This window comes from Salmo trutta, chromosome 22, assembly GCF_901001165.1.
Source record: "Salmo trutta chromosome 22, fSalTru1.1, whole genome shotgun sequence".
In the NCBI taxonomy this organism is placed as follows: Eukaryota; Metazoa; Chordata; class Actinopteri; order Salmoniformes; family Salmonidae; genus Salmo; species Salmo trutta.
Window position 1 is genome coordinate 1,259,288 of NC_042978.1, and position 122,019 is coordinate 1,381,306.

The following is a 122,019-nucleotide window of genomic DNA, read 5'->3' on the forward strand; positions in this document are numbered from 1 at the left end:
GGCTTGGAAGACTGATGGAGCATTCATCAACCCGTACAGCATGACGAGGTACTCATAATGCCCTGAGGTCGTACTGATCGCCGTCTTCCACTCGTCTCCCTCCCGAATACGCACCAGGTTGTAAGCGCTCCTGAGATCTAATTTGGGGAAGAAGCGCGCCCCATGCATTGACTCAATCGCTGTGGCGATGAGCGGTAGTGGGTAACTATACGTCACCGTGATCTGGTTTAGACCTCAATAGTCAATACACGGGCGCAGACCTCCCTCCTTCTTCTTCTTCACAAAAAATAAACTTGAGGAGGCAGGTGAAGTGGAGGACCGAATGTACCCCTGATGCAGGGATTCGGAGACATATGTTTCCATAGCGGCCGTCTCCGCCTGTGACAGGGGAAACACGTGACTCCTGCGAAGTGCAGCGTCTACCAGGAGATTTATCACACAATCGCCCTTTCGATGGGGTGATAATTGAGTCGCCTTCTTTTTGGAGAAGGCGAGAGCCAAATCGGCATATTCAGGGGGATCAACCCTGACCCTAATGGTTGACTGTCTAAGGCACAGCCACGGGAACAATGGGGATCCCTAAACTAAGGGCGAACGATCTGTCTATAAAATTCTAAGCCGCGCCTGAATCGATGAGTGCCTAATGCGGGGAAAACTCAGGAAAAGTGACATGCAAAAACATGTGTGCAACAGAGGGCTCTGGGTGAGATGCCAGCTCACCTGGGATGACGCCAGAGTGCCCTGCTTGGTGCCTCGAGCCCCAGAGGAACCAACCCGGCACCGACCGGCAGTTTGACCTCTGCGGCCACAGATGGTGCACGAGACGGAACCTCCTCCAGTCTCTCTACACACAGCACCTCCCAGCTCCATGGGCACCGGAGAGGCGGTGCTGGGGGATGGAACCGACAGACCCCGATCTGGACGACCGCGGGTAGCCAGTAGGTTATCCAGTCGAATGGACAGGTCTACCAGCTGGTCGAAGGTGAGGGTGGTGTCCCTGCAGGCCATCTCCCGACGGATGTCCTCGCACAAACTGCAGCGATAGTGGTCGATCAGGGCCCTATCATTCCATCCCTCGCCGGCGGCCAGTGTCCGAAAATCCATGGCGAACTCCTGGGCGCTCCTCGTCCCCTGCCTCAGATGGAAGAGACTTTCACCCGCCGTTCTACCCTCGGGTGGGTGGTCGAAGACTGCTCGGAAGCGGCGGGTGAAACCCTTGAAATGGTCCAGCGCCACATCTCCTTCTCCCCACACAGCGTTGGCCCACTCCAAGGCTTTTCCAGAGAGGCACGAGATGAGGGTGGACACCTTCTCACGGCCTGAAGGAGCCGGGGTGACAGTTGCCAGGTAGAGGTCGAGCTGCAACAGGAAACCCTGGCAGCGTGCAGCCGTCCCTTTGTACTCCTTGGGAAGGGCGAGACGAATCCCACTGGGACCGGGTGAAGGGGGTTGAGTATGTGAGACCCCGGTTGTGCTGGTGGAGGTCCTGGAGGAACTCCCTGTCTCTCCCAGCAGTCCATGGTTTGGACAATGCGGTCCATGGCAGCGCCGAGATGGTGGAGCATCGCCGCGTGTTCCCTGATGTGTTCCTCCACCCCTATTCCAGGGGCACCTGCTCCTGCTGACTCCATATGTTGCGGTGTAGGATTCTGTAGCGGGGTGCGTAATATGTGGCAGAAAAGTCAGGCGCAGGAGAGCAGAACTGGGTAATAACCGGAGATTTATTAAGCAAAATCAACGGCATCCAAAACAAGATAAATGGGCACGAAATAACCCGTCGTGCACTCACGGGGAACGTGCACAAGCCCTCCAATAAATAATCCCACACAAAGACATGGGGGGAACAGAGGGTTAAATACACAACAAGTAAATGAGGGAATTGAAACCAGGAGTGTGGAAACACAAGACAAAACAAATGGAAAATGAAAAGTGGATCGACGATGGCTAAAAGACTGGCGAAGCCAACCGCCAACTAATGATAGCTAGCTAACATTAGGCTTTAACTAGAACAGCAAGCGGCTCTGGGAAGCAAAACATTATGTTAGCTAGGGAGCCAGCCAGCTAACAATACACTTTAGCTGAAGACATATAACTAGCTAGCTAGGTAAAAACTAAAACTAGATAGGTAAACAGAGTGTAAATTCACACACATCATGTAACGTTAGCTAATGAGCCAGCCAGCTAACGTTAGCTTTAAACAACAATGAACAAAGTGCCAACAATGTCACAGTGCTTGTAGCTAACCAACTAGGTTAATGTTGGCTAGCTAACATTAGGCTCTAACTAGAAAAGCAAACAGCTCTGGGAAACAAATAATAACGTCAGCTAGGGAGCCAGCCAGCTAATGTTAGTTTACTAGCTAACAGTACACTTCAGCTTGAAATTAAACCACTTTCTGTCAAAATTAGAAAATGTGTAATTTTGGGAAAATGTAGCTAACGCTAGACTATCTTACCTGTATACATCATCATGCATGATGGACGCGTCTCTCTGTCAGGAATGCCATACCACAGTTGCCCTTAGTTTGAAGATGTAATCCGGAGACAGGTGTTTTCTCCATCTCTTTAGCTATCATACTTGATCTTCCAGAAAGTGGAGAGCAACACCTATGCATCTCCACTGCACAATACATTTTTGAAAAAGAAGCGTTCGACAGGATTACCAAAACAGATGGACAAGCTCAAATAGACAGAAGCCTTCTATGGCAGACCAATCCGAACTCCTCTCTCGGCATGTCCAGCCCACTCATTATCTCAGCCAATCATGGCTAGTGTTAAGGTTGCTACTTTTTCTGTGGCTTAATAAGGAAGAAAACAACAGGATGACCTACATTAGCAGGCAGTTGATGCCTAGCCTAGCATCTTCCTCTAGCTATTATTAATTGGTTTCAGAAAGCCTGGACTTTATTAGCCAGGGCTGTGCACAGTTTTATATCTGGAACAACAGTATCCCAAACCTCCCATCTGACCAGCATGGTTATTGAAGGAGGGAGCCAAAACAACATTAATTCATTGAAATTTAACTTAAACGAGGCAACTCCTTTCTCCTCCACTCTGCATGTTAGAGAACCATGACACTTTTTCTCTATCTGTTCTGAACAGGTGAAGGCGATTCAAGCTTTTAATAAACTCTGCAAGGTGCTTAGAAAGTAGTCACTAATCGATTGGACAGCCCTGGATTTACTGTATCACAGAGCCTCAAGGGAACTCGAGTGTCAAGGACAGATGAATTTTGACAGTTCTGCACGTTCCACAATCTCATTGTATGACCACGACAGCTAAATTAATCAGGTAACGGCAAACAGAGGAATACATATTCTGCTTAGTGCTGGGCCTGTCAACCTTTCAGAGTCTGCAAGTTAAAGAAAGTGTATGTTCCATATGTAACCGAGTGTAAATTCCCCATCAATTGGAGCACAAAGCCGCAACCCTTCCCACCCTAACACAACGTACTCAAGAAGCACTTTCAATACCCCTGACCTTCTGGATCTGGGGCAACTGTACTTTTAGGTGTCATGTAGCAATGCACTTAACCGTCCCCTAAAATAGGTGGCTGGGTAGGGGAGGGATGGAAGTATACACACCTTGAATAAATATAAGATCTGTGGTAAACCGTGGGGTGTTGGGTTGAGCGTGCCGAGATGAACACAGAGACAGGTAGGTTTTAGTCAGAAAACACAACTTTTCTAAGTAACCGGGAGGGAGGCGCGCTCAGGGCTAGGTTTGCATCCCTCCTGGAGAGGGCGTCTGCATTGCCATGCTGGGCCCCTGACCTGTGGATGACAGAGAAAGATAGTCGCTGTAAGGACAGGAACCAGCGGTCATTTGTGTCCTTACCTCTTGCCATCCACACAAGAGGGGCATGGTCAGTGATCAGGGTGAACATCCTCCCGAGGAGGTAATACTTCATGGCGAGGCACTCCTTCTCGACAATCGAGTACTTCTTCTCCCTCGGGAGGAGCTTCCTGCTGACATACATGATGGGGTGCTCCTCACCTTCCTGCTCTTGTAACAAGATGGCCCCTACCCATGTCAGACGCGTCTGTCTGGACCAGGAGTTTTTTTTTATGTCTGGGGTGACGAGTACTGGGTGCGAACATAGTGCGTCCTTCAGGGCCTGGAATGCCTTCTCTGTGTACTCCGTCCATCGCACCATCTGGGATAGGCATGCCTTCATTATGTCTGTGAGGGGAGAAGCTATTGCGGCAAAGTTAGGTATAAATCAATTGTAGTAGTCTGCTAACCCCAGGAACAACTTCACCTGCCACTTGGTTCTTGTGGCTTCAAATTTCCCCGCCCGATTCGATTGCCCAGATACTCCGCCTCGGTACAGCCCAGCTTGAACTTGTGGGGGTTCGCGGTCAGCCCCGCATCCCGTAGCACCTGTAACCTACAGAGATGGGACTCCCAACTGTCACCGTGTACGATTATATCATCCAAATAAGCAGCGTACTCACAGCGCGGCCCATGAGTCGCTGAAAGTTTGCTAGAGCCCCGTGCAGCCCAAAAGGAAGAACCCGTTAGTGGTATAGCCCCCCTGGGGTGGAGAAGGCCGTCTTCTCCCAGGAGGCCGCTGCCAGCGGCACCTGCCAGTACCCCTTCGTCAGGTCCAGGGTGCTGACGTATCTTGCCTTCCCCAAGCGTCGAATTCACTGACCTCATTCACTGACCTCATTCAGGCCCTGGAAGTCGTTGCAGAAGCGGACGGTTCCGTCCGGTTTTGGTACCAGCACTATAGGGCTAGATCACTAACTGTGGGACTCCTCCAGTACTCACATCTCTAGCATTGTCATCATTTCCCGCTGGACCTTTGCCCTCCGGGCTTCTGGTATCTGGTTTGGCCGTTTACACACTTTTTCTCCCAGACGTCTGTGGATATGATGTTCCACGAGATCCGTGCTCCCCGAGAACATGGCTGTATTCCGCTGGACCAACTCTCGGAGCGCTTGTCGTTGGGTCGGGCTAAGGTGTACCCCCATGGAAACTTCAACAGAAGGTGGGTTCTGCTGTGGCCAGGTCCACAATGCGCGCAGCACCTCTCGTGTGTGCCACTTCTTCAGTAAGGTCACATGATAAAGCTGGAGGTGTTTTCTCCGCCCATGTTGGTGGACCTTATAATTGACGTTGCCTACCCGCTCGACGATGTTGTAGGGCCCATACCACATAGCCAGGAATTTGCTCTCTGTTGTGGGGATCAACACCAAGATCTTCTCACCCGGGTGGAACTCTCATGGTTGGGCCCACCGGTTGTATACGCGCTCCAGGGGTCTTGCGCCTGGGCCATGTGCTCCCTCACCACTGGCCAAATCGCTGTCATCCTCTCCCTCATCTGCTCCATGTGTTCCAACATGCTGCGAAGGGAGGTCGGTTGCTCCTTCAGACCTCCTTGACTAGGTCCAGCAGTCCGTGGGGCCGACAGTAAAACAGGAGCTCAAAGGGGGAGAACCCAGTAGACACTTGGGGTACCTTGTGCACAAAGAACATCAGGTGGGGCAGCAACTGGTCCCAGTTCCTCCCATCTCTCTCGATGGCCTTCAGCATCTGCTTTAGGGTCTTATTGAAGCAATCGACTAGCCCGTCCATTTGTGGATGGTACACACGGGTCCTCATCTGTTTGATTCATAAAAGATTGCAGACATCTTTTATTACATGAGACATGAATGCGGTGCCCTAGTCCGTGAGGATTTCCCATGAAATACCCTCTGGGCTGAATAAATGGAAAGGCTCCTGTGTGATACCTCGCTGCCGCCATGCGTAATGGGATCTCCTCCAGATACCAGGTGGCATAATCCACGATTACCAGGATGTATTGGTGCCCCCTCGCAGTCTTCACCAATGGACCCACCAGATCCATCACCATCTGCTCAAACGACACCCCTTTAATGGCCAAGGGAACCAACTGGTTTCTATAATGTGCCCTCTGAGCTGTGATCTGGCACTCTGGGCAGGTACGACAGTAGTCATCCACGGCGCGCTTGACTCTGGGCCAGTGGAACTGATTCCCAATCCGCTCCATGGTTTTCTCCATCCCCAGGTGTGCCCCGAGCAGGTGGGTGTGGGCGAGCTGCAAGACAGTCCTAACATACTGGGTGGGTATGAGTAATAAATCTTTGTCTCCCCATTGTGCTTTACTATCTGATACAATAAATTATGCTTGATGGCGATGTGGGGGTAGCGCCACTCCACCACCGTCCACCACGATCACCTGGCCCCTCACATTCTGGAGGTTGGGGTCTTCTAACTGGACCATCCCGAACTGGCCCTTGAGGACTCCTGTGTCAGCCGGTCCATCTGGTGCCTCCACCTCCAACAAAATAAACATAACAACAATATAACTTAAGTTTGGCTCAGTCCTTCTTCTCAGATTCGGCTCTGTGTCTGTCTCTGTCTTCCCTCGAGGTATGCCACGGTGCTCACTTTTTGTGGCCTGCACTGCTGGTTGGCACTCTCCACTCATTACCTCTACTTGGGGCATCAGCGTTGCGGTGCCCAGCCCGTATACTCCCAGCAGAGGGAGCCAACATCGCGGCACATACCTCCCCTCTATCACCAACCCCCGGGATAGACCTTCCGGGATACCACAGATCAAAGTTTGCCACCCCAGTTTCTTTGAGCTATCTTATAATGTAGATTAGAACTAGCTCTTTGCTCAATAGATTGACCCTTTCAGGTAAATGGATACCAACATGTGCCAAGGTTCATGAAAGAGTCAATAATTCAATTCTCGGTACCACATATCGTAAAGGTGTGATGCACTTGAGTCTCAAAGTATAATTAATATTTAAGACACAGCTTATTTGCTCTCTCTCTCTCTGTCTTTCTCTCTCTCAGTAAGTGTCTGTGCCAGGGTTTTCTGCTCGTTGTGGCGTGAGGGAAAATAAGGCCTCCTTTCTTCACCTACTCACTGTTACCACACAAACAGGCTCATTAATTAAGCATGGCACACAGATCACCTGCCTGTGTTACTGAGTGAGATTGGGATGTTAACATCAGCCAACTTCTCAAACTAGCCGGCGGAGCATTTACATTACATTTAAGTCATTTAGCAGACGCTCTTATCCAGAGCGACTTACAAATCGGTGCATTCACCTTATGATATCCAGTGGAATAACCACTTTACAATGGTGCATCTAAATCTTTTGGGGGGGGGGTTAGAAGGATTACTTTATCCTATCCCAGGTATTCCTTAAAGAGGTGGGGTTTCAGGTGTCTCCGGAAGGTGGTGATTGACTCCGCTGTCCTGGCGTCGTGAGGGAGCTTGTTCCACCATTGGGGTGCCAGAGCAGCGAACAGTTTTGACTGGGCTGAGCCGGAACTGTGCTTCCTCAGAGGTAGGGAGGCGAGCAGGCCAGAGGTGGATGAACGCAGTGTAGAGCATGAACCTACAGAATCGGGTCACCACCTTGATGTTAGTGGAGAACGACAGGGTGTTGTCCAGGGTCACGCCAAGGTTCTTAGCACTCTGGGAGGAGGACACAAGGGAGTTGTCAACCGTGATGGTGAGATCATGGAACGGGCAGTCCTTCCCCGGGAGGAAGAGCAGCTCCGTCTTGCCGAGGTTCAGCTTGAGGTGGTGAGCCGTCATCCACACTGATATGTCTGCCAGACATGCAGAGATGCGATTCGCCACCTGGTTATCAGAAGGGGGAAAGGAGAAGATTAATTGTGTGTCGTCTGCGTAGCAATGATAGGAGAGACCATGTGAGGATATGACCGAGCCAAGTGACTTGGTGTAAAGTGAGAATAGGAGAGGGCCTAGAACAGAGCCCTGGGGGACACCAGTGGTGAGAGCACATGGTGCGGAGACAGATTCTCGCTACGCCACCTGGTAGGAGCAACCTGTCAGGTAGGACGCAATCCAAGCGTGGGCCGCGCCGGAGATGCCCAGCTCGGAGAGGGTGGAGAGGAGGATCTCATGGTTCACAGTATCAAAGGCAGCAGATGGGTCTAGAAGGATGAGAGCAGAGGAGAGAGAGTTAGCTTTAGCAGTGCGGAGAGCCTCCGTGACACAGAGAAGAGCAGTCTCAGTTGAATGCCCAGTCTTGAAACCTGACTGATTAGGATCAAGAAGGTAATTCTGAGAGAGATAGCAGGAGAGCTGGCCAAGGATGGCACGTTCAAGAGTTTTGGAGAGAAAAGAAAGAAGGGATACTGGTCTGTAGTTGTTGATATCGGAGGGATCGAGTGTAGGTTTTTTCAGAAGGGGTGCAACTCTCGCTCTCTTGAAGACGGAAGGGACGTAGCCAGCGGTCAAGGATGAGTTGATGAGCGAGGTGAGGTAGGGGAGAAGGTCTCCGGAAATGGTCTGGAGAAGAGAGGAGGGGATAGGGTCAAGTGGGCAGGTTGTTGGGCGGCCGGCCGTCACGAGACGCGAGATTTCATCTGGAGAGAGAGGGGAGAAAGAGGTCAAAGCACAGGGTAGGGCAGTGTGAGCAGGACCAGCGGTGTCGTTTGGCTTAGCAAACGAGGATCGGATGTCATCAGCCTTCTTTTCAAAATGGTTGACGAAGTCATCCGCAGAGAGAGAGGAGGGTGGGGGAGGGGGAGGAGGATTCAGGAGGGAGGAGAAGGTAGCAAAGAGCTTCCTAGGGTTAGAGGCAGATGCTTGGAATTTAGAGTGGTAGAAAGTGGCTTTAGCAGCAGAGACAGAAGAGGAAAATGTAGAGAGGAGGGCGTGAAAGGATGCCAGGTCCGCAGGGAGGCGAGTTTTCCTCCATTTCCGCTCGGCTGCCCGGAGCCCTGTTCTGTGAGCTCGCAGTGAGTCGTCGAGCCACGGCGCAGGAGTGGAGGACCGAGCCAGCCTGGAGGATAGGGGACAGAGAAAATCAAAGGATGCAGAAAGGGAGGAGAGGAGGGTTGAGGAGGCAGAATCAGGAGATAGGTTTGAGCAGAGGTAAGAGATGATAGGATGGAAGAGGAGAGAGTAGCGGGAGAGAGAGAGCGAAGGTTGGGACGGCGCAATACCATCCAAGTAGGGGCAGAGTGAGAAGTGTTGGATGAGAGCGAGAGGGAAAAGGATACAAGGTAGTGGTCGGAGACTTGGAGGGGAGTTGCAATGAGATTAGTGGAAGAACAGCATCTAGTAAAGATGAGGTCAAGCGTATTGCCTGCCTTGTGAGTAGGGGGGAAGGTGAGAGGGTGAGGTCAAAAGAGGAGAGGAGTGGAAAGAAGGAGGCAGAGAGGAATGAGTCAAAGGTAGACGTGGGGAGGTTAAAGTCACCCAGAACTGTGAGAGGTGAGCCATCCTCAGGGAAGGAACTTATCAAGGCATCAAGCTCATTGATGAACTCTCCAAGGGAACCTGGAGGGCGATAAATGATAAGGATGTTAAGCTTGAAAGGGCTGGTAACTGTGACAGCATGGAATTCAAATGAGGAGATAGACAGATGGGTAAGGGGAGAAAGAGCCACTCTGTTCTCAAATGTGACCTGGACACGATAAGATCTTTCAGAAAGAAATAGAAACATTATCAGAAAAGCTTGATGTTGGAATTTCCCTCCTGGTGAACTTTCTAAAATTGCTGACTCTTGAATGAGTCAGATGTGTTGGTAGATTTTCTGTCAGACAGGAGAAAGTGATGAAATAGAGTGAAGCTCTCCAGACCGGACACTGTTTCCAATAAGAGAGAGAAAAGAGAGGGAGGCAGGGTGCGGTAGAAAGAGAGAGGGAGGGATAGAGAGAGGACAGGTAGAGTAGAGAGAGAGAAAGCAAGATAGAGAGAGTTGGGGAGGCACTGGAGCAATGTGGCAATGCTTTTCATACGTGGATAAGCAAGAGTACTTGGTCCTTTGTGTCTGTGATTTATTGGGACGTTCATAGACTATCAAATGGGGCCATCCCACACTAAGCCAGCTTGCACTAGTCAGGCCAAGATCATTACAATATCCCTAATGTGAGTATGAGTTGATTGCGTGTGTGTGTATGAAGTGGGGGCATGGTGAGGACAGACGGACGGGTTGACATTTTGGACAGATGCCTGTTCTCTCCTGCCAAAGTGAACCGGGACTGCAGGAGTTGGAACAGAGGGGGAATTTAGGAATCATTGAATAGGAACAGACAAAGGAGTAATAACACTAATCCAGAAGGGTTGTTTTTTTGTGAGAAAAAAACATTTTATTTTTCTATGAAGGCCACAGCCAAAAGTGTGTATCTCTTCTCGCTTGACAAATGAGATCCATTAAAAGAAAAGTCCCAAAAATTAAGAGAGCGGAGGCAAAGAAACCATTTTTACTCAAACAATAACATATTTGAATTTGAAAGGATGGTTTAAGTAATTAAGCCTGCTCAAGGCTGTTGCTAACATTACACTTTTTTTCTGACCCCTTCTGTTTAAATTAAATACATTTTTATTTAGAGTGTAATTTCAATAATTCTGCAGATCTCTCGTCAGCCTTTGAGTGGAGAAATTTAGGTGACTTTTGAGCGGTCAGAATCTCTGTCTTTGGCAAGTGTGACAAATAAAAAATTGACTATTTTTTCCCTCAGCCTAGATAACAGCCAATTTCCAACTGTGATGTTTTTATCAATCATATATTCTCTCATAATGATTGCTGTTAAAGGGCGACTGAATCTAAAAAGTACCTTCTCTTTTTGAAAATGGCCTATGTGGCATCGGTATGATTCAGAAACATTTATTCTACTGTCATATTTGACTACAATAGTGTAAATATGACATTTTTGGTTAGTCTAAAACTGAGTTTTGGAAGTGAGTTCGTCTCAATTTACATGCAAGGTTGAGTTTACAATTATGTCAACATGCCTGTGGAGAATTGTCATGCAAGGAGAAATGGTCTTCCCCAGAAAACACGGTGTGGTTACCTTTCCCTGCCATTATCTTTGGCAGTAGCTTGATGTGCAATGCACATACTGCTCGAGAAATACTATAGTGAACAAGGGCTTCCATGAAGTATTTGAACAACTTTGGAAAGATGGCCAGAATATGGATTACATCCTACACAAGCTACTACTTCTGCGGGCTGTCAACCGTCAAACCTGAGACTGGTGTTGTTGGTGACTGGTGAATAAATGTAGGTTATACTACTAAAATATAAACGCAACATGCAATAATTTCAAAGATTTTACTGAGTTACAGTTAATATAATGAAATCAGTCAATTGAAATAAATGTATTAGGCCCTACTCTATGGATTTCACATGACGTGGAATACAGATATGTATCTGTTGGTCACAGATACATACAAAAAAGCTAGGGACATGGATCAGAAAACCAGTCAGTATCTGGTGTGACCACCATTTGCCTCATGCAGCATGACACATCTCCTTCACATAGAGTTGAACAGGCTGTTGATTGTGGCCTGTGGAATGTTGTCCCACTCCTCTACAATGGTTGTGTGAAGTTGCTGGATATTGACAGGAACTGGAACACGCTGTCGTACACATCGATCCAGAGCATCCCAAACATGCTCAATGGGTTGCATGTCTGGTGAGTATGCAGGCCATGGAAGAACTGTTTCTGACAGTTTGTTCAGAAATTCTTCGGTTGTGGAAACCCACAGTTTCATCTGCTGTCCGGGTGGCTGGTCCCAGATGATCCAGCAGGTGAAGAAGCCGGATGTGGAGGTCCTGGGCTGGCGTGGTTACATGTGGCGTGGTTACAAATTAAAGAGAGGTGTCGTCCAACCCATTGGGTATCTCACTGCCCCCTCATATGACAAGTCTTGAAATATGCAGACAGACAGATTAAACGTGAATTTATATTGTAATACTTCTGACAGCCAACTTTCTATGTCAACCCATAACTGTTGGACTTCATAGCATTCCCAGAAGACATGGCTTATTGAGTCATTGTTCATTTTATATTTAAGACATGACTCTGTCGTTGTGCTGTAGTATTTATGAATTTTGTCTCTTGTTTAAAAAATTCTATATATTAGATTATACTGGATTAAGCATAGATTCCCATTACCTGTAATTTCATCCACCTTCCATCTTTTTTATTTAACTAGACAAGTCAGTTAAGAACAAATTCTCAATTACAATGATGGCCTACCCTGGCCAAACCCTAACCCAGATGACGTTGGGCCAATTATGCACCACACTGTGGGACTCCCAATCACAGCCAGATGTGGTACAGCCCAGGATCGAACCAGGGTCTGTATTGACACCTCTTGCACTGAGATGCAGCACCTTAGACCGCTGTGCCACTTGGGAGCCAATATCAGCTCTTTAAAGTCTTGGTTCCAGTAGTTATTTGTTACTAAGAGGTTGTCAGTTAGGCTCTTTGCAAGGTTTTGTAAGGTATATCTTAACTATCGTATGTGACCCGATTCAAGAAACTAGGCATATGTCGCAAGTCACGACTTCACAGGAGAGCCATTTGAATGTAAAGAATATTTTTTTAACAAAATGCGTTTTTGGCAGAAATGCCTTCTCGAACATGTGAACTTTCATGTACCTTAATAACAACTTGTATGCCATCTGTAAATACAAATACAATTGTTAAATTGTGAGCCTTGTTGTTTAAAGGTAAGTGAATATTTCTTATGCTATTTATGCGTTTAGATGACTCCAAGATGGCCGGTGTCTATAATTGCCTGCTGTTTTTTTCTGAGCACAGTACTCAGATTATTGCAAAGTGTGCTTTCCCAGTAAAGTTATTTCGAAATCTGTCAACGCGATTGCATTCAGGAGATGTTAATCTATAATTCTTTGAATAACAGTTTAATATTTTATCAACGTTTATAATGAGTAATTTTGTAATTTGTTGTGCTGGTTCACCGGCATTTTTGGAGGCAAAATATTTTCTGAACATCACGCGCTAATGTAAAATGCTGTTTTTGGATATAAATATGAACTTGATAGAACAAAAAATGCATGTATGGTGCATCATTTTAGCTGGTTTTGTGCTTTTGGACAGCTACCGTTGCTTTGAAAATGCTAAGAAAATGGCTGTGTTGTTGTTCTTTGGCTGTGGTGGTATCCTAACATAATCTAATGCTTTGCTTTCACTGTAAAGCCTTTTTGAAATCGGACGACGTGGTTGGATTCAGGAGGTGTTTATCTATAAAATGGTGTAAAATAGTTGTATGTTTGAGAAATTTGTGACATTTTGTTGTTTTCAAATTTGGCGCTCTGATTTTTCACTGGCTGTTGAATAGTGTGACCCGCGGGTGGGACGGTGACGTCCCACATAGCCCATAGAAGTTAAGTTGACATACATCCAAAATCAGTTAACCACCTAACCGAGGAACTCAATTTAACCTTGCGCAATACCCTAGATGCAGTTGCACCCCTAAAAACTAAAAACATCTGTCATAAGAAACTAGCTCCCTGGTATACAGAAAATACACGAGCTCTGAAGCAAGCTTCCAGAAAATTGGAACGGAAATGGCGCCACACCAAACTGGAAGTCTTCCGACTAGCTTGGAAAGCCAGTACTGTGCAGTATCGAAGAGCCCTCACTGCTGCTCGATCATCCTATTTTTCCAACTTAATTGAGGAAAATAAGAACAATCCGAAATGTATTTTTGATACTGTCGCAAAGCTAACTAAAAAGCAGCATTCGCAAATGGAGGATGGCTTTCACTTCAGCAGTAATACATTTATGAACTTCTTTGAGGAAAAGATCATGATCATTAGAAAGCAAATTACGGACTCCTCTTTAAATCTGCGTATTCCTCCAAAGCTCCATTGTCCTGAGTCTGCACAACTCTGCCAGGACCTAGGATCAAGGGAGATACTAAAGTGTTTTAGTACTATATCTCTTGACACAATGATGAAAATAATCATGGCCTCTAAACCCTCAAGCTGCATACTGGACCCCATTCCAACTAAACTACTGAAAGAGCTGCTTCCTGTGCTCGGCCCTCCTATGTTGAACATAATAAATGGCTCTCTATCCACCGGATGTGTACCAAGCTCACTAAAAGTGTCAGTAATAAAGCCTCTCTTGAAAAAGCCGAATCTTGACCCAGAAATTATAAAAAACTATCGGCCTATATCGAATCTTCCATTCCTCTCAAAAAAAATTGAAATATCTGTTGCGCAGCAACTCACTGCCTTCCTGAAGACAAACAATGTATACGAAACGCTTAACCTGTTAGGGTATAGGGGGCAGTATTGAGAATTTTTTGAAAAAATATGTGCCCATTTTTAACTGCCTCCTACACCTACCCAGTAACTACAATATGCATATACTTATTATATATGGATAGAAAACACCCTAAAGTTTCAAAAACTGTTTGAATGGTGTCTGTGAGTATAACAGAACTCATTTGGCAGGCAAAACCCTGAGACAGATTCTGACAGGAAGTGGATACCTGATGTGTTGAATTGACTTTGAGCCTATGCCATTGAAAAACAAAGGGGGTGAGGAATATTCTGGCACTTCCTATTGCTTCCACAAGATGTCCCCAGCCTTTACAAAGTGTTTTGAGTGTTCTACAGTGAGATCTGACCGAATAAGAGCCATGGAACGTGATGGTCCATTAGACATCTGGCGTGCGATTTGATGGTGGGTACTCTCATTCCGAAACGTTTTAAAAGAAAACCCAATGGTCCGCCTTGAATTTTATTCATGTTCTGGTTAAAAAAGGCCCTAATGATTTATGCGATACAACGTTTGACATGTTTGAACGAACGGAAATATATTTTTTCCGTTCTTGAAGTGAAGTGAAGTCCGGCTGGCTTAGATCATGCGCTACAACACGGAGGTTTTTCGACATAAATGATGAGCTTTTTTGAACAAAACTACATTCGTTATGGACCTGGGACTCTTTGGAAGTGACATCTGATGAAGAGAATCAAAGGTAATGGATTATTTATATAGTATTTTCGATTTTAGATTCCTCCAACATGGCGGTTAGTCTGTATCGCGATGCGTATTTTTCTGGCGCAGTGCTCAGATTATTGCAAAGTGTGATTTCCCAGTAAGGTTAATTTAAAATCTGACAAGTCCATTGCGTTCAAGAGATGTAAATCTATAATTTTTTGAATGACAATATAATATTTTAGCAATGTTTTCTAATATTAATTAATTATTTTGTTGTCATGACTTGACTGCCGGTATTGGAGGGAAACGATTTCCTGAACATCAACGCCATAGTAAAACACTGTTTTTAGATATAAATATGAACTTGATAGAACTAAAAATGCATGCATTGTCTAACATAATGTCCTAGGAGTGTCATCTGATGGAGATTGTAAAAGGTTAGTGCATAATTTTAGCTGATTGTATGGTTTTGGTGAAGCCTGTCTTTGAATCGACAATGCATTGCACACAGCTATTGTCAATGTACTCTCCTAACATAACCTAACTTTATGCTTTCCCCGTAAAACCTTTTTGAAATCGGTAAACGTGGTTAGATTAAGAAGATGTTTATCTTTCAAAGGCTGTAAGTTAGTTGTATGTTTGAGAAATTTGAATTTGTACATTTATTTGGTTTCAAATTTGCCGCTCTTGAAATGCACCTGCTGTTGATAGGGTGCGCCACGGGGGGAACGCTAACGTCCCAGGTAGCCTCAAGAAGTTAAGTCTGGTTTTAGACCCCATCATAGCACTGAGACTGCACTTGTAAGGTGGTAAATGACCTTTTAACTTGTGGGGGATAGGGGGCAGTATTTGCACAGCCGGATAAAAAATGTACCCGATTTAATCTGGTTACTACTCCTGCCCAGTAACTAGAATATGCATATAATTGTTTGATTCGGATAGAAAACACCCTAAAGTTTCTAAAACTGTTTGAATGGTGTCGGTGAGTATAACAGAACTCATTTGGCAGGCAAAAACCTGAGAAGGTTTCATGCAGGAAGTGGCCTGTCTGACAAGGTGTTGTTGTTCTTGCTTCTGTTTATTGAAGAGTCAGGATCTTAGCTGTAACGTGACACTTCCTACGGCTCCAATAGGCTCTCAGAGCCCGGGAAAAACCTGAACGATGTCGAGGCAGCCCCAGGCTGAAACACATAATCGCCTTTGCCAAGTGGCCGATCAGAGGACAAAGGGCTTCGGCGTGTGCCCGAGTCGACCCAGTGATGTATTTTCTTTCGGCTGTTTACCTAATTGCAGATTCCCGGTCGGAATATTATCGCTTTTTTACGGGAAAAATGGCATAAAAATTGATTTTAAACAGCGGTTGACATGCTTCGAAGTACGGTAATGAAATATTTAGAAATCTTTTGTCACGAAATGCGCCGTGCGCGTGACCCTTATTTACCATTGGGATAGTGTCTAGAACGCACGAACAAAACGTCGCTGTTGGAACATAACTATGGATTATTTGGGACCAAACCTACATTTGTTATTGAAGTAGAAGTCCTGGGAGTGCATTCTGACGAAGAACAGGAAAGGTAATCAAACTTTTCTAATAGTAAATCTGACTTTGGTGAAGGCTAAACTTGGTGGGTGTCTAAATAGCTAGCCCTGTGATGCCGGGCTATCTACTTAGAATATTGCAAAATGTGCTTTCACCGAAAAGCTATTTTAAAATCGGACATATCGAGTGCATAGAGGAGTAATGTATCTATAATTCTTAAAATAATTGTTATGCTTTTTGTGAACGTTTATCGTGAGTAATTTAGTAAATTGTTAGTAAATTTGCCGGATGTTTGCGAGGGGTATGCTAGTTCTGAACGTCACATGCTAATGTAAAAAGCTGGTTTTTGATATAAATATGAACTTGATTGAACAAAACATGCATGTATTGTATAACATAATGTCCTAGGTGTGTCATCTGATGAAGATCATCAAAGGTTAGTGCTGCATTTAGCTGTCTTCTGGGTTTTTGTGACATTATATGCTAGCTTGAAAAATGGGTGTCTGATTATTTCTGGCTGGGTACTCTGCTGACATAATCTAATGTTTTGCTTTTGTTGTAAAGCCTTTTTGAAATCGGACAGTGTGGTTAGATTAACCTGTTTGGGATAGGGGGCAATATTGAGAATTTTGGAAAAAATATGTGCCCATTTTTAACTGCCTCCTACACCAACTCAGAAGCTAGAATATGCATATTATTGTTCAGGTTTGGATAGAAAACACTCTGAATTTTCTAAAACTGTTTGAATGGTGTCTGTGAGTATAACAGAACTCCTATGGCAGGCAAAAACCTGACAAGGTTTCAAGCAGGAAGTACCCTGTCTGACAAGGAGTCGTGCGTCTTGCATCTGTTTATTGAAAAGTAAGGATCTTAGCTGTAACGTGACAATTCCCAGGGCTCCGATAGGCTCTCAGAGCCCGGGAAATAACTGAAGGTTGACGAGGGAGCCTCAGGCTGAAACACATTATCGGCTTTGGCAAGTGGCGGCTCAGAGGACCTTTGAATGAGGCGCGTGCACGATTCGCTCCTGAGGAGAAATTTAATTTGGCTGTTTAGGCTCAATGCATATTCCCGGTCGGAATATTATCACTTATCTACGAGATAAATGGCATAAAAATTGGTTTTAAACAGCGGTTGACATGCTTCGAAGTACGGTAATGGAATATTTAGACATTTTTGTCACGCCAATGCGCCATGCGCGACACCGTGATGAAGCATTCTGATAGTGTCTAGAACTCACGAACAAAACGTCGCTGTTTGGATATAACGATGGATTATTTGGGACCAAACCAACATTTGTTATTGAAGTAGAAGTCCTGGCAGTGTATTCTGACGAAGAACAAGCAAGGTAAGAACATTTTTCTTATAGGAAATGTGATTTTGGTGGAGGCTGACCTGGGTGGGTATCTAAATAGCTGGCCCTGTGATGCCGGGCTATGTACTTAGATTATTGCAAAATGTGCTTCATCCGAAAAGCTATTTTAAAATCGGACATATCGAGTGCATTGAGGAGTAATGTATCTATAATTCTTAAAATAATTGTTATGCTTTTTGTGAACGTTTATCGTGAGTAATTTAGCAAACTGTTAGTAAATTCCCCGGAAGTTTGCTGGGGTTATGCTTTTTCTGAACGTCACATGCTAATGTAAAAAGCTGTTTTTTGATATAAATATGAACATGATTGAACAGACATGCATGTATTGTATAACACAATGTCCTAGGTGTGTCATCTGATGAAGATCATAAAAGGTTAGTGCTGCATTTAGCTGTGGTTTGGGTTTATGTGACATGATATGCTAGCTTGAAAAATGGGTGTCTGATTATTTCTGGCTGGGCACTCTGCTGACATAATCTAATGTTTTGCTTTCGTTGTAAAGCCTTTTTGAAATCGGACAGTGGGGTTAGATTAACGAGATTCTTGTCTTTAAATAGCTGTAAAATAGTCATATGTTTGAGAAATTGAAGTAATAGTATTTCTAACGATTCAAAAATCGCGCCACTGGATTTCAGTGGCTGTTACGTAGGTGGGACGAGTTTGTCCCACATGCGCCAGAGAGGTTAATGAGAGTCTTGTCTTTAAATAGCTGTAAAATAGTCATATGTTTGAGAAATTGAAGTAATAGCATTTCAAAGGTATTTGAAAATCGCGCCACAGGATTAAACTGGCTGTTACGTAGGTGTGACGAATTCGTCCCGCCGGTCCTAGAGAGGTTAATGACGTCAGACCGAGGCTCTGCATCTGTCCTCGTGCTCCTAGATCTTAGTGCTGCTTTTGATACCATCGACTACCACATTCTTTTGGAAAGATTGGAAACCCAAATTGGTCTACATGGACAAGTTCTGGCCTGGTTTAGATCTTATCTGTCGGAAAGATATCAGTTTGTCTCTGTGAATGGTTTGTCCTCTGACAAATCAATTGTCAATTTCGGTATTCCTCAAGGTTCCGTTTTAGGACCACTATTGTTTTCACTATATATTTTACCTCTTGGGGATGTCATTCGAAAACATAATGTTAAATTTCACTGCTATGCGGACGACACACAGCTGTACATTTCAATGAAACATGGTGAAGCCCCAAAACTGCCCTCGCTAGAAGCCTGCGTTTCAAACATAAAGAAGTGGATGGCTGCAAACTTTCTACTTTTAAACTCGGACAAAACAGAGATGCTTGTTCTAGGTCCCAAGAAACAAAGAGATCTTCTGTTGAATCTGACAATTAATCTGGATGGTTGTACAGTCGTCTCAAATAAAACTGTGAAGGACCTCAGCGTTACTCTGGACCCTGATCTCTCTTTTGAAGAACATATCAAGACTGTTTCAAGGACAGCTTTTTTCCATCTACGTAACATTGCATAAATCAGAAACTTTCTGTCCAAAAATGATGCAGAAAAATTAATCCATGCTTTTTATACTTCTAGGCTGGACTACTGCAATGCTCTACATTCCGGCTACCCGGATAAAGCACTAAACAAACTTCAGTTAGTGCTAAATACGGCTGCTAGAATCCTGACTAGAACCAAAAAAATTGATCATATTACTCCAGTGCTAGCCTCCCTACACTGGCTTCCTGTTAAGGCAAGGGCTGATTTCAAGGTTTTACTGCTAACCTACAAAGCATTACATGGGCTTGCTCCTACCTATCTTTCCGATTTGGTCCTGCCGTACATACCTACACGTACGCTACGGTCACAAGACGCAGGCCTCCTAATTGCCCCTAGAATTTCTAAGCAAACGGCTGGAGGTAGGGTTTTCTCCTATAGAGCTCAATTTTTATGGAATGGTCTGCCTACCCATGTGAGAGACGCAGACTCAGTCTCAACCTTTAAGTCTTTACTGAAGACTTATCTCTTCAGTAGGTCCTATGATTAAGTATAGTCTGGCCCAGGAGTGTGAAGGTGAACGGAAAGGCTGGAGCAACGAACCGCCCTTGCTGTCTCTGCCTTGCCGGTTCACCTCTCTCCACTGGGATTCTCTGCCTCTAACCCTGTTACAGGGGCTGAGTCACTGGCTTACTGGTGTTCTTCCATGGGGTGCGTCACTTGAGTGGGTTGAGTCACTGACGTGGTCTTCCTGTCTGGGTTGGCGCCCCCCTTTGGGTTGTGCCGTTGCGGAGATCTTTGTTGGCTATACTCGGCCTTGTCTTAGAACGGTAAGTTGGTGGTTGGAGATATCCCTCTAGTGGTGTGGGGGCTGTGCTTTGGCAAAGTGGGTGGGGTTATATCCTGCCTGTTTGGCCCTGTCCGCGGGTATCATCGGATGGGGCCACAGTGTCTTCTGATCCCTCCTGTCTCAGCCTCCAGTATTTATGCTGCAGTAGTTTATGTGTCGGGGGCTAGGGTCAGTCTGTTACATCTGGAGTATTTCTCTTGTCTTATCCGGTGTCCTGTGTGAATTTAAATATGCTCTCTCTAATTCTCTCTTTCTTTCTTTCTCTCTGAGGACCTGAGCCCTAGGACCATGCCTCAGGACTACCTGGCATGATGACTCCTTGCTGTCCCCAGTCCACCTGGCCATGCTGCTGCTTCAGTTTCAACTGTTCTGCCTGCGGCTATGGAACCCTGACCTGTTCACCGGACGTGCTTGTTGCACCATCGACAACTACATGACCATGCTGTTCATTTATGAACATTTTAACATCTTGACCATGTTCTGTTGTAATATCCACCCGGCACAGCCAGAAGAGGACTGGCCACCCCTCATACCCTGGTTCCTCTCTAGGTTTCTTCCTAGGTTTTTGGCCTTTCTAGGGAGTTTTTCCTAGGGAGTTTTTCCTAGCCACTGTGCTTCTTTCACATGCATTGCTTGCTGTTTGGGGTTTTAGGCTGGGTTTCTGTACAGCACTTTGAGATATCAGCTGATGTACGAAGGGCTATATAAATACATTTGATTTTGATTTGATGATCCAGGAATGTCGTACATGATAGATAAGTAGCTTCCCCGCAGAAAAAACACTAACACACATCTAGAGTGAGGGTGAGTGTGGGGCCAGAGACAGCAGGGGTTCAAACTGTAGAACCCAGTTCTTACATTTGAATATAAAAATGTATTTTATCAAACAAAACTATGCTACATTTTATCTCTGGGACCCTCAGGGTGACAAATCTCCCTGTGGCTCAGTTGGTAGAGCATGGTGTTTGCAACGCCAGCATGGCATGTGCAACGCCAGGGTTGTGGGTTCGATTCCCACGGGGGGCCAGTATAAAAAAATCCATGAAATTAAATTAAATGTATGAAATGTATGCATTCACTACTGTAAGTCGCTCTGGATAAGAGCATCTGCTAAATGACTAAAATGTAAATGTAAATCAGAGCAAAATGACTGAATGTAAGTACATTATTTACCTTCAGATGTGAATGTATCAGACCAGTTGCCATGATTAAAGTGTTTGGTTGTTGTGCACTCTCCTAAAACAATAGCATGGTATTTTTATACTGTAATAGCGACTATGAATTGGACACTGCAGTTAGATTAACTCAAATTTAAGCTTTTTGCCCATATAACACATGTCTATGTCCTGAAAAGTTGGGTGTTACTTACAACATCAGTCTAATCATATTAGCGCATGTTAGCATACACCATCCCGGTTTAGGGACACTGACCCCATAGAGGATAAACACAAGGAAAAAGAAAGAATGAAAATAACGTTTTCAACCAGCCTAAATGAAGATAGTGGTTCTCTGGTATTATAAAAACAATGGAGGTTTCGTAAGGTATCAGAAGTCTCAGCTTCACTGTAGATTAGCTCAAGCACTTGGAAATGATCATGTCAACGTAAATTAAATTATACAACTTTAGTCATCTCGAAAGAATGAGTACAGTAACAATACCTGCCCATGGAGCCAAGTCAGTCAACATTTACTGCTGCCAAATTTCAAGGCTGTAAATTCTCAAATAAGGGTATATAGAGATTTTGTCTTCAGTGCATGAATCTAATGTCTCGGCTGTATTTTTTTTAAACAAGTTGATCATCGGTAGGGACACCATTTTGACATGTCAAGGGGATTAATGGCCAATGATAAGTGGGATGGTGTATTAACTACTTTGTGTTTGCCATTTCCATTTCAAGCATAATTTGTGGGATAATGGAAATTACAGTAGATCTAAAGTAGTAGTGTGGAAGGGCTTTCAGTGAGGGACACAGATCCAAAAAACGTGCCAGTTTAGCTGAGCCAGACTATCAACAGCAAAACAGACGGCATACAAACATGCTCACAGACAGACACGCAAACATCTGCACGTTCACACACACACACACACACAAACACACACTATAACAGCTTTTCTTTATTGCAGCATGAGCGCTATGAGTTGAGGGTGTCTTCGAGGTGGGAGGGTGAAATGTGGGCAAGGTGGGAGTCTCTGGGGAAGACAACTGTGTTTGCGTGTGTGCACGGCTCACATATGTGCATGTATGTGTTGCAGTGTTAGCATAAGCCAAGGCAGGACTCTCCGAAGTTCAGTGGTTTGGGGTGTTAATTATCTGATCAGCTTTTTTCTGATAATGTAAGTCAAAACGGCAGAGCCAACTCAGGATGCAAAACCCAGGTTCAAAGTAAAACCATTGACCATACGTATCAAACCTCTCAGAGTAAGAGTGCTGCTCTAAGATCAGGTCTTGCCCATCTATTTAGTCTTATTAATTGCAATCTAAAATGCAAAACTGAACCTAAATCAGCCCTCCTACTCTGAGACGCTTGATAGATATAGTTCCAGATCTTTTCACACGAGTGCATTTCTAACCTTGAGAGTAGACACACTGCTCAGAACTGTTCCCTTGTGAAGAATGCATACAGAAATGCTCAAATATTAAAGCCCAATTCGATGAACTGTCTTCATTCGGCTCGTTCGCCAGGTTTAACATTCTCCTAAACAGGCAGCCAGGAGAGCAAGACTTCAGGAAAGCACAAGGCAGCTTGTTTCCAGTAGTCGGCAGTATCGACTAGCAGATACTGTATCGTGCCTTGTCGAGCCAGTGTCCAGCCAGGAAACGGGAATTACAGAGTAGCACGGCCTTGAAAGCATGGCCTCACAAGCATTGCTTCTGCCAAATTTAAAGCCTGGCCTTGCCCGAAATCTGAAATAACTTTAAACCGACATAACTCAAGGAACGTCATTCTTTTTTGTGAAAATCTCTCCTGTCTTATATTTGATGAAGTTGAAGCACTTCTGAAACCATGTTATGATCTTAGTGCGCAGCAGAGCATGAGCCCAGCTTCAAAATGTTTGTGATCAATTTCGTGATACCTGAGCTCTACCCATACCCTAGTTATTGATGAAAAAACAGGCCCTACCCAGTCCTAACCCAATGTATAATGTCAGGGCCCGTTGGGCTCGGGTCAGGTAGCAGAGCTCTAACACCATGCATTTAAGAGTGCTTTCTTTCCCCCACCTGTGTGAGTTCAAATAAATCCTGGAGGTTCTTGTAGTCACACAAATGAAAATGCATCCATTTATACTGTAACTATATCAGCGAAAGAAAATTGTCCAGAAAGGGATGCAGAGCTGGGCCTGGGCATGCTGATTGGGGCTTGGCCTGGGTCACTTTAATGGCGGAAGAGGGACATCTAATGGTTGGATTTAGACAGTGTGCTCTTTTTCCACATTGTGTTGTCAGTAGTATCTCGAGTTTCCCTTTGTCTATGGCTGTGATGAGTGTCATTTGAGCCCATGTGCTACAGTATAGTTATTCATATGCATCTTAAATGGCACCCTATCCCCTATGTAGTGCACTGCTTTTGATCAGGGCCCACAAGGGTAGTATGTGAAGTTGTGCACTACATAGGGAATAAGGTGCCATTTGGGACTCAGACATGGTGACATGCTTAGGCTTAACTACATGTGTAGTGTAACGGTTTTGACTTGACTTGAGGTGATTGTTTGTTAGGGGTGCAAGGTAGGTCATCCCTACCAGAGAAACATTGGATTTCTCCTTTGTCTCATCTCTCAGTCAAGTCTACACCAATACAAAGAATTCATGTAAAAGTCAGTATTGTGAAATACACTTTGCATAAACCCTTAAAACATTGGAAGCAGTAAGTAACTTCAAAACAATGTGTTCATTTGCTTTTCTTATATTATTCAAATTAAAATATCCCACAAACATAACAAAGTCTCAAAATAATAATAACTTAGGTTACTCAGGAAAGGCACATAAAAGGAGTCTGGCTCAGTAAATGACTACAGTGAACCTATTTGACCTTTCTAGCAATGTTCATCAATACATAAGGGAGGTTTCTGAGTCAAAGGTGAACAAGGTGATTAGCTCACTAAAGGATTCTAAAGCCAAATATGTGTTTGGGCTGGAATCTACAAAGAGTCACTCACTGGCCCCATTACTAAGGTCACCAACACATCTATTGGTGGTGTTACCAATAGTCTGGAATAACGCAGATCTTTAAATCAGGTGACCCTGCTGATGTGAGTAACTACAGGACCATTAGTATACCACCTGTGGTGTTGAAGGTTGCTGAAAAGTGTATAGCAGAGCAACTGATTGGCCACTTCAACATCAGCCCCTTCACAGAAATGGACAAATGCTTTCTTTGGAAAATGTGAAGTCCAAGATGGACAAAGGGGGCATTGTTGGGAATGTGTTTCTAGACCTAAGGAAAGTCTTTGATACTGTTAACCATGAGGTTCTCATCACAAAACTGTCCAAATTAAACTTTTCCCCCGATGTCTTGAGTGGATGAAATCATACCTTGAAAGCAGAACCCAGTGTGTCAGAGTGAGCAATGAGATGTCGCCCACTCTCAGCTATGATGTAGGCGTGCCCCAAGGGTCAATACTGGGGCCACTGCTGTTCAGCTTGTACATTAATGATCTGCCTGTCTGTACTGGGTCTGAAGTTCAAATGTATGCAGATGATACAGTGATTTATGTGCATGCAAAGAGCAAACAACAAGTTGCACAATAACTCACTACTACAATGGTCCATGTTACCAAGTGACTGTGGGAAAAGAACTGTCTGCATGTTAGTCACAAATAGGGCAACTTATGCTACTAAGCCAGATGTCTATGTGTCAGGGGAGAAGATCCAGCTGGTATCAGATTTTAAGTACCTTGGATTCATACTTGATTCCAACCTCTCTTTTAAAAAGCAAGTGAAAAAAGCAAGTGAAAACTGGTAACTCAAATAACCAAAATCCACCTAGCTAGTTTCCGATACAATACAAATTGTTTGACTACAGAGGCAGCAAAACTGTACTTCAATGCTATGATACTCCCCCACTTAACATACTGCTTAACTAGTTGTGCCCAAGCTTGCTGTACAACATTAAAACCCATTCAGTCTGTCTACAAACAGGCTCTCAACGTGCTTGATAGAAAGCTAAATCGCTATCATTGCTGTTACATCCTCAGAAAGCATGAGTTCCTGAGTTGGGAAAATCTTGTGCAATACACAGAGGCATGTCTTGTATTCAAGATCCTAAATGGCCTGGCTCCACGTCCACTTAGTACTTTAGTCAAACAGAAAACCCAAACCCATGGCAGCAGATCCACAAGGTCTGCCATGAGAGGTGACTGTATAGTTCCCTAAAGGAAAAGCAGCTTTAGTCAAACTGCTTTCTCTGTGAGAGCATCCATGTCTGGAACACACTGTCATCCGACATACATACATACGGTGGCTTGCGAAAGTATTCACCCCCCTTGGCATTTTCCCTATTTTGTTGCCTTACCTTATGGAATTAAAATAGATTTTTGGGGGGTTTATAGAATTTAATTTACAATTGAAGTCAGGAGTTTAGATACATATAGACATTTTGTTGCATTTTTTTTATTAAATCAATTACATGTTACATTTACCACATTGGTAACACTTTACCTTAAGTATCCTTCAAATAATAATACTAAATAGTAATACATGTATTTATAGCATAGTAGTTACATTTAATTACTATGTACATACTATGTAATTACACTGTATTAGCGGTTTAGTGCTATAGGTTATTACACAAGTGGAAAAAGGATATGTAATTACAAATCAGCTTGATGGCGGTCATTCCACATGTGTAATTACTTTTGTTCCTTTTGTGCCAACTCCCGAGCGCTACAATGGTAATCTTGGCACTTGCAGAGCCTTTCTTGTGCAATGCTCACTAGTATTTGAGCAACAGCCCTACTCTGTGCTAGTGAACGAGACAAGATTTATTTTTTGATTGGCTGCCTCCGTGGAGCAGCGCTTTCCTGGGCCACTGCAGTGTGGGAGAGACAGTCACCTTTCTGCTTCTCCTATGGTAGATTCATGGAGGAGATGAGGAATGAGGAGATGGAGAATTCTCATGAATGAGCATCTCCAGTGTCACTGTTCCCAGCCTGACCACTCACAAAATCTCCTGCTGTTCTTCGCCCAGAGACAGGAGACACGTCATTCCACTTTCTGGCGCCTTCTGAGAGCCAATGGAAGCCTTAGAAAATGTCACGTTACAGCACAGATGCTGTATTTTCGATAGAGATGCAACAGAAGGACAAGAAATTGTCAGACAGGGCGCTTCCTGTATGGAATCTTCTCAGGTTTTGGCCTGCCATATGAGTTCTGTTATACTCACAGACACCATTCAAACAGTTTTAGAAACTTTAGAGTGTTTTCTATCCAAATCTACTAATTATACGTTTCTGGGCAAGAGTTGTAACCAGTTTAAATCGGGTACGTTTTTTATCCGGCAGTGCAAATACTTCCCCCTAGCCCCAACAGGTTAAGCTGGCTCTTGAGGAGTGGGGTCACTGGTAGAGGGTTCGGTCCTTCTCTTCATTGTGTGGACGGATTGTAAAAAATCTAGCCTACATCCAGACCGCCAAACGTCTGAACTCTCGGCAGGCTAGGTGGGCATTGTTTTTAGGAAGATTCAACTTCTAACTCACATATCGCCTCAGATCTAAGAATACCAAGCCTGACGTCCTCTCCCGCCAGTTCACCGCAGACAACATAGGTTCCGAGCCAGAAACCATTATGCCATCCTCCTGCATCGTTGCTGTTGTCTCCTGGGAGATTGAGTCCCGTGTTCGTCAGGCTCCGCTGAACTAGCCTGATCCAAGAAACGCACCTGGTAAGTCTCTGTTTGTGCCAGATTCAGTTTGTTCTGAAGTTCTTCAGTGGGCCCATTCTACTCACCTCACCTGCCACCCTGGCATGAACCAGACTGTCGCCTTCCTGCGTCAGCGATTTTAGTGGCCCACCATGGAGAAAGACGCTCGGGAATTAATCTCATTCTGCTCGGTCTGTGCCCGGAACAAAACATCCACCAAACCTACATCCGGTCTGCTTCGCCCTCTTCCCATACCCAGTCGCCTCTGGTCACACATAGCTCTGGACTTTGTCACTGGCCTTCCCCCATCGAACGGTAACTCAGTCATTCTCACCATTATTGACCAATTTTTTTATATATTTTTTTTCATAGCGGCTCACTTTATTCCCCTTTCCATGCTTCCTTCGTCCTGGGAGACTGCGGACCTGCTGGTATCCCATGTGTTGCGGCTGCATGGCATCCCTATTGACATCGTTTCTGGCAGAGGACCCCAGTTTACATCCCAGGTATGGAGAGCCTTCTGCACAGCACTTGCTATTAATGTTAGCCAGACCAATGGCCAGACCGAGTGGGCCAACCAGGAGTTGGAAATTGCCCTACGCTGTGTGATTTCGGCTAATCCTTCCACCTGGAGTGCCCAGCTACCCTGGGTGGAATATGCCCACAACACCCTCATCAATGCCTCATCAGGTATGTCACCCTTTGAGTGTGCTCTGGGTTACCAACCTGCCTTGTTCCCTGCCCAAGAGGTTGAGGTAGCAGTGCCCTCAGTCCAGGACCACATGAGCTGTTGTCATTGCACCTGGAGGAGGGCCCGGACTGCTCTTTGTGCCTCCGCCAGGACCCAATCCCAAGCTAACCGTCAACGTGCATCAACCCCAGCCTACACTCCAGGCCAAAAGGTATGGCTTTCATCTAAGGACTTGCCCTTGAAAGTGGTTTCCAGAAAACTAGCGCCCTGATTCGTTGGTCCCTTTGAGATTGATCGTGTCATAAACCCCTCTGTGGTACATCTGAAACTACCTGACTCTCTCAAAATCCACCCCACTTTCCATGTGTCTTTAATTAAACCAGTCTGCTCCAGTCCCCTGTCCCCTCTTGCAGCTGCTCATTGACGACCATCCTGCCTATACCATCCGGCGGCTTTTGGATGTGAACCGTCACGGTTGGCAGTATCAGGTGGACTGGGAGGGATATGGGCCTGAGGAGCGCTGCTGGGTTCCCCGTCATCACATTCTGGATCCCTCCCTCTTACAGGATTTTCATACCTGACACCCATACAAGCTGGGTCGTGCACCAGGTGGCGTCCGTAGAGGGAGGGTACTGTCACATCTGCTCCTGCTACGCCCTATTGTGTTCATCCGGTTCCTTCTTGACCTGCAGTTACTCCCCCAGTACACTCTCTCTCTTTCTCGTCCCCTCTCCCTCTCTGTGTGATTGTGTGGTTGGAGACAGGTGTGCTGGAGTCAGAGCAGATCCCTACCAGCTGCAACTCGTTCCATAATCAAGACCTCTACAAATACTCAGTCCTGCCACTTCCACTCTGCCAGATCATAATCTCTGCTCAGTCAGTTCATGCTTCTAGCTATTTATGATTATTCAAAAATCCTGTTACGCTGCTGTGCCTGTTTCCCTGATAAATGCTGTTTATCCACTCATTGCAGTTTACCGCTCTGTCTCTGGCTCCTGTCTCCCATTCCACATCTCAACACCCTCCTACCCTGTTCTGGATTTAGCTCACCACCACTACCTTGGATTTCCCTCCAGACATGTTTACCCGGTTCTACCCAGCTCACTCCAACCTCAGTCTCCATCTGTTTTTTTACAACTCATCCGAGCTTCCCCGGATTTGCACTTCATATCTCCCTGTTACAATAAATATATTGGTTCATTCATCCCTGTTTCCTCATCTCAGTCTGCTCTTGGTTTCCCCTGTGTTGCTCCTCCTAACGGATTACAACTGTGAGTCTTTCAGGGTAAGTCTCTAAAAGCTTTGCACAACTGGATTGTACAATATTTGCAAAATTGTTTTTGAAATTCTTAAATCTCAAGTTGGTTGTTGGTCATTTTCAAGTCTTGCCATAGATTTAAGCCAATTTAAGTCCAAACTGTAAAGTGGCCAGTCAGGAACATTCAATGTCATCTTGGTATGCAACTCCAGTGTATTTAGCCTTGTTTTGGATTATTGTCCTGCTGAAAGGTGACTTCATCTCCCAGTGTCTGTGGAAAGCTGACAACCAGGTTTTTCACTAGGATTTTGCCCATGCTTAGTCCCATTCCGTTTATTTGTTATCCTGGAAAAACTTCCCAGTCCTAAACAATTACAAGCATACCCATAACATGATGCAGCCACTGCTATGCTTGAAAATATGGAGATTGGTACTCAGTAATGTATTGGATTTGCCCCAAACATAACACTTTGTATTCAGGACAAAGTAAATTGCTTTGCCACATTTGTTGCAGTATTACTTTAGTGCCTTGTTGCAAACTATCACGCCCTGGCCACAGAGGTTTTTATTCTCTATTTTGGTTAGGCAAGGGTGTGACTAGTGTGGGCATTCTATGTCCTTTTTTCAATGTTTTTGTATTTCTTTGTTTTGGCCTGGTATGGCTCTCAATCAGCGACAGCTGTACATCGTTGTTCCTGATTGGGAGCCATACTTAGGTAGCCTGTTTTCCTTTGGGTTTTGTGGGTGGTAAATTTCAGTTTAGTGTTTTGCACCTGACGGAACTGTTCGGTTGTGCTTTTGTTTGCTTGTTGCATTAGTGTTCAGTTTTAACATTAAAATGACGAACACTAACCACGCTGCATTTTGGTCTGATTTCTCTTCCCCTTCATCCGAGGACGACAAAGACTGTTACACAAACAGGATGCAAGTTTTGAAATATTTGTATTCTATACAATTCTCATATCACAGCCATTAAACTCTTAAATGTTTTAAAGTCATTGGCCTCATGGTGAAATCCCTGAGCAATTTTCTTCCTCTCCGGCAACTGAGTTAGGAAAGATGCCTGTATCTTTGTAGTGACTGGGTGTATTATTACACCATCTGTCACACCCTGATCTGTTTCACCTGTTCCTGTGATTGTCTCCACCCCCTCCAGGTGTCACATTTTCCCCAGTGTATTTATCCCTGTTTCCTGTTTCTCCGTGCCAGTTCGTCTTGTATGTTTGAAGTCAACCAGCGTGCTTTTACCGTACTCCTTTTTCTATTCTCCTTTCTGTAGTCCTCCTGGTTTTTACCCTTGCCTGTTTCTGGACTCTGTACCCAGCTGCCTGTCTGCCACTCTGTACCTCCTGGACTCTGATCTGGTTTTGACCTTTTGCCTGTCCACGACCATTCTCTTGCCTACCCCTTTGGATTATTAAACATTGTAGGACTCCAACCTTCTACCTCCTGTGTCTGCATCTGGGTCTCGCCTTGTGACTTGATACCATCCAAAGTGTAATAACTTCACCATGCTGAAATGGATATTCAATGTCAGCTTTTTTTTTACCCATCTACCAATATATGCCCATTGTGAGGCATTGGAAAACCTCCCTGGTCTTCGTGGTTGAATCTGTTTTAAATTCACTGCTCCACTGAGGGACCTTACAGATAATTAATTGTATGTGTGAGGTAGTCATTTAAAAAAAACATGTTAAAGACTATTATTCCACAGAGTGAGTCCATGCAACTTATGTTTCTTGTTCAGCACATTTTTACTCCTGAACTTATTTAGGCTTTCCATAAGAAGGGGATTGACTACATTTCAGCTTTTCATTTTTAGTTCATTTATACATGTGTAATATAACTCCATTTTGACATGATGGGGTATTGTGTGTTGGCTATTGACACAATCTCAATTTAAACAATTTTAAATTCAGGCTGTAACGCAACAATATTGAAAAAGTCAAGTTGTTGTGAATACTTTCTGAAGGCACTATACATATGTACATCTATAGGCCTACGTCATTGGGTTTAACTAATATAAAGCTGTGGCTTCTCATGTTGGGAATATTTGTTTCTAAATCTATCTCTGTGCTTACTGTTTGCAGATGCTGGAGAAGTCATCAGAAGAGCAAAATACTTCATCCAGTTCAGGGCAGTATGTTGCAACATTTGGGTTGCCTGTACAAGAGACTGAGCCAACGTAGCTAGCACAGTGTAGCTTGCACTAGACAGTGTTTTTGTCATTGTAAGCAGAGCAAAATATATAGGTAATTTGTCTATCGGCAAGGGATGAGAGGAAATCCGTGTGTTTTGATGGTATTAGACAGCGCAAATAATATAATTAACTATTTGTCACACGCGCCAAATACAAGTGTAGACTTTACCGTGAAATGCTTAATTACAAGCCCATAACCAACAGTGCAGTTCAAGAAGAGTTAAGAAAATATTTACCAAGTAAATTAATAATAAAAAAAGTAACACAATAAGAATAACAGTAATGAGGTTATATACAGGGGGCACCGGTACCGAGTCAATGTGCGGGTGTACAGGTTAGTTGAGGTAATTTGTACACGTAGGTGGGGGTGACTATGCATAGAAATAAACAGCGAGTAGCAGCAGTGTAAAACAGAGGGGGTCAATGTAAATTGTCCGGTGGCGATTTTGTAAATTTTTCAGCAGTTTTAGAAACTGTTGAGGAGCCTCTTGGTTCTAGACTTGGCACTCTGGTACCTCTTGCCGTGCGGTAGCAGAGAAAAGTCTAACTCGGGATACTGGAGTCTCTGACAATTTTATGGGCTTTCCTCTGATACAGCCTATTATATAGGTCCTGGATGGCAGGAAGCTTGGCCCCAGTGATCTACTGGGCCGTTCGCACTACCCTCTGTAGCGCCTTACGGTCAGATGCCGAGCAGTTGCCATACCAGGCAGTGATGCAATCAGTCAGGATGCTCTCTGATGCAGCTGTAGAACCTTTTGAGGATCTGGGGGCCCATGCCAAATCTTTTCCGTCTCCTTAGGGGGAAAAGGTTTTGTTGTGCCCTCTTCATGACTGTCTTGATATGTTTGGACCATGACAGTTCGTTGGTGATGTGGACACCAAGGAACTTAACTCTCGACTCGCTCCACTGCAGCCCCGTCGATGTTAATGCGGGCCTGTTCGGCCCGCCTTTTCCTGTAGTCCATGATCAGCTCTTTGTCTTGCTCACATTGAGGGAGAGGTTGTTGTCCTGGAACCACAATGCCAGTTCTCTGACCACCTCCCTATAGGCAGTCTCATCATTGTCGGTGATCAGGCCAACCACTGTTGTGTCGCCAGCAAACTTAATGATGGTGTTCAAATCAAAATCAAATTTATTTATATAGCCCTTCGTATATCAGCTGAAATCTCAAAGTGCTGTACAGAAACCCAGCCTAAAACCCCAAACAGCAAGCAATGCATGTGAAAGAGGCACGGTGGCTAGGAAAAACTCCCTAGGAAAAACTCCCTAGAAAGGCCAAAAACCTAGGAAGAAACCTAGAGAGGAACCAGGCTATGAGGGGTGGCCAGTCCTCTTCTGGCTGTGCCGGGTGGATATTATAACAGAACATGGTCAAGATGTTAAAATGTTCATAAATGACCAGCATGGTCAAATAATAATAATCATTGTAGTTGTCGAGGGTGCAACAAGCACGTCCGGTGAACAGGTCAGGGTTCCGTAGCCGCAGGCAGAACAGTTGAAACTGGAGCAGCAGCATGGCCAGGTGGACTGGGGACAGCAAGGAGTCATTATGCCAGGTAGTCCCGAGGCATGGTCCTAGGGCTCAGGTCCTCCGAGAGAAAGAAAGAAAGAAAGAAAGAAAGAAAGAAAGAGAGAATTAGAGAAAGCATATTTAAATTCACACAGGACACCGGATAAGACAAGAGAATACTCCAGAAGAAACAGACTGACCCTAGCCCCCCGGCACATAAACTACTGCAGCATAAATACTGGAGGCTGAGACGGGAGGGATCAGAAGACACTGTGGCCCCATCCGATGATACCCCCGGACAGGGCCAAACAGGCAGGATATAACCCCACCCACTTTGCCAAAGCACAGCCCCCACACCACTAGAGGGATGTCTACAACCACCAACTTACCGTCCGAAGACAAGGCCGAGTATAGCCCACAAAAATCTCCGCCATGGCACAACCCAAGGGGGGGGCGCCAACCCAGACAGGAAGACCACGTCAGTAACTCAACCCACTCAAGTGACGCACCCCTCCCATGGACGGCATGGAAGAACACCAGTAAGTCAGTGACTCAGCCCCTGTAATAGGGTTAGAGTCAGAGAATCCCAGTGGAAAGAGGGGAACCGGCAAGGCAGAGACAGCAAGGGCGGTTCGTTGCTCCAGCCTTTCCGTTCACCTTCACACTCCTGGGCCAGACTATACTTAATCATAGGACCTACTGAAGAGATAAGTCTTCAGTAAAGACTTAAAGGTTGAGATTGAGTCTGCGTCTCTCACATGGGTAGGCAGACCATTCCATAAAAATTGAGCTCTATAGGAGAAAGCCCTACCTCCAGCCGTTTGCTTAGAAATTCTAGGGACAATTAGGAGGCCTGTGTCTTGTGACCGTAGCGTACGTGTAGGTATGTACGGCAGGACCAAATCGGAAAGATAGGTAGGAGCAAGCCCATGTAATGCTTTGTAGGTTAGCAGTAAAACCTTAATCAGCCCTTGCCTTAACAGGAAGCCAGTGTAGGGAGGCTAGCACTGGAGTAATATGATCAAATTTTTTGGTTCTAGTCAGGATTCTAGCAGCCGTATTTAGCACTAACTGAAGTTTGTTTAGTGCTTTATCCGGGTAGCCGGAAAGTAGAGCATTGCAGTAATCCAGCCTAGAAGTAACAAAAGCATGGATTCATTTTTCTGCGTCATTATTGGACAGAAAGTTTCTGATTTTTGCAATGTTACGTAGATGGAAAAAAGCTGTCCTTGAAACAGTCTTGATATGTTCTTCAAAAGAGAGATCAGGGTCCAGAGTAACACCGAGGTCCTTCACAGTTTTATTTGAGACGACTGTACAACCATCCAGATTAATTGTCAGATTGAACAGAAGATCTCTTTGTTTCTTGGGACCTAGAACAAGCATCTCTGTTTTGTCCGAGTTTAAAAGTAGAAAGTTTGCAGCCATCCACTTCCTTATGTCTGAAACACAGGCTTCTAGCGAGGGCAATTTTGGAGCTTCACCATGTTTCATTGAAATGTACAGCTGTGTGTCGTCCGCATAGCAGTGAAATTTAACATTATGTTTTCGAATGACATCCCCAAGAGGTAAAATATATAGTGAAAACAATAGTGGTCCTAAAGCGGAACCTTGAGGAACACCGAAATTTACAATTGATTTGTCAGAGGACAAACCATTCACAGAGACAAACTGATATCTTTCTGACAGATAAGATCTAAACCAGGGCAGAACTTGTCCATGTAGACCAATTTGGGTTTCCAATCTCTCCAAAAGAATGTGGTGATCGATGGTATCAAAAGCGGCACTAAGATCTAGGAGCACGAGGACAGATGCAGAGCCTCGGTCTGACATCATTAAAAGGTAATTTACCACCTTCACAAGTGCAGTCTCAGTGCTATGATGGGGTCTAAAACCAGACTGAAGCGTTTCGTATACATTGTTTGTCTTCAGGAAGGCAGTGAGTTGCTGTGCAACAGCTTTTTCTAACATTTTTGAGAGGAATGGAAGATTCGATATAGGCCGATAGTTTTTTATAATTTCTGGGTCAAGATTCGGCTTTTTCAAGAGAGGCATTATTACTGCCACTTTTAGTGAGCTTGGTACACATCCGGTGGATAGAGAGCCGTTTATTATGTTCAACATAGGAGGGCCAAGCACAGGAAGCAGCTCTTTCAGTAGTTTAGTTGGAATAGGGTCCAGTATGCAGCTTGAGGGTTTGGAGGCCATGATTATTTTCATCATTGTGTCAAGAGATATAGTACTAAAACACTTTAGTATCTCCCTTGAGCCAAGGTCCTGGCAGAGTTGTGCAGACTCAGGACAATGGAGCTTTGGAGGAATACCCAGATTTAAAGAGGAGTCCGTAATTTGCTTTCTAATGATCATGATCTTTTCCTCAAAGAAGTTCATAAATGTATTACTGCTGAAGTGAAAGCCATCCTCCATTTGCGAATGCTGCTTTTTAGTTAGCTTTGCGACAGTATCAAAAATAAATTTCAGATTGTTCTTATTTTCCTCAATTAAGTTGGAAAAATAGGATGATCGAGCAGCAGTGAGGGCTCTTCGATACTGCACGGTACTGTCTTTCCAAGCTAGTCGGAAGACTTCCAGTTTGGTGTGGCGCCATTTCCGTTCCAATTTTCTGGAAGCTTGCTTCAGAGCTCGTGTATTTTCTGTATACCAGGGAGCTAGTTTCTTATGACAGATGTTTTTAATTTTTAGGGGTGCAACTGCATCTAGGGTATTGCGCAAGGTTAAATTGAGTTCCTCGGTTAGGTGGTTAACTGATTTTTGTCCTCTGACGTCCTTGGGTAGGCAGAGGGCGTCTGGAAGGGCATCAAGGAATCTTTGGGTTGTCTGAGAATTTATAGCACGACTTTTAATGCTCCTTGGTTGGGGTCTGAGCAGATTATTTGTTGCAATTGTAAACGCAATAAAATGGTGGTCCGATAATCCAGGATTATGAGGAAAAACATTAAGATCCACAACATTTATTCCATGGGACAAAACTAGGTCCAGAGTATGACTGTGGCAGTGAGTAGGTCCAGAGACATGTTGGACAAAACCCACTGAGTCGATGATGGCTTCGAAAGCCTTTTGGAGTGGGTCTGTGGACTTTTCCATGTGAATGTTAAAGTCACCAAAAATTAGAATATTATCTGCTATGACTACAAGATCCGATAGGAATTCAGGGAACTCAGTGAGGAACACTGCATATGGCCCAGGAGGCCTGTAAACAGTAGCTATAAAAAGTGAGTGAGTAGGCTGCATAGATTTCATGACTAGAAGCTCAAAATACGAAAACGTAATTGTTTTTTTTTGTAAATTGAAATTTGCTATCGTAGATGTTAGCAACACCTCCGCCTTTGCCGGATGCACGGGGGGTATGGTCACTAGTGTAACCAGGGGGTGAGGCCTCATTTAACACAGTAAATTCATCAGGCTTAAGCCATGTTTCAGTCAGGCCAATCACATCAAGATTATGATCAGTGATTAGTTCATTGACTATAACTGCCTTGGAAGTGAGGGATCTAACATTAAGTAACCCAATTTTGAGATGTGAAGTATCACAATCTCTTTCAATAATGGCAGGAATGGAGGAGGTCTTTATACTAGTGAGATTACTAAAGCGAACACCGCCATTTTTAATTTTGCCCAACCTAGATCGAGGCACAGACACGGTCTCAATGGGGAAAGCTGAGCTGACTACGCTGACTGTGCTAATGGCAGACTCCACTAAGCTGGCAGGCTGGCTAACAGCCTGCTGCCTGGCCTGCACCCTATTTCATTCTGGAGCTAGAGGAGTTAGAGCCCTGTCTATGTTCGTAGATAAGATGAGAGCACCCCTCCAGCTAGGATGGAGTCCGTCACTCCTCAACAGGCCAGGCTTGGTCCTGTTTGTGGGTGAGTCCCAGAAAGAGGGCCAGTTATCTACAAATTCTATCTTTTGGGAGGGGCAGAACACAGTTTTCATCCAGCGATTGAGTTGTGAGACTCTGCTGTAGAGCTCATCACTCCTCCTAACTGGGAGGGGGCCAGAGACAATTACTCGATGCCGACACATCTTTCTAGCTGATTTACACGCTGAAGCTATGTTGCACTTGGTGACCTCTGACTGTTTCATCCTAACATCGTTGGTGCCGACGTGGATAACAATATCTCTATACTCTCTACACTCGCCAGTTTTAGCTTTAGCCAGCACCGTCTTTAGATTAGCCTTAACGTCGGTAGCCCTGCCCCCTGGTAAACAGTGTATGATCGCTGGATGATTCGTTTTAAGTCTAATACTGCGGGTAATGGAGTCGCCAATGACTAGGGTTTTCAATTTGTCAGAGCTAATGGTGGGAGCCGTCGGCGTCTCAGACCCCACAGCGGGAGGAGTAGAGACCAGAGAAGTCTCGGCCTCCGACTCACTTAATGGGGAGAACCGGTTGAAAGTTTCTGTCGGCTGAATAAGCGACACCGGTTGAGCATTCCTACAGCGTTTCCCTCCAGAGAGAAAGTTTCCCTCCATGAGAAAGTTGTCCGGCTGCGGGGACCGTGCGAGGGGGTTTATACTAACGTTACTATCTGTACTTACTGGTGGCACAGACGCTGTTTCATCCTTTCCTACACTGAAATTACCCTTGCCTAACGATTGCATCTGAAGCTGGGCTTGCAGCACAGCTATCCTTGCCGTAAGGCGATCATTCTCCTGTATATTATGAGTACAATGACTGCAATTAGAAGGCATCATGTTAATGTTACTTAGCTTCGGCTGTTTGAAGTCCTGACGAACCATGTCCAGATAAAACCTCCGGGGTAAGAAAGTTGAATGAAAAAAGTTGAGTGAGGGTAAAAAGTAAAAATATACGGTAATGAAAAAGTAAAAACCGTTAGGTAGCAAAGTAAGATCGGCAACAAAAACGCACAGCAGCGTAAACAAGTCTGCAAGTTGTGACCGGAGTCGTGTTTGGCCAGGCAGTCGTGGGTGAACACGAAATACATGAGGGGACTAGGTACACACCCCTGAGGGGCCCCAGTGTTAAGGATCAGCGTGGCAGATGTGTTGCCTACTCCTACCACCTGGGGGCGGCCCGTCAGGAAGTCCAGAATCGTTTTACATTCAAAATCATGTTACAAGTCATCTCAATTGTTTCTACTGCTGAAAGGTAATCATTATTTGACATTAAAATATTTTATTATTCTTCGTGTTATATTCAAAATCATGATTTATTTCATGATGTGCTGTTAAAGGTTGGCTTATCAACGCTCTTTGTCCTGTGTTTTGAACATTTGCGGATAAATGTGCCACCAATCAAGTGTTTTATAAAAAACTCAGCAGCTAAAAGCAGCTAAATGCACTACAGGTATGTTCAGAGAAGCCGCCTTGTAAGTTTTGCTGCATGAGAATCAAATCACAGTATTGCCAAGTAGCTAAACTCCTCCACGGAGTTAAGCGCAGACTAGTTTTTTTAAATGAACCCCCGACTCCGAGTTGCTATGCATCGATACATACAATTTTTATTTCTTAAACCTTTACCGTGTATCTATGTTTTTCCTCTGTTGCATGCCTCTTTGTTTGCTGAAATCCGTACTTTTTTATAAAATGTTAATCAAATACAACTACCGACTGTTTCCTTATTGAGATTCAATTGGCACATGAACATTCGCGCTGATTTGCCAATCTTACAACAGCAATGAGTCAGTCATTGGTATTTGATTAACTCTAGTCTGCGCTCAACTCTGGGGAGGAGTTGAGGTACTTGGCAAATCACAGTACAGTACACTATAGTATCAACTGGCTTAATTCAGCTTTGGATTGGATATCTGATGCCTGTGTGTAGTCCACCAGCAGTGATTCATGTGAGTTACACATATTCTATTATGCTGCTCTGTGATATGATAATTAACAAATCAATCATATTTTATCATTATGGAATTGTTAGTCCAGTATCATGACGGGAGTGAGGCAGTTGGGCTGCTTGGGTCAGTAGTTTTTACAAGAAGTTGTCAAATATTATTTTTTTACTTTTAATACGAGTTAAGACATTCAGAAACTCTCAAAATCAATAAGCCTAACATGACGTTGGTAGAAAATGTCATTCAACTTAAGTGCAGTGAATTTATGTCTTAGCTGTAAAATTACACTGTACAACTACAAAACAATATGCTGGAGTGACTTACAAAACACCTCACGTTGTTACAACGAAAGCTTCATACTAGTCAACACTAGTGCAAATATTTTCAGTGCAGTGAGTTAACCTTGGACTTTTCCCCACATGAATGCAATCACTGTTCAGTGCAAGGTGTGTTCAGTACAGGGAGTGCTACAGTACATTTATTTGTGCATTTATGGAAACACATCTGGCTGAAAAATAGCCTTTTTTCTAAACTGACTGAAATAGCTTATTCAAACTGTTTTACTTCTCTTTTAATTTGAACTCGTGTGTCCTTCCCCTTTTCAAATGGGATAGCACGGCTATTGGGAAACACTTAAAGGAACTTGTCAGAAAAGAGATTGTTTTATCTTGTATTACTGTAAGTAATTTCCATGGCCAAAAGTAATGTGGTGATGTCATATAGCTCAATCATATTCATTTGAGTTCAAGTTGATAGTTTTTACCTCAAGTTGTTCCCAATCATTTTAGTTGCTATAATAACAATTAATACATATTTAGCCTAATAATAATGAGTTTTGGGATGTTTCTTTTAGTTCCACAATGAGCCAAGGCATAATCAAGGAGGAGATTCTTCGAGATGATCTAAAATACTACTTCATGAGCCCTTGTGAGAAATACAGGGCCAGACGCCAATTACCATGGAAACTGGGGGTGCAGATCCTGAAAATCATCATGATCACATCACAGGTATAGTCTGAGAAGTGTATCATTAGAACTATTTCTCTGTTTTTAGGAATTATCAAATGGTAATTGCTAAGAATGGCTATTCTGGGTGTCAGTCTGTTTCTGCTCGCTGTCTTGTCAATTCCTTATGGAATTGGCTTGGCATGGGCTAAGGAGTTGGCCGTAGAGCAGAAAGTAACAGACTGGCACCAAGGCTTAAGGATGCTATCAACCCTTTTTTACTCTCACAACTCATTAGGTGAATTTACACTGATTTGGTATTTAGTATTTTGTTCATTATTTCATTGCTGAGACAATTCCCAAAAATTGTGCATGTCAGCAATCACGTTTTCATGATAAAGCACTTTTCAGTACACAGCAATAAAATGTGTTTTGCATCATACTATCCCTTTAAATTCTGTATTTCTTCTCCCACCAAGCTTATCTTGTTTGGACTGAACAACCAGCTTGTGGTTTCCTACAAGGAGGAGAATGCTATGACCTTCAAGAACCTGTTCCTCAAGGACTATAGTGGAGTTGATGAGGAAGATTACAGTGTAGCTCTTTACTCCCAACAAGCCGTCTATGACAGTCTGTTCTATGTGCTGGATCAGGCAAGTCTCCAGGGCCCATATTCATAATAAAGCATCTCAGAGTAGGAGTGCAGATCTAGTATCTAAACAAGTCTCCTGACTGTCCTTCTCTTTCCCTGTCTCTTTTACTCTATCCCCATTCTCTTTCTTACTGCCGCTTTCTCCCTTGCTTATCATCGGTTTCATAATCATTCCTGTATTTTTGCAGAGTAAATTGGTTTCTGCCACTCATCAGGCAATTTTTCCCTGGGTTATCAATATTGCAGAGTCATGGTTATAGCCTAATGCTGCACACATAAGCATTTCACTCTTTAAAAAAATATTTTATTATAGAGATATAGGGTGATAGTGGGGAAAAACAGAGAGATGTTGTGTCAAAGGGAAGCAGGTCAGATTTTACCTTCGCCGATACCGTAGACGTGTGCTGCAGGCTGCGACGTTACTGCTAGACCAGCCAGGCCACCTTTTACTGTTTTACGAGTATGATTGTCCTTTTTTGTTTATGGTGCTAGTGCACCATTTCATTGGAGGTTATGACTCATACGCATAGCATTACATACAGTAGCTGGTAATGAGCAAAATGCACTTGTGTTTGAATGGTGTTCTGTTCCCTGCAGTACCGCCAGTTGGGGCGCCTCTCTGTGGGGCCTATCAGTTACGCTGAGGAGGACGGGAAACTGTTACCTCTGGTCATCTGTAAGGAGTACTACAAGAGAGGCAATGTGGAACCCTCGGACGAGGCCTACGACATTGATGCTCAGTTAGAAAAAGGTCAGTGGACTCCAAGGGCGAAATTGTGGCGTAGATATTTAGGAGGATGAACAGTAGACGGGGGTGCCCCGGCAATTTCATTGACATTTTAAAGCGCATTTCCTGCAATTCTACATAGTTTGACATGACTTATTATACCTATTTTCAGGGGTATATGGAGGGGTATTTTGAAGGAAAAAAAAGAAACGGGTAACTTCCTGCATTTTGCCATGGGGAAGAGTTTTATAATGCTATTCTATGAGATAATATGTTGCTGTTTTTAAATCTAATTTTCTGCTACTCTAAACATTTTGCCATGAGGCTGAGAGAAAATGTTGCAGTTTTAAAGTAACTGTCCAGTGAAAATCTTACTTTTGAAAGTTAATATTCTGTTAACTCATACCCAAATAATGTTGTTGGCTCATTCTATACTCATATTTGTGGCCAAAGTATAAATTGGAGAAAAAGCACTTCAAACCCCCACCTCAAACTTCAAACAGACCGTTTAAAAAATGCTTGCTATTTCCTCATAGAGGATGATGTCATCCTCCAGAGGAGGATGAGCTGGCCAATCAGCCGTCTACTCGCATGAATTTTTTAATGACCGGTATCCGACCACACCATTCACTTGTTAAACCTTCATTGTCTAAGAGTGTGAACAACTTCAATTGGCCTACATATGGTTTAATTAGTTCTTCCAATCTTTTCATCTTTTGCAGTTTGTATGGCACATGATCCAACGAACGTGAGCCAGTGGAAAGCAGAAAATGTGTCTTTTTTCAATCTGGAATTTTACAGGTACAGTTACTGAGCCAGGTGGCAACTGGGTCAGACAACTAGGTTGTGTTCATTAGGCCATGCAACACAAAAAAAAACATGTTTCTTATTGGACAAGTGAGTGTTTCTTAAGCCTAATGAACACGACCCTGATCATTGGAAAAGCTCCTCGCCGCGGCACACGGAACCGGTTGGGGTCGGCCCGCCCTCCATTTGTTTTCATTTGCGGAGGCTTTCCTAACTGTTCATACCTCAGTGTTCCAGACGGACAAGAAATGGGCAGAGCGGGGCTCATATAGCTCAGTGGGTTCACCTGGTCAAGTTCAGTACAAAAAACATTTTATAACGTTGCAAATAGGAAGGCCATGAATAGACATGACTCCTTAGAATAACAACAGTCATCAAAATTGTTAAGGCTTTATATATATATATATTTTCTAATAGGTCTTTTTAAAATATTTTGTAATAAAATGTAATATATATGCCTCACTTGCATAACTACAATGGGTGTATTTGCATATATTACTAAATTAACATAACGCTGTTGAACAAGGCTGCAACAACCAAAAAACTTGCTCTCTCTAGGCCTACCTGCACTCCCCTGTGCTGTCTAGACTGCCTCATTATTACTGTTGTCAAGTTCTGTTGCATAATTCAATAAGTGTGTCAATAGCAAGACACCCTCGGATTAAAAATCAACATGCTTGGCTCTAGTTTACACCTATCTATACATACTTTACATTGTTTGAAAGATCAGACATAATATGACTGTAATCCAAGTGTCACGTCCTGACCAGTATAATGGTTATTTGTTATTGTAGTTTGGTCAGGACGTGGCAGAGGGTATTTGTTTTATGTGGTTCGGGGTGGTGGTTTATTTAGTAGGGCGTTTGATTTATTATTTCCGGGTTTTTGGGTAATGTTCTATGTTTGTATTTCTATGTGGTCTCTGGTCTTTTGTATTTCTATGTCTGGTTTATTGGGGTTGGACTCTCAATTGGAGGCAGGTGTTTTCTCGTTGCCTCTGATTGGGAGTCCTATATATGGGTATGTGTTTGGTTTAGTGTTTGTGGGAGATTGTTTTTTGTTTTGCGTGTCTATGCATGACAAGACTGTATTTTTGTCGTTCAGCATTTTTGTATACGAGTTTGTTTGGTTTTCCTTCTTTCGCCTATTTAAAGAAGATGAGTATACAACCCACTGCGTTTTGGTCCTCCTTTCCAGACGACAACCGTTACAGAATCTCCCACCACAAATGGACCAAGCAGCGGAGTAAGGAGCAAGGGGAATTCAATATGGACTGGCGGGAGAAATGGACGTGGGAGCAGATTCTGGCTGGAGAGGGCCCATGGAGGAAGTCTGGTGAGGACCGGGAACGCTACCGGGGAACACGACTGGCGTTTAAGCCCGAGAGGCAGCCCCAATAATTTTTTTGGGGGGGGGGCACACTGGGCGAAATCCCCGTACCTTTTCTGGGCAACCAGTGAATGGACAGGTCCCGTGCTTCGGGGTAATGGGTACTGTGGCGAGGCCAAGTATTTTTAGGCCGGTACGTGCAATACCAGCGCCCCGCATTTGCCAGGGGGAAGTGGGCATCCAGCTAGTAAGACCGATGCCAGTTCTTCGCTCGAGACCGCCAGTACGCCTCTACGGTCCAGTGCGTCAACCCAGTCCGACTCGGCCTGTTCCCCCTCCCCGCACTAGCCCTGAGGTGCGTGTTCTCAGGCTGATACCTCCAGTACCAGCACCACGCATCAGGCTTCCAGTGCGTCAGCCCAGTCCAACTCGGCCTGTTCCCGCTCCCCGCACTAGCCCTGAGGTGCGTGTTCCCAGGCTGATACCTCCAGTACCAGCACCACGCATCAGGTTTCCAGTGCGTCAGCCCAGCCTCGAGAGTTCGGCAACAGTGTGCAGTCCAGAGTATCCGGCAACAGTGTGCAGTCCAGAGTATCCGGCAACAGTGTGCAGTCCAGAGTATCCGGCAACAGTGTGCAGTCCAGAGTATCCGGCAACAGTGTCTAGTCCGGAACCAAGGGAGTCTGCCTGTGACCCGGAACCGAGGTTGTCCATCAGCAACCCGGAACTAAGTAAGTCAGTTGGCGATCCGGAACTAAAAATGATTAACTATGTATTTAATGAGTCTGCCTACAGTGTGGAAAGGAAGAGGTCTGCCTACGATCCGGAACAAGGGGAGTCTGCCTACGGCCCAAAACTAATCAAGTCTGTCTGCATTCTGGAGGACAGTAGGCCGGAGCCAAAACCACCTCCTGTATAGGTGGATTGGGGAGGGGGGGGTGTAGCACAAGTGGTGACGGCAGCCACCCTCCCTTCCCTCCCTTTAGTTTAGGGGGATTTTTTTTTTTTTTTATATTTTTTTATTTATGAGGTGCATCTGGGGTCTGCACCTTTGGGGGGGGGGGGGGGTACTGTCACATCCTGACCAGTATAAGGGTTATTTGTTATTGTAGTTTGGTCAGGACGTGGCAGAGGGTATTTGTTTTGTGGTTCGGGGTGGTGGTTTATTTAGTAGGGCGTTTAATTTATTGTTTTTGGGTAATGTTCTATGTGGTCTTTTGTATTTCTGTCTGGTTTATTGGGGTTGGACTCAATTGGAGGCAGGTGTTTTCTCGTTGCCTCTGATTGGGAGTCCTATATATGGGTATGTGTTTGGTTTAGTGTTTGTGGGAGATTGTTTCTTGTTTTGCGTGTCTATGCCTGACAAGACTGTATTTTCGTCGTTCATCATGTTTCTTGTTTTGCGTGTCTATGCCTGACAAGACTGTATTTTCGTCGTTCATCATGTTTCTTGTTTTGCGTGTCTATGCCTGAAAAGACTGTATTTTCGTCGTTCATCATGTTTCTTGTTTTGCGTGTCTATGCCTGACAAGACTGTATTTTCGTCGTTCATCATGTTTCTTGTTTTGCGTGTCTATGCCTGACAAGACTGTATTTTCGTCGTTCATCATGTTTCTTGTTTTGCGTGTCTATGCCTGACAAGACTGTATTTTCGTCGTTCATCATGTTTCTTGTTTTGCGTGTCCATGCCTGACAAGACTGTATTTTCGTCGTTCATCATGTTTCTTGTTTTGCGTGTCTATGCCTGACAAGACTGTATTTTCGTCGTTCATCATGTTTCTTGTTTTGCGTGTCTATGCCTGACGACTGTATTTTCGTCGTTCATCATGTTTCTTGTTTTGCGTGTCTATGCCTGACAGGACTGTATTTTCGTCGTTCATCATTTTTGTTATTTTTGTATACGTGTTTGGTTTTCCTTCTTTCGCCTATTAAAAGAAGATGAGTATACAACCCGCTGCGTTTTGGCCCTCCTTTCCAGACGACAACCGTTACACCAAGTGTTCATTTTTGGAAGTTGCTTTCATTTCAGCGCATCTAATTTGTAAACATTTCAACTGTATTCCATGGTTACTTTTTCAATTCCACAAAAATGAACGCCCATCAAAATAAAGTTATTTCTTGTGATGTAAGTGTCGATGTCACGCCATAACCTTAGACGTTTATTTTCCTCTAGTTTGGTTAGGTCAGGGTGTGATGTGGGGTGGGCAATCTAGTTTTTCTATTTCTTTGTTTTGGCTGAGTGTGGTTTCCAATCAGAGGCAGCTGTCCACTCTTGTCTCTGATTGGGAACCATACTTAGGCAGCCCTTTTTCCTTCCTTGAGTTGTGGGATCTTGTTTTTGTGTAGCTGCCTTTGAGCAGCACCAGAACGCCATGGTTTCCTCCTGTTTGTTGTTTTGGTGAGTTTCATTTTCATTAAAAAGATGTGGAATTCCATGCACGCTGCGCCTTGGTTTATTTATGATCGGGAGTTCGAAGATAGTGATCGTGACAGTCGAGATGTGTTAAATAATAAAAAGCTTCAGTGTTCATACAGATGCAACGAAAATACAATGTATTCGATTGAGCCCATTTCAGCCATTAACGGAGTGTGTTCGACAGGTCATAACAGACATTTCCGTGGTCGTAACGTTAATGTAAAAAAACAATGGGCACAAGACTAAGAGTCGCAGAAATAAAATGAAAGCATTCAATCTAGTGATATGTAAGTGACACGTGGATTTTGCACTCTTCAAACACAGGAAATGGATAGCTGAAAAAGACATCCTCAAGGCATGTACGTTGCTCCCTTAGAATCAGAGGCAAATTTGTTCTACATAAAATATTTATCTCAACATTGGCCAATGTTGTGTCCTTCCCTGTTAAGCTGCGTTCATAACCAAGTGGCTCCCTCATTTGACTCCCTGGTTTGCCTAGTGCTACTACTGATTTTGGAGCGCAAAACAACGATTATCACGGCAGAAACAATAATTAGTGGGGAGAGCACATACATTCTGGTCCACTCTAATTTTTGCAGTGCGTTTAAATATAAATTACACATTTTTTCAGGTGATCTAATAATTTGTCCAGGTAATAATGTTTTTGAATGTGCATTTCACGATCTAACATAATGGTAGCCTACTTTTTGGGGTTCACGTTGGAGTTTGGTTCTAGGTCAGAAATGGGCAACTTCGATGGGGGTGGAAGCCACAAGTCTGCATAATGAAATGAGCATTCCCCACCACATTGCATTTTTAGCATCACCTGTCTTGACAGTGAATCATTTTTTGCTCGTTTTAGAATACATTTTGTGCAATTCCACACATTTTGCCATGGGGCGTAGAGAAAATGTTGCAGTATTAAAGCAAGTTTGCTGCAATTCTATACATTTTGCCATGGGGTGGAGAGAAGATTTTGCTACAGTGACTTGGGAAAGTATTCACCCCCTTGGCATTTTATCTATTTTTTGCCACACAACCTGGAATTAACCTCTCTGGGCCAGTGTAATCCCGTGGCGCGATATTCAAATACCTTAGAAATGCTATTACTTCAATTTCTCAAACATATGACTATTTTACACCATTTTAAAGACAAGACTCTCGTTAATCTAACCACACTGTCCGATTTCAAAAAGGCTTTACAACGAAAGCAAAACATTAGATTATGTCAGCAGAGTACCCAGCCAGAAATTATCAGACACCCATTTTTCAAGCTAAAATATAATGTCACATAAACCCAAACCACAGCTAAATGCAGCACTAACCTTTGATGATCTTCATCAGATGACAATCCTAGGACATTATGTTATACAATACATGCATGTTTTGTTCAATGAAGTTCATATTTATATCAAAAACCAGCTTTTTACATTAGCATGTGATTAGCATGTGACTAGCATTCCCACCGAACACTTCTGGTGAATTTACTAAATTACTCACGATAAACGTTCACAAAAAACAAATTATTTTAAGAATTATAGATACAGAACTCCTTTATGCACTCGCTATGTCCGATTTTAAAATAGCTTTTCGGTGAAAGCACATTTTCCAATATTCTGAGTAGATAGCCCGGCCATCACAGGCTAGCTATTTTGACACCCACCAAGTGTGGTTACTCACCAAACTCCGATTTACTATTAGAATAGTTTGATTACCTTTGCTGTTCTTCATCAGAATGCACTCCCAGGACTTCTACTTCAATAACAAATGTTGGTTTGGTTCCAAATAATCCATAGTTATATCCAAATAGCGGCGTTTTGTTCGTGCGTTCAAGACACTATCCGAAGGGTAAAGAAGGGTGACAAACAATTTCAAAATATTCCATTACCGTACTTCGAAGCATGTCAAACGCTGTTTAAAATCAATTTTTATGCTTTTTGTCTCGTAAAAAAGCGATAATATTCCGACCGGGAGTCGTTGTTTTCGTTCAAAGAGAGAGAAAGTAAACATGGTGTCGGCTCGTGCACGCGCCTCCAGTCTCATTGTCCTCAGATCGACCACTATCCAAATGCGCTAATGTTTTTCAGCCAGGGCCTGCAAAACCACCATTCATCGTTCTGGCGCATTCTGAGAGCCTATGGGAGCGTTAGAAAATCTCACGTTATGCCAGAGATCCCCTGTTTTGGTTAGAGATGATCAAGAAGGCCAAGAAATAGTCAGAGAGAGCGCTTCCTGTTTGGAATCTTCTCAGGTTTTGGCCTGCCAAATGAGTTATGTTATACTCACAGACACCATTCAAACAGTTTTAGAAACTTTAGGGTGTTTTCTATCCAAATCAAACAATTATATGCATATTCTAGTTACTGGGCAGGAGTAGTAACCAGATTACATCGGGTACGTTTTTTATCCGGCCGTGCAAATACTGCCCCCTATCCCCAACAGGTTAAAATTGTTTTGGGGGGGGCGGGTTAGCATCATTTGATTTACACAACATGCCTACCACTTTGAAGATGCAGAATATTTTTTGTGACACAAACCAAAAAAAAAAAAAACTACTTGAACGTGCATAACTATTCACCCCCCCACGTCAATACTTTGTAGAGCCAGCTTTTTTAGCAATTACAGCTGCAAGCCTCTTGGGGTATGTCTCTATAAGCTTGGCACATCTAGCCACTGGGATTTTTGCCCATTCTTCAAGGCAAAACTTCTCCAGCTCCTTCAAGTTGGATGAGTTCCAATGGTGTACAGCAATATTTAAGTCATACCACATTTTCTCAATTGGATTCACTGTGGGGATAGGGTTCTTGGGGTGATGAGAGGTGTTGGGTTTGCGCCAGACATAGTGTTTTTCTTGATGGCCAAAAAGCTCAATTTTAGTTTAATCTGGCCAGAGTACCTTCTTCCATATGTTTGGCGAGTGTCCCACATACCTTTTGGTGAACACTAAATGTGTTTGCTTATTTTTTTCTTTAAACAATGGCTTTTTTCTGGCCATTCTTCTGTAAAACCAAGCTCTGTGGAGTGTACGGCTTAAAGTGGTCCTATGGACAGATGCTCCAAACTCCACTGTGGAGCTTTGCAGCTCCTTCAGGGGTATCTTTGGGTACTTTGTTGCCTCTGATTAATGCCCTCCTTGCCTGGTCCGTGAGTTTTGGTGGGCGGCCATCTCTTGGCAGGTTTGTAATGGTGCCATATTCTTTCAATTTTTTAATAATGGATTTACTGGTGCTCTGTGGGATGATCAAAGTTTCAGATTTTTTTTTTTATAACCCAACCCTGATCTGTACTTCTCCACAACCTTGTCCCTGACCTGTTTGGAGAGCTCCTTGGTCTTCATGGTGCCACTTTCATTACATGAAAGCCAAATAAAACATCTATTTAAATTACAGTTTGTAATGTAACAAAATAGGAAAAACGCTGAGGTGGATGAATACTTTTGCAAGGCACTGTATTTTATAACTAATTTCATTCAATTCTACTACTTTTGTCATGAGGCAGGGAGGAAAATGTGCTGTTTTCCAGCTAAATCCCTGCAATTCTACACATTTTGCCATAGGGTGGAGAGAAATGTTTGCAGTTTTTAATGATATCTGAGTGAGACTTAAATAACAAAACCAATGGGGATCCCCCAGGCTGATAATTCGACTATGATTACTACGTTTAGATACAGTAGCTGGTTGCTAGACTAATTTACCATTCTAAAAAAGGTTAGTGGACATGGAATAACTGAGTGACTTTTTTTCCATCAATGACTGACATAACAGAACTGCTAATACACAACCAAATTTCGAAATTGCACCCAATGTATTCTACTATTCTAACTTGCAACAGAAAAGGGTGACCGTGAGGGTCTTTAAAAGGGGGCCGCGAGCCACAAGTTGCCCATCCCTGTTCTAGGTGGTTTAAAAAAAATCATGGTTCTAGGTCGATTTTAAGCATTTTAGACAGATGAGCTGACTCTATTTAAGTGATTAGAGCCGGCTTACCGAAAAGACTCAGAATGCCCATCACTAGTAATTACTGGTGGGCAACTCGTATATTATCCCTGAGCGCCAATTTCTCCCACATGCTGACCTCTGATGTCACCTGTTAAGGAAATTACCTCTATAACAGCATTTTCAGAAGACAAATGTAACAAACATTATTAAAAACTAATATCTATTAATAGTATTTTTGAACACTATAATTTGTTTACAAGAATGATGGCTGTACTTTTAGTTTATGGTTGACGCATATTGTTGGCCATTTGCCAATCAGTGTTTCTCAACGAGTTCAAAGCACGTGAATGCATCCAACTGGTATAGACCCAGTTGGTATTAGAATGTCAGGGCCCGCACACCTTTTGGGAAAACAACCGTGGCCTTTTTTCATAGCAACTTTATTTTTATCTGGTTTTAGTGAATTACAAAACTACATTTAAGCAAGTTACAACATGTCTAAAGAATACTTTTCAACATTGCCCCGAGTGTTCTCACTACTTAGAAAAACATAATATTGTAGGGCTTCCCTCATGCCCTTTTTCATGACAGCGTGAGTGAGTGCTAGCTAGCAACCAACCGGAACATTAAACTAGACAATACAGCTACAAGTAGTAAGTGGAGTTAGAAACAGACTATACTAAACAAATTAAATGTCTTACCTACAGTATGATTTAAATGTTTTCCACACACACATACTTGGCCTTCGGGTAACCATATTTCCCACACCGAATAGCCTGAAGCCACAGGGCTATTCTCGCAGGCTCCATTTCCCTACGTGGGAGCATTGTGAACCATAGGTGAGGATTTTTGGCCTGGTTACATGTACACTGAACAACACAGCAGCTTTCTCTGCATTTTTTTATATTTCTGTGTAACACACAATTGCCGGCAAAGTTGGCTCTTTTACACTGGGGGTAAATGGGAAAGAATGTTTGTTTAACACAATTTGTGGGTGTGGTTTCCCGAAATGGCAGCAGTTTTACAGGCACCCAACCAATTGTGCTATTATGTGTTTTTTTCGCATTATTTGTAACTTATTTTGTACATAATGTTTCTGCAACCGTATCTTACGGCAGAAAAGAGCTTCTGGATATCAGGATAGTGATCACTCACCTCGGATTACACAAGGATGTTTTTTCAACAACAAGCAAGACTCACATGATATTCTCCAAACACCCGGCATGGTCGAGATCCCAGTTATTCGCAAGAGGAAGTGACGCAGATACAGAGGATGAAGAGCCGGATGCCTCATCAGGACCCGCAGAAGGCAAGTAGGAAAGCTGCCGTTACCGTCAATATTACTCGCCAACGTGCAATCATTGGACAATAAATTAGACGAGGTACAATCACAAATATCTTACCAACGGGACATCAAAAACTGTAATATCCTATGTCTCACGGAAGCGTGGCTGAATGACGACATAGATATTCAGCTAGCGGGATATATGCTGCACCGGCAGGAAAGAACAGCACACTCCGGTAAGATGGGGGGGGGGTCTGTGCATATTTGTAAACAACAGCAGGTGCCCGAAGTCTAAGGAAGGCTTGATTTTGCTCGCCTGAAGTAGAGTATATTGTGATAAATTGCCTAGAGAGTTCTCAGCTATACTTTTCGTGGCTGTTTATTTACCACCACAAACAGATGCTGGCACTAAGACCGCACTCAGTCAGCTGTATAAGGATATAAGCAAACAGAAAACCACTCACCCAGAGACACCACTCCTAGTGGCCGGAGACTTTAATGCAGGGAAACTTAAATCAGTTTTACCAAATCTCTATCAACATGTTAAATGTGCAACCAGAGGGGAAAAAATTCTAGATCACCTGTACTCCACACACAGAGACGCATACAAAGCTCGCCCTCCATTTGGTAAATCCGACCACAACTCTATCCTCCTGATTCCTGCTTACAAGCAAAAATTAAAGCAGGAAGCACCAGTGACTCAGTCTATAAAAAAAGTGGTCAAATGAAGCAGATACTAAACTACAGGACTGTTTTGCTATCACAGACTGGAACATGTTCTGGGATACTTCCAATGATATTGAGGAATACACCACATCAGTCACTGGCTTTAACAATACAGTGAGGGAAAAAAGTATTTGATCCCCTGCTGATTTTGTACGTTTGCCCACATACAAAGAAATTATCAGTCTATAATTTTAATGGTAGGTTTATTTGAACAGTGAGAGACAGAATAACAACAACAAAAATCCAGAAAAACGCATGTCAAAAATGTTATAAATTGATTTGCATTTTAATGAGGGAAATAAGTATTTGACCCCCTCTCAATCAGAAAGATTTCTGGCTCCCAGGTGTCTTTTATACAGGTAACGAGCTGAGATTAGGAGCACACTCTTGTTACCTGTATAAAAGACACATGTCCACAGAAGCGATCAATCAGATTCCAAACTCTCCACCATGGCGCTCTCCAAGGATGTCAGGGACAAGATTGTAGACCTACACAAGGCTGGAATGGGCTACAAGACCATCGCCAAGCAGCTTGGTGAGAAGGTGACAACAGTTGGTGTGATAATTCGCAAATTACATTTACATTTTAGTCATTTAGCAGATGCTCTTATCCAGAGCGACTTACAGTAGTAAATGCATACATTTCATACATTTTTTTCCATACTGGTCCCCCGTGGGAATCGAATTCACAACCTTGGCGTTGCAAACACCATGCTCTACCAACTGAGCCACACGGGACAAATGGAAGAAACACAAAAGAACTGTCAATCTCTCTTGGCCTGAGGCTCCATGCAAGATCTCACCTCGTGGAGTTGCAATGATCATGAGAACGGTGAGGAATCAGCCCAGAACTACACGGAAGGATCTTGTCAATGATCTCAAGGCAGCTGGGACCATAGACACCAAGAAAACAATTGGTAACACACTACGCCATGAAGGACTGAAATCCCGTAATGTCCCTCTGCTCAAGAAAGCACATATACATGCCCGTCTGAAGTTTGCCAATGAACATCTGAATGATTCAGAGGACAACTGGGTGACAGTGTTGTGGTCAGATGAGACCAAAATGGAGCTCTTTGGCATCAACTCAACTCGCCGTGTTTGGAGGAGGAGGAATGCTGCCTATGACCCCAAGAACACCATCCCCACCGTCAAACATGGAGGTGGAAACATTATGCTTTGGGGGTGTTTTTCTGCTAAGGGGACAGGACAACTTCACCGCATCCAAGGGACGATGGACGGGGCCATGTACCGTCAAATCTTGGGTGAGAACCTCCTTCCCTCAGCCAGGGCATTGAAAATGGGTCGTAGATGGGTATTCCAGCATGACAATGACCCAAAACACATGGCCATGGTAACAAAGGAGTGGCTCAAGAAAAAGCACATTAAGGTCCTGGAGTGGCCTAGCCAGTCTCCAGACCTTAATCCCATAGAAAATCTGTAGAGGAGAAGGTTTGAGTTGCCAAACGTCATCCTCAAAACATTAATGACTTGGAGAAGATCTGCAAAGAGGAGTGGGACAAAATCCCTCCTGAGATGTGTGCAAACCTGGTGGCCAACTTCAAGAAACGTCTGACCGCTGTGATTGCCAACAAGGGTTTTGCCACCAAGTACTAAGTCATGTTTTGCAAAAGGGTCAAATACTTATTTCCCTTTAACCTGTTAAGGTGTAGGGGGCAGTATTTTCACGGCCGGATAAAAAACATACCCGATTTTAGCTGGTTACTACTCTTGCCCAGAAATGAGAATATGCATATAATTAGTAGATTTGGATAGAAAACACTCTGACGTTTCTAAAACTGTTTGAATGGTGTCTGTCAGTTTAACAGAACTCATATGGCAGGCAAAAACCTGAGAAAATTCCAAGCAGGAAGTGGCCTGTCTGAGAATTTGTAGTTCTTCTTTTGATTCTCTATCGAAACTACAGTATCTGTGGGGTTACGTTGCACTTTCTAAGGGTTCCATTGGCTCTCTAAAGCCTTCAGAAAGCGGATTGAGGTGTCTTCTGTCTCTGGGCAGAGTACAGTAGCTCAGTTTCCCAGTGTTCTGCCTGGTGACAAAGAGATTGGATATGCGCATTCACGCGAGCACGCTATTTTTTCTTTTCCTCTTTGAATGAATACACTATTGTCCGGTTGGAATATTATCGCTATTTTACGAGAAAAACACCATAAAAATTAATTTTCAACAGCGTTTGACATGCTTCTAAGTTAGGTAAGGTAACATTTTGATTTTTTTTGTCTCGAAATGCGCTCGCGCGTTACCCTTTGGATAGTGACCTGAACACACAAACAAAACGGGGGTATTTGGACATAACTATGGATTATTTGGAACAAAAACAAAATTTGTTGTGGAAGTAGCAGTCCTGGGAGTGCATTCTGACGAAGAACAGCAAAGGTAATACAATATTTTTTATACTAATTCTGAGTTTAGTGTGCCCCGAACTTGGCGGGTGTCAAAATAGCTAGCCGTGATGTCTGAGCTATGTACTCAGAATATTGCAAAATGTGCTTTCGCCGAAAAGCTATTTTAAAATCTGACAGCGATTGCATAAAGGAGTTCTGTATCTATAATTCTTAAAGTAATTGTTATGTATTTTGTCAACGTTTATGATGAGTAATTTAGTAAATTCACCGGAGGTTTTTGGTGGGAATGCATGTTCTGAACATCACACGCCAATTTAAAAAGCTGTTTTTGGATATAAATATGAACTTGATTGAACAAAACATACATGTATTGTATAACATAATGTCCTAAGAGTGTCATGTGATGAAGTTCATCAAAGGTTAGTGCTTCATTTAGCTGTGTTTTGGGTTTTTGTGACATATATGCTTGCTTGGAAAATGGCTGTGTGATTATGTTGGTCTATGTACTCTCCTTACATAATCTAATGTTTTGCTTTCGCTGTGAAGCCTTTTTGAAATCGGACAATGTGGTTCGATTAACAAGAGTCTTATCTTTAAAATGGTGTAAAATAGTCGTAAAAAACTTGAAATTATTGCATTTTTTAAGTTTTTGTATTTCGCGCCACGCTGTTCCATTGGATATTGTCTAGGCGTTCCGCTAGCGGAACGTCTAGCCTCAAAGCAACACTATTGAATGTCAGTACATTATTTACCTTCAGAGATGAATGTATCAAACCAGTTGCCGTGATACAAGTTTTTTTGTTGTGCACTCTTCTCAAACAATAGCATGGTATTTTTTCACTAATAGCTACTGTAAATTGTACAGTGCAGTTAGATTAACGATAATTTAAGCATTCTGCCCATATAAGACATGTCTATGTCCTTGAAATGTGTGCTGTTACTTACGTCATGCTAATCACATTAGTGCATTAGCTCAGTACCTCAAATAAAATAAACAGAAAAAGGTCAGGGGTTACAATTGTATAAACATATGATACAGTTGTAAGAATACAATGTTTTTATTAAATATTTGACTTCAAGTATATATTGCAAATATTTTCCATCTGGAAGCTTCATTAAATAGTACCCGCAAAACACCAGTCTCAACGTCAACAGTGAAGAGGCTACTCAGGGATGCTGTTGCAAAGAAAAATACAAATCTCAGACTGGCCAATAAAAAGAAAAGATTACGATGGGCAAAAGAACACAGACACTGGATAGAGGAACTCTGCCTAGAAGGCCTGCATCCCGGAGTTGCCTCAACTGCTGACGTTGAGAGTAGTTGAGGACTTATGAGGTGTCTGTTTCTCAAACTCGACACTAAAGTACTTGTCCTCTGGCTCAGATGTGCACCGGAGCCTCCCACTCCTCTTTCTATTCTGGTTGGAGCCAGTTTGCACTGTTTTGTGAAGGTGGTAGAGTATATCTTCAGTTTCTTGGCAGTTTCTTGCATGGAATAGCCTTCATTTCTCAGAACAAGAATAGACTGACGAGATTCAGAAGAAAGTGCTTTGTTTCTGTCCATTTTGAGCCTGTAATCAAACCCACAAATGCTGATGCTCCAGATACTCAACTAGTCTAAAGGCCAGTTTCATTGCTTCTTTAATCAGGACATCAGTTTTCAGTTGATCTAACATAATTGCAAAAAGGTTTTCAAATGATCATTTAGCATTTTAAAATGATAAACTTAGATTAGCTAACACAACGTGCCATTGGAACACAGGAGTGATTGTTGCTGATGATGGGCCTCTGTACGCCCATGTCGATATTCCATTAAAAAATCTGATGTTTCCATCTACAATGTCTACATTGTATTTCTGATCAATTTGATGTTATTTTAATGGACAAAAAGAATTGCATTTCTTTCAAAAACAAGGACATTTCTAAGTGACCCCGAACTTTTGAACAGTAGTGTAATTACTTACCTCACTCCAAATTAACACTCATAAAGGAGTTTCCCCTTTTATCTAAAAAAATGTATTTGTCATCTAAGTCCATGAATTTAGACTAGTGATTACAAGTGTATATTTTGTGCAAGATCTTAAAGCGAATACATTTTACTTAACTTGATATACAACATTTGTGAGAGCTTTCTTCCATTACATTTCAGCAATATGTGCAAGCTAGCTGGTCTGTTTATGCCCTGTACACATTGTGCCATATTTCATTGCACCAGACGTCATCTTCACAGAGTCTTGCAGCTCTACTGAATGGACATTTATGTTTGGGAGATTGCAAAATATTACCTTTTCATTCAAAACAAGATAAATATATTATTTCGGTTGCTAATAAAATATTTAGTTACTTTTTCCTCAACTTGATCCTTTAACTTTATAGCAAGCCAAGTTGCATTGCAGAACAGCTAGCTCGTTAGCAAGCTAAAAGCTAAGGCTAGGTTGAAGATCCAGTACCACTAGTAGCTAGCGACCGCCACCTAATAATAATAATAATAATAATAATAATAATAAAAAACATCATTACCATCACAAACTTAACTAGGAGGCACCAGTCATAATATAATTTGCCTAACAGCCAATGTGTATTATTGAACATTACAATTAAAATAGTACTCACTTATTGAAATGGGTAATTGTTTACAAGTTGCTAGCTGTCCTATAAAGCCATCACAGAAAACAACATATTTTCATCGTCTGTGGTTTGGTAACTTCTTGTACTTCAACAGACTCTGGCTGGGTCGTCACTAGTTACCACAGCCACAAAGTTAGAAAGAACGCCTACTCAAATAAAATTTTAATTGTCACACGCGCCAAATACAACAGGTGTAGACCTTACCGTGAAATGCTTACTTACAAGCCCTTAACCAACAATGCAATTCAAGAAAGTTAAGAAAATATTTACCAAATTAAACGAAAGTAGAAAAATTATCAAATGTAACAAAATAACAATGAAGCTATAGACAGGGAGTACCGGTACCGAGTCAATGTGCAGGGTTACAGGTTAGTTGAGGTAATTTGTTCATGTAAGTAGGGGTAAAGTGATTATAAACAGCGAGTAGCAGCAGTGTACAAAATCAATGGGGGGGGTCAATGCAAATACTCTGGGTAGCCGTTTGATTAGCTGTTCAGGAGTCTTATGGCTTGAGGGTAGACATGGAGCTTCGGTACCGCTTGATGTGTGGTAGCAGAGAGAACAGTCTATGACTAGGGTGGATGGAGTCTTTGACAATTTTTAGGGAATTCCTCTGACACTGCCTGGTATTGAGGTCCTGGATGGCAGGAAGCTTGGCCCAAGTGATGTACTGGGCAGTACGCACTACCCTCTGCAGTGCCTTGCGTTCAGAGGCTGAACTGTTGCCATACCAGGCAGTGATGCAACCAGTCAGGATGCTCTCAATAGTGCAGCTGTAGAACTTTTTGAGGCTCTGGGGACCCACGCAAAATCTTTTCAGTCTCCTGAGGGAGAATAGGCTTTGTCGTGCCCTCTTTACGACTGTCTTGGGGTTGAGGGAGAGGTTGTTATTCTGGCACCACATGGCCAGGTCTCTGACCTCCTCCCTATAGGCTGTCTCATCGCTTCGGTGATCAGGCCTAACACTGTTGTGTCGTCGGCAAACTCAATGATGGTGTTGGAGTTGTGACTGGCAATGCAGTCATGAGTGAACAGGGAGTACCAGGGAGGGACTGAGCACACCTCTGAGGGGCCCCCGTGTGTTATTACCTACCCTTACCACCTGGGGGTGTCCCGTCAGGAAGTCCAGGATCTAGTTGCAGAGGGAGGTGTTTAGTCCCAGGGTCTTTAGCTTAGTGATGAGCTTTGAGGGCATTATGGTGTTGAAGGCTGAGCTGTAGCCAATGGATAGCATTCTCACATAGGTGTTATTTTTGTCCAGGTGGGAAAGGGCAGTGTGGAGTGCAATAGAGATTGCATCATCTGTGGATCTGTTTGGGCGGTATTCAAATTGGAGTGGGTCTAGGGTTCTGGGATGATGGTGTTGATGTGAACCATGATCAGCCTTTGAAAGTGCTAGGGGTCGGTAGTGGGTTGGAACCATGACATTAGAAACCAAAACTCCTCCGTAGTGACCCGACACATGATAGCTCGATCAGCTGTTCGATTTAACTTACAGCATGTCAACTGAGCCAGGATCACAGTCAAATGGATTGGGAAGTATTTCTCAGTAATCTTCCAAGCGTTGGAGATGAGCAGTCATCACTTGTAAGTAAGTAGCCTTGCACGAGCCTTGGATTTTGCGAGCTGGAATGGCTCATAGAGCAGGAGCCTATGTCCTGTTTCTGTAGCATGAGGCAGCTTGATGTACAAGTACACGCCCTGGACAGGACACTAGTCTATCACAGGGCCTTACCCTCAATCTATCTCAATGCTGAGTGCCAAACGGCAACGAACCAGGTCCCACTTTCGTATGACTCGGCCAGGGATTGAACCTTCCAATCTCAGGGCGGACACTCTAACGACAAGGCCCCTTGTATGGGACACTTACTGATGCTGTTTTCTGTTAGAAAATTGCACACCCAAGGGAAGGGGGCATGGATTTCTTTCCTCTGAATCCACTGATTCGGTCACTCATCTGTAGAATGTTTTTGTATTTCCCCTGTGTCTTACGTTTAGTTCGTTCAATTTCTCAAATATGTATGTTTCAGAGGCAATGTAACAGTTTGCTTAATTCACTGCTTGAGCACACTCCGCCAACCCTGATGTCCTAGCCGTGTCTGAATCCTGGCATAGGAAGTCCACCAAAATGTTAGAAATTTCCATCCCCAATAGCATTTGTCTTGACGGAAAATGTAAAAGGGGGCGGAAATGCAATATACTGTAGAGAGAGCCTGCAGAGTTCTGTCATACTATCCAGGTCTATGCCCAAACAGTTTGAGCTTCTACTTTTAAAGATCCATCTCTCCAGAAATAAGTCCCTCACTGTTGCCGCTTGTTATAGACCCCCTCAGCTCCCAGCTGTGCCCTGCACACCATATGTGAAGGGATTGCCCCCCATCTATCGTCAGAGTTCGTACTGCTAGGTGACATAAATTGGGATATGCTTAACACCCTGGCCGTCCTACAATCTAAGCTAGATGCCCTCAATCTCACACAAATTATGAAGGAACCTACCAGGTACAACCCCAAATCCGTAAACATGGGCACCCTCATAGATATCATCCTGACCAACTTGCCCTCTAAATACACCTCTGCTGTTTTCAACCAGGATCTCAGCGATCACTGCCTCATTGCCTGCGTCCTTTATGGGTCCGTGGTCAAACAACCACCCCTCATCACTGTCAAACGCTGCCTAAAACACTTCTGCAAGCAGGCCTTTCTAATCAACCTGGCCCAAGTATCCTGGAAGGATATTGACCTCATCCCATCAGTAGAGGATACCTGGTTGTTCTTTAGAAGTGCTTTCCTCGCCATCTTAAATAAGTGTGCCCCTTTCAAAAAATGTAGAACTAAGAACAGATATAGCTCTTGGTTCACTCCAGACTTGACTGCCCTTAACCAGCACAAAAACACCCTGTGGCATACTGCACTAACATCGAATAGTCCCCAAGATATGCAACTTTTCAAGTCAGGAACCAATACACACAGTCAGTTAGGAAAGCAAAGGCTAGCTTTTTAATTCAGAAATTTGCATCCTGCGGCACTAATTCCAAAAAGTTTTGGGACACTGTAAAGTCCATGGACAATAAGAGTCCCTCCTCCCAGCTGCCCACAGCACTGAGACTAGGATACACTGTCACCACTGATAAATCCACGATAATCTAATTTCAATAAGCATTTCTCTAAGGCTGGCCATACTTTCCACCTGACTACCCTGGCCAACAGTTCTGCACCCCCCACCGCAACTGGACTCAAACTGTTACAGACCTATATCCATCCTGCCCTGCCTTTCTAAAGTCTTCGAAGCCAAGTGAATAAACAGATCACTGAACATTTTGAATCCCACCGTACCTTCTCCGCTATGCAATCTGGTTTCCGAGCTGGTCATGGGTGCACCTCAGCCACGCTCAAGGTCCTAAATGATATCATAACCGCCATAGATAAAAGACAGTACTGTGCAGCCGTCTTCATCGACCTGGCAAAGGCTTTCGACGCTGTCAATCATCGTATTCTTATCGACAGACTCAACAGCCTTGGTTTCTCTAATGACTGCCTCGCCTGGTTCACTAACTACTTCTCAGATAGAGTTCAGTGTGTCAAATCGGAGGGCCTGTTGTCCGGACTTCTGGCAGTCTCTATGGGGGAACCACAGGGTTCAATTCTCAGGCCGACTCTTTTCTCTGTTTATATCAATGATGTCGCTCTTGCTGCTGGTTATTCTCTGATCCACCTCTACGCAGACGACACCATTCTGTATACTTTTGGCCCTTCTTTGGACACTGTTAGCGAACCTCCAAATGAGCTTCAACGCCATACAACATTCCTTCCGTGGCCTCAAACTGCTATTAAATGCTAGTAAAATGAAATGCATGCTCTTCAATTGATCGCTGCCCGCTCCCGCCCGACTAGCATCACTACTCTGGACGGATCTGACTTGAATATGAATAGAATATGTGGACAACTACAAATACCTAGGTGTCTGGCTAGACTGTAAACTCTCCTTCCGGACTCACATTAAGCATCTCCAATCCAAAATTACATCTAGAATCGGCTTCCTATTTCACAACAAAGCCTCCTTCACTCATGCTCGTAAAACTGACTATCCTACCGATCCTTGACTTTGGCGATGTCATTTACAAAATAGCCTCCAACACTCTACTCAACAAATTGGATGTAGTCTATCACAGTGCCATCCGTTTTGTCACCAAAGCCCCATATACTACCCACCACTGCGACCTGTACGCTCTCGTTGGCTGGCCCTCGCTAAATATTCGTCGCCAAACCCACTGGCTCCAGGTCATCTAAGTCTTTGCTAGGTAAAGCTCCGCCTTATCTCAGCTCAGTGGTCACCATAGCAACACCCAGTCGTAGCACACGATCCAGCAGGTATATTTCACTGGTCATCCCCAAAGCCAACACCTTCTTTGGCCGCCTTTCCTTCCAGTTCTCTGTTGTCAATTACTGGAACGAATTGCAAAAATCACTGAAGCTGGAGACTTATATCTCCCTCACTAACTTTAAGCGTCAGCTGTCAGAGCAGCTTACCAATCGCTGCAGCTGTACACAGCCCATCCAACCAACTACCTACCTAATCCCCATATTTGTTTTTGTTTTTCTGCTCTTTTGCACACCAGTATTTCTACTTGCACATCCTCATCGGCACGTACTGTATATCAATTTAGCATGTAAATTGCTAAATTGCAATTACTTCGTCACTATTAGCCTATTTATTGCCTTACCTCCTTACTTAATTTGCACACATTGTATACCGATTTTTCTGTTGTTATTGACTGTACGTTTGTTTATCCCATGTGTAACTCTGTGTTTTTGTCGCACTGCTTTGCTTTATCTTGGCCAGGTCACAGTAGTAAATGATAATTTGTTTTAAACTGGCCTACCTGGTTAAATAAAGGTGAAATAAAAAAATTGTAAACGTTACATCCATTGTGAATGACAAAAGTTCCTCTCTCAAAGCGAAAAGCCTCTGTGTGAAATAGAACATTATCATGCTCTGATCCCATATCTCCACGTAGTTTTGCAAACAGGCGTGCGCACAGTGAATGTGGTTTGATGTAGTTTACAATCGAAGTTACCTGCTGCTGTATATCTCTGAGTTCTGTGCTTAGATCTTTTGCCACCAGTTGCTCTCGGTGTATCATACAATGCGACCTTATGGCAGAAGGAGATAGATGGAGCCCCATCTGTGCAAAAGCCCACCATCCGATCCCATGTAGAATCTGTTTTTCTGCACATCCCCTGTGCTGTTTCATTCTCGGGAATCGTGAGACAGAACTGTGGGGGTGTCGGTGTGTGGGGTTGTTGGTGTGTGTGTGTGTCAGCCCTCACAGCTAATGTCCCTTTGGAGAACATAAACTGGGGAGTTTGGTTCAGTCAGTTTCCTCTGATTACTAGCAATAGCATAAATTCTTTGTTTACAGTATTATCTGACAAAGATAATGATGTGAGTTTCTATGCCTCTGCCTCCCCACACATTGTTTTCACCATATCAGTTGTGGCCGTTGATATCAAAGTCTGCAGTAGTGTCTGGTTTCATGGCGCAGGGGGCCTAGTCATTCAGCATGGGAATTATTTTTCCATGATCTAAGGGCACGCTCTGGTTCTTCTATATTGGAAAAATTTAGATTTTTAAGGTTAACCCCATTACAATGATGGGTGGGGGGGGGTTGCTGAAGAGTATTTCTGTCTTTTATAAAGCGCTTTTGTGGGGAAAAACTCATTCTGATAGCCTGGGCCTAGCTCCCCAGTGGGTTGGCCTAGCTTCCAAGTGGGTGGGCTTATGGCTGCACCCCTGTTTGTGAAATCCATAGATTAGGGCCAAACAAATTTATTTCAATTGACTGATTTCCATATGATTAACTCTCCAGCAACCCTATTTTCAAATCCGGCAACCCCATATGGGGTCACAATCCATAGTTTGGGAACTGCTGGCTTATGGGTAATGTGATTGAGGCTTTACATGTACCTCCTGATGTATCACCATGCAGGCTACGTTGTGTCGAGCGTGGTGGAATGCAAATGCATCTCAACCAAGGAAAACGTGTGGCCGACCCCGCCAACCTTGCCCCGTTCCTTGTGCCGCAGCGAGGGGTAGTTGGATCATTTGGGGATTGATTTCTTATTAATGTTGGCATGTTTTCCTTTCAGGCTTGTCGATATCAAGATCACTTTTCAACTTAAAGGAATCAACCTGCAAACAGTGCGCTCACATGAGTTACCGGACTGTTATGTATTTTTTGTTACGGTAAGGTTCCTTTGTTGTGTTTAAACATGTAACCCCATCATCATGTCCATGCAGCGCTGTTGATACTGTTAGTCCATTTTGTAATCTGTTTTCAGTTGTCTCTTTCTCCAGATCACATTTGATAACCAGTGTCACAGCGGAAAGATAAAAATCTTCCTCGACATTGACGCACTGAGCAGTGCGTGCAAAAACTGGAAGATTTCAGGGACTGGTAAGTATAGTTTAGTTAAGTTTGAGTTATTAAGAAACCAATTTGTTCATCAGGATTAATTTTCCTGGGTAATTAAATAAACACTATGTTCAAATACTTTAGGTGCTGTTAAGTAGGTGTGCATGGAAAGCAATGCACAACTGCAGATTTCTTACTCATATTATTATAATTATTTGATTTATTCTGCTCGTTCCAGCACTTAAACGACTTAAGCTATTAACATGAAACCAACTTCCAAGTGTGCAGACCGATCCAACTTATTTTTGATATTGTATACTTTTTGTACTACAGCAATATTTAAATGAGCTCACAATACATTTCAATGGAAATAAAAGTGCCATAGACTTACACCATATATACAAAAGTATGTGGACACTCCTTCAAATGAGTGGATTCGTCTATTTCAGCCACACCCGTTGCTGACAGGTGTATAAAAATCGAGCACCCAGCCATGCAATCTCCATAGACAAACATTGGCAATAGAATGGCCTTATTGAAGACCTGAGTGACTTTCTGCCCTGCTAGAGCTGCCCCAGTCAACAGTAAGTGCTGTTATTGTGAAGTGGAAACATCTAGGAGCAACAACGGCTCAGCCGCGAAGTGGTAGGCCACACAAGCTTACAGAATTGGACCGCCGAGTCCTGAATACGTAGTGCGGAAAAAACATCTGTCCTCGGTTTCAACACTCACTACCTCTGGAAGCAACGTCAGCAAAATAAATGTTAATTGGGAGCTTCATTAAATGAGTTCCCAAGATCACTGTACGCAATGCCGCCAAGCGTCGGCTGGAGATGTGTAAAGCTTACCGCAATTGGACTCTGGACAGTTGAAACTGGAGCAGCAGCACGACCAGGTGGACTCGGGACAGCTGAGAATACTTGCCCGTATTCATAGTGCCAACGGTAAAGTTTGGTGGAGGAGGAATAATGGTCTGGGGCGGTTTTTCATGGTTCGGGCTGGGCCCCTTAGTTCCAGTGAAGAGACATAACGCTACAGCATACAACAGTAATTACTGAACCGTTCCAGCTATAAGCACCAAACTAGCTTTGTCATATTCAGGATATCCTAACTTGAAATTATTCACTTTCATCAACTATAGCTCACTTGCCTAAATTAGCATACAATGACCAACCCACAGTAACTCTTTATTCGTTCAAGCTAGAGCCTCCGAACCAATTTTCTCATGTTCATACTATCCTAACTTCAAATTCTTCAAAACTTTCAACAAATAGAACTATACAGACTTAGATGCATTTGCATAAAATAACCCACGAAAAGTAACTTATTCCGTTCAAGCTAGAGACACCAAATCAAGTTTCTCATGTTCAGCCTATCCTCACATAAACGTAACTTTATTTAATTTAATTATATAAATGAACTATAAATATATAAATGTACATACTTTTGCAAAAATAGCTCACTGTCAGTAACTCTTGGTCCGTTCAAGTTTTTGCCACCAAACCAACCTTTACATGTTCAGCCTATCCTAACACCAACAGTAACTCTTGATCCGTTCAAGCTAGACTCCAAACCGCCTTTCACATGTTATGCCAATCCTAACTTCAAATTCTTAAACTTTCAACTACTACAACTATACAATTTTTAATACATGTTTATAAAGTAACCCACCAACAGAAACTCTTGATCAATTCAAGCTATACACCAAACAAACGTTCACATGTTCAGGCTATCCTAACTTCAAATACTTAAATGTTTACAACAACAAAAAACACAAAGTACATGCATTTGCATAAATAACTCATCAATAGAAACTCTTGAACTGTTTAAGCTACTGTAGAGCCAAAAACCCAACCGTCACATATTCAGGCTATCCTAAATTCAAATACTTATTTCCCTCATTAAAATGCAAATCATTTTATAACATTTTTGACATGCGTTTTTCTGGATTTTTTTGTTGTTATTCTGTCTCTCACTGTTCAAATAAACCTACCATTCAAATTATAGACTGATCTTTTCTTTGTCAGTGGGCAAACGTACAAAATCAGCAGGGGATCAAATACTTTTTTCCCTCACTGTAGATACACCAAACCAATTTTTACATGTTCAGGCTATCATAAATTCTAAATCTTCAAAAGATTTCAACAACTATACAAATTGTAATACACTTGCATAAAATAACTGAATAAAAGTAACTCGTCTTCCATTCAAGCTAGAGACACCAAACCAACTTCCACATGTTCATTGCATAGATTAGCATACAATTTCCCACCAACAGTCTTGATCCTTTCAAGCTAGAGATCCTAAACCAATTTCCTCATGTTCAGGCTATCCTAACATCGAAATCTTAGACTTTTATCAACTATAAATAAATGGTGTACATTTGAATAAAAAAAAACACAAGTAGTCATTATTTAACCGTTCAAGCTATAGGCACCAAACATACTTTCACATGTTCAGACTATCCTAACTTCAAATTCTTAAAACTTGACTATACAAATTAGCATACATTAACATCATTTAACTCACCAACAGTATCTCTTAAACCATTCAAGCTAGAGATACTAAACTAACTTCCTCATGTTCAGACTATCCTAACTTCAAATTTAACCAACTTTAAATACATACATGTACATACATTTGCATAAATAACTCAATAATAACTCCTGATCTGTTAAATTTTTTGCCACCAAACCAACCTTTACATGTTCATACTGTCCTAACCTCAGAATTGTTACTTTGAACAACTACAACCCACCAACAGTAACTTGATCCATCCAAGCTAGAGACATCAGCATATCCTAACTTCAAATTCTCAAAAACGTATCAACTATAATTGTCCACATTTGCATAAAATTACCAACCCACAGTAACTCTTGAACCGTTCAAGCTAGAGAAACCAAACCAAATTTAACATGTTCAAGCTATCCTAACTTTAAACTTTTAACTTTTATCAACTATAATTATATAAATTAATAAAATGTATACCTAAAGGGGTCCTAAAATTCTTAATCAAATAGTTAAAACATCCATGGTATGACCATCTTAAAACAATTCCATATGTTAGCTTATTAACCCCCCACCCAACAGCTTAGACTTTTAGAGGCCAATAGCATACAATTACTCACTGACAGTAACTCTTCAACTGTTCAAGATTGAGACACCAAACCAACTTTCACAAGTTCAGGCTATCCTAACTTCACACTTTTTGTAACATTTTTGTCAACTATAACACCAAACCAACTTCCACATTTTAAGGCTATTCAATCAATCAATCAATCAATCAATCCATCACAAGCTAGCATGCATACCATATTTTCTTCAGGAAATGTACTTTTCTAGTTTAGCCTGCCTTACTAGCTTTTGCTAGTAGAGGAAAGTTGGTAAGTTGCTCTAGTGTTTGCTAAATGACTGTAAAATGTACTTTTGTGTATAATTTGCCATAGCCTTCCCTGTGGCTCTGTTGGTAGAGCATGGTGTGTGCAACGCCAGGGTTGTGGGTTCGATTCCCACAGGGGGCCAGTACAAAAAAGAAATACATAAAATGAAAATGAAATGTATGTATTCACTACTGTAAGTTGCTCTGGATAAGAGTGTCTGCTAAATGACTAAAATGTAAATATGTACTGTATTTGAACTAGGTCTCATATAAGTCTAAATCCAATCACTGTTTCTTCTCTAAAAAAAACAATACTGAAGACTTCCAATGTTGACACTATGTCAAAAGCAGCAAAGCACATTGGAAGAGTTATGTAACCCAGGTGTCTTTATCTGTTTCAGCTCAGAAGAACACACACTACCTTCTGGTGTTTGATGGCTTTGTCATACTGGTTTGCCTGACCTCGGCCGTGCTATGCACACGCTCCATCGTTCTGGCAGTCAAATTACTGCAGGTCAGTTAATGATACATTACAGAAGTTTAGTTGCTAATTATATACATCACATTTCGGCTTGAAAGGTCAATGTTGGCTGTATGGTTCATACACATGTATGATGTGAATTTCTTGTCTCATAAAATCCAACTCATGTTTTAGCTAAACGATATACGCTTTGCTCATGGGTGCGATGTCATTTCTGGATAATATTTATCTCCATTTAGAGGGATTTTGGCTCAAAAGCCAAGTTGTAGGTGTTCTGGAGCTTGACCCTTCACTGGCCAATCAGAATGTGCTCCATGGCTAAATATGTGGTTGCTTCAAGTTGTGTATTTACAGTCTTTTATGTATTGTGTTGTAATCAACTCCAATTACAACAGTCCATTATGGCCTAGTTTGTTAAATAGCCTACAGAAACAAAATAACAAAATATATGTAGGCCAGTCCTATCTTCGCTTAATGTGTTGAACATGTTTGCAGTCCACATTGTAAGAAGCCTAATTGCATGGCTTCAATATGGAAATATATAGTTAAACCTAGCATTCACACTGATATACTGTAGGTGCTAGGCCTACTGGAAATTGCATTATGGCTTTGCCATGGACATGCCAAACATTGTCAATAAGCAAGATTAAATTCATTATTGATAAGGCTTTAAGATTGAATAATTCTGCTCAAAATGAAACAAGACTTGTTTTAAATAGGCTGTCTAAATACAGTTACATGCCCCACAAACAGCCTTCATTGAAGGGAACGGAGGCTATGCAATTATCTTTTTTTTGTTTTATTGAATATCCCAAACTTACAATATACTTGCAGTGAAGCCGCTCAACAACTACATCACACCAGTCATCCAACAGACTCCTATTTAGAGAAACACACAGAAGCATCCAGGGTCAATGCCCTGCTGAAGGGCACGTTGACAGATCTCCCACCAGGCCAAAAAACGTGAACCTGAACCCTCCAAGATCCCCCCACAGTCTCCCAATAGCTGTTCCTCAACCATCCGAGACCACTCCCACAGTCCCCCCCCCCAAAAAATGTATACATTTTTTTTTAAATACAATTAATTCCATTCCCCACCCCAAGAACCCCTCAATGCACCAACAAGCAAGAAAACGAACTACAGAGAAAAAAGAAAAAGACAGAAGAAACAGCAAACAATGCAACAAAAAAAGGACATCAAGGACAACTAAAACCAGAACAGCAATGCCAACTGTATATGTTTGAATACATGTCTGGCACTATTGTGTGCGTGTGTGTGTGTGTGTGTCCGTGTATGCGTGTATTTGAATGACTGTGTGTGTGTACAAAGACCTGCACGGCAGCATCCTATCTCCCACACAGCATTTCCATTCTCACTTATCTCCAATTACACATCCCAACCCTCAGCTTCCCTCAGCCCATCCCACCCATCTCTGCTGGTCACCCTCTATGGATTTCTATGCAACATACATCTTTCAACTATGCGGTGATGTTTAACGTACAATTTTAATCTATCTAATTGAATAGAATTCACAGATTGCGAGTTGAAGATAAATACTTTTACTAAGAGTATTAGTAATTGACTGACCCGGTCTTTCCAGATCTCCTAACAGTACTATTTCTAGGGTCAATTTTAGATCAATGCTATGCGTTTTCAGCTATTCCTGAACCTGACACCAGAAACAGGCTACCTGAGGGCAATACCAAAATAAATCATCTATTGATTCTGTATCCTCACAACAAAATCTGCAGAGCTTTGATGATTTTATGCCCCAAATATTCAACATTGTTGGTGGCAAGAATTCTATTATAATTTTAGCTGAAAATCACTTGAATCTTGCGTAGTTTTATATATCTACTCATACACCCTGTACCATGGAATCGGTACATCAAAAATCTCTTCAACTATTTTGCAACCTGTATGGCACAGTTGTCAACATGCTGGTCCTCAAATGAAACTGGTATACTTTCCTATTTATGCTATTTTTAATCTTCCGCCAGTTTTTATCCTTTATGTTGGGAAGACAGACCAGTTCCCTACCTCCTCCTGCTGCCACCTGCCTCCTCCATTTTTGGGGTAATGCAGTAATCAATTGGTTGTACTCTTGGATTGAGCAGACCTTCCCATACAATTCTGAGAACTCCATGAAGGACATAACTATTAACTCTACTATTCCAAATTGCAATATAATTTAAGAACAAAATACCTTTTTCAAACATCTTTCCCATAAATTCAGGTATTTTGTCAACCAGCACATTTGAGTTCAGCCATAATATTTGTTCTATCTTTTCAGGGGGATGAAATTGAAATTGTAGCCAACTCTGCAAAGCTTGTTTGAAAAAGAGATACTTTGAATAAAGTAAAATTTTCAATTAATAGAAAATGAGAGCTGGCAATCTGCACAAAGGCAAAAAGGCCATTTTTAAAACATTGATGAGCTTTTCCTAGTAAACTTTTGAATACGCAGCACCATAAGTAAATTAGTAAAATGAGATATGACTAAGGAGTTAATCAGGGCAATTTTTCCATAAATAGACAGGCATTTACCTCCATGGTTGCAGGACCTTGTCAATTTTTACAAGTTTTCTATTGAAATTCATTGTGGAGAGCTTATTTATATATTTTGTGATATGAATACCAAGTACAGTATGTCTACTTCACCATCAGCCCTTTTTATAGGTAAACTGCAGGGCAATGTAAAAGTTGTATTTTTTAAAGATCCAATACGTAATATTGTACACTTATCATAATTAGGTTTTAGACCAGAGAGTACAGAAAAGTTATCTAGATCTTCAATGAGACATTGCAGGGATCTAGCTTGCGGACTTAATATAAAACTGAGTCATCGGCATACATGGACACCTTTGTTTTTAAGTATTGGATTTCTAATCCTTTAATTGTCAGGCTGTGGGTAACTGGTGCATGGAATCAGGCGCAGGAGAGCAGAGATGAGTGTACAAGGTAATTTATTCCACGAACAGCACCAGTATAAAACAAATACTAAAGGTGAGTGAAATAACCGGTCACTCGTAAATAACGGGCGTAATAACGAACCCGGCAAACAATACCAGCCAACAAGTAACGACCTGAACATTATATACAAACACGCGCACAAACATGGGGGAAACAGAGGATTAAATAATGAACATGTAATTGGGGAATAGAAACCAGGTGTGTAGAAAACAAAGATAAAACAAATGTAAAATGAAAAGTGGATCGGCGATGGCTAGAAAGCCGAACGCCGCCCGGACAAGGAGAGGGACCGACTTCAGTGGAAGTCTTGACAGTACCCCCCCCCCCCCTTAACGCGCTGCTACAGCTGCGTGCCGACACCGACCTCAGGGACGACCCGGTGGACGAGGCGCAGGGCGACCCGGATGGAGACGGTGAAAATCCCGCAGCATCAAAGGGTCCAATACGTTCTCCACCGGCACCCAGCATCTCTCCTCCGGACCGTACCCCTCCCACTCCACGAGGTACTGAAGGCCCCTAGCACGACCCCTCGAGTCCAGTATGGCTCGAACTGCATACGCTGGGGCCCCCTCGATGTCCAGAGGGGGCGGAGGAACCTCCCGCACCTCAGACTCCTGGAGTGGACCAGCCACCACCGGCCTGAGGAGAGACACATGGAACGAGGGGTTAATACGGTAATCTGGGGGAAGCTGTAACCTGTAGCAAACCTCGTTCAGTCTCCTCAGGACTTTGAATGGCCCCACAAACTGCGGGCCCAGCTTCCGGCAGGGCAGGCGGAGGGGCAGGTTTCAGGTCGAGAGCCAGACCCGGTCCCCCGGTACGAACACCGGGGCCTCACTGCGGTGGCGGCCTGTGCTCACTTTGACACCTGACGGCCCACTGAAGGTGCACATGAGCGGCATCCCATGTCTCCTCCGAGCACCTAAACCAGTCATCCACTGCAGGAACCTCAATCTGGCTCTGATACCATGGCGCCAGAACCGGCTGGTATCCCAGTACACACTGGAAGGAGGAGAGGTTAGTAGAGGAGTGGCGGAGCGAGTTCTGGGCCGTCTCTGCCCAGGGTATGAACGCAGCCCACTCCCCCGGCCGGTCCTGGCAATACGACCGCAGAAACCTACCCACATCCTGGTTCACTCTCTCCACCTGCCCGTTACTCTCGGGGTGAAAACCTGAGGGAAGGCTGACCGAGACCCCCAGATGTTCCATGAACGCCCTCCAGACCCTTGACGTGAACTGGGGACCTCGATCAGATACTATGTCCTCAGGCACCCCGTAGTGCCGGAAGACGTGTGTGAACAGGGCCTCCACAGTCTGTAGGGCCGTAGGGAGACCGGGCAAAGGGAGGAGACGACAGGACTTAGAAAACCAATCCACAACGACCAGGATCATGGTGTTACCCTGTGATGGAGGAAGATCCGTTAGGAAATCCACCGACAGGTGCGACCACGGCCATTGTGGAACGGGTAAGGTTTGTAGCTTCCCTCTGGGCAAGTGCCTAGGGGCCTTGCACTGGGTGCACACCGAGCAGGAGGAGACATAAACCCTCACGTCCTTAGCTAAAGTGGACCACCAGTACTTCCCACTAAGACAGCGCACTGTCCGACCGATGCCCGGATGACCAGAGGAGGGTGAAGTATGGGCCCAATAGATCAAACGGTCGCAGACAACAGACGGAACATACAGACGCCCAGCTGGACATTGGGGGGAGTGGGCTCTTTACGTAACGCCCGCTCGATGTCCGCGTCCAGCTCCCACACTACCGGTGCCACCAGGCAAGAGGCCAGGAGTATGGGAGTGGGATCCATGGGCCGCTCCTCTGTGTCATACTTTTGGGACAGTGCGTCTGCCTTAGCATTCTGGGAACCTAGTGTGTAGGACAGGGTGACGAAAAAAACTGGTAAAGAACATGGCCCACCTTGCCTGTCGAGGGTTCAGTCTCCTCGCCGCCCGGATGTACTCCAGATTTCTGTGGTCGGTCCAGATGAGAAAAGGGTGTTTAGCCCCCTCAAGCCAATGTCTCCATGCCTTCAAGGCCTTGACGACAGCCAACAGCTCCCTGTCCCCCACGTCATAGTTTGCTCTCCGCCGGCTGAGCCTCTTCGAAAAGAAGGAATAGGGGCGGAGCTTTGGTGGCGTACCCGAGTGCTGAGAGAGCACAGCTCCTATCCCAAAGAGGGATCCGGATGAGCCAGCACGGGAGCCGAGGTAAACAGAGCCTTCAGGTGACCAAAAGCCCTGTCCGCCTCAGCCGACCACTGCAACCGCACCGGTCCCCCCTTCAGCAGTGAGGTAATGGGAGCCGCTACCTGACCAAACCCCGGATAAATCTCCGGTAGTAGTTGGCAAACCCTAAAAAACGCTGCACTTCCTTTACTGTGGTGGGAGTCGGCCAATTACGCACTGCTGAAATGCGGTCACTCTCCATCTCCACCCCTGAAGTGGAAATGTGGTACCCTAGGAAGGAGACAGACTGTTGAAAAAACAGGCATTTCTCAGCCTTGATGTACAGGTCATGCTCCAACAGTCGACCCGGCGCGTGTAGCGGAGTATATAAGAATGTTGTCGATATACACCACTACACCCTGCCTCTGCAGGTCCCAGAAAATCTCGTCTACAAAGGCCTGGAAGACTGATGGAGCATTCATCAACCCGTACGGCATGACCAGGTACTCATAGTGCCCTAAGGTGGTACTAAATGCTGTCTTCCACTCGTCCCCCTCCCGGATATGCACCAGGTTGTAAGCGCTCCTGAGATCCAATTTTGTGAAGAAGCGTGCCCCGTACATTGACTTGATCGCACTGGCGATGAGGCAGCGGGTAACTGTACCTCACAGTGATTTGGTTGATGCCTCGATAGTCAATACATGGGCGCAGACCTCCATCCTTATTTTTCACAAAAAAGAAACTCGAGGAGGCAGGTGAAGTGGAGGGCCAAATGTACCCCTGCCCCAGAGATTCGGAGACATATGTTTCCATAGCCGCCGTCTCCTCTTGCGACAGGGGATACACGTGACTCCTGGGAAGTGCTGCGTCTACCAGGAGATTTATCACACAGTCCCCCCGTCGATGGGGTGGTAATTGAGTCACCTTTTTACAGAAGACGAGAGCCAAATCGGCATATTCAGAGGGATGCGCACGGTGGAGACCTAGTCTGGACTTTCCACCGTAGTAGCACCGACGGGAATCCCTAAACACCTCCCTGAGCACTTTCGTGACCACCCGGTGAGAGCCCTCTGTTGCCACGAAATAGTGGGATCATGACAGGCCAACAAGGGTAGGCCCAGCACCATGGGAAACGCAGGAGAATCAATAAGGAAGAGACTGATTCTCTCCTTGTGACCCTCCTGCGTAACCATGCCCAGTGGAGCGGTGGCCTCCCTAATTAGCCCTGACCGTAATGGTCGACTATCTAGGGCGTGCACAGGGAAAGGCATATCCACAGGAACAATGGAGATCCCTAAACTATGGGCAAATGATCTGTCAATAAAATTCCCTGCTGCGCCTGAATCTACAAGTGCCTTATGTCTGGAATGCGGGTAAAACTCTGGAAAATTAATAAACAAAAACATGTGAGCAACAGGGGGCTCTGAGTGAGCCTGGTACCGACTCACCTGGGGTGACACGAGTGCTCTGCCTCCTGCCTCAACTCCTAGAGGAACCTCCCCAGGACCGACCGGCAGTGTGCCCTCTGCGGCCACAGATGGTGCATGGATCGGCCCCTCCTCCGGTCACCCTAATTGCACCACCTCCCAGCGCCATGGGCATCAGAGCGGTGGTGCTGGGGGATGGAATCGACAGACCCCGATCTGGACATCCACGGGTAGCCAGCAGGTTATCCAACCTTATGGACATTTCCACCAGCTGGTAAAAGGTCAGAGTTGTGTCCCTACTCGCCAACTCCTGACGGACGTCCTCACGCAAACTACAACAGTAGTGATCGATCAGGGCCCTGTCATTCCACCCCGCGCCGGCGGCCAGGGTCCAGAAGTCTAATGCGAACTCCTGTGCGCCCCTCATCCCCTGCCTCAGGTGCACGAGACGTTCACCGGTGAAATCAGGTGAAATTCTCGAATTGGTCCAGCACCGCTCCTCCTTCCTTCCATACGGCGTTGGCCCAATCCAGGGCTTTCCCTGAGAGACATGAGACGAGGGCGGACACGCTCTCGCGGCCCGAAGGAGCCGGGTGCACGGTCGCCAGGTAGAGCTCCAGTTGGAGTAGGAAACATCCCGCTGCCTTCCCATCGTACTCCCTTGGAAGGGAGAGCCGAATCCCACTGGAACCGGCTGAAGGAGGGGTGATCAGTGGTGTCCTTGGTGGTGTTGGTGGAGGCGCTGGAGGAACTCCTCTTCTCTCCAAGCGCTCCATCGTCTGTAGGACGCGATCCATGGTGATGCCGAGATGTAGCATCGCCTTATGCTGCTGGACGCACTCCTCATCCCCTAATACCGGGGTAACTGCTCCTGCTGACTCCATTTGTGGTGCGTGTTTCTGTCAGGCTGTGGGTAATTGGTGCATGGAATCAGGCGCAGGAGATCAGAGATGAGTGTACAAGGTAATTTTTTCCACAAACAGCACCAGTATAAAACAAATACTAAAGGTGCGTGAAATAAACGGTCACTCGTAAATAACGTGTAATAACGAACCCGGCAAACAATACCAGCCAACAAGTAATGACCTGAACATTATATACAAACACACATACAAAACATGGGGGAAACAGAGGGTTAAATAATGAACATGTAATTGGGGAATGGAAACCAGGTGTGTAGAAAACAAAGACAAAGCAAATGGAAAATGAAAAGTGTATCGGCGATGGCTAGAAAGCCGGTGACGCTGAACGCCACCCAAACAAGGAGAGGGACCGACTTCGGCGGAAGTCGTGACATTAGTGTTGTTATTTGATCCGATTGTAATAGCTGGCATTTCGATGGCCATAGCGAAAAGATATGGTGACAGCAGACACCCTTGTTTAACCTGTTGGCACTAGGGGGCAGTATTTGCACGGCCAGATAAAAAACGTACCCGATTTAATCTGGTTACTACTCCTGCCCAGTAACTAGAATATACATATAATTATTGGCTTTGGATAGAAAACACCCTAAAGTTTCTAAAACTGTTTGAATGGTGTCTGTGAGTATAACAGAACTCATTTGGCAGGCCAAAACCTGAGAAGATTCCAAACAGGAAGCGCCCTCTCTGACCATTTCTTGCCCTCCTTGATAATCTCTAACAAAAACAGGGGATCTCTGGCATGACGTGACACTTCCTACGGCTCCCATAGGCTCTCAGAACCCAGGAAAAAGCTGAATGACGTAATTCAAGGCCCAGGCTGAAACACACTAGCGTGTTTGGCAAGTGCTCTATCAGAGGGCCATTAGACTGAGGCTCGTGCATGAGGAGATAACATGCTTTTACTTTCACTCTCTTTGTAATAAAAAACGATATCCCGGTCGGAATATTATCACTTTTTTACGAGAAAAATGGCATAAAAATTGATTTTAAACAGCGGCTGACATGCTTCGAAGTACAGTAATGGAACATTTAGACATTTTTTGTCACGAAATGAGCCGTGCTCATAACCCTTATTTACCCTTGCGGATAGTGTCTTGAACGCAAGAACAAAACGCCGCTTTTTGGATATAACAATGGATTATTTGGGACCAAACCAACATTTGTTATTGAAGTAGAAGTCCTGGGAGTGCATTCTGACGAAGACAGCAAAGGTAATAACATTTTTCTTATAGTAAATCTGACTTTGGTGAATGCTAAACTTGCTGGGTGTCTAAATAGCTAGCCCTGTGATGCTGGGCTATCTACTTAGAATATTGAAAAATGTGCTTTCACCGAAAAGCTATTTTAAAAATCGGACATATCGAGTGCATAGAGGAGTTCTGTATCTATAATTCTTAAAATAGTTTTTTGTGAACGTTTATCGTGAGTAATTTAGTAAATTCACCGGAAGTGTTCGGTGGGAATGCTAGTCACATGCTAGTCACCTGCTAATGTAAAAAGCTGGTTTTTGATATAAATATGAACTTGATTGAACAGACATGCATGTATTGTATAACATAATGTCCTAAGATTGTCATCTGATGAAGATCAAAGGTTAGTGCTGCATTTAGCTGTGGTTTGGGTTTATGTGACATTATATGCTAGCTTGAAAAATGGGTGTCTGATTATTTCTGGCTGGGTACTCTGCTGACATAATCTAATGTTTTGCTTTCGTTGTAAAGCCTTTTTGAAATCGGACAGTGTGGTTAGATTAACGAGAGTCTTGTCTTTAAAATGCTGTAAAATAGTCATATGTTTGAGAAATTGAAGTAATAGCATTTCTAAGGTATTTGAATAACGCGCCACGGGATTCAACTGGCTGTTGAGTAGCAAGCGTCCCACCTAGCCCAGAGAGGTTAACTCCTCTTAACAATTCAAAACTGAGAAGTAGCCGTTATTTACACCTGTATAGCAACCCCATTTTACACCTGGGGTTGCTATACATCATTTTATAAGAGAATCACCGAAATTCAAATAATCCAGGTATTTATAAATAAAATCCAGTCTTAAATCAAATGCCTTTTCAGAATCTGCTATAAATGCCTGGCTTCTTTTCGATGTTTCATTATGTTCTATTATTTCAATTAGTTGTCGTATATTATCTCCAATGTATTGTCCATGTAAAAAACCTGTCTGATAAGGATGAACAATACCTGGTAAAACCCTTTTAATTCTGAGTGCTATGCATTTCACTAGATCACTTGAAGCCATTATGGTCTGGTAAGTTCTTTTAGTTTTGCCCAAAGGATTGTGTTAGTGTCCGCCTCCCTTTTTAAAAAAGGCCGCCTTGGGAGAGGGACAGAGCATCTATCAAACAAGGACTGCCATATACATGCACAAAAACGTATAGTGTGATAAGTATCACATTGAGCCTTCGTGAAATACCACAAAGCAGGACTACATTTATTTTCAGATCTCCCCCCATCAATACACCGGAAGCTGTCATAGGGTGTATAATTTAGTGTGCAAAGCCCAGACCTGCCTTCCTCCTAGGCAATGATGTGTGAAACACATCTCGCTGACCTAAAAATGCCTTGAACATGATGAAAACAAGCCCAGATTCCCCCAGGGTGAAATTCCCTTTTAAGAACACCTCAACTATTGCCACCCCTTCTCCTCAGCACAGGCAAGCTGATGTTCGGTAGGTAAATTGACGTAAAGGGCGTAAAATGTCTGTGAGCCAGTTTTTACATAACGTGCGTTTAACACTTGCGCCTCCTTAGCGCCAGCCGAAAATACAGCCCTCTGTCTGAGTCTCCAGAAGTGTCACTCACAATTTCACCATGACAATGGTAAAAAGTTACATGAACTTGCTTGTGACATGTTGCCAGTTTTGTGTAAACTTCATGATGGGCTTTTATAACCATTTGTGTGGTTTACAGTATACAATGATCTTTCAATTCCTGGCCTCATGAATTTATCCCCTTTATTCCAGAGATTTTCCAGGTTCTTCCGTGAGAATTATAATCACAAGGTGTGCAAGACTGACGAAAAGGAGTTTTTAAATGGCTGGTATGTTTTGGTGATCGTCAGTGACGCTATGGCCATAGTAGGATCCATATTGAAGATGGAAATACAAGCAAAGGTAATTCTCAAGTCAAATGTTCAAACTCCTTGAAAGAGTTTAAGCTGACACACATTTACCAGACATCTCTTTCCCTAAATTTAATAGGAACATGTTAATTTTACAAACACTTATGTTTTACAAAAAAATATGGTTTTGAAAATGTATTTGAATTATCCTGCTTACTGCAAGATGTTACATATTTAATAACGGCAATAAATGATTGACGTCTAATCATAGATTATCTATCATATTAGTTTTGAACATGTGGAAGAAGTGGGTGTTTCCATTTATACCTAATCAATTACTATTTGATAATACAGAAATTGAGAAATAAAAAAAACTCTGAAGAGAGGTTGAGAAATAATAACTCCCCGTTGCCTGGGCACAGAATCACTGGGATTGGACTTTGTAACATGATGGTTGAATCAAGACATTGTAAAACTCCCAAGGATATTGGCTCTAACCTGAGTGACTTTCGAGTCAGATTTTTATGACTTGCATGTTAACCATTTACCCCCAGTTGGCATAAGGAAAATTAACTCCTCTCTCCCTTCTAGAGTCTTACCAGCTATGATGTGTGCAGCATCTTTCTGGGGACTTCTACTCTGATGGTGTGGGTGGGAGTGATCAGGTACCTGGGCTACTTCCAAAAGTACAATGTAAGTTTGATCAAAGACATATTTATTTAGTGTATTCAAAGATAATTATCCAGTAGGCATAGACTAGTTCTGTTTGGCGACATGCAAACTCAGACTTACATAAACATACATTGGAAAATACATTTTAATAATCTATACATAATGAAAGTGGTTAAAAACAAGGATGTTGCAATAAGAATGATTCATCAACTAAAGGAACACTATCTTAAACACTGATTCAACACAGGTGTGTATGTGTGTGTGCACATGCCTGTGCACATGCATGTGTGTTCCAGGTGCTCATCCTGACCATGAAGACTGCCTTCCCCAAGGTGATCCGCTTCTGTTGCTGTGCTGGCATGATCTACCTGGGGTACACCTTTTGTGGCTGGATCGTACTTGGCCCTTACCATGAAAAGGTACTGACTGGGAATGGCAATGCCGATACTCATTTTAATTCTACAGAATAGGGACTCCCGAGTGGCGCAGTTTGATGTATTGTTATCCATTTACAACCACAAGATGGCAGTATGTATACATGTTGCTGCTTGTTGTTGCTTGTCTAGTCAGTGTTGCACCATTATGAGGCACACCCATAATGCCTTAATCATTAATGCTAGCAAGGAGGGGCACAAGAGTCTTAGTAGATCGTTGGGTTATAAGAACAATTATTTACCGAAGTCGAGAAACATTGCAGTAAACAAGAGCTCACATGGTGGACTGCAGAATCCTCAAGCTAACTTTAATCTGTGTCAAACTACACAGCCCCACTATTTGGATTGTCTCCTATAGTTGGTCTACACATGTTCAAACTATCAACAAACTATCTAAAGCAATTTACATGCAACACTTTGCTGGGATTAGGGTTAGGTTCAGGGGATTAGGTTTAGGGTTGGGGTAAATTGACACAGTAGTTAGTGAACAAAAATATAAACGTAACAGAACCATACATTTATATATATATATGTATGTATGTTTTTATTAATTACATTTTTTTACCCCTTTTTCTCCCCGATTTCATGATATCCAATTCGTAGTCTTGTCCCATCGCTGCAACTCCCGTACGGACTCAGGAGAGGCAAAAGTCGAGAGCCATGCGTCTTCCAAAACACGACCCTGCCAAGCCACACTGCTTCTTGACACACTGCTTGCCTAATCCGAAAGCCAGCCGCAACAATGTGTTGAAGGAAACACTGTACAACTGGCGACCGTGTCGCGTGCATGCGTCCATTCCGCCACAAGAGTTGCTAGAGCGCGATGGGACAAGAACATCCTGGCCGGCCAAACCCTCCCCTAACCCAGACGACGCTGGGCCAATTGTGCACCGCATCATGGGGTCTCCTGGTCGCGGCCAGCTGCAACACAGCCGGGATTGAACCAACATGCAACAATTGCAACGATTTTACTGAGTTACAGCTCTTATAAGGAAATCAGTCAATTGAAATAAATGTATTAGACCCAAATCTATGGATTTCACATGAATTGGCAAGGGTGCAGCCATGAGTGGGCCTGGGAGGCCTACCCACTTGGAGGCCAGGCTCACCCACTGGGGAGCCAGGCCCGCCATTCAGAATGAGTTTCTCAGTTTCAGCCAGTCCAAATACTCCTCAGTTTCATCAGCTGTCCGGGAGGCTGGTCTCAGACAATCCCACAGGTGAAGAAAACGGATGTGGAGGTCCTGGGCTGGCGTGGTTACACGTGGTCTGCGGTTAGGAGGCTGGTTGGACGTACTGCCAAATTCTCTAAAACGATGTTGGAGGTGGCTTATGGTTGAGAAATGAACATTAAATTCTCTGGCAACAGCTCTGGTGGACATTCTTGCAGTCAGCATGCCAATTGCACGCTCCCTCAAAACTTGAGACATCTGTGGCATTGTGTTGTGTGACAAATTGCACATTTTTAGAGTGGCCTTTTATTGTCCCCAGCACAATGTGCACCTCTAAACAGCGTGGTCATTACATTCAGCTTTTTTTATATGCCACACCTGTCAGATGGATGGATTATCTTGGCCAATGATAAATGCTCACTAATAAGGATGTAAACACATTTGTGCTCAAAATTTGAGAGAAATAAGCTTGGACAATTTCTGGGATCTTTTATTTCAGCTTATGAAAACATGGGATCAACTCTTTACATGTTGCATTTATGTTTCTGTTTACTATAGTTTGGGGACTATCCAAATACATCTACCCTTACAGGTTTACTATCTTAATTTGATCATTCTGTTGTCGCAGAGAAATTCCCTGCAAAGCAGGAAATGCAAATTGTAGAATTTAAATAGGCTTCGAACGTTTGTAATTTCAACTTTGAAATGACAGACATATTTATCCTATTAAAAAATGTATCAAACCTCTACATTTGATACATGTCCATTTATGTATCAAACCTCTACTGTCCATTTAATTATAATCCACATAATAGTTCACATTTTGTCATGTCCTGACCCTTGTAAGGGGTCATTTTCTATAGTAGAGTGGTCAGGGCGTGACGGGGTGTTTTGGGTGCTTTTCTTGCTTTCTGTTTCTATGTGGGTTTTCTAGATTTCTATTTCTATGTCGGGGTTATTGGGATGATCTCCAATTAGAGGCAGCCGGTTCTAGTTGTCTCTAATTGGAGATCATATTTATGTAGGGTGTTTTCCTTTTGTATTTTGTGGGTTGTTAATTTTTGAGTAGTGTTTGCCTGCCCTGCGTTACGGCTGTTGTTATTTACAGTGGTTGGTGTATTGCATTTAGTTTCACGATTAATAAAAAGATGTGGAACTACGAACACGCTGCGTTTTGGTCCGATCCTTCAGAAAGCTGTGACACATTTCCTGTTGCTGCAGATCTAGAAAATGGTCAAATTAAGATAGAACATCTGTGTACTTGTACGCAGTCCAAATAAGGTGTGACCCTATTTTGTCTTCATTAGTTTGACAATTTCCTCTCATACACTAAGCGTTTTCAGAATGATGGCATGAGTAAAATTATATTATTTGTTGTAACTTTTCTGTAAGGAGGAAGTTTGTTTTTAACAGAGTTTTAGCATACACGTTGTACACGCAATGCAATCAAGAGCTGCAGTATCAGATCTCCCATTATTTAAAATGTGGCGGTGTGTTTACTTATAGTGTGTTCGTGTTTGCAAGAGGAAAATGTTGCCCAATATGTGTAAAAATGGCACCAAACTGTCCTCACTGCACGGGTACATTGCAGAGAGTCTGTTCAGACCACATAGATAGATATCGTTAATAGATATTGTTTTATCTCTATGATTCAGACTATGCATGATCACCTCAGTATTCAGCTCAGGTGTCTGTTGCAACAAGATGTTCGCTCATACTTACAACATGGTGTACCAAATGGCATCCTATTCCCTTATATAGTGCACTACTTTTGACTCCCTATGGGCCCTGATCAAAAGTAGTGCATTATGTAGGAAATGGGATGCAACCATACACTGCAGCCAGGGAAGTTACCATAACATCAACTAATTTAGACATTGTTTACCATCTGCAATAAACAAGGGATGTTACAGAGCTGCCCTCCCACCCGTCCCCTACCCTACCTAGGATCTATATCGTCTGTCTGAGTGGGCTGTGCTTAGATGCTATCGCTCTTTGTTTGTAGTGATGTCTCCCCCTGAATCTGACTGTGTTTTGGGATGTGTGCACTCTTTCCTCTCTCTCCCTCGCTCACACTTTCTCTCCCCTATTTTCTCTCTCCTCTCTCTTTTCGCAATCTCTCTCCCATGTTTCTCTCTGTCCATCTCTCTGCTCTTCTCTCTCATTGTCTATGCCTGTCTCTCTCCCCTCTCTCACTCTGTACTCGGTCCGGTTCCCTCTCTCAACTCTTGCTTTCTTTCTCCTCCCCCTTCACCCTTCTCTTTTTCTCATTCCATCTCAGTTTGAGGGCCTGAGTCGGGTGGCCGAGAGCCTGTTCTCGCTGGTCAACGGTGACGACATGTACACCACCTTTGCACAGCTGAAGGACAAAAACAGCCTGGTGTGGCTGTTCAGCCGCATCTACCTCTACTCCTTCATCTCCCTCTTCATCTATATGGTGCTCTCGCTCTTCATCGCCCTCATCACAGACGCCTACGACACCATCAAGGTACTCAAATCATATATTTGCTGGTTGGTGTTCAGTTGGCACAAAACGTAAGAAAATGATCTGAAATGGAGTGAAATGGGGAGGTACTATCTGAACTTGCCCAATTAGGAACGCTCACTTTTTTATCCATTGCAAAACATTCAAACATTTTTCTAAGGTGTGGCCTGATGATCATGACCCACAGACCCAGGTATCAGGTCTATATCCCAGACCATACCACCCCAAATCCATAACTATTATCCAAAAACAGCTAATTGAGATTTGAGGAGGGTTACATGTGTAAACGGTCCATATCAGATATGTTTTAATGTCTAGTGAAAATAAGGGGGCCCAGGCACATTATTACACATAATTAATTCAAAGATATTGAATTTAGCCATCAGTGCCCCTTCAAAACAAAATAGTACATGAACAAATATTATACATTATGTGTGATGAGAGAAACAACAATATACGTTGAAAGATTAATCAACTGAGGACCCTTTCATGTGTTAATGAGCAATGGAATTGGAATCGGAATTGGACTTAGAGATTTTGTCCAGTATGGCATTATTTGTTATTCATCCTTTAATGTTTTTTCTATGGGCCCAATTCAGACTTAGTAAATGTACGCCTTTCCTATGCAAGCCTTTCCTATGAACTTTTCAGTAGTTGGTATTCAGACTTACCATATGCATAACGGGCTTTGCAGGCGTGTTTCCCTAGCCTGCGAAGGACACATTTTATTAAACAGCTGAAAACCCTCCCACTTGCTGGCCAACTGATTTTCTCGTGGAGTTTTCATTCAATAGGCGTTTCCGTACATTCACCTAAAGCCACCACTTTAAATTTGGTATACCTTTTAATTCTAATTTTGTCGAGACTCACTAGAATATATGAAGAGAATGATTCAGAATATTAGGGATCAATGAAACATAGCCATGTAAATACACACATATTTGTCTCCTTTTCAGCAGTAATTGGTAGATTTAAAAATACTCTGATCTTGTATATTATTTAGGGTTAGGAAAGTATTTCTGAAAAAAATAAAAGGGTTTGGAGAACATTTACGTTCAAAATATATTGATGAATCAAAAATGGTGGTTTGATTCATCCTGAAAGTTGCCATATCATTGAAATATTGGAAGGTGAGAAGTGTACAATATGGGTTGAACAGTAGTCCTATAAATCTACCCTAATAATCCTCACTAATCATGGAACTGTGACAACGGTCCAGTCGTCATGAACCGTGCGCCAGCATCCAGATTTAAACTGCTACGTACACTGTGTACGAAAAATTAGGAACACCTTCGACACCAATTTTTCTAAATGCAGTGAAAAGTCTGGGCGTATAATTGAAAGATTCTAGCAATCATAAATCAACTCAGTAGGTTTGGGGCTATACTGTCATTTGCACATAGGCTACAGAATCCTATAGTTTGGGTCTCCAAATTTCAGGGCCAGCATTTCATAAACTTGGTGATATGTTGATAGGCTTCAGTTTGCTGCCATATGACTGGTTTTACATTTGTCTCTGGCAATCATAATGTAAAATAGATCTAAACAATTGTTATTTTATTTACAATCCCCTTATCCAAATGACTTACTCATTTACGTAGCTCTTATTGAGTTGTAAATTGCAGTGTTATTTCTATCGGGAAAAATAAAGTAGATGTAGTTCCACTTGGAACCACAGGTTGCTCGATCGTATCGTTTCATTGTGCATGAAGGTGGTCGAATTATGAGGGAATTAAGTCAAGGTCAGAATACAACATATCTGCAGACACACCGACGCAACACCTTCATTTCTTTGATTTTCACCCCGAACGAATAGAGGGTGAACAGCATGCTTGCTTTAAGTTCAAGGTCAGAATACACGTAAACAGAAATGTTTATTAAGAGTAATTAGTGCCTTCAGAAAGTATTCACACCTCTTGACTTTTTCCACATTTTGTGTTACAAAGTGGGATTAAAATGGATTTAATTGTCTTTTTTCTCAACGATCTACAAAAAAATACTCTAATGTCAAAGTGGAAGAAAAAATGTGAACATTTGTAAAAAATAAATGTAAAAAAAGAACACTACCGTAATTTCCGGACTATAAGTCGCAACTTTTTTCCCACGCTTTGAACCTTAAACAATGCTAATATATGGATTTTTTCCCACTTTCAAAATTTTTTTCTCCAAAAAAACACATTCTGTGACGTGCTCAGTTTTTTGGCGGCATAAAGCTTTCATTAGACCAATGAAATTGCCGAACGGGTTAAGGTCAAACAACTTTTTTGTTTAGATTAAATTGAGCGCTCTCAAACTTCCCATCATTCTGATTACGGAAGTCATTTTGTCACCCTCATCATGGCAAAGACACGGAGAAATGCATATGATGCAGCTTTCAAGTTGAAGGCGATTGATCTGGCTGTTGGAAATAGAGCTGCTGCACGGGAGCTTGGTCTTAATGAGTCGATGATAGGATGTTGGAAACAGCAGTGTTAGGAATTGACTCAGTGCAAAAAGACAACTAAAGCTTACTGCTAATTATATATTTTTTGTTTCATTAAAGCCTATTTATTTTTGTTACAAACCGTGTTTCGTTAAAGCCTGTGTAAAGTTAATTTGTTTCAATGTACCGGTAGGCACCTGCGGCTTATAGACATGTGCGGCTTATTTATGTTCAAAATAATATATATTTTTTTAATTCAGTGGGTGCGGCTTATATTCAGGTGCACTCAATAGTCCGGAAATTACGGTAATATACTATATCTTGATTAGATAAGTATTCAACCGCCTGAGTCAATACATGTTAGAATCACCTTTGGCAGTAATTACAGCTGTGAGTCTTTCTGGTTAAGTCTCTAAGAGCTTTGCACACCTGGATTGCACAATATTTGCACATTATTCTTTTTTAAATCCTTCAAGCTCTGCCAAGTTGGTTTTGATCATTGCTAGACAGCCATTTTCATGGCTTAATTTAGATTTTCAAGCCAATTTAAGTCAAAACTGTAACTAGGCCACTCGGGAAAATTCAATGTTGTCTTGGTAAGCAACTCCAGTGTATATTTGGCCTTGTGTTTTAGGTTATTGTCCTGCTGAAAGGGGAATTAATCTCCCACTGTCTGGTGGAAAGCAGACTGAACCAGGATTCCGTCTAGGATTTTGCTTGTGCTTAGCTCCATTCCATTTCTTTTTTATCCTGAAAAACTACAGTCATTAACGATGACAACCATACCTATAACATGATGCAGCCACCACTATGCTTGGAAATATGGAGAGTAGTACTCAGTAATGTGCTGTTTTGGATTTGCCCCAAACATAAGAATTTGTATGTTGGTTATAAAGTACATTTTATGCAATTTTTTGGCAGTTTTACTTTATAGTGCCTTGTTGCAAACAGGATGCACGTTTTGGAATCATTTTCACTGTCAATTTGGTTAGTATTGTGGAGTAGCTACAATGTTGTTGATCCATCCTCAGTTTTCTCCTATCACAGCCATTAAACTCTATTTAATGTTTTAAAGTCACCACTGGCCTCATGGTGAAATCCCTGAGCGGTTTCCTCCTTCTCTGGAAACTGAGTTAGGATGGATGCCTCTCTTTGTGTGGCTGGGTGTGTTGATGCACCATCCTAAGTGTAATTGGTAACTTCACCATGCTCAAAGGGATATCTAAAGTCAGCTTTTTTTACCCATCTACCAATAGGTGCACTTATTTGTGAAGCATTGGAAAACCTCTCTGGTCTTTGTGGTTGAATCTGTTCGAAATGCACTGCTCGACTGAGAGACCATACAGATAATTGTATGTGTGGGGTACAGAAGTAAGGTAGTCATTAAAAAATTATGTTAAACACTATTATTGCACACAGAGTGAGTCCATGCAACTTATTATGTGACTTGATTACCTTGCCATAACAAATGGGTTGAATACTTATTGATTCAAGACATTTCAGCTTTTCATTTTTAATTAACTTGTAAACATAAAAAAAAGAGATTTCCACTTTGACATTATGGGGTATTGTGTGTAAGCCAGTGATAAAAAAAAATCTGAATTGAATCAATTTTAAATTCAGGCTGTAACAAAACAAAATGTAGAAAAAGTCAAGCGGTGTGAATACATTCTGAAGGCTCTTTCCATTTATGCGTGCTTAATTCGGGTCAGAATTCCCCCCATGTCTCATAGTATTTTTATTCTACCCTACCGACAGAACTACCAGAAGAATGGTTTCCCCATGACAGACCTGCAGAGATTCCTGAGAGAGCAGAAGGATTTCCCCCCTAGTGAGGAGGGCAGCGAGATGGACACAGAGACTGGAATGGGACACCCAGCGCTGTGCTGTTGCAGACGGTACAGTAACGTTAAAATAGCATTACCCCATATAATTAAAATTAGTATAACAGACAATCTAATTTTAAGCAAAGTTCCATTTTATGATGATGGTAGTATAGTTTGTTAAGGTATATGGCACGTTATTATGACATGCCATATAGTATGGCTATGTAATATTTTTATTTAATCCCCTAGAGTCGATGTCCGCGCCCCCTCAGAAATCTAATTAGAATTATAAAAACATCCCCATCAAAATTTGTCAGTTTAATCTAGAGATATCAGTTTCCGCATCAGAGAGACATTCATCTGTGCTGAAAGGTGGCAGAGCTAGAGTAGTGTGTGTCAGACCATGAGACATCCCGAAAACTTCTGTTGTCTGAACGGTTTAGCTTACAAACTATTATGACCCCTCTATGGAAAGATGAGACTCTCACGAATATGAAAAAAATAAAGAATATGACAATTTCATAAATGGTAAAATTGCGTGACACGATTGCATTTTACAACCCCGCTACCCCCATTTTAGGCAAATGTGTTTCGCATGGCCCAGTGCTCTGTGTGTGCCGGGTTTGCTCATTTTCGACGATTCCATTGATCCTTATGAGGATCCCGGGGCACCGGGCCATACAAAATGAACTCTTCCATTGATTCAATAGTTATGTTATCGATATTAACGGAGCTTATAATCTGTCTATTTCTATGGAGAATTTGCGGCCGCAATTTAGATAATGCATGGATATACACTGATTGTCCAAAATATTAGGAACACCTTCCCAATATTGATTTGCACCCCCTTTTGCGCTCAGAAGAGCCTCGATTCGTCAGGGCATCCTCTCTACAAGGGTGTCGAAAGTGTCCACATGGAGGCTTGCCCATGTTGACTCCAATGCTTCCCACAGTTGTCAAGTTAGCTGGATGTCCTTTGGGTGGTGGACCATTCTTGATACACATGGGAAACTGTTGAGCATGAAAACCCCAGCAGCGTTGCAGTTCTTGACACACTCAAACCGCTGTGCCCGGCACCTACTACCATACCCCGTTCAAAGGAACTTAAATCTTTGTCTTGCCCATTCACCCTCTAATTGGCACACATCTACAATCCATGTCTCAATTGTCTCAAGGCTTAAAAGTCCTTTAACCGGTCTCCTCCGCTTCATCTACACTCTTTGAAGTGGATTTAACAAGTGACATCAATAAGGGATCATAACTTTCACCTGGTCAGTCTGTCATGGAAAAAGCAGGTGTTCCTAATGTTTTGTACACTCAGTGTATAGCTAGCTAGCTTGCTGAAATGATAACAGAGAGAACAAAGAATATAGCTATTTGATCATGTGCATGTCCAACTATGAATGACGTCTGGAATCCGACACAGTTTCACTGGTATTATCAAACGGCAAGAGTCAAACAAACGTCAACCCTCAACATGTCAATAGCTTGTATGTGCATGGTTCAGCTGAGACTCATTTTTTGATGAGTAGGCTGGTAGTCTTTTCTGAAATTATTTTCACCTGATTTACATGCCTGTCTTAAAAAACCTGTTATGGACAGGAGTTCCGCTAGCGGAACCCCTCGCCAACAGCCAATGTAATAGCAGGGCGAGAAATACAAAACAGCAAAAATCTCATAATTCAATTTTCTCAAACAATCAACTATTTTAAGACCCTTTTACAGATAATCTTCTCGTTTATCCAACCACATTGTCCGATTTCAAAAAGGCTTTACGGCGAAAGCAAAACATTAGATTATGTTAGGACATCAACTTCACAAGAAAAACCACACAGCCATTTTCCAAACAAGGAGAGGCCTCACAAAAACCAGAAATGCAGCTAAAATTAATCACTAACCTTTGACGATCTTCATCAGATGACACTCCCAGGACTCAATGTATGTTTTGTTAGATAAAGTTCATATTTATATCCAAAAACACCAGCATGATGTTCAGAAAATGTATTGCCACCCAAAATTCCGGTGAATGACCACATCAATTTACAAAAATACTCATCATAAACGTTGATAAATCTTACAACAGCTATTGAAAGAATTATAGGTACACTCTCCTTAATGCAACCGCTGTGTTAGATTTCAAAATATCTTTATGGCGAAAGCACATTTTTCAATATCCTGAGTACAGAGCTCAACCATCAAAGCAAGCTATACAGATACCAGCAAAGGTCTGGAGTCAACTAAACTCAGAATTAGTATTATAAATATTCACTTACCTTTGCTGATCTTCATCGGAATGCACTCCCAGGACTCCTACAAGAAATGTTATTTTTGTTCGAAATACTCCATATTTATGTCCAAATACCTCCTTTTGTTCACGCGTTCAGATCACTATCCAAAGGCATAATGCGCGAGCGTAAATCCAGACACTAAAAGTCCAAATGTTCCATTACCATTCGTAGAAACATGTCAAACGTTGTTAACAATCAATCCTTAGGGTCTTTTTAACATAAAACGTCGATAATATTCCAACCGGACAATAGCGTATTCATTCCAAAAGAAAAAGAAGGAACGGTGCGCTTGCGTGGTTGCGCATAACCAAGTCCTTTGTCCTCAGGCAGTCCACTGATAGACTGAGCTCCTATTCTCTGCCCAGTAACAGTAGATGGATGAAACAAGTTTCTAAAGGCTGTTGACAGCCAATGGAAGCCTTAGGAAGTGCAACGTGACCCCACAGACCCTGTAGTTTCGATAAGGATTCAAAAAAAAAACTTCAGATTTCCCACTTCCTGGTTGGATTCTTCTCAGGTTTTTGCCTGTCATATGAGTTCTGTTATACTCACAGACATCATTCAAACAGTTTTAGAAACTTCAGAGTGTTTTCTATCCAAATCCACTAATAATATGCATATCTTACCTTCTGAGTCTGAGAAGCAGGCAATTTAATTTGGGCACATTTTTCATCCGCACGTGAAAATACTGCCCCCTATCCTTAACAGGTTTTAACTGAAGTGGTACTCACAACTTTCATTAGCTAGCTAAGTTTAGCATGCTAGCTAGTTACACTGACAGCTGTCAGTCAGTACCCTATTTGCTGATATTTCCTTGATACACGTGGAAATCACCACAATGTTCCCACCTCCAATTGCCAAATATGTATTAGCAGCCTGCGTCAGTCTTTGAGGTGGAACCTAAATGCTCTAGGACAGGAATTACTCAAAATAGGTTTGGCAACTTCCTCTGAGTTGGGCCTTTAACCTTTATTTAACCGATTAGTCAACAAAAAAAATCAATAATGACCTGGTTGGGATTGGGAAGACTGTTAAATTCTACTAATTTTTCAGTGTTTTTCATCCATATGCAACAACTTCAATCCCCAGCCACATAACTGCTCTTACGTGAAAATCATGTGCAATTTCCCTTTGAAACAGTTTCTATCAATCTTTGTCATCTAGGGCAGAGCACAGCCGAGTGGAGTTTCCTCCACGCTGAGGTTTAGCCTAGCCCTTTGTGGCCTGAGAAATGAAATTAGTGGTGGGAAAATGTGGACACACCCAGCGATGTGCTGATTACAGAGGAACCAAGGGTTATATGCTGGGAAGAGACTTCACCCTTTGGCTTCTCTGTGCCCTGAGATAAACAACAGCATTGAGTTTGAGTCCCAAATGGCACCCTTTTCCATATAAAGTGCACTACTTTTGACCAGGGCCCTATGTAGGGAATAGGTCAAATTAACCAGTGTCATACTGGCTATGTGTTAGCCTGGTCCCAGATCTGTGTGTGCGGTCTTGCCAAACATTGGCGTGACAATGACCATAGGAATTTTCTAAACAGCACAAACAGATCAGGGACCAGGCTAGAAATGTGTGCCACTATATGATTCACTGATGATGTCTGGACCCTTTCAAGGTCTCTGTGTCTTCTGTTGTGTTTATTTGCAGTATAGCATGTGTTTGAATCTGTGGACAGTATGTGCATGTGAAGGAGTGGCCTTCTCGAAAGAAATTCATTTTAAAGTGTATTTATTATAAGTATTTATAGAGCAAATTGTGTTCGTATTTCCTTATTTTATTTAATCATTTACCAAATATTCCAGTTTCTAGATACTGTATTTCCCATCATTTTCAACCAATTGCAGTCATGTGTTCATTATTAAGTGTTACTTTATTTCTATTGGTCCAGTTGATGGAATTGGTTAATTGACACAGGTGTTTCAGCTCAGTAATTGGGTCACCTGCAATGTAAAAAATAGGTGTGTCTTGCACATTGGATTCCATAAAAATGTGATGCCTAGTGTTGGGGTGAGTAACTACTGGAAGTGTTGTTGAATCCAATGGGTTGCTTTAACATTAGCTAGCATGCTGATGAAAACGGCAGTTTAATTAGACTAGCATTATTTCAATCTTCTCTATGTATTATTTTGGATAATGGGATAATTAGGTGTACAGTGCCCTCTCCCATCCCTGGATTGAGTTATGTTTTCTGAGCCATATCTCCCGCTGACTACATGGCATCCTGATCATGGCAGCCTGCCATTAAGACTTTACAGGGAAGATGGAATTACAGTGACCGTAAGGTCTGAATCTTTAGGCTACTGCCATGTTAAATAGGTGTGAGAGTTGAATGTCTTAACTAGGGTGAGAGGCATCTGTTTTTAGCTGTCAGTTTTGTTTTAACTTACTGCAGTTCAATAAATGTGATACCTTTTTTTAATATGTCCTTTAAGTGTTAGTGTAACGGCCAGCCCTCTCACATTAGCTATGTTTCCTTTAAGTTGTCCAGTGATTTTATTTCTTTTTTGTTGACATTTAGAAGTTCATATAGATGCGACAATTGCCTCCTAGGGTGCGTTTCCATTTAACTCGTGTTTGTAAAAACAGCTGGGCGTAACGATGTCACCCCCCCCAACAAATCCCCCCCCTGAAAAATCAGTACAGTACAATTGACTAATATTTGAATAATCATGTGCAAACATATCACCATGGTGGAACTTGCACTCATGTAATTGTGAAATTGCCAGCCAACCAAAAAACTAAGGCGCAGCAATTCAGGCATTCTTGAAAGTCAGGACAATCCCTGTTCTGCAAAGAACCATTATCTTAAAAAAAGGTTCCATTTGTCACAAGGGAAGTTAGACACTCTTGTCAAACGGCTACAATTACACGCCACAACTTTTTTTTTTTTTTATATCACTTTTGTTGAATAAACCTGGGTCAATGGAAACCTTAGAGTGATGCTCCAGCAGCATATTTGTGACTCTTGGAATGCAACAGCTAGTTTTGGTCAACAAATGGCCATTTCAAGGTCTATCTGTTTTGATTAATTTGCAGTATAGCATGTCAAACGATGTATAAAATCAATCTTTAGGATGTTTTTATCATAAATCTACAAATAATATTCCAACCGGACAATTCCTTTGTCTTTAGAAATGAAAAAGAACTCCGCTCACTCTCACGGGAGCACGCGTGACTGAGGTCATGGCATTTTTCCAGACACCTGGTTGAAACAGCTCTTATTCTCTTCACAGTATGAAACAACATTCTAAAGACTGACATCTAGTGGAAGCCTTAGGAAGTGCAATATGACCCCACAGACACTGTATATTGGATAGGCAATCACTTGAAAAACTACAAACCTCAGATTTCCCACTTCCTGGTTGGATTTTTCTCAGGTTTTTGTCTGCCATATGAGTTCTGTTATATTCACAGACATCATTCAAACAGTTTTAGAAACTTCAGAGTGTTTTCTATCCAAATGCATATCCTAGATATTAACTTTTATTATGTAGAAAATAGTAAAAATAAAGAAACCTTGGCATGAATAGGTGTCATTGTTTGACTGTTACTGTGTATATAATTTTGGTAGTGTGCCCTAACTAATTAGTCTCTATTAGGTTCGTGTTTTTTTTCTTCTGTCTACACTCCATGTTCCTGAATGACATTTGAGACCTCAGCTGAGAACACCATTCCCTAAATGGTCACCAGATGGCGCCTCGATTGATTTGCTAGTTTTCTTGTAAAAGAGGGTTCTGAAATATTAGCATTATCCAATAGGCACTCTTTGAAATTCCACAAAGTTGTCAACCGGGACACCCACATCACAGAGAAAGATTAAATATGATAATTTCCTTTTTGAATATTTGAGAAGGGTATTGCTTTAGCAGAGAATGTTTCTAATTGTCTTTTTCAGCAAACAATGAAGAAAAGTTAACTAATTACATGGAGGGGTGTTTAACAGGTTCTCATTTTTGTTATAGGAGAAACAGAAAGAGACCAAATTAAGATTACAGATCATGGTCTCATTCAAAGGGAGAAATGCCGCATGTCCCCATTGGGGGATTTCTATGTTCCCGAGCTGTTATGCAAAACTAACCTAGCCACTCTTATCTTAGCAACAGCTAGCTACACAAGTGTTTAGCTAGCTAATGTTATATCCCGACAACATTGAAGCTCAACCTACTTTTGTTCTAAGCCATATTCAAAATTGAAATTGTATCTGGCTTGAATTCAATGTCGGTGATCTGTTTTGATGTTCCAAAATTAGTTAGCCAGGTTCACGTCTTGTCTGAGTAGCCCAGATATAGCTAGCCAGCTACCCAACTAAAGCTAACTCGTACCTTAAACATTGACCCTCACCACAATACTTTTGTTAAATACTGTGCTGTGGCGCGGTGGTCTAAGGCACTGCATCACAGTGCTACCTCTGCCAATAGAGATCCTGGTTCGAATAAGTCTGTCGCAGCTGGCCATGACCGGTAGACCCATGGGGTGGTGCACAATTGGCCCAGCGTGGTCAGGGGAGGGTTTGGCTGGCAGGGATGTTTCTGTCCCATTGTGCACTAGCGACTCTTGTGGAGGGCTGGGCACAATGCACTCTGATACGGTCACCAGGTGTACAGTGTTTCTTCCGACACATTGGTGCAGCTGGCTTCCGGGTTAAGCGTGCATTGTGTCAAGAAGCAGTGTGGCTTGGCTGGGTTGTGTTTCGGAGGACGCACAGCTCTCCATACAGGAGTTGCAGCGACGGGACAAGACCGTAACTACAAATTGGGTACCTTATTTTATAAATTATTTCAGTGCCATTGAGACTGTTTTGCGGGTACTATTTAATTGAAGCTGCCAGTTTAGGACTTGTGAGGCGTCTCTCTCAAACTAAACTCTACTGTACTTGTCCTCTTGCTCAGTTGTGCACCAGGGCCTCCCACTCTTTCTATTCTTTTCATAAAGAAAGATTGAGGGGACAACATAATTAGACTGGTCGCTTATTAAGATGCTATGGTATTTCGAATTAAGCACATTGCATATTAGTTTGGAATCTATTAGGAAGTAGTCGATTCTAGAATACGACTTGTGAACATGAGAGTAGAATGACTGAGTAGTCTTTGTCTGTGGGATGTTGCATTCTCCAGAGGTCCTCTAGATTCCTGGATTTGATTGGATTAATTAGAACCTGGACAGAGGTGATATTTGATGGAGTACTTGTAGACAGTCTGTCAAATTGCCTCCAATTATTAGATTAGTGGTATTAAGATCTGGGAGCAAATCAAAAACATTACGAAAGAATTGTGGCTTGTCAATGCTGGGGCCATAGACGTTCAACAGGGTGACAGGGACCAAATTAATGTTGTTCTGTGTGGGTCTGTAGAAATGAGTTGTAAAAGGGGTGTTTTTAACGAAAGAGAAAAGCGACGCTTTTCGGTCGTTAAAGACACTAACTGCTTAGACGTTAGGCAATTAAACTTGAAATCCAGTTGGATCTCAGATGTTGCTACACCATGGCTTTTATGTGCGTTTCTTACGGTAAAAGTGTCCGCACCTTTTGCGTGCGTGCCTGAGACACCTTTAACGACCGTTCCACAGGTGCATGTTCATTAATTGTTTATGGTTCATTGAACAAGCATGGGAAACAGTGTTTAATTAAACCCGTTACAATGAAGAGCTGTGAAGTTAATTGGATTTTTTTTACAAATTATCTTTGCAAGTTTACACACACACACACACACACACACACGTTTAGTATATAACCCAGGCATTAACCACTTGGGTAGGGGGCAGTATTTTCATGTCTGGATGAAAAGCGTGCCCAAAGTAAACTGCCTGTTACTCAGGCCCAGAAGCTAGGATATGCATATAATTGGTAGATTTGGATAGAAAACACTGTAAAGTTTCTTAAACTGTTACAATGATGTCTGTGAGTATAACAGAACTGATATGGCAGGCGAAACCCCAAGGACGAACAATCTAAAAAAAGAATTCAGCCTACCACTGTTTTCAATGCTGTCACTTTTATTATAAAGGCAACATCCTTCCAGATTGCAGTTCCTAGGGCTTCCACTAGATGTAAACAAACAGTCTTTAGAAAGACTTTCAGGCTGGTTTTTGGAGAAATGAGCCAGAAATGGTAGTTTATCTAAGTGGTTCTCATTTTGGCTGTAGTGTTTCCAAGCTCGTGGAAGAGAGCGTGTTCTTTGGTATTTTTCTCCGGTAAAGACAATAATTCTCCGTCTTAAATTTTATCGTTTATTTATGTATTAGGGTACCTAAGGTTTGATTATAAACGTTGTTTGACTTGTTTGGTAAAGTTTATTAGTAACGTTTGGGATTAATTTTGTATGCATTTTGATGGAGGGAAACTGGGTGGATTATTGACTGAAGCGCGCCAGCTAAACTGAGTTCTTATGGATATAAAGAAGGACAGTATTGAACAAAAGGACCATTTGTGATGTATCTGGGACCTTTTGGAGTGCCAACAGAAGAAGATCAAAGGTAAGGCATTTATTATATTGCTATTTCTGACTTTCGTGTCACACCTGCCTGGTTGAAATATGTTTTTCATGCTTTTGTATGCGGGGCGCTGTCCTCAGATAATCGCATGGTGTGCTTTCGCCGTAAAGCCTTTTTGAAATCTGAAACAGCGGCTGGATTAACAAGAAGTTAAGCTTTATTTTGATATATTACACTTGTGATTTTATGAAAGTTAAATATTTATAATTCTGTAGTTTGAATTTCGCGCTCTGCAATACGGATTTGGGGTTGTACCTGGTGGGTTCATTTATAATTTGTGTGAGATTGAGGGCATCTAGTTTAGATGGTAGGACTGCTGGGGTGTTAAGCATATCCCAGACGCTACCGTCCCACCTGCCCATAAGAAGTTAACTAGCAGCGAAGAAACGAAGAATGGTGACGAAAACCAAAAGAACCGCTAACGGAAAGTCTACAAAGGCCCAGTCCCAACAAGCAGCAGCTAGCGCCAGTTTGAGTACTGACAACACTTCAGATACCCAGCAACAAGATTCTGCAATGGCAATGAAGAAATGAAAAAGGCTGTAATAAAACTATCAATGATCATTATGACAGGCTCGAAACAAAGTTTGAGTCCCTAAAGACAGCACAGGCCGAACTGAAGAGCCGCATGGACACAGCCAATGAGGCCGTCTGACAATGACACCCAGATCGGAGGCCTGGAAACCACCTGAGTGCAACTTAATAAAAAAAACAAGCCACGGTTCTCGTCTTAGAAGGCAGGAGATGCAGGCTGAACAGCAAACTTGTTTGGATTTGGGAGGACGAAGAACAAGGTAACCCACAGTGTTCGTGTCCAATCTCATTCCCAAGCTGCTGGGCAATGACAACTTCCTAAAGCACTTCATTGACCGTGCACACCACTCTCTGCAGGTGAAGCCCTCACTAGGTGCCAAGCCGTGCACCATAATAACAAGGGTAAATCAATTTCAGGAAAAGGAGCTCATCAGCGAGCTATGGAATACAAAGGCCAAAGGTTCTCATTTTCCCCCGACTACACCATGGAGGTGAAGGCGCAACGGCACGCATTCCAAGATGTCATGCAGACCATGAGAGAGGCGGAGGTGAAATACAGCCTGCGTTTCCCAGCAATGCTTCATATTCATCACAACAAGAGTTTTCACCAAGCCCGAAGAGGCTGCAACCTACTTATCAAAACTATAGCAAACCCTCTGCAAAGGTGAAATCACTCGACACAAATTTCTGGGATATTGACTGAGCAAACAGTAGTTTTTATGTTGATTCATAAATAGTAACGTATTAATTTGCCTATTCAAGCCATCATGCCTGGCGGTCCTCATTTACATGAGAGATGGAGAACAGCGCTTCATTTGGGGAAGCAGTGGGGAGGGCGGGTTTCTCTGGTGTCTTACTGTGCTAGGTTGTTTTCTGCAGCCAGAAGTTTTATTTTAATTTGTACATGCTTAAGATGTTTTATTTGAAATCCTCTTGGATAAAAATGTCAGAAAACGATCTCAGGAATCAGTCATTGAAATCGGACAATGTGGTTGGATTTAGGAGATGTTTATCTTTCAAATGGTGAAAAATAGTTGATTGTTTGAGAAATTGAAATTATTAGATTCTTGCAGTTTTGAATTTCCCGCCATGGTCTCTTGACAATAAATCCCAATACCGGGATCAGGTCTGCCCCCTAGCCCCAACAGGTTTTAAGACACTAACAGCTTACAGACGGTAGGCAATTAAGGTCACAGTTATAAACACTTAAGGCACTAAAGAGGCCTTTCTACTGACTCTGAAAAACACCAAAATAAAGATGCCCAGGGTCCCTGCACATCTGTGTGAACGTGCCTTAGGCATGCTGCAAGAAGGCATGAGGACTGCAGATGTGGCCAGGGCAATAAATTGCAATGTCCGTACTGTGAGACGCTAAAGACAGTGCTACAGGGAGACAGGACGGATAGCTGATCGTCCTCGCAGTGGCAGACCACGTAACAACCTGCACAGGATCGGTACATTTGAACATCACACATGCAGGACAGGTACAGGATGGCAACAGCAACTGCCTGAGTTACACCAGGAATGCACAATTCCTCCAACAGTGCTCAGACTGTCTGCAATAGGCTGAGAGAGGCTGGACTGAGGGCTTGTAGGCCTGTTGTAAGGCAGCAACAACGTCGCTTATGGGCACAAACCCACTGTCGCTGGACCAGACAGGACTGGCAAAGTGCTCTTCACTGACGAGTCACTTTTTTTTCTCACCAAGGGTGATGGTCGGATTCGCGTTTATCGAAGGAATGAGCGTTACACTGAGTCTTGTACTCTGGAGTGGGATCGAGGTGGAGGGTCCGTCATGGACTGGGGCGGTGTGTCACAGCATCATCGGACTGAGCTTGTTGTCATTGCTTGCAATCTCAACACTGTGCGTTACAGGGATGACATCCTCCTCCCTCATGTGGTTCCCTTCCTGCAGGCTCACCCCTGAGAACGGGTTTGGTAACTTATGATTCTTAACTTAATTAAGGAAGTTACATATGGAGACAGTTTCTATAAGATTGCTTTGCAAATAAGAGAATGCCGCTCTCTTACAGTGGTCCATCCTACATTTTTATACAGACTACAATGATGAGTCCTAAAATTATCCCCTGTGATAAAATCTATTGCAGAATGGTAGACTGCATCCAAGGGTTTCAAAGGAGGCTGCCGCACGTAAACAATATCACCAAAATCCAATACAGGGAGAAGCATTGTTTAAACAATCTTTCTCCTACTTTTAATAGAAGGCATGATTTATTTTGATATTTTAAAAAACTCATGTAATCAGATGGGACAATTTTAGATTAGTACAAAAATCCTTTAAACAGTCAGCATCCTGCGTTCCCCATGCAAGATTAAAATCTCAGGCAATCAACACCTCTGGGGTAGTAAAAATGGTAATTAAATCAGAGTTTGTTTAGTACACACTTCTTGGAGGGTGGACGATCGATTCCTATAACTTTTATTTTGAGTTTGGACCCAACCATTAAAATGTAGGACTGGAGGTAGCCTTCAACAGAGACACAGAAATAATATTATTTGTGTAAGTAGCAACACCACCTATTGAGCAAACATTGTTTAACAAAGTAAAATGAGGCTTTTGGTAAGAGCACATTGGCCATCACTGGTGAGTGAGCTGTGCATCATTGGACATGTCAGTAAAATTGGGAAGTTCTTTGTACAATGAGGAAATTCTTTAAAAAAAATACAATGTCTCCACATGCTTAGGGTACTGGTGGATTCAAGTCGTTTTTATTATCAGATTGTTTGTCACTTTCAAAGTATCCTATCATTTGTGCAGTCTAAAAAAGATTCAGCCATGTAAAATTATGTAGAATTGCATGAAATACATTTTATTTTTATCCTGGACCCTAGGCTACAAAGAAATACCATATGCAACTTCTTCACGCGCCTCTACTCAACTGCTCTATACAGAAGTGATATTGCATGCAGTGCTTTATAACTTTTTTTTGGTGTCATGGGAGGTGACCTGGAAGGCTCTATCGCACTCACTTTTTGATCCGGCACTTCCCAATTTTATAAATTTAAGGACTGATTTACTCCACAATTCTAACCTAATTGACAGAGTGAAAAGGAAGATTGTACATAATAAAAACTTGCAACCTGTTTGCAACACGGCATTAAAGTAATGCTGCAAAAAATGTGGCAAAGAAATGTACTTTGTTCTGAATACAAAGTTTTATTTGTTTGATGCAAATACAAAACATGTACCACTCTCCATATTTTAAAGCATGGTGGTGGCTGCATATTGTTAAATCATAGTGGAAAACCTGACTCGGTCTGCTTTCCACCAGACATTGTGAGATGAATACACCTTTTCAGCAGGACAACCTGAAACACAAGGCTACATCTACACTGGAGTTGCTTATCAAGAAGATGGCGACTGTTCCTGAGTGGCTGAGTTCCAGTTTGACTTCTATATCTACTTGAAAATCTATGGCAATACATAAATGGTTGTCTAGCAGTGGTAATTTTAGCATGTAAATCTTGGTGGGGCAAACTCAGATTTTGTTTAGATGCATGCCAGCAAAGCCACTACACAACACGAAACAATACATGAATTGCACTACAACTGCGAGGAACGGTGCCCACAAATGGTTAGGGCCTATATAAAGCTGTCCCAACAGCAGAGCTTTCTTTTTAGCACCATGAAGTGAATCCTTAGCCAGGTGTAGCGACGGTATCAGCGGAAACTTGTCTGGCAGCGAGCCTGTTCATTCAGCCTACATTTTTACTGCCTTTTTAAAAAATATGGATGACCTTGATAAAATAAATGTTTCTACTGACAATTTAAGATGTACAAACTATGGCAAAGGGAATGACGAGTGGATAAGAGGCAATCCGTAATTTTGATTAACCTGTTTGGTATAGGGGGCAGTATTGAGAATTTTGGAAAAAATATGTTCCCATTTTTAACGGCCTCCTACACCAACTCAGAAGCTAGAATATGCATATTATTGTTCAGGTTTGGATAGAAAACACTCTGAATTTTCTAAAACTGTTTGAATGGTGTCTGTGAGTATAACAGAACTCCTATGGCAGGCAAAAACCTGACAAGGTTTCAAGCAGGAAGTACCCTGTCTGACAAGGAGTCGTGCGTCTTACCTCTTTTTATTGAAAAGTAAGGATCTTAGCTGTAACGTGACAATTCCCAGGGCTCCAATAGGCTCTCAGAGCCCGCGAAATAACTGAAGGTTTACGAGGGAACCTCAGGTTGAAATATATTATCGCCTTTTGTAAGTGGATGCTCGGAGGACCTTTCAATGATGCGCGTGCATGAGTCGCTTCTGAGGAGAAATTTTATTCGGCTGTTTAGGCTCAATGCATACTCCCGGTCGGAATATTAACACTTCTCTATGACATAAATGGCATAAAAATTGGTTTTAAACAGCGGTTGACATGCTTCGAAGTACGGTAATGGAATATTTAGACATTTTTGACACGCCAATGCGCCATGCGCGACACCGCGAAAAAGCATTCTAGAACTCACGAACAAAACGTCGCTGTTGGAACATAACGATGGATTATTTGGGACCAAACCAACATTTGTTATTGAAGTAGAAGTCCTGGCAGTGTATTCTGATGAAGAACAAGCAAGGTAAGAACATCTTTCTTATAGGAAATGTGATTTTGGTGGAGGCTGACCTGGGTGGGTGTCTAAATAGCTAGCCCTGTAATGCCGGGCTATGTACTTAGATTATTGCAAAATGTGCTTCATCCGAAAAGCTATTTTAAAATCGGACATATCGAGTGCATAGAGGGGTAATGTATCTATAATTCTTAAAATAATTGTTATGCTTTTTGTGAACGTTTATCGTGAGTAATTTAGCAAACTGTTAGTAAATTCACCGGAAGTTTGCGGTGGTTATGCTTTTTCTGAACGTCACATGCTAATGTAAAAAGCTGGTTTTTGATATAAATATGAACTTGATTGAACAGACATGCATGTATTGTATAACACAATGTCCTAGGTGTGTCATCTGATGAAGATTATAAAAGGTTAGTGCTGCATTTAGCTGTGGTTTGGGTTTATGTGACATGATATGCTAGCTTGAAAAATGGCTGTGTGATTATTTCTGGCTGGGTACTCTGCTGACATAATCTAATGTTTTGCTTTTGTTGTAAAGCCTTTTTGAAATCGGACAGTGGGGTTAGATTAACGAGATTCTTGTCTTTAAATAGCTGTGAAATAGTCATATGTTTGAGAAATTGAAGTTATAGCATTTCTAACGATTCAAAAATCGCGCCACTGGATTTCAGTGGCTGTTACGTAGGTGGGACGAGTTCGTCCCACATGTACTAGAGAGGTTAAGACATTAATGAGCGAGCTAGGACAGACTTAGTCAACTATTTGTTCAGCACTTGAAATGTACAGCAACAGAATTAAGAACATGGGCCGTTCTTACAGTACTCTCCCTGTACACCAAGTTAAAACCATAGGATAAATAAAAGGGACATGAGCAGAGAATGAAAGCTCTTACAATATTTGATTACGTTTCTCTAAAACAGGCTACATGCTCCGACCGTAAGGCGCTGCAGAGGGTAGTGCTTACGGCCCAGTACATCACTGGGGCCAAGCTTCCTGCCATCCAGGACCTACAGTGAGGGTAAAAAAAAGCATTTGATCCCCTGCTGATTTTGTATGTTTGCCCACTGACAATAAATGATCAGTCTATAATTTTAATGGTAGGTTTATTTGAACAGTGAGAGACAGAATAACAACCAAAAAATCCAGAAAAATGCACATCAAAAATGTTATAAAATGAATAAACTCCTAATCTCAGCTCGTTACCTGTATAAAAGACACCTGGGAGCCAGAAATCTTTCTGATTGAGAGGGGGTCATATACTTATTTCCCTCATTAAAATGCAAAATCAGCAGGGGATCGAATACTTTTTTCCCTCACTGTATATACTAGGCGGTGTCAGAGGAAGGCCCTAAAAATTGTCAAAGACTCCCGCCACCCAAGTCGTAGACTGTTCTCTCTGCTTCCGCACGGCAAGCAGTACTGGAGCGCTAAGTCCAGGTTCAAAAGGTTCCTTAACAGCTTCTATCCCCAAGCCATAACACTCCGGAACAGCTAATCAAATGCCCACCTGGACTATTTACATTGACACCCACCCCCCCTCCCTTTGGTTTTTACACTGCTGGTACTCGCTGTTTATCTATGCATAGCCACTTTACCCTGACCTACATGTACAAATGTTCATATTACCTCAACTAACCTGTACCCCCGCACATTGACTCGGTACCGATGTTATTTTTATACTTAACTCTATTTTTTTAACTGTGACGTTCCTCGTATTCTCCCTCATCGGAAGATATGTCGAAATCACTCGATGACCAATACGCAGCGGGTTGACTGTTCCACATCATATTTATATAGATGGAAACGACAAAACAAAATAAACACGCAAAGGAGAAAGGTGACAGTTTCACAGGTGAAACGAAACACAGTGCAAAATACCCACAAACACACCCTACTAATATGGGACTCCCAATCAAAGGCAACTCAACACACCTGCCTTCAATTGAGAGTCCAGCACCCAACCTACACATAGAAAACCTAACCTAGAACCTAAACCAACACTCACAACCCCACTATACCATAACCAAACATAACTCTGCCACGTCCTGACCAAATATAATACAAAAATACCTAAGTATATGGTCAGGACGTGACATGAACTGTATTATTTGTTAAGTGCTTCTAAGTAAGCGTTTGATGATAAGGTTTACTTCTTTTTTATTCAGAGCATGTAACAAATAAAAAATGTATTTGCTTTTGATGTGCACCACTAAGTCAGAACAGTAGACTAAGTTATGAAGGGGAAAGGGACCAATTTATTTGGGTGAGGCACATGGGCTACTAACAGCTTACTACACAACATACACTTAGTATTACTTTCTTAGCTACAGTATACATATCTCCCTGGTGTATTATTACATAGTTTATGCAGAAGCATTCAATACATTTTTGGACCTGTATGTTCCCGACTTGGAATTCCGAGTTGGATGACCATTCAAAACTTATTTTCCAGTTGTCTTGAATTTACTCTAGTCTGAGATTTCTGCGTTTCTAGTTGTTTTGAACAGCATGGCCAATGTATTCAACCTTTTCTGGCCCATGGTGTGTTGCGAGTGAATGTTTTATAATTTTAAGCTCATCAAAGACCCTTAAACCTAGACTTGGACCACACCCTTTCTACTGAAATAGCAGGCTAGTGATTGCTTTGCAAAGCTTGCAGTTGGCAACTGATTCCTTCCAAACCACTCATTGTTGAATTTGCAATTTACAACTTGTGTAATATTCATGGCCGACAAGCACTAATACATTTTACTTATTTCTCTTCAATTGAGAAGGATTTGCCAGTAGACTGATGACTTGATTCATGATGATGACTGCTAGCTAAGATTTTGAAAGTATGATGTTGACATGATCAGTCCAATCAAAGCTATGGTAGATAAAATGACAAATAACTAACTATCTGTGGCCAATGACCTTGAGCCTTCTTGGACGGGCACTTCTAATGTTAATCTATGGCAGCTAATCTAAGTCAGTTCCAATACCATATTTACAACGTGCAGGGATACTCGAGTGATTGTAGATACTGTATGTGTAGGAGTAAGGGGACCAGGCAACAGGATAGAAGATAAACATTGTAGCAGCTGGTGTGTGGTGTCAGTATAAATGTGAGTCAGCAAATTATGGAGTGAGTGTAGGGCCCAGTGACTGTGCAAAGATTGTAATAAAAGGTCAAAGATACAAAGTTAACTCAGTCCATGTAGGTATTTCAGTCATATTGCTTGGGGATAGAAGCTGTAAAGAGCCTGTTGGTGTCGGACTTGATGCACTGATACCTCTAGTCGTGCAGCAGCAGAGAAAATAGTCTATGGATTGGGTGGTTGGAGTCTAACAATTTTTCTGGGCCTTTTTACACCGCCTGATATAGAGGTCCTGGATGGCAGGGCACTTGGTGCCAGGGATGTACTGGGCTGTCCGCACAACCCTCTGTAGCGCCACGCGATCGAGGGTGGTGCTATTGCCATACCAAGCATTGATTCAGCCAGTCAATATCCTCTCAATGGTACAGCTGTACAATCCTTTGAGGATTGGAGGGCCCATGCCAAACTTCAACCTCCCTGAGGGGGAAGACACACAAGCTCGCCTCCTTGACGACTGTGTTTGGACCATTTTAAGTCTTCAGTGAACACTGAGTAACTTGAAGCTGTCTAACTACTCCACTACCACCCCGCCGATGTGGATGGGGGCGAGCTTGCCCCTCTCCCCACCACCCCTGTTTTCTATAGTCCCCGACATTGGTCTTGCTGACCTTAAGAGAGCGATTGTTCCTCTGGCACCATACTGCCAGGTCACTGACCACCTCCCTGTAGGCTGACCCATCATCGCCGATGATCAGGCCTACCACCGCCGTGTCGTCAGCCAACTTGATGATTTGTGTTGGCGTCATGGGTGAATGGGCGGTGACGAAGCGCACATGCCCCTGTGTTAAGGGTCAGCATGGCGGAGGTGATGTTGCCTACCCTCACCACCTGGGGTCGGCCAGTCAAAGTCCAGGACCCAGAGTCCTAAGCTTGGTGACGAGCATGGACGGGATAATGGTGTTGAACGCTGAGCTGTAGTCAATGAACAGCATTCTCTCACAGGTATTCCTCTTATCTAGGTGGGTGAGGGCAGTGTGGAGAGCAATTGAGATTGCGTCGTCTATGGATCTGTTGGTGTAATGCCAATTGGAGGTGGCTGGGATGGTGGAGTTAATGTGTGGAGTAAGCAGCCTCTCAAAGCACTTCATGATTACAGATGTGAGGATTAGACCGGGAACGCACCCTGGAATACCGTCGGGGCCTGTGGCCTTGCCGTTGTTGACCTGATTTAAAGACCCTTCTCTCATCGGCCTCGGAGAGCGAGATCACCCAATCCTCTGGGTTGGTGACGGCCCTCATACCCGGCTCAATGTTTTCAAAGCATGCATAAAATGAATTGAGTTTGTTTGGTAGAGAGGCATTGTCAGGCAGATCACGGTTGGGTTTTCCTTTGTAATCCGTAATGAACTGTAGCCCCTGCCACATCCAGCAGGGGTCAGAGCCTGTATTATGATTCCATCAGTGGTCTCTGACTTGTGGTCAGACCCGCTCAAGTGGAGCTAACTTTTTTCAATGCTGAATTGAATGTCATTGTTTTCTCAAAGGTGATAATGTATATTTTTTGCAAAACTCTTTCAAGTAATCTAGTTTTCCCAAATATATGTCCTGATAACATAAGTGATTACAAAAAACAAATCAGGTTACATTTAACTCCCGAGTTACATTTTCTTGGGCTCCCAAGTGGCACAGTGGTCTAAGGCACTGCATCTCCGTGCTTGAGGCGTCACTACAGACTTCCTGGTTCGATTCGACTTTATCACAACTGGCTGTGATTGGGAGTCCCATTGGGCGGCGCACAATTGGCACAGTGTCATCCAGTTTTTTGCCGGTGTAGGCCGTCATTGTAAAAAAATGCGTTCTTCACTGACTTGTCTAGTTAAAGGTAAACAAAATAATAAATATTAACTGATTACATGTAATCTGTTACTCCCCAACCCTAAATATGACCCAGGTTTACATGAGTCATTTGATGTATAGTATACTGCAGTACTTTACATGGATTAACCCTGATCCCTTGGACATTTATTTTGGTTGATAAAGGAAAGGAGACTGTAGTTGGGGATTTGGAACAGTAAAGGGACCAACTTTATGTACTTATAAGGAGGGCTCATCCTCCAATGGACAACTTTGCCAACAACTAATCATCTTGTTGGGCATTGCCAATGAATGGCAGCTACTTCGGTGTTTCATTTACATTCTATTAACAAGAAACATAAGCCTTTTCAAAACGTTCTACATTCTAACTTTCAGGGACTACATCCAAATGCCACGTTATTCCCTACATAGTGCCACGCTATTCCCTACATAGCACTACAAATGGAATAGCGTGGCATTTGGAATGCAAACACAAATCTTTAAGTTTTACCAGGCAACCTAGGGTCCATACTTGTGAACATTAGAAAAAGTTTAAGTTTAACCTGGACCTACATTGTAGTTGGTCCCATCCGATAACCTGCCACATGCTAGCCCTATGCTAACCTCACCAGCTGACAATGATTATTTCCTGTAACAACAAATTCTGCATCAGCTTATCAAAGATCTTAAACTTTATATCCACCAACAAATGGCATTTCTTAAAATAGGTCCTTGGACACCAGAGGGATATTTAACCTGAAAATTCAAGGTTTCCTTTTGTTCCTCTTGGTCTGTCTCAAGTATAGAGTGCCAAAATTGCATGATGATGATGATGATGATGATGATGATGATGATGATGCATCCTTGACTAGGCTACTAATGTTAGACACAATTCAAAAGGCACGCTTTCTCATATGTCAAAATCCTACACTTTTACTCATCTGTTTTGCACACATCCATGTGCTTTTACAGAAAAGAGGTCAATGCAACAACTTTATTGTACATTGTAAAAAAAAAAGCTGAAGAGCCATATGGACTTGTCATATAGCTGTCATGATGTACCATCAACATAATTTTTTCCAGTTGGCAAACTTAGCTAAAGCAGTTGCCTCAAATGACAGTGCTCATTAACCATGGGTTCGAGCTCCCCTCATGTCAAGCATTTTTGGTAAGGGAAACACTGCTTGTCCTCTGTTCAATGAGACAAAGTCGATAATTATAAAACATTGTACATGTAAGGGTAGCCTACTTTACGTGTTCACATGTAAAATGAATGTGGTTTTCCCTAATGGTGATTGAAGCTAGTAAAAGATTTGCTGGAATGACCGTCAATTTTTTTTGTTTGGGATTATGACTGGATAGTTCTGTTTCAGGGCTCCAAGCAATGATGACATCATACTCATCAGCTGACAGCAGCCACACCTGGGAATGTTGGGAGAAGAGGATGATTCTGGAAATTGGGAACCCGGACCTCTGAAATACAGGAAAGAACCCTGGAAATACTGTTCAATAATATTTGGGACCATGCAGGTTTTTATAGGCAGAGTTTGTATATTTTTCACAGGGGAGCAAATGTGGAATATAAGTGCCAAATAAAGTTCTTTATATTGCATTTAAACATTTAAACTAAAAGCCATGTACGATATCTGCTGGCTCAGAGCCAGTGGCTCTGTATTAGCAAAGGGAAGGAAAATATTGATAAGCTTGAATCATTAATTGAAACAATAAGTGGCCACTCCACCTCTGAGGAATGGGCCTGGAGAAATGTACCCACTCTCAACTTCATAGACGGAGCTATGTACGCAAGGACTAACCATCATGATATCAAAATTATAGTTAACAATGTTTTGATGCTATACAGTGTTTTACTTTGTTTACAAACGTTGGTGTAAAAAAACAAGCTTATATTTTGGGTTCTAATGGTGTATGACTGTTGAACTAAGGCATTTTCACAGGGACATTCTTCAGAGGTTTACAGGACCAAAAAGTCATTTCAGGCAAGCACAGGGAGAGCCTGATTACTATGTGATTCTGATGCCCTTCGTATGTATGCAACATCAATGTGAAACACATGTAATTTATTTTTCGGTGTGTCATAGATTTGTATGTTCAAAATAAATCTGTAAATGCACTACTAAGAATAATTTGTCTTTATCATTTGTCAATTAATTTGTCCATATAGGCTACTGTTTTGGTAATACCATTGTGTCTAAGGCCACCATTAATTCTCAGTAAATAGAAAAGGTAATGCAGTCACTTGCAAAAGGAAGACGGTAAATTGCATAATCCATTCATGCTATGTACATACAGTAGCCTATATCTTCGTTGTTGATTTTTACTAAGTAATTCAACTTTGGAATAAAGAGATCATGACACCTGTAAGCTGCAACGTCAATATTATTGAAAGATGAACTGCCTCTACACACAGGCATGCATGTCTTCCCTGTATCATAAAGACAAGAAAATGTGAATCTGCCTTTCCCAGGTTTAAGACAGCAGGGTAAAGACAATTTGAAGAAACTGAACCTTGAGTGCGTGACAGAATACGAGACAATGATGAAGTGGCATGTATTATTCTGTTACATGCATTATTTGGTCATTTACTTTGACTACATAGCTGTGTAATAAATGCGTTATGGCTAAGTATTTCATGAATGTGTTGTAACAGGTCCCAACTGCATTAAAGGATAATGAAATGGCATACAGTATTTAGTCTTCTTAAAATAAAAGCATCATTACAATAACAGTGTAGTGTCATGGCTGTAATCAAAAGTGTCAGTGAATAGTAGCGATGAGTCACGGGAACCCCCCAAAAATCTCCAAGAGATTTGCCTGCAATTCTGTTATGATATATTGTTGTGACATGAAATATCAGTTAGCAAACAATTAAATTGTATCTATTTTAAATGCTTGATTTAATATATCATATGTGGTTGCATTCCCATTGTTTTGGTACATTTCCGTTGAGTAAGGTAGCTCCAAAATGCAGCTGTTTCAGCCTCTGCTTTCTGTGGTGGAGAGGCAGACAAAGAAATTATTGTAGGCATTCATTAATCTTCTCTGGTTTTGCGTGTTTGGCTCAGGGTACTGTCACTCATAGTGAGACTACGTCGCCATCAAAAGCCCATCTTCAGTGCTCCATTGATTTACAGTAGAAGCAAACAGAGACCAGAGCTTGTCGTTTCTAAGGGGAGCAAATTAATTATAGTGGGTAGAACAAGCAAAGAGGTGGGCAGAGCCAAGCATGAGCTAGTGAGATTCTATTGATGCGTTCTAGCATTTATTTTCATTTCCGTGTGGTGCCAAGACAACAACCTCTCCTTCAACGTGTTCAGGACAAAGGAGTTGATTGTGGACTACAGGAAAAGGCGGACCGAGCACGCCCCCCATTCTCATCGACGGGGCTGTAGTGGAGTGGGTTGAGCGCTTCAAGTTCCTTGTTGTCCACATCACCAACAAACTAACATGGTCCAAACACACTAAGACAGTCGTGAAGAGGGCACGACAAAACCTATTCCCCCTCAGGAGACTGAAACATTTTGGCATGGGTCCTCAGATCCTCAAAAGGTTCAACAGCTGCACCATCGAGAGAATCCTGACTGATTGCATCAATGCCTGGTATGGCAACTGTTTGGCCTCCGACCGCAAAGGAACTAGAGAGGGTAGTGTGTACAGCCCAGTACATCACTGGGGCCAAGCTTCCTGCCATCCAGGACCTCTATACCAAGTGGTGTCAGAGGAAGGCCTTAAACATTGTCAAACTCCAGCCACCCTAGTGATACTGTTCTCTCTGCTACTGCACGGCAAGTGGTACCGGAACGCCAAGTCTAGGTCCAAGAGGCCTCTAAACAGCTTCTACCCCCAAGCCATAAGACTCCTGAACATCCAATCAAATGGCTACCCAGACTATTTGCATTAACCCCCCTACCCCGCACATTGGCTCTGTGTTATTTTACTGCTGCTCTTAACTACTTGTTACTTTTATTTCTTATTCATATTTTTTAAACTGCATTGTTGGTTAGGGGCTTGTAAGTAAATATTTCACTGTAAGGTCTACACCAGTTGTATACGGCGCATGTGACTAATACAATTCTGAAGTGCATGTGTACAATAATTCAATTTGCCACTTGCACGCCTTCTAAACAACGTAATTTTTGGAAACTTTGGCAAATACAGTCCACACTGCTTTGTTACAGATTATAGTTTTGGAAACAAAAACTGTAAGCGAACAAATGTTTCGTCGATGAGAAAATTAGCAGAAATCCATCTTCACTGCTGGCAACTAGGCTTCCTCTCATCACCATATTTGGTAGTGAGTTGAAACACTAACCGGATGCTTCACATTTATACATCCGGTAAAATATCTGGCTCATTGTTCTATCTGTGGTAGAAGTGGCCTCCCAAGAAGGGAGATTGTCATTGGCCACGGATCAACCTCTTATGCCTGGTAACTTTGATTGGACTGATGGGATAACTTCATAACTAGGTTTACCACGCACAGTTACCACGTCTTCAAGCTAGGTAGCTTAGCTAGATGAAACGTGTCGACGAGTTAAACTATCCACTAGCAAATAATTTTCGGACTTAATGTTATGAAGGACATGTAGAGAGAACGTATTGATGCTCATTAGCCACCTAAACTTAAAATGCCCATCCATTAAAATGAAGCATGCTGGAAAAGACGATTCAAGTCAAGTGGTTGGTGGTGGATCATGTTTTTAAGTAGGCTAGCTATAATATACTATCCACCTCATTTTTGAATGTTGCTATAGGCACAGCCAAACAACGGAAGTGATGGATTCGACTTCCGCTTTATTTCCCTACTGCAGTACACTGGTGGCAGAACTTGCCAGAGTAAATGATTTGAAAGAGTCAATTTATAGAGTATAAAATTCAAGTAAACAAGTGTAAGTGTAATTTTATATTTCTTTAATACAAGTTCACTAATGTTACATAGCTAGACTTACGTTAGTTGTGTTGTGGCAGAGTTAAGGACCATCCACCATAACAATAAATATACTGCTCAAAAAAATAAAGGGAACACTTAAACAACACAATGTAACTCCAAGTCAATCACACTTCTGTGAAATCAAACTGTCCACTTAGGAAGCAACACTGATTGACAATACATTTCACATGCTGTTGTGCAAATGGAATAGACAACAGGTGGAAATTATAGGCAATTAGCAAGACACCCCCAATAAAGGAGTGGTTCTGCAGGTGGGGGCCACAGACCACTTCTCAGTTCCTATGCTTCCTGGCTGATGTTTTGGTCACTTTTGAATGCTGGCGGTGCTTTCACTCTAGTGGTAGCATGAGACGGAGTCTAAAACCCACACAAGTGGCTCAGGTAGTGCAGCTCATCCAGGATGGCACATCAATGTGATCTGTGGCAAGAAGATTTGCTGTGTCTGTCAGCGTAGTGTCCAGAGCATGGAGGCGCTACCAGGAGACAGGCCAGTACATCAGGAGATGTGGAGGAGGCCGTAGGAGGGCAACAACCCAGCAGCAGGACCGCTACCTCCGCCTTTGTGCAAGGAGGAGCAGGAGGAGCACTGCCAGAGCCCTGCAAAATGACCTCCAGCAGGCCACAAATGTGCATGTGTCTGCTCAAACGGTCAGAAACAGACTCCATGAGGGTGGTATGAGGGCCCAACGTCCACAGGTGGGGGTTGTCCTTACAGCCCAACACCGTGCAGGACGTTTGGCATTTGCCAGAGAACACCAAGATTGGCAAATTCGCCACTGGCGTCCTGTGCTCTTCACAGATGAAAGCAGATTCACACTGAGCACATGACAGACGTGACAGAGTCTGGAGACGCCGTGGAGAACATTCTGCTGCCTGCAACATCCTTCAGCATGACCGGTTTGGCGGTAGGTCAGTCATGGTGTGGGGTGGCATTTCTTTGGGGGGCCGCACAGCCCTCCATGTGCTCGCCAGAGGTAGCCTGACTGCCATTAGGTACCAAGATGAGATCCTCAGACCCCTTGTGAGACCATATGCTGGTGCGGTTGGCCCTGGGTTCCTCCTAATGCAAGACAATGCTAGACCTCATGTGGCTGGAGTGTGTCAGCAGTTCCGGCAAGAGGAAGGCATTGATGCTATGGACTGGCCCGCCCGTTCCCCAGACCTGAATCCAATTGAGCACATCTGGGACATCATGTCTCGCTCCATCCACCAACGCCACGTTGCACCACAGACTGTCCAGGAGTTGGCGGATGCTTTAGTCCAGGTCTGGGAGGAGATCCCTCAGGAGACCATCCGCCACCTCATCAGGAGCATGCCCAGGCGTTGTAGGGAGGTCATACAGGCACGTGGAGGCCACACACACTACTGAGCCTCATTTTGACTTGTTTTAAGGACATTACATCAAAGTTGGATCAGCCTGTAGTGTGGTTTTCCACTTTAATTTTGAGTGTGACTCCAAATCCAGACCTCCATGGGTTGATAAATTGGATTTCCATTGATTATTTTGTGTGATTTTGTTGTCAGCACATTCAACTATGTAAAGAAAAAAATATTTAATAAGATTATTTCTTTCATTCAGATCTAGGATGTGTTATTTTAGTGTTCCCTTTATTTTTTGAGCAGTGTATAATGATAAACTATAGGCTACATAACTACAAAATGTTTTGAGCATCCACACTAAAGGAAAGTTTATCGTTCTGCAGTCCTGCACCAGTCAATCGACTGATCAACGCATCCCACTGCACACTGCTGATTAAAAACCCTTTCCTGACCTCAAATTACCAAATCGATCACTTGTGGCCTCATGGGTGGAATGTTAATGTTTCAGAATTTCAGAATTAATAAAAATGTTTTTTACCTGTTGAAAATTATTATGTCAAACGGTTTTGTTATATTTTAGTCTTCTGTGATGTATACTGAACAAAAATATAAATGCAACACACAACAATTTCAAAGATTTGAAATAAATTCATTAGGTCCTAATATATGGATTTCACATGACTGGAAATACACATGTATCTGTTGGTCCCAGACAACTTAAAAGGTAGGGCGTGGATCAGAAAACCAGTAAGTATCTAGTGTTTCCACCATTTGCCTCATGCAGTGCGACACATCACCTTCACATAGTTTATCAGGCTGCTGAATGGCTGTTAAAAGTTGCTGGATATTGGAGAGTACTGGGACATTTTCAGCTTCCAGAAATTGTCTACAAATCCTTACGACAAGGGGCAGTGCATTATCATGCTGGAACATGAGGTGATGGCGGTGGATGAATGGCACAACAATGGGCCTCTGGATCTAGTCACGGTATCTCTGTGTATTCAAATTGACATTGATAAAATGCAATTGTGTTTGTGGTCCGTAGCTTATACCTGCCCATACCATGACCCAACCGCCACCATGGGGCACTCTGTTCACAACGTTGACATCAGCAAACCACTCGCCCACACAACGCCATACATGCTGTCTGCCATCTGCCCGGTACAGTTGAAACTGGGATTCATCCATAAAGAGCACACTTCTCCGGCGTGCCAGTGGCCATCGAAGGTGAGCCCACTGAAGTCGGTTACGAAGCCGAACTGCAGTCAGGTCAAACTCTGGTAAGGATGACAAGCATGCAGATGTGCTTCCCTAACACGGCTTCTGGGAGTTTGTGCAGAAATGCTTCTGTTGTGCAAACCCACAGTTTCATCAGCTGTCCAGGTGGCTTTTCTCAAAAGATCCCGCAGGTAAAAAAAAGCCGGATGTGGAGGTCCTGAGTAGGGCTGTTTAGTTAACTGTATTACCGCCAGTGGTCATGATCTATGACGGCAGTCAAATTCCATGTGATCGTTTAGTCATGGTAATTAGGCTTCTCCAAGCTCTGATGCTGCTGATGGTCATTTGGGCTCCCAAGTGGTGCATCAGTCTAAGACACTGCATCTCGGTGCTAGAGGTGTCACTACAGACCCTGGCTCGATTCCAGGATGAAAGACTCGATCATGTGATGGAAAGCCATGTGAGTGACAGGTGCTTCGGCATGCAGCCGGGAGAAGGGGATTATAATATTATATTCAGCCCAAGGGCACAACGGCCGCAAAAGACGTGGATTTTTGGGGGGACATTACGGCCATACAACCCGGAAATTCGATGTATCAAATGTTGAATGAGCGACTGAAGTGCGAAACATATAACCCAACATTTTTATCGCAACTTAAGTTACATAAATTACTCTAAGCATATAGAACGGCCTGTTTCTTTTGTTAACCGCTCAACACAGAATAGTTGCATGTGCGCACTCCCTCAAATCGTTTGGAGACAATATCCTTTCTATTTTATTAAGCTGTTCAATTGTATTCTTCATACTATAAAATAATATAAAATACTGCCACGGAATCCTAAGCAAATCTTTTCTGCTAATGTAGACCACAGCTATATGGCATAGTGAGATCAGGACCTAACATAAGGGTGCTATTCCGTTCTTCTGAAATAGACTACATTTTCTTCATATCAGGTTTCATTAGACATGCCTAAAATAAATAATGTATTTATTGTGATGGTGTAAGCTATATTACATGGATTTATTAGACTTTATAAAATGTAAAAGTTCAGAAGGTCTGCATCAGTGGCTTGTAGGCTATGCGTGGAAGCCATGAGATGCGAAATGTTTTTATGTTCATTAACGGTAAATTAACGTGAGACCACTTGACAAACACTTGCTGAGAAAATGTAATGACCACCACAGCCCAAGTCAAGGGCTAGCATGTTCAAAGGTAGTCTGCGGTTGTAAGGCCAGTAGGACTTATTGCCAAATTCTCTAAAACAACTTTGGAGGCGGCTTATGGTAGAGAGATTAGATTCATGCAGACAGCATGACGATTGCATGTTCCCTAAACTTGAGACATCTGTGGCATTGTGAAAACTGCACATTTTAATGGACTTTTATTGTCCCCAACACAAGGTGCACCTGTGTAATGATCATGCTGTTTAATCAGCTTCTTGATATGCCGCACCTGTCAGGTGGATGAGTTATCTTGGGAAAGGAGAAATGCTCACTAACAGGGATGTAAACAAATGTGTGCACAACATTTGAGAGAAATTAGCTTTTTGTGCATATGGAACATTTCTGGGATCTTTAATTTCAGCTCATGAAACATGGGACAAACACTTTACATATTATTTTTGTTCAGTATAAGTGTCCAACAAGCTTTTGTAGTCTGGCTTTTCCTGAGACTACAATATTTAAGGAGAATAACTGTGGCAGCAGAGAGGCCTGGTGCATAATTTTGCAACCGAACAAAGACAGACAGGCTCGAGATGTAGCCTATAGCCTAAGTTCGAAGCGTGTGCATATTAGCCCATAATTCATAAACTCAATGTTAGGCTTAATACTGCAGTGAATATATCAACTCAATTTACACAATGAAAGGAAAAAATAGTTTAATCAGACAACGAAATCATAGGTAGCCTACACTGAGTGTGCTCCCCCCAGTCCCCCGGTACCAGCTTGAACAGCTATCCTATTGTTTCTGGGTTTTTTAGGGACAAGAAATGTATCCTACCAATGCTACAACAACACAATTTAATGAAGAATGCTATTATTGTTTTCAAGTGAGTACAAAATTCTAGCCTAAGGCTGTAAACTGCAGTGAATAGCCTGGCATTTTGAATGCAAAAGGAGGTGCATAGGCTACCTGTCTTATTGTTGATGTTTGATGGCTGACTGTAATACCCATGGAACCACATGTAGAAGAAGGGTTAGTTATATTTGATGTATGCGAGAGAATAATGTTTTAAAAGTTGCATATTGTTAACAGGCCCCTTTTTAACAGACAGGCAGGCAATATCGCAATATTGCAGACCGATTACTAGCTAGCTAGTTTACTCTAAAAGTATGCTCGACTACTGTGGTCTTCCATGCAATAAGAGCTAAAGATATGGGAAGTACAGTAGCCATAAACTGATAACCCAAATTATATAACGTTTGTGTGTGTGGCTCAAAACTCATTTTTGGGATTGGTTATTAGTGCATTCAATGTGTAGCCAGTTGAACTGGTTTTGTTGCATGTCATCAGCTTTGTTGAGTTTGCCGCACCAATATTTTCATGTTAAAATCGCCACTGTTACTGAAAATGCCAAAAGGCCAAACCAAGTTTTGAAACTTATGCTGATATAGAGCCTGTGCTAGCCCTATTTCCCCATTGGCCGGTATAGGCCCTTGACTTTACATTCTTCTTTTTCTTCTTCTCCTTCTCACTGAGGTCAATGGTGCATGAAGATCCTCAGGGCCCTTTTATCTAAAGTTATCTATCTGGATTTCGCATAGCCTATTGGATAGGATTAAATGCATAGAAATAGAATGGACAAATCATTAATTTAATCCTATCCGATAACAGAAATAGATCACTTCTGAAAAACTGGGCCTAAGGTACAGTGAGGGAAAAAAGTATTTGATCCCCTGCTGATTTTGTACGTTTGCCCACTGACAAAGAAATGATCAGTCTATAATTTTAATGGTAGGTTTATTTGAAAAGTGAGAGACAGAATAACAACCAAAAAATCCAGAAAAATGCATGTCAAAAATGTTATAAAATGATTTGCATTTTAATGAGGGAAATAAGAATTTGACCCCTCTGCAAAACATGACTTAGTACTTTGTGGCAAAACCCTTGTTGGCAATCACAGAGGTCAGATGTTTCTTGTAGTTGGCCACCAGGTTTGCACACATCTCAGGAGGGATTTTGTCCCACTCCTCTTTGCAGATCTTCTCCAAGTCATTAAGGTTTCGAGGCTGACGTTTGGCAACTCGAACCTTCAGCTCCCTCCACAGATTTTCTATGGGATTAAGGTCTGGAGACTGGCTAGGCCACTCCAGGACCTTAATGTGTTTCTTCTTGAGCCACTCCTTTGTTGCCTTGGCTGTGTGTTTTGGGTCATTGTCATGCTGGAATACCCATCCACGACCCATTTTCAATGCCCTGGCTGAGGGAAGGAGGTTTTCACCCAAGATTTGACGGTACATGGCCCTGTCCATCGTCCCTTTGATGCGGGGAAGTTGTCCTGTCCCCTTAGCAGAAAAACACCCCCAAAGCATAATGTTTCCACCTCCATGTTTGACGGTGGTGTTGATGGTGTTCTTGGGGTCATAGGCAGCATTCCTCTTCCTCCAAACACGGCGAGTTGAGTTGATGCCAAAGAGCTCCATTTTGGTCTTATCTGACCACAACACACAACACAACGCATCATTCAGATGTTCATTGGCAAACTTTAGATGGGCATGTATATGTGCTTTCTTGAGCAGGGGGACCTTGCGGGCGCTGCAGGATTTCAGTTGTTCACCGCGTAGTATGTTACCAATTGTTTTCTTGGTGACTATGGTCCCAGCTGCCTTGAGATCATTGACAATATCCTCCCGTCTAGTTCTGGGCTGATTCCTCACCGTTCTCATGATCATTGCAACTCCACGAGGTGAGATCTTGCATGGAGCCCCAGGCCGAGGGAGATTGACAGTTAATTTGTGTTTCTTCCATTTGCGAATAATCACACCAACTGTTGTCACCTTCTCACCAAGCTGCTTGGCGATGGTCTTGTAGACCATTCCAGCCTTGTGTAGGTCTACAATCGTGTCCCTGACATCCTTGGAGAGCTCTTTGGTCTTGGCCATGGTGGAGAGTTTGGAATCTGATTGATTGATTGCTTCTGTGGACAGGAGTCTTTTATACAGGTAACAAACTGAGATTAGGAGCACTCCCTGTAAGAGTGTGCTCCTAATCGCAGCTCGTTACATACATGAAGGGAACTCACGTGCGCAAGCCGTATGGTTATTCAGAAAGTCCATATTGCAAATGTACGCTCCCTTACTAGACGTCCGACTACGTCCGATAAATCCGCGAATGGCGTCAGGCCGCTCACAGGGGCCGGATCTTCCAGGAAGTCATCGAACGGAGTCTCTCGAACCTTCTGTTTCCGTTTAATTACATTTTCAGATTTTGGTAATTTCTTTGCAGTCCCGGATTATTCCACGGGAGGGTGAACGGAATCATATTGCAAACGTAACGTATATCACCGATCACGACGTGGCTTTTTCTCCTAAACGGAAAACAATTCTAAGACGAAACTCGGTCAGCGTGGGTTTGGCATAATGGGCAGTTGGCCCCAAACAGGATGGAGTTGAGGCCTCGACCCTTTTCGAGTTAAGGCTATTTTTCTGGGATTGAAAGTCAAACAGGAAAATAGAGTGCTGATTTGACCGCTTCACATCAAACTACATGAGCCTACGGTGTCAGGAGAAACGGAACCATGCATTTACCAATGTTCATTTCAGAGAAATTGTACAATGGCACATTGGTGATATTAAACAATAGGAGTTTCTTTTCCTCAAAAAGTTACATATCCAGTTGCAGTGTGTTCAGATGAGTCCGTTAAGGCGGGTTTCGGAGCTCTGTGAGATTTCTGTGATTTTCTGTGATTTTCTGAAACAACACACACTTGTTCAACCCTCTGTAAATAAGTCAGTTCTTAACCTCTACGGGCCACGGGGGCAGTATTGAGAATTTTGAAAAAAATATGTGCCCATTTTTAACTGCCTCCTACACCAACTCAGAAGCTAGGATATGCATATTATTACCAGATTTGGATAGAAAACACTCTGAATTTTCTAAAACAGTTTGAATGGTGTCTGTAAGTATAACAAAACTCATATTGCAGGCAAAAACCTGTGAAAAATAGATAAAAAAAATGAGAATTTTGTGACTGTACTATTTAGTGTCATTGATTTATAGATACCACAGTGAGAAAGGATTCAGTTCGCAACTCCTAAGGCTTCCACTAGATGTCAACGATCTTTAGAAAGTTGTTTGAAGCATCTGTGATGAATACAGTCCGAATTAGAATGCTTACAAGTTGACACGTCATCACTTCATTTTTTGCGCCTGCGCATAAATCTGAGAAGAGTGTCTTTGTCATAATCGTTTATTCTAGACACTTGATAGGTTGTGTGAAAATATTACTGATGTTTAACGTTAAAAATGGACCAAAAGATTAATGCTAAACAACGTTTGACATGTTTGAAGAAACGTAAATAGATTATTTACTAGGTTTTCTTTAGCTTTTCGGCGTGACTTTACACTGCCCACCTCATTTTGTGGGAGCCTACTGAACGCTAACTATTTGGACATAAATTATGAACTTTGTCAAAAGAAACCACATTTGTTCTGGACCTGGGATCTCTGGCAGCGCCTTCTGATGGAGATAATCAAAGGTAAGGGGATATTTAGAATGTTATTATCGATATTAGATGATGCTAATGCTAACGGTATAGCTTAGCTTAGCTTAGTTTATAGCTTATTGTTGTTAGCATAGTACCAAGTTTATTGCAAAATGTGATTTCCCAGTAAAGTTATTTTGAGATCTGGCCATTCGGTAGCAATTACGAGATGATAATATATTATTCTTTGAATGACAATATTATAATTTACCAATGTTTTCGAATAGTAATTCCGTGATTTGTAATGCTAGATTCACTGGGAGCATTCGAGCCGAAAAAAATTCTGAATTTCACCGCGACTGTAAATGCTGTTTTTGGATATAAATATGAACTTGATGGAACTAAAAATGCATGTATTGTATAACATAATGTCCTATGAGTGTCATCTGATGCAGATTGTCAAAGGTAAGTGCATAATTCTAGCTAGTTTTCTGTCTGTTGATGCCCTTCTTTGAATTGGCTAAACATTACACGCAGCTATTGTCAATGTACTCTCCTCACATAACCTAACTTTATGCATTCTCCGTAAAGCCTCTGAAAATCGGACAGCGTGGTTAGATTTAGGAGATATATCTTTCAAATGGAGGAAAATAGTTGATTATTTGATTATTTGAAATGATTACTCTTGCAGTTTTGAATTCCCCGCCATGGTCACATGACAATGAATCCCAATACCGGGATAAGATCCTGCCCCCTGGCCTCAACAGGTTTTAACATAAAGACTTAGAACTCAATATTCTATAAGAGCCTAACGTTCAGATTCCTGTGTCAACCAGAAGTGCCTTAAAATGGTGTCATAGGGGCTGTTTTGAAGGGTTAAAAAGGTCAGATCTTCCACAACTTCATATGTGTGACTAGGCAACCCTCATGAACTGTAAATCAGTAATTTATCCCATCAGATGTCAAAGAAAAGCTCTCTCACACACACACACAGCAAGTACGGAGTGACACAGTGCGGTGCTTAAAGACACAAAGAGCCTGCAATGGCATTACCATTATCTCTAGGCTGTGCCGAGTTCAATGAGATGCCCCACTTGACCGTAGCTAGCTCGGTCTGAGCGCAGCGACCGTGAGAAAACTAGGCCCAAAATGATGCCTGCACCAATATGTCAAGTCCTTTTGGGTGACAGTGAGAGAACTGTTAGGGTTAGAAGCACAATTCAACCTCAGGAGCGTTCCTGAGGTCCTCCCGATCTGTGCTAGCCTAACCTTGACCCTGTGGCATTAACCCTTCACAGTGAAAAGAAGGTGTTTTGATCAACAAGTGTGCAATGACTTCTCTCCCCATAGGAATACATTGACTATTCTCCTAAATTCAACCTGAAGCCTATGTGGGTTCTGAATGCCTTATGAACCTGTCTTCTATAACAATCCATCAGGCTACTGTGAGGTCTACCTGTGTAGATTCTAAGTTTCCTGGAGCAACCTGAAGTTGTTAAAATCACCCTAGAGCTATTGTCATTTAAGCATCCTGCAGATAGTGAAAATCACGCAACTCAACCATTTGTCATTCAGTCAATTCTTAAGGTAGAGGCTTCATATTCAGGATTCTGTTTATGCCTACCCCAAAGACAACGTATGTCTATTCTTTTTACAAAAAAACTAAACCAAACACACACAGCTTGGCCATAGGGACATAGTGTGGGGCTTAGAGGCTTATACCGCCTTCAATAGTTACTTTCGTTCAAACTATTCAAGAACCGTCAGACCTAGAGCTCCGAAATTTTAGAAACCTGTTCTAGACCTTAAGTCGATAGGGCACGGTTAATTATGTGGCTCTAGAAGGTTCTCAGACCGAGAAACAGCCTCGTGCATTTGCAATATGTTCAATTCATTTTGAATATCACGGAGATGGCGACATGTAGAAATGTCCCAGAGTCGCAAGAGTAGGTGCATTGAAACCGCCTCGGCCCATAGAGACGAACCCCAATGTCTCTGTCCGATATCTCATTCAGGGACCCCGTAGAAACGCCCTGAAAAAGTGGATTTTCAGCACCAATTAAGGCCATTGCTCGGGCACCGAATGACCTATCGAGCCGAAACTTGGGATTCGGGGTCGCCTCACATAGGCCTACACATAATGTCAGAGCTGGACCCGCAGCTAGACCGTAACTATGTGTTTTATGTTTTTTTTATGGTTAAAACTGAAGGCGCTGTGAATTATGGGCCTGCTCTGACATACGTTATAGTTGGCTTCTATACGAGTTGGAAAAAGTGGATTTGGTGTCAGATGGAATCAGTTTGGTGTCAGAATGACATCTAATTGACTGATGGACGCTGACTGCTGGGTGACGAGCGATGGAGAGGAACCACAGTCACTGCACGGCCATCCCCAGTTCATCGGGACAGTCAATTATGCATTTCTCCAGTATTTTTGAGTATGCCTAAATTCGTGACGCTAAATGCCCATTGAATCATATTGCAAACGTAACGCGCAATATTGCAAACGTAATGTGCATTTGCAATATGATTCAACAGCAAAAAATATCACCAAAGTTAACATGATGAAATCAACACAACGAGCAATGGAGAGGAACCACAGTCACTGCACGGCCATCCCTAGTTCATCGGGACAGTCAATTATGCATTTCTGCAGTATTTTTGAGCATGCCTAAATTGGTGATGCTAAATGCCCATTGAATCATATTGCAAATGTAACGCGCAATATTGCAAATGTAATGTGCATTTGCAATATGATTCAACAGCAAAAAATATCACCAAAGTTGACATGATGAAATCAACACACCGAGCGATGGAGAGGAACCACAGTCACTGCACGGCCATCCCGAGATCATCGGGCCAGTCAATTATGCATTCTGAGCCTGTCAAATTCGTAAAAAATGCTAAAAGCAACAGAGTCCCACTTCTCCCTCATCATACAGGACAAGTAGACCATCTGCATTGATTCATGGCTTAACATAGGGCTATATATCATTTGGGCAGTATAAATGCCATTTGGACCATGGTTCACTGACTTTTGGGTTTGGAAACCGACTTCCTATGATCGTACATGGCAAACGGACAAACATCCTGATTTGGCACATTCAATACTTTCATACATGTATAATTGACAAAAAAAGAATTGGACATTTCATTTGCACATTTCTAATGGCATTTGGCAAAAAAAGAACAAAATATGTCCCTTTTGACTTCCTATGAAATCGTATTCCAAATGCACAAAACATATGCCTTATGCACAAGCAAATATGTCACTTTTAACTTCCTATGAAATCATATTCCAAATGCACAAACATATGCCTTATGCACCAGCAAAAACAACCCAACAAATTATGTCAATAAAATATGTCAAAAGTATGTCCATACAGCTCTTATACATGTGTAATTGATATAAAAATCGAAAAAATTTGACTCTTGGGTCTTGAATTGTGTTACATTTGCAATATGAAAATTCACTGCGGAGAGCTCTAGCCATCTATTGAATATTTGCTGTGATTTGGCACATTCAATACTTTCATAATTTACAAAAAAAGCATTGGACATGTCATTTTGCAAAAAAATGGAAAAAAAAGTCATTTTTTTTCCTATGAAATCATATTCAAAATGCACAAAACATATGCCTTGTGCACAAGCAAAAGCAACCCAAAAAACGACGTCAATAAAAAACGTCATAAGCATGTTCATACAGCTCTTATAAATGTGTAATTGACATAAAAATCGAGAAAAACTAGAAAAACGGTCCAGAAACCACTTTTTTAAGGGGTGATAAGTTTTCAAAAAAATATTCATTTTATCAAAATCTGACCCTTGGGTGTAGACTTGGGTATCATTTGCTGTATGAAAATCCACGGTGGAGCGCGCTCGCCATCTAAAGAAAATTTGGGGTGTTACAATTGGCAATCCCCATCGGAAAATTGCCATATGATTGGCACGGAGATGGACCGCTTTCGGTGGTATTTACAACCGTGTGTATGATTCGTGCTATGCCAATATGTTCCCATGTTATTTTGTCCAAATCAGGGGGGTTTTCCCTTACCTGTATAAAAGACACCTGTGAGCCAGAAATCT

At 42.6% G+C, this 122,019-nt stretch overlaps 1 protein-coding gene across 3 annotated transcripts; it reads left to right on the forward strand.

Moving 5' to 3' along the window:
* Positions 1 to 38,180: 38,180 nt before the first annotated feature.
* mcoln2 (mucolipin TRP cation channel 2) lies at positions 38,181 to 107,478 on the forward strand. 3 transcript variants are annotated; one of them, XM_029706263.1, is made up of 14 exons: positions 38,181 to 38,285; positions 39,136 to 39,289; positions 39,706 to 39,879; positions 40,476 to 40,629; positions 41,328 to 41,406; positions 62,248 to 62,344; positions 62,456 to 62,555; positions 66,294 to 66,406; positions 76,838 to 76,987; positions 77,527 to 77,628; positions 77,904 to 78,026; positions 81,495 to 81,701; positions 85,879 to 86,018; positions 106,153 to 107,478. In XM_029706263.1, exons 2-14 carry the CDS (start codon positions 39,143 to 39,145, stop codon positions 106,187 to 106,189), a joined length of 1,623 nt encoding a protein of 540 aa, XP_029562123.1. In that variant the 5' UTR covers positions 38,181 to 38,285; positions 39,136 to 39,142; the 3' UTR covers positions 106,190 to 107,478. The 3 variants fall into 3 exon arrangements, with proteins under 3 accessions (XP_029562123.1, XP_029562125.1, XP_029562124.1); XM_029706264.1 differs by lacking the exon at positions 38,181 to 38,285 and adding an exon at positions 38,786 to 38,960; XM_029706265.1 differs by lacking the exon at positions 41,328 to 41,406 and having other exon boundaries at positions 62,440 to 62,555.
* The last annotated feature ends 14,541 nt before the right edge of the window (positions 107,479 to 122,019 follow it).

Excerpts from the sequence above, each read along its gene's own strand:
- mcoln2 (XM_029706263.1), top strand. The coding sequence starts at position 39,143 with ATGAGCCAAGGCATAATCAAGGAGGAGATTCTTCGAGATGATCTAAAA. Across the intron at positions 77,629-77,903 it reads GCTACTTCCAAAAGTACAAT|GTGCTCATCCTGACCATGAA; the intron begins GTAAGTTTGATC and ends TGTGTGTTCCAG. Across the intron at positions 81,702-85,878 it reads ACGCCTACGACACCATCAAG|AACTACCAGAAGAATGGTTT; the intron begins GTACTCAAATCA and ends CCCTACCGACAG.